We start from the raw sequence: 143,123 nt of genomic DNA on the forward strand, positions 1-143,123 counted from the left end.
ATAATATATATTATTACCACTCTTAGAATAAGAGTCTTCATTCAAACTCGATAGCGTTCGTTACTCATAGTTTATTATCCGTATTAGTATTGTGCGTCAAACAGTGTTGGTCTTTAAAATGTGTTTGGCCTAGAGTCTTAGTACTCGGCCTAGGCTTCGTGACGTCCGTTTTGAACTCTTAGTGGTCTGTTTATTTAAATTAATAAGTAACGCTCAGTCATGTTAGTTTCTAAGAAGTGTTATTCCAGTCGAATTTATGAGATAATGAGAGAGTGTGATCGTATTTCAGTCGAATGTATTAATGATTGATTTTAATGGAGTTTGAAATGTGATGTGAATGAAATAGCGTGATTATGAACGAGTATTCCAGGGAGGAATATCTCAGGAAGTGGTTATTGATTGGTAAAGTATGAATGTGGGCAAAGCTTAGTGGGCGTTCATCCTGATATTCCATGATTACTCGTTCTCATGTAGAGAGGAGTAAGTCATGTGTGGGAATGGCAGGAGGTCCTAGTCCATAAGGTTAACTTGGACGGAACGGATCAACCTCGGGTGGCAGCTGTTGAGGGTATCCCAATTACTACATCACCCGGGTGCACGAACGTCGTAGCTACATAGGATTCATACAGTCCGGACAGTTAGAGTCAAGTGGTCGTTATTTGCATGCATTGATGTATGAATGATGAATTGGGTGTTGTTGGTTTAATTATGAATGTTGTATGTTGTTATTGAATAAATTAAATTACATAAGCTTACCCTGTTTATCATTTTTGTCTGTGTTGTGCGTCCTGTTGTTGTCTTGTTGCAATGATCATTCGTGTGGATGTGAGCAGAAGGAGAAGAGCTGCTGGGAGAGGTATTGGAAGATGCAACGAAAGTGAAGGCCGAACCTTGAGAGCGTTCGATCTGGTGTTGGCTTTATCTTTTGTAAAGACCGTGCGGTATTAGTGTATTTTGTTAAACGTTCGGTCTAGTAGTAGCTAGCGTACTTTTTTTTAAATCCTCTGTTATTGTGTAAGGTCGTTCGGCCATAATCGTATCTCATTCTGCGTAGAACTGATCTGTAGTATTATTAATATGTGATGATTCTCGTATATGGTTTTATACTGTATTTTTTGGATGTTACATATTAAAACTTAAAAAATTATAAACATCACTTTATATCTACATTTTTAATATTTAAAATATTCTAAATTTTAAATAATATTTTTTTATTGAAATTTAAAATGTAAAAAACAAAATTAATTTTAATATATTTAAGTGTAGTAATTTGATGTATAAATTTTAAAAAATATTTTAACATGTTATTTATAAATATATATATATATATATATATATATTATAATTCTTAATTATTATTTAATTTCATTTTAGAGAATGATAACATTATTCTATTTAAAAAAAATAGAGTTAATTGTGACAAAGTTAGAGAATGAATTGAATATCAACACCAACACTTTATGCTCATAATTACACTGATACTTACACTAATACGTGAGACAACAATAACGTGATACGCGTTAAAAAATTGAAAAAATAAAAACACTACTAATTAACACGTAATATATAAAAAACATTGTTAACATTAATCTAATAAAAATGATCTAATTAAATTGTTTAAAAAAAACTTAATTAAAAAAACAAAGAGACCAACTTAAATAATTAAAATGTATGTTAAAAGTATTAAAAAACCTTACATTATTGGTGCATATGACATGACGGCCAATAGGCACGACTTTTTTAACATAAACTTAATCACTTTATTTCATTTCATTGATAATAGTAAAATAAATATAACAAGGTTACATAGATGTGAGGTAGAGTTGTAAGTTTATAAAATATAACAATAAAATTAGGAGGAAAATAATATGGAAATTTCTTGACGATGATTTAAATGATTTTCTAGTAAGAGATACAAGATTTTTATCTAATACTTATCAAATATGAAATATGTTATTCTTGAACGGAGAGAATTAATAATACTGTAAGGAATATATTCACTAATATAAAAATTTTGTAATCCTAAATTCTAAATGATTCACTAATATTATGTTTAAATATTTAAATAAATATATAAAATATCAAACGAAAAAAACAAACGCCGTCTGTGGGGATCGAACCCACGACCACGTGGTTAAAAGCCACGCGCTCTACCACTGAGCTAAGACGGCTTTGACGGAGGCTAACCTACAATAATATATAATGTTAGGTATTTTTCTAGCGCCCTTCCTCCATTATCATCGAAACAAATGCTTTTTTAGATTCTGGTATTACTGCTGTTTCTCGTTAGATATATTCACCAATTTCTGTTCTTAACTGTCGACAAAATATGTTTGTTATTCCAATGTTCAATTAACGCATCATCTCACTCGCAAATGTGTTGAACATCCCTTTTTTTGGAGTCAATTTGTAGTGTTCAGGAATTTTATCATTTGAGAACAATTGATCATGCGCCCAACAAAGTTCAGATTAAGATACAAGAAAGTAAAAGATGAGGAGAAATTGGTTAAGAATAACCAAAGAGAGTATATCTTTTGATTCAATGCTACACTTGTAGCCTCGAGCTATCATGCAACAAAACAAAACAACACTAACTATAAATTGGAAACAACATCATCATATGTAATGATAAATCATTTGAAGCACAGTAAGAACATGTACTTGCAGTTCATTGATCACTAAATTCAGACACTATACTACCAATGTTTCAAGTCTTTCATAACACATTCATAAACAATTTGGCAAGCCGAGATTATAATTTGCACAACACTGCAGTAAAATGTATAGTTAATAGCTTCCTAGAAGAAACAATCCAACCATTATTTACGAATGAATTACATAAGCAAACAAACACTTAACAACCAGCAATTCCAAACCATGATAAGATCAAACTAACATTGTAGAAGCCAAACAATAATAGAAAAGAGAAAATGGAACCCTACATGGAAGCAACACAGAAAATTCATTCCTACACCAAAATTAAACATGTCCAAAACCATTTCAATTGATTGCACTATTGAAACCAAAATCAGCTTAATCTCAACATTAAATTCCGATAAAGGAACATACCAAGACTCAATCACACATAAAAGGAACAATGCTGAGATTCGGATCAAATTTCCTCATCCGCATTTTTCAAATTCGATACATCAACAATCCCAACCCTTTCACTCTCCGGCAAAACCGACCAATTCGGAGACTGCACCGCCCGCAGCCACCGGAAATCATCCACATTTTCCCAATTCCCGGTCTCGGTGTCGAGACCGGCGCCGCGAAGATCCTCCTCGATCCCTGGGTAACTCAAACAATACGGCGCAAACCTCACGCCGTTACTGTCCTCAATTATTGGCTTACTCCTAACCCTAAGGTAGAAATCGCTTTTTCTGGCAGAGTGAATCCGAATCTGATGAGACGCCATCACGAAGACACAACCCTCAGCTTCCTCAATAAGAACAGAGCCAGTCACAGGCCCCACGTAAACCCTACAATTCTTCAACCGGTGTACAAAAAGCGCCCTAACGGAACCTATTATCCTCACTTCGCAGGAATCGAGATCCGAAACGGCGAATTCCCCTACCTCGGAGCCCCTGAACTCGGCGACTAAAACCTCACCAACTTTGTTTCTGAAGCCGGGAGATTCGCGCGTGGCGAGGCGCGTGTCGGGAATGGAGGGTTGAGGGGGTTGTTTGGGTTGCGGAATAGCGGTGTCCTTGGGGACCTTCTTGGTGGGTTTATTCTTGAAGGAGAATCTGGTTTTGGGGATGAGTTGGTTGGTGAGGTTTTGGAGAGATTGTCTTAGGTCGGAGACGATTTTGAGGGAGGTTCGGACGTCGTAAGAGGGTAGGAGGTAGGAGTTTTGGGCGACGAGTTTTTCCAAATCGGAGATTGATTCGGAGATGTTCTGGCAATGGAGTTTGAGGTTTGGTGGATCGGAGGAAAGAGATTGGGATTGTTGGAGTTGGAACTCTATGGAGGTTTTCAGTTGGGAGAAGTGTGAGAGGACGGAGGAGGTAGATTCTGTTGAAGATTCGGGCTTTGTTGAACGGCTTTGGGGGCGCTTCGAAAGCCTTTCCACCATTGCTAAGTGCTTCTTCTGTTTCTCTGTTTCGTCTTCCATGGAGGATGGCTGTTCCTGTTTCTGGGATTCCTCAAACTCAATTCATAGTACATTCATGGTATTCAGATTCTAGCTTATTTTTTCATAATCAGACTTTTCCAAACAATGAACGAGTAGTTCATTTTTTTATATGTTAACTTTTATTTATTCATTTTTATTCCTGCCATGGTATTGATTTAAATTGTTGCAATTCATTTATTTGATTATAGTTTTAATTTAAATATAAAAGCTTTTCATATTCTTATCTAAAACACATACATTCCTCATGAATCCTTCATTTTTTTTTTAGTTTTATAATTAGTGTCTTTGAAATCATTTAAAAAAGTATTTCTATTCCTTGATTGTATAAAATTTTTCATATCCTAGATAATCACAATTTCTTCTTCGTATACAACGGATTAAGTTAATTTTCAGTCACATGATGTGACATTTTATGTTCAAAAGAAAAGTTGTATTTAGAAAACAAATTTTTATAATGAAAAAAGAAAAAAAAATGTGTGTGAGTTCTAATAAATTAGAGTAATACATTATTATCGGATAAACTATTGGATTAATTGTTTTATGAGTATCAAATTTTGTTATAAATGAGTGCTTTACTAGTTATTTTATCACTTGTTTGGTTATATAGAGGATAAAACATGTCACTTGTTTGGTTACATAGAAAAATAAGAATAAAATTTGTGTTTTTTTAAGAGATTTAGAAGTAAAAATAAGTGATATAGAAATGAAGTTTGTAATTAATTTAACTTATAGATAAATGAAAAAAACTTAATAAATTAAAATATAAGATTATTATTTTACTTTTATAGTAAAAATTAATATATTATTATTATTATTATATAAACCAAACATATATTAACACAAACATATAAATTTCTTATCAGAAATTAAGTTATATATTCAGAAAGTACATTTATTTGAATACAACGGTATAATGTGGGAAAATAATAAAGGGTTAAATATGTTTTTAGTCCCTAAACTATCAAGCGATTTTGGTTTTAGTCCCTACTCAGAACTTTGATGGTTTTTAGTCCTTATTGTTTTGAAACTCTAAGTAATAGTCCTTAAAATTGGACGGTGTTAAGTTTCAGTGGATGTGGCAAACGGCGTTGCCACGTGATCACTGATATGCTCTATTATCTGTCTGCCACGTTGGATGTTTGAGTGTTTGAACTGATTAATTAAGTTGATTAATTACGTTTTGAAACTGTTCTTGCTTCATTCGAATCTTTTGTTCCTTCGAATCACACTCTCTTTTGGTTCGCTTTGGCAGATTGAAAATTACTATGTTCAACTCGAAGAAATGAAGAGCATGAGCAGGCAGGAATACTTGCACATTTACGAAGGTACACATCGAATAATTAACAATTATGTGGGCAAAAGCTACCAATTATTATGTGATAATCATGATGACAGAATATTTATTTGCTTTGCAGAAAAAGCAGTGGATTTTCTAGGGGTGCTTCAATATACAGAGGGGTCACAAGGTTCGTGTGGTTCTCTTGAACCCTATATCTGATTTAATTTCACCACTAACAAATTACTGGTAATAATTAAAGAGAGAAGAAGAAGATAGAAAGAAAGGCTTAGTGTGGTTCGCCACTCCGGTGCGTATTAAAAATCAAAGCCAACGGATCTACCATCCAACAATGCCAGAATATTTTGCGCTGCATAGGAGAGATGAGAAACTGTACAGTGGCGAAGAGTTTCCGAGGAAGAGAAAAGCGTGGGGTCGAGTTTGGCTCTGCAGAGAGGGCAGAGAGGGTGCTTGGAGAGCCAGGTGTCAGCGCATTCCACATGGAAGGCGTGGTTGCAACTGGGAACGAGTCGAGCGGGTTGGTCGGTGGCGATGTCGTCGAGGCAGACAGCACATTCGGAGGCCATGAGAAGGTATTTTCCGGTGATGGAGGGAAGCTTTTGGAGCTGCGAGGGGGAGAGGCCGGCGTCGGAAAGTGAAAGTAAATCCCCAATTCAAAAATTTAATTTCACTTGTGAACCCTACCTCTGATTTCAATAAACAACATAATTAATTAACTTAATCTCAGTTCAAACATTGAAACATCCAACGTGGTAGACAGAGAATAGAGCAGATCAGTGATCACATGGCAACGCCGTTTGCCACATCTACTGAAACTTAACACCATCCAATTTTAAGGACTATTACTCAGAGTTTCAAAACAATAAGGACTGAAAACCATCAAAGTTCTGAGTAGGGACTAAAACCAAAATCGCTTGATAGTTCAGGGACTAAAAACATATTTAACCCAATAATAAATTGTAACTGCAGCCAAATATGTTTGGCATCAAAGACTGCATCAATTTAGTGAATGGAAGAGTTTGAAGAAACAAATGCACTAAAAACCAATGCAGAAGACTTAATAAAAATAGAGGGTATTTGAGATCATAATAGGTTAAATCTCATTGATTTTGTGGATTAAAATTTACTTTCTAATACGGCAGTAAAGTCATGAATTAAAATCTATTTTAACAAGATTTGTCATTTGTTTAATATATTATGTCACTTACTATTGAAAAATTTATTATTTGTTAGACCTATTTTTTTCACTAGTTATCAAAAAATCTATTAATATATAGTTTCACACACCATATGTACATATCTCAAGAAAAAAAATGTGTGTTTGAAATTTTTACATTAACTAATGACAACACCAATTTAAAATATATAAATAAACGTAGATCTCATTTTACAAGTCACAAGTCAATTTTATAAAATTGAATTAGATTAAAGTCCAATTCCTTATCTTTCCTTAGAAAAATGACTTAGTAAAAAGTGAAAAACCTCACATGTAAGCTTCAAGGAATCGGTTCCAGAACCGATGTCCTTCGTATTAACCATTCAAAGAACTAGTTCCAACAAACCAAGAACCGTTTCCCCAACACTCCATGTTTTCTCCCTAAAACCTCATGTGTCTAGCAGCTCCTTTGCATTCCACAATCGCAGTGAGGTTGTCATGGCAACCATGGAGGTGCAGCACCCTTCCCTGACACGAGCAGGTTCGAGAAGAACAACACCACACTCTACCCAACAGAACAAGACCACACTCTTTCCTGTATGTTCCATGAATCTTCCAGTGTGAAGCTAGAACCAAAGTCCGGAGTGTGTGCATGTAAATAAAATATGACAACCATGCATGTGAAAAAAAGCCAATGCACGTGATTATTTACCAAGGACATTATTGCTAACACATTCAATACCTACAAATCTTCTTGCCTCGAGTGAGATTGGATCAGGTCACCATCCTGATAATTCGGGCTCTCAATCGCTCTCAAATCAGTGCAAACAAACACAAACGATCTTTGCATATCTGCGCTCTCTAATCCCTTTACACAGGAAATCATCTTAAACGAACATAGTCTAAAGCTAAAAAAAAAAATGGTGATCATCATTTATGCAAGCAACTACAAGCGAATTTTTGATAAAATTGAAATTCCAAGTTAAGAAAATGTTTATCTTAATTTTGATCATGAATCTCGTCACAAAATAAATGACATGAACTTTCTCGCAGGAACAAAATAAAATTACTACCAACAATATATTATACACAATGAAAACCACTGAACTCTGAAAATTGCAAATTAAGTGTTAGCTCACGCAGCCTTTTCAGCTTCTGCAGCTTCTGCTGCTGCTTCTTCCTCCCGAAGCTTCTTTAAAGATGGAGGTGGTCTTACAACAATGCTTTTCTTCCATTTTTTATCAAGCTTTCTGGACAACCTCTTACCAATACCCTCCTCAATTTCTCTTTCCCTCTTCACAGTAAGCATGCGAGCAATCTGTATGGATATTTGCAATCACAGTATCATTCACCTAAACTATAAATAGAGACAAGAAATGCACAATGTAGACTCCAGCAAAGGACCTCATTTGTTAGTAATTGGTAAAGCCCTCTAGCGTCATTTCATCATTTTAAGTTGTAAAGATAATAAGTTAATCTCAGTAGGTGTCGTCAAGGTCAATATAATTTAAAAGATGAAAATGGTAAATGGCAGCACAAATGAATTTTTTTGGGGATTTAAATTTAAAATTCAGAAAAAAGATTGACGTATTTATCTATTACAGCTCAACAGAGTGAAAATTATAACATGATCAAATGAACATTGGAAACCAACTTGGACAAACCTGGGAACATGAGTTATAGACATTGTAATTACTTCACAGAGAAACTGAAGTACACATCTAGCATAACTCAAAAAACATACAGAAATTATGAGAAGAGGGCCTAATCAAGAAAAAGAAAAAGCTACTTCACTGTGTTTCTTAGATGTGTTGAATTACTTTGCACACATGAATATATTTTTCACTGTATTTTCATGTTCATAGCTTAGAGAGATGTGATGCTAATATGCTATAATTTTAATTTTGAAGTAAAAGTTGGTACTGAATCTATGCCCGAAATTGGAATCAAGTGTTAGAGGTCGAAGGACCATTCAAGGTTTTAGTCTGATCCGGCTAGTTGTCAGAGAAATTTGTTTCTAGGTGACCTTTCTTTTTTCAGGTTCAGAGAATAAACACAGTATGAAAAGGAGATTCAAATTTATGAGCTCAGATTGGATCAATTCATGTGAATCTAAAATCTTAACATTTTAATGAATGAACGACAAATGTTGTAGTTTAATCAATCAAAACAACTGAGTTATATAAGCATTCAAAACAAAAAGCACCAAGAAAACAAGGAAACAAAAGGTAATGGATGAAATGGTCTTCACATAATTTGTGCAGAGGGCATGGCAGCATGCCAAGCTATCACCACTTCATGAAGTAAAATACATTAGTAGCTGATTACACCAGATACTTGCTTAAGGGTGCATCTGAATAAACAAATAAATTGTGACACATCATGCAAGGGTTTATGCCATAAATTTGATGGTAAAACCAGTTATAATAAGATTTAAAAGAGCTAATATTAACAAGTCAAACAAAGAAATTTATTGAAATATGCTAAAATAACTTATGAGCATTATAAACTATTTCTAGAAGCTCTAGTAAGCTCATAATAAGCTCAACCAAATGCCACCTGAATATCTACCGAAATACAGCCTCTCACCTTGCTTCCAAATTCCAATCTTCATCTCACTGTTGAACCTGATGAAATTCCCTTTCAGTTTCAAACTTTACCCTAACAGAGAGAGGAAAGAACAGAAACAGAATCTCGATCAAGGCTTCTTGCCTCAACATTTCCCTTTACAAAAGCCAAGTGGAGCTAACACTCAAGAAGATTTTACAAAAGGGTCACTACCATATGTTTTATTGCAATGTCAAGGTTTCTGGAGTCTCAACAACCGCAACGTGACGGCAATTGAGGCCCCATTGGCTACATTTATTCATAATTTCCTACAATACCAAGCTTTGAGACGTGACTGCAAGCGCAATTTGAAACATTCTCAAGCTAATCACAGTAGTTAATTTCAAAATTAAAGCAGAGAGGACCAAACTAAGCTCTCTCACAAACTTCCACAGTATGTAACCCAGAAAATAATATATCTTAACGTATGCACATAATCTTATTTTTAGTTCAAATGAGCTTGTAATCAAAAGCATACCAAGTGAACTTAAGCGGAAAAAAAAAGTACCCTTTTGCGCATACGACCGAATTCACTGGACTTGAACTCGTTTCGAGCGGATTTCTGAAGGCGAAGCATGACAAGCTCTCCCTTAAGGTCAATAACCTCTTCGTTGATTTGTTCGGTGGTGAGTTGTCTAATTTCCTTCAATTCTTCCACCCTCTTAGCCATCATCACCACAGGCATCGAAGCGGTGCGTTTCGTGAGTGGAACGGAGCATGTGGTAGTGCGACGGAGCTGAATGCCAGTGAAGGAAGATTTGAACGGTAACGGCTTCGGGAGAAAGCTTATGGTTGAAGAAGAAGATGAAGCCACAGAGAGACTCAACATTCTCCACTCTCTCCCTTCTTCTTACCAGCGAAGTGGATACAATACAAGAACGTTGCAGATAAGATCCAACTTCGTCTTCTTTTATGGGCTACCCATTTAAAGTAATCTCTGTACCCAGAAAAAAAAATATATTGGAATTTTTGTTAATTTTAATTTTTTATTGATTATTTTATTATAATACGTTGTTCGATTTAGTATTAGACAAATGAGAAGCACTTGTATGGTTTATATTTTTAAAAAATTTAACTGTGCTTTTAGTATCCGAAAATTAGATTAATTTTTAATTCCTCAAATTTTAAATATTATAATGTATATACCCTATTATATTTTAAATATAATGTTTTACAATATTAAAAGATTTTTAAAAGGAATGACATTATTCGAGTATTCATACATTATATTTAATAAACATGATAATTAAAATATTATATATTTATTTATTTACAATTTCATAAACTTTTTATGAGGTGTAAATTCAGTATATTTGATCATTGTGGTAATAATTAAAAGGATAATAATACTATATTTTGAGAACTTAAATAATTAACAACTTTTGTTATTAATATAATAATAATAATAATAATAATAATAATAATAATAATAATAATAATAATAATAATAATAATAATAATAATAATAATAATGTAACATCCCAAAAATATAGTGCAAACTCATATAATAGGAATATCACATTCATAATACTGCAGATCAGTTTTTACAAAAGATAGAACGTACGGTTCTGGCCGAACGACCTTACCAAAAGCAAGGGTTAAAAACTATACAAATATACAATTCTAGGCCGGACGGTTTACAAAATACTTATACCGAACGGTCCTCCAAAACAAGAAAACAGCAGATGGCCGAACGGATTCTACTGTTCGACCTTAACATCTACCTCTACCAAATTTTCTCCTTCCAGCGCATCTTCCAGCAACGCTTCTCCTTCTGCTCACATCCCCACGGATGATCATTGCAACAGAAGGACACACACCGAACGTACAAAACAGACAAGACAGGAAGTATGGTAAGCTTATGTAATTCAATTCAAGCATCAACATGGATTTCACACAATTTAGATAAACGAGATAATTCATTCACTTCTATATGCAAAGCCTAATACTAGACTCTGACTGTCTGGACTGTATGAATTCTGTGTAGCTACGACGTTCGTGCACCTGGGTGATGTAGTAACTGGGATACCCTCAACAGCTGCCACCCGAGGTTAGTCCGTTCCATCCAAATTAACCGTAAGGACGAGGACCTCCTGCCATTCTCACACGTGACTTACTCCTCTCTACATGAGAACGAGTAATCATGGAATATCAGGATGAACACCAGCTTAGCATGCCCACATTCATACTATACCAATTTCAATATACATTCATGAGCTATTCCTCCCCGGAATACTCGTTCATACCCCAAGTCATTTCATTCATATCATATTCCATCATCTTTCATTATTAATAATCTCAACTGAACAACTTGAACAAAGATCCCTTAGGATACCAAATATCGAACGTTAATCTTCAACCACGAACGAGACTAAACAATTGAAGAGAGAGTGAGAGGTCTCCAATTCCAAACCAGATCAGAACCGAGAGAGTTACTATCGAGGTTTGAGGAAGAGACTGATTACAATAATATTTCTCAAGGACGAATAGAACTTAAACGTTATTTACTAGGTGAGCCAATTGAATGAACTGACTCACGAGAGTTAGACCGAACGCCAAATAAGTCTAGGCCGAGCACTAAGACTCTAGGCCGAAACCAATTGAGACAAACACTGTAGGACAACAAATAATAGTACTTAATGGAATCCTGTGAAGAAACCGAACGTCAATATATACTTAGCTTTTGAATGAGTTAAACATCAAAGAAAATCAAAATGCCAGTCGAAGACCGAGCACCGTAAAGAGCGAACCCTATTGAGTTTAGACGAACGTTCTTATTATCAAGATAAATTACAGAAAGGAGAATGAGTGCCTGGTGTAAGACTGAACACTACTAGACTTATAGAATAAAGGCTTGATAAGTATAGGTTACCATTTAACTAGTATTCAAAAATGAATGAGATATACAATTACATATAGATATACTTAGGTTTACCATCAAACACCAAGGAATGAATATCCTTGGTTGAACGCTTATATACAGATATTACAGAACGAAGACGCTCGTCCTCAACTGGAATTCTTTCCAAATAAAAGAATCCATTTCCAACCGAATCCACAGGAAAATCGAACGGTCAAAGACCATTCAATGACGAACATAAATTTTCATATGAAATCACATACTTAGAATTCTTTACATCAATTCATTTCTCAACATCTATTTTCATAAAGTCATACATTCATATCATAGTAAATTTTCATACTTCATACAGTCAAAATATATCAATCATCATATTCATTCAGCAACTCAATGAACATGCATCAATTCAAGACGAACATAAACGAACATTCAATCAAATTAGATAAGCTTCCCTTACCTCTAACGTGACCGAACGCTTCCAGATATGGTATATGGTTTCACCTCTATAAGTCCTTCTACCCTCAACGCTCAACAATTTCCAACACTAAACCAAGTGAAAAACCAAAACACTATCAGAGCCACTCATTTGAGAAGAGTGATCAACCCATGAAACCAGAACTTGGTTTGCACGTCCATGAAAACGCACGACTGAGTGAAGAGAAGAACTTACCAGCTCAGCTTCACAAACCGATCGGTTCAATCGAGAGCCCTTGACACCGGAAGAATAGAAATGGTGCCTGTGTGGTGATCGGAGAAGAGAAAATGAGTGTTTCTTAGAGAGAAGATGAAGAAATCTAGAGAGAAGGAGGAGAAAATGGTTCAGAGATTTGGAGAAGAAGGTAAGCATGCAGAGAAGTGGCATAACATTTGGAATCTGGCATTAACTACTGTCGTCATAAAAAACGAACATCCACTCTCCTGCAGCCACACTACTTGTTAACTACTTGAGCTTAATTTGTTCAATGTTCATTAAAACTATATGTTTTATTAAATAGATATATTCAAACACAAAATTTAACCCATTCTTTGAAATGAACTTGTCTACATTTTAAAGTGGAGGTCAGTGACTTATTTATATAAACTTTTTGAAAAAAGTGTAGAACTTTGTTGAAAACATTAAAAATTGTATCATATGGACCGGTCGGTCCAAAAGCAGTCCCGAGACTTAGACAACTTCTCCCATCTCTTACTCCCGACAGTATGGGCGGACGACTGTTTGCATAGATATTCACCTCACATGCTGTGTAACTCGACCGTTCGTTCCTCCCCCTGGTGAGTGATGCTGGTTTACCATACGGGCGAGGGATCAAGACCGGCCAATTCGTAAATCAGGACGTTAAGACGAAGATTAAGGTAAATAAGGATTGAGCTATTGGGCTGGAATTGGGCCGTGATTAACTTTTCATTAATCCCAAGCGCATAGCAAAAACTATAAATACAGGTCAAAGGTAAGTGGTAGGGAGGTGGCATTTACTACGCATTCATTACTGTTTCATTAAATCGCCAACAGTTTCCGTACTGATTTTGGCATCGGAGAATCTTTGACAGTAGAGCTGTCAAAACGGGCCACCCGGCCCACCACGGGTTGGTCACTTAGTGAGCCAACCCAACCCGGTTCATTTATTAGCGAGCCAGAAAAATTCGAACCTGGCTCGATCCACCACGGGTTGGTGGGTAAACGGGTTGGCTCATTGGCTCACTTAATTACAATTTTTTTAAAATAAAAAAAAATTACAAACTTTCTATAATTCAAATCTAAACAAATTATATTCCCAAATTTCATTCCCAACATAAGTGTTTAATTAATTTTGAAAATAAAGAACTTAAATAATTTTTTCAAACAAAAACAAAATAATAATATTTTTTATAAAATTAAAATTAAATTTTAATAAAATAAAATTAGGTAGGTGGGTTGGTGGGCCAACCCGGCCCACCACGGGTTCAACCCGCATGAGCCGGGTTTAAATGAGCCGGGTTGAAATCTTATCCGCATAAAAAAAATACAATTTTTTTAAACCCAACCCAGCTCAAACCCGTGGTGGGCCGGGTTGACCCGCGGGTTGTGACCCATTTTGACAGCTCTATTTGATAGGTTCCCCCCGGACGACAGGAGTGGACAGCAGAGTTTGGAGCAAGAATCTTTGACAGGTTTCCCCGAACGACAGGAGTAGACAACAGAGTTTTGAGCGAGACCGGACGGCAAGAAGATAAGACGGCAAATTGTGGAGACATTTGGTAACTTAGCTCCAAATAACCGAAACAAAAATAAATTTGAAATTTCTGTTTTATAGTGAGGTATGGTTTATTTATTTACGGAATTTATTTTTTTCATGGATTTATGTAAACATGTTTAATTCTTACGTATAATTGCTATTAAAAGATGGTAAACATGTTATCATGTAAATAAACACTAAACAATTTATATGAAAAAAGATTCACTCTCGTTTCTCATCAAAACTTAGATCAGAAAAGATTTAACACAACACTAATGGAGTTTTATTTGTAAAAGAAGTTTCAAATTTCACATTCAATTCAGAAAATAAATAAAAAACTGTCAAAGAAATATAAGATCAAGATCAAGTTAAAGTTAAAAAAAAAATATGAAAGAAAGTTCAAGAACAGAAGAAGTTTAAATGGGTGTTATGTTAGTAATATGTTATTATATAATATTAATATCGTCTGTGGAAAAAAAAAAGTCTTAAATATGCTTTAACCATTATAATAATGTTTTGTCTCGGTACTTTTACTTTATTTAGAGTTAATCTTGATTACAATTAATAAACAATTTTCTTCCATAATTTATTTAGGTTACTTTTAAGACAAAATTATCACATAGACACTATAAATAAAGTGAGTGAAAAATAATCATAACATCTCAAATATTATGGATAATAGTTTTAAAAGAAAATTATATTTAAATACATAATTATCACATAATTTAAAATCGATTTGGCCTGGATTCTTATCATTACCACTCTAGTTTTATTAAGAAATATTGAAATGTCATGTATAAGGAGATTATACATGTTGTCCAAGATTTCTACATAAATGGTATTGTACCAAAGGAAAGCAATGCATCCTTCCTTCATCACCTTAGTGTCTAAATCGAATAATCTCATGGGCTTAAACAACTATAGACCTATCTCTTTAATAGGATGTATGTACAAGATAATATAAAAAATCCTAGCTAATAGATTGAAGAAGGTTCTATATAAAGTAATAGACGGATCCCAATCTACATTTATATTAGGTAGAGAATTGCTACATAACATACTTGTAGTTAATGAGGTGGTGAAAGTGATCAAATAGAAAAAATAAAATGTGGTAATAGTGAAGATAGATTATGAGAAAACATATGATTCGGTAAAATGAGAGTTTCTCTATTACATGATGGAGAGAGACTAGGTTTATGTAGGTAATGAATAAAGTGGATTAAGGAATATTTATTATCAGCCTTTATCTTAATCTTGGTAAATATTATCCCAATCAAAGAATTTAATACATACAAAGAAGTGAGACAAGATGGAATTGAGACAAGGTGATCCTATAACCCCTTTTCTACTCTTAATAGTGCCACGTCATCTTTTTAGAATGGTAAATCGGACACCTAGAACATAACTCTATACAAATAGAAGTAGGATACAATAAAATTGGTTAACTTACCTAGTGCAGAAACAAATTTAAATAGCTGTGAAGTCATTAAAAATTTTGTTGAGGAAATTTTTGTGATATCTTTAGATTTTGTGATATCTTTGTGTAAATGAAATATTATGTTTGATTGATTATAAATCTAATTTAAGATCCTTTCCCTTTATTTATATTTGAATTAAAAAATAATTGTTAATTTTTTTAATAGAAAAAAAACTTGTAATTAAGTGAGTCGGATTGAGTTAGTTCACTAAATGGTCAACCCGTGGCGGATCGAGCCAGGTCGGGCTGAGTGACCCATTTTGACACCTCTAAACTTATCACAATTTGTTAAGGACACTTTGTTTCTGTGTGAAATAAATAATCAGAATACTTTCACAATTAAAAGTATGCTTAGATGCTTTAATATGTCTTTAGCGCTTAGGGTTAACTTCCACAAAAGCAAGATTTAGGAGTACACGATAGCATAACACATGCACCTTTTGAATTGTAATAATATGGAAGTTATGTTCAAATACTTGGGGTGAGGGGTAATCCAACAAAACAAGTCTTTCAGCAGCCACTAATCAACAAAATCCAAAAGAAGTTGTTGATGTGGAAAGAGAGGAACTTATCATTTGCAGGATGAATATGTCTTATAAAATATGTGATCAAAGCCTACCCTTTACCATTTTTCCTTTTTTTAAAGCCCCAAAAGATGTATGTAAGACTATCAAAAAATTACAAAGAAACTTTTTGTGAGGGGTGAGAAAATGAGTGTAGGAAAATAGCTTAGGTCAGATGGGAGGAATTATGTAAATAAAGAATGTAAGGAGGAATGGGTATAAAAGACATTGAGATGTTGAATAAAGCTATACTTACCGAATGAAAATGGAGGCTTGGTAAGGAAGAGTGAAAAGATATTTTGGAATCAAAATATGGGTTTTGGAGAGGCCTCATGGGGAAAAGTGGTCATTATATGTCTACGCGATGGAAAAACTTAAGGGAGTAAGCGGGGAAAAGGAAGAAGGGAGATGGTTTGACCAAAATATATAATGTAAAGTAGGATCAGACTTCGTCATAAAATTTTGGGAAGATACTTAGCTTGGACTAAATCCCTTAAAGCTTAGGGTCCTTAGGTTATATAGAAATTCTATACTTAAGGACAAAGTCATAATTGAGATTAGGAAATAGGAAAATAAGGAGTGTGAATTAGGAGTAAAATGGAGAAGGGAATGGTTTCCGTGGGAGTTGCCTCAAGTACATGAATTTAGATATGAAAAAAGGAGGGTGAAGATTCATGGTTTTGGAAAGATGAGGAAGGTAAATATATTGTCAAATTTGGATATGTAAAAATGGAAAACTTTTTCTAGTGGGAAAAACTTTGATCTATACAATATGTTATGGACCGTAAAGATGATTCTTTCTGCATAATTTTTAGCTTGAAAGGTAATCATGAATAACGTGCCTACAAAGATAAATATTAGGAAGATAGAAGTATGGAAATGGGGTATGAATTTCAATTATAAGGAACATATGGATTATAAAAACAAAATTGTGTCTAGGCAAGGAAAAGTATACGCAGAAGAAATATTTACTTTGACACAATTAAATGCTTAAGTTGGGATGAAGTATAAAATTGGTAATTATAATTTATCTTATTTAGACTGGATTCTTTTCTAATTCAGTGCATTCATTCAGTCACTTAGAAAATATAACCAGAACTATAAATAAAGAACTAAATAGGACTAGGAATTATTATTAGTAAGCACCAAATGAGAGTCTCGAGTTATGTTTTAACTCTTTCAAGACAATCTAACCATGTCAGGCTTTTAATTTAGAGTTTGTTTCATCTGTGCAGAAAATCATGGAAGAATTTTATCCCAAACAGCTCTTAACATATTTAGAGGCAACTTGGACAAACCAACAAAATCACACAAAGCAAAAGAGTAACAACAAACAGACAGATAGGAGGGACTCAACAATAAAATTTAGATCTCTTGAAGTATATCATTGTCTGATATAACTCCAATCTCTTTGGTCTTAAATCTAATAAAATTGATTTATGCAATGAATTTTGGTAAAATGAAGTCATTTTTAGAATGTTTTTTAAGAATAACTTTGACATAATTTATAGTATAATTACTAAAGGAGCATATAATTACAAAATTTTGTTATATTTGAATGTATAATATCTATTAGTGTTTTCATGAACATAAATATGTCATTTTGTAATAGTATTTAATAGTGTTGTCAAAATGGATTATAATCCGCGGATTAACCCGACTCACCACGGGTTTGAGCCGGGTTTGGTTTGAAAAAAATGTAATTTTTTTATGCGGGCTAGTTTTCAACCCGGCTCACTTAGAACCCGGCTCACCAACCACCTAATTTAATTTAATTATTTATTATTTTGTGTTTCAATATTATTAGTTAGCTTTTTTTATTATATTGTAGATGATGATAAAGAAGAAGATGTTTCAAGAGAGAAAAATATTATAGATTTATCTATTCAAGACTCTAATATTATAAATGGACAAGTGATACAAAAATTATCAATATTAAAAATTTATTTGTTCGCCTTTTGTACATGATTTTGAATTACGCTTGGATTCTATGATATTTTTTTTTATTTTGAATTGTTTGGAGTTTAATATCATTTTAGAGCTTGGATTCTATGATTTTTTTTTATTTTGAATTGTTTGGAGTTTAATATCATTTTAGAGTGACATTTATTTAGATTTGAATTAAAAAAAATTGTAATTTTAAGAAAAACTTATAATTAAATGAACTAGTGAGCCAGCCCGTTTAACCCACCAACCCGTGGTGGGTCGAGCCGGATTACCCGTTTTGATAGCTCTAGTATTTAAACAACCAAATGCTTTGTAATTATTTTTTATATAATTTGTACTATATGGTCACCCGGTCAGCCAAGGGTTGGACGATCAACCATGCCAGAAAATGATCGACTAGTCTAGAACAACCATTAATTAATAATTAATCTGAGTAATAACAACTATTGATGGGAAATTAATAAGAATAATGAAAGTCATTTATTGGTAATTAATGGATCAGCTAGTGATAAATTGATTATAATATTTATAAATAAATGTTTGACAAAGTAGGTGAGGTAATTAATTCCAATTAATGATTTTTATTACAAGATTATTTCGCAAACATGACTTGAAAAAAAGGAAAAAAAACAAACAAGATAACTCAAATGATGATAAAAGATTATTAGGGAGCTCATCCGGCCTTTAAAATAGCTTTGAGTAAGACACTTCAATACCTTACTTAAAACACAAATATATATTATTTTTTGTTAATAAAAAAGCATAATTTAAAAGTCCATGTTCGCTCATTTTTATTTTTATCTTTCTTACATCACATCATTTCAAGTCAGCATAGTTTCAAATAAATTCCACCAAGTTGAATGGTGTACAATTTTCTTTTTATCATATTTCTTTAATGCTTCCTTTTTATACGAGCTTTGTTTTTATTTTTTTAATGAATAAAAAATATAAATGATGTCATTATTAAGAGTCCAGCTAAAATCAAACTGATTTATTGTGTTTTAAGTTTTGTTGTCATTCTCATATTTATTTTCTCCTTCTTTTCAATGAAGTTTATTTGTGCAACCACAAACTTAAAACTTTATTTGCGCAAAAACAAAGAATCACTTTCAAAAGGATTGTAGACAATCAACATAGATACAAATTTTTTTATGGCTTTTCTTCTTTTCGTTTTGTTTTCTTATGAATGAATTTCCTCCAAGAATGGTGCACATTTCTCGATTGTTCAAAATAATGTATGATAAATAAAATCGATTATTAAGCACAAACTTTTCTAAAGGGCATTTCACTCACGTGTTTGAAGCAATTTTTTTCATTAAAAACAATAGATATTCAAGAAGTGTTAGTGTATAAATTAAAGTTCATAAAAAAAAGTGTACATTAAACATGCCATTTAAGTATATTTTTACGAACCAAACAAATAGTTTATTCTTGTATTCATAAATTATCTTCTTAAATTGTTGTTACAAAATTTATATGTAACATGTCGGATATTTACAGATTAATTAATTATCATAAAAACTTTTACCTCAAATAAAAGAGTGATAGTTTGTGTGTTTATTTTCTTTAACAATAGTCATATTTATTGACTTTTCTTTGAATTGAGATGTTTGAGATAAATTTCAATTACACGAAAATTTAGTTTTCTTTTGTCAAGGATACAGAGACATATAATGTTTTAGAACAAATCCGTTATTTCTTTATTTAATTTTCCTCAACTCCTCCTTAAATTTTCATCAGCATTTCGTCCTTCTTCGTTTTCTTTCTCTCTCACGGGAAACCCTTGTTTCATTTCTTGCTATCATATCTATAGAGAAAACCTGAAACCAGAAAGAGGTTCTTTCTGCGATAAACCCTAGCGATCCAAACGGTCATTCAGCATTTCATGGTGCGAATCACCGAGTTGAATCGCATAGCAATCTGAGTTTCTGATCGGTTGACGCGGTCATGGGTGCTGCGGGCTCCAAGCTTGAAAAGGCTCTTGGCGACCAATTCCCCGAAGGAGAGCGTTACTTCGGCCTTGAGAATTTCGGCAACACTTGTTACTGCAACAGCGTCTTGCAGGTCTTCAATCCGATTTACGATTTTTCGTTCTATTTTTTTCGCGTTCCATCGATACTCCAATCTTTACTGCATCTTTGCTTTTTGTTCTGGTTTCTAGTGGTGGATTCTCTATTCTGTTAGAGTTGTTTTTATTGCAATTTCGAGTGTATTGTCAGGAGAATTTAGTGCTTTAATGCATATCAGTGTTTTGGACGCTCTGTTGATCTGTTCAGTGGACTCTTCAAGCACTGGATTTTTGTTATAATTCATAGTTTTGTTAAAATTAAAAGTTGGATATACTGTTCAATCTTTTATACGTTTCATTCAATTTTATCATCAGCGTTTCTTTTGGCGTAAACGTCAATTTAAAAATTGTTGGCTGGTTGCACTCGATATGTCTGCCATATATAAAATATCAGTAACGGCACTTGAAGTGTCTGGAGAACTTACTTGAAGATTGTCGGTTTGCTATTTTTCGCCATGGTTTTTAGGTTCTTTTGCTAACAAGTTTCTTGTTCTGCCTCCTTGTACAGGCACTATACTTTTGTGTTCCTTTTCGTGAACAATTACTGGAGTATTATGGAAATAACAAAAGCATACTGGATGGGGAGGAAAATCTTTTGACGTGCTTGGCGGATTTGTTTTCTCAGGTAATCAGTCTGTAGTTTGTAATTTTTTGGCATTTCATACTGGATGCCCCCCAAGCTTGTTTATATTTGGTTGGTCAAGCGATATTCACCATTTGAAAGTTGTACCGTCTTCACTAATTGTGGCTGTATTGCTTGGCATGGACTTTTATAGAAGGAGCTCTAGATTTCCTAGATTTGTTCGATTCTTCATTTATTTGATCATATGAATCAAAGTACATTTTTTTTCTTTGAATGCCTCATTGTGGATCTTGTCATCTTTAGTTTTGGATTTGTGACCTTGCTTTCTCTAGTAACATTGGCTACCAAATGACATTGACCATTCAATAGACAGCTCAGAGGAAACTTGGATGAATTCTTAGTCTCCATTTAATGTAAAATATTATTTTCATGATCTTATGCACTTGCTGTTCTTTATAGATTTCATTTTCTTAACCATATGTGGAAGGACTTTTGCTATGCTGATGAAATTTGTGCTTGTAACATAGAGAAATGCATATTTGTTCATTTTGTGGTTCAGTTCAGTTCTTCCTTGCAAAGCATACTGTGATTATATTGATCGGTTGAAGTTTATCAAACAGCACTTCCTGCCTATAATGTATAAAATATATATAGGTAGCTGACATTTTTGTTGTTAGCTTTGTATTGTTTCATGTCACTCTTTTTCGGAGAAATACGGAATTGACATGGATTATCTAAATTTAACATTAAAGTATCTTCGAATATGAATGCTATTACTTTTATCTGAGAAATTGTCTCAAATTATTTGGCTAATTGTCTCAAATGTCTATTTAATAGTCATTTACATGTCTATTTAATGGGCACTTAGATACCCATTTCCTATGATGCTCAAGAACTTGCTTCAAGATATTTGTAGTGTGTTTTTAGTAAGTATCTTCATTTTGTATGTCTTGAATAATATTTTCCAATTATTTTTCTGAATCAAATGACCATTTAATTTTAGTGGCATTTGCATGCCTGTTTATTTCTCTCCTGGCTGTAAATGTAACTTATTTATTTCTTTTGGTGTAGATAAGTTCCCAGAAGAAAAAAACTGGTGTTGTTGCTCCCAAACGATTTGTACAGAGGCTGAAAAAACAGAATGAACTCTTCCGTAGCTATATGCACCAGGTATGTGTTTAAACTGTCAAGAATGAGCTTCATGTGTAGAAAGGCAATTATTCTAGAAAACCTTTAAATTTCTTTTGACAGTAATGTTTGTATTACAATAAGGAGGTTAATTTTTATCATGGTCACAAACAAAGTTTTCTATGTTTTTATTTTTCTCCCTGCTTATGAAAGTATGTTATGCATATCGGCATCTTATGCACATGCCCTTTCCTATAAGTTGCAGCTTATTTAAACATGAATCCTAGCTAGAGATGCTACTGTATGTATTAAAGATTTCTCGCTGGCCTTGTTGAGGTATATTATCAGTTGTCATGTTGGCAGATCAAGAGTTAGATTAGTGTTACCTTTGTAATGCATCTCGTCTAGTTTGGTTTGGACCAAATTTTCAGGTTTACAATTTGTGCTCTTGAACTCGGTATGAACATCTTTTAATAAACAGGAAATTCTTTTGAACTGTTTGTAATAAAATTAATTTGAAATGTTCATGTTGCTTGTACATTTTTGGGCCTTTTTTATATACTTGAACTGGAACATGTACACTTCAAATTGGATTCCTATTATATATCCTGTTGGAAGCATATAATACCATTACTTTGGCAACAACTCTTTTGACTTTGGCATATTGTATCATTACTTTATTATGTCTAGTGATGCTTTTACTGTGTATCAGTGCATTGTCTTATTAGTTTTCCCCCCTTCCCTTTTGAGTAAATTATCTTTTGACTCATGTTCAGTGTTCATCTTTGGAAATGGCTTTAACTGAGTTTGTACAATGACAATTTGTTATTTTTGAATGAGGTTGTTTATTATAAATGTTACCAAACTCGTGTGCGTATAAGTGTATTTTTTATTTCTTGATTGTTATTATCTGTTAAACTCTGCTTCATTGATTGCATAAGGGCTCTTGTTAAAGTTTTTTAGTAGACAACATTTTTATTGTGGATCTTCTTTTTATGGTAGGATGCCCATGAATTTTTGAACTTTTTGCTGAATGAACTTGTTGACATTCTTGAGAAAGAGAGCCAAGCTGCAAAAACTGCTGATCAGGAGACCTCACCACCTTCTGAAAAGGCCGCTAATGGCCCCAAGAATGGTCAAGCTAATGGTGTTCACAAAGAGCCATTAGTTACTTGGGTACACAAAAATTTTCAGGTGACTTGCTTTGTCAATTCAATGTTTATATTTTTTAGCATGTTTCCTGCTGCATGAGAGGGGACCATAAATAGCTAACTTTCTATTTAATCAGTCAATTACATCTCTTTTAAAGTGCACATGAATTGTTGTTTGCAAGTTTAGGTTTCTTAAATTTATGGATAATCCATTCATATTGGCTTCTATGTAAATTATAAGAGAAACCTGTGCATTTTCGTAGATTCTATTACACTATATTAATTTATTACAGATTAACTTTATTACTAAACAATGTGCAAAATAGTAATTTCACTCGTACTTTATTTATTTTTATTGTGGGGAGAGGGTGTGGTTGATCTTCCTCTGCACTCTAGTGATACAATATATTTTACTTCTATTTTTGTGGAATTTTATTGTTGTAACTTGGTCTGACCAGGGAATACTCACCAATGAGACAAGGTGCTTGCAATGTGAAACAGTGACAGCTAGAGATGAAACATTTTTAGACTTGAGTCTTGATATTGAGCAGAACAGCTCAATTACAAGCTGTTTGAAAAATTTCAGTTCCACTGAGACACTGAACGCTGAAGACAAATTCTTTTGTGACAAATGCTGCAGGTATACGGCTTTTTGGCACAATTTGTTTCTGTAGTTACCTGTTCAACCGTTTTGAATCATGTGTATAGCTGAACTAATCTGCTGCTTGTTTATTTAGTAAGGGCAACAGCAATCGAGTCTTGTCCCACTAGAATTAGTTGTCTGTGTGGATTTGTCATGTCATTTTTTATGTTGAAAACCAAATTTTCAGAAAATCTTTTGGATCAAGATCATTTCTAACAGTTTTTCCTCAAGTTTCTAGAGTGCATCTTCTACCTCTTGTAACTGGAGTGAAATAGTTTGTGATCAAACACATCTTAAAAAGCTTAAATATCTTATTTTGTTTTGTGGAAATTCCATCTCCTTTTTATAAAAAAAAAATGAAATTCATGTTTATGAACCAATACTACAATTTTAAAAAAGCGAACGATGCTATGTTCACTTCTCCATTCATTGACTGTTATTTGAGTGAGATTTGTTGGTTTTCAGTTTAGTGAGTGAAATATGTGCAGTCTGTTTTCTTGTTTTTCATGTCCGTACCGAGATGTAATCTTTTTTATTGGGTTAGTTTGCAAGAAGCTCAGAAGAGGATGAAGATAAAGAAACCACCTCACATCTTGGTCATCCATCTTAAGCGTTTTAAGTACATGGAGCAGCTTGGCCGCTACAAGAAGTTGTCATATCGGGTTGTTTTTCCCCTGGAGCTGAAGTTGAGTAACACTGTTGAAGATGCAGATATAGAGTATTCTCTATTTGCGGTAGTTGTCCATGTTGGGAGTGGGCCCAACCATGGGCATTATGTCAGTCTTGTGAAAAGCCATAACCACTGGTTATTTTTTGATGACGAAAATGTAGAGATGATTGACGAATCTGCTGTGCAGACGTTCTTTGGATCATCACAGGAATATTCAAGTAATACAGATCATGGGTACATTTTGTTCTATGAGAGCCTTGGCTCTGGTAACAGGAATTAGATGGAGAAGTTCTACAACTCTTCTGTAATCATTTGGACTTCTTTTCACCAGGTTTCCATATTTATTTTCCTTTCTACCGTTTTCCCTTTATTCAACATCCCCCAGAGGATTCGGGTTGTGAAAATTTATACTTAGGTGGTTGCCATGTACAGTGGATAGTGTTAGCACTGTCCTTTTTCTTTTTACTCTTTCTCACAATAAGAACAGTATATATATCGGGTGAAAATTTCACCAACGATGTGTATTCATGGTTGCAAACGCTCAACCAACATTAGAAACAAATGGAAATTGATCCTTGATCCAAACTCGTGGTAGATTATTTTGTATTGTTTGTTAGACCAATTCATAGGTCGTAGGCAGGCATTTTTCTAAGGTCTAGTAAACATAAATCGTGTATATAAATTCATAATTATTGCAGTTGTCCACTATTCCAAATATAAACTATTTTTGTGCATCCCTTTAAGGGGGATGTTGGACATTAAGTAACTGTTAGGGACGACCTTGGCTCTCCTGACGGTTAAGCATGCAATGAAAAATTGACTGTATACTTTCATTTTGAAATTTAACCAGATTATTTTAGTGAATGAAGTTTTTGCATTGATATATAGTTATAAGGCGTGACTTAATTTTTATAATATCTACTTACAGACGATTTTTGATTGATTAAAGTATACATCTTTGTTCCGGTAAAAAGCTTAGTGTTTTAAACCGAAGAAAAAAATACGGTGAATTATTTAACTCAAAGATCATGATTACTTTAAGTTCGTTCCTTGGCCATAGAGATTAATCTTTTATTTATAAGTAAATCTGTTACAAATTAGTTTTATTTTCCGGAAAATTCAATATTTCACTTAAAAAAATAATAAAATGACAAGATACAAATCTCCTATACAATAATATCGGCTAACATTATTTAACCTAACTACAACATGGTACTTGGCCCAATTTGTGGCATATTTCTTGAAGTTTCCCCATCTCAACTAGCCTTTGTGGAGGCAGACATGGATCAAAATGACACTTGTTTTTACATTTCAGGTGTGAATATAGGGTTGGATCCCACCAGGTGTTTAAAATAAAACTTTCGTAAAGGCATTGCAATCCGTATTTGACAGGAAAATCTCGTCTATTTTGCACTTATAACTACAACGGAAATATTTTAGTTGTGTACATTGAGATATTTTTATCCATAACTAAATTATAGTAGAATTAATACACACTTTTCTTCCCCCTATATACTTTTCTATTATTTTTAATTTTTAAATAGAGAGAAAAGGATTGTCTTTTTCGTAGTTCTAAGGTTGGTTACACATTTTTCTCTTAAATGTTAGCAAGTGATACTTTAAAAAGAATTAGAATTAATATTTACTATAACGATCAACATAAGACGGTTCATGACCTGACTGTGCTGTTAAATTATAAGCCACACAAGTGACGATGAAATCTAACTTCTAAGTTGCTGTAGGCATGAAAATATCTTCGTCCAACAGTGCTTCAAGATCAGTGAGGTTATTGAAGTCTCTTATTTCTTCTGAATTGTTACAACTGCTATCATGCTTTACCTGCAAAACAAACACTACATGGTGTGAATATCATTAAAATTAGCGATGAGAGAAAAGGGGTAAAATACCTGATTGTCTTGGATCTGAGTTACCACATTCAACACCCTATGGTATTGGTCCCTTGCCTCTGGATACTGAATCATTGACTTCACCCTGGCCAGGGCTTTCTGCAATCTTTGCTCTGTTTGCTTCCTGCCTTCTTTTAAGACATCATAGTGATCCTCAGAGGATGTTACATCTTCTATCATAGTTACTTCAGAATTGGCCTCTGATTTAAATCCTCGCAAACCACTACCTTTTCGACGCCAACGCAAAATAACTTTCTCCAATATCCCAACAGACCAAATTATCTTCCCACAATTTTTCCTAACCTGGTGTCCTCTCACGTGAGCCTATAAAATAGACACCTTGTAAATTGGATCTAATAAAATCAAAACCATAATAAATTCTATTCATTTCCACACAAAATGTACCTGAATTTTTACTATACGTTGTCGAATCATCAAAAAATCTTTTCTTCCCTTCCAACCGCGGAATTTGTTCTGGATACGTATTGCAGCAGCATGGACCGGCTCATCACGTGATCCAGACTTGTGTGATTTCCCATTCTTTTTTACAAGTGAAAGAGCACGTTCGTCAGATATTCCAAATTTGTCATCACCAAATTCCTTCAGCTGCTTTCTCTGGAATGATTGCATTCTGAAGACTTGATGAATACGAGCCGCAGCTTGGGTGGCATTGCACACTGCAGCCAATGAATCTTTCAGTGACTGTTCATATGATAGAACATCAAGATCATTAACTGGGGCAATGTCTTGGATTCTTTGGACCACTTTGTTTCCCGAATTTTCTCCCACATCCTTGTTCAAATCAAGAGTAGTGAGCTGTGCACTTAGTGAAGATTCTGCGAGATACCCTGCAATTCCTTTATGCCCGTTTGTAGAAGCTAGATCAGCCGGTGTTCTACCAGAAGGATGTTCTGGACATGGGTCAGTCAGTAATCCAGGTGCTGCGCCAAGGGATATGAGGAAAGCAACCGTGCGCTCCCTGATGAAGTAATACACAAGAAAATGAAAATAAAATTCAAAGCATTAAGTTAATGTAAGGTATATCGTGCTAGATTAATACGATGAACTAAAAATTCAATTTTTACGAAATGTGCTTCATACTGCAAGCACTGAGGTGCTCACCTGCCATAAAATGCTGCCCAATGAAGAGCAGTCCATCCATTTATGTCACGAAAGTTCACATTCACACCAGCAACTAGTGTGGGTTCTAGTGCCCAATCGTAGCCAAGAGCAGCAGCAAAATGAAGCACACCTTGGCCACCCTCATCCAATACATTGGGGCCTTTTCCATCGTCTGTAATTTTCTGAAGGAGCCATGCGTGCAACTTATCTTTTAGAAGATTTTGAAGCAGCTGCTCCTGTAAATCTTCTGGAGAAATATCTTTCTCTTGAGTAAGTTCCAGTAGCTTGTCCCAAACATCATCCTCCCCCCTTAGCAAAGAACTGATTTTACTTCTCAGTTCAGATTTCTCATTTTCGCTGATTGAATCTGAATTCTGAGGAACGGCATGCCCCAGGGACAACAGTTCTCCAAATCGTCTACTAAGAGTATGAAAAACGATGGCTCTATCCTCACCTGCAGTGTTGACTTCTTGAGTACAGTTGACCTGGAAATCAAATTCTCGGACTTCACTGCATGCTAACCTATTGGAACAAGTTACATAGAAAGGTACCCTCCCAGCCTTGTGCAGAGGAGTATGACAGCAAAGAACATCTTTTGCAAGTATCACTGCTGGCACTTCTACCTCACCAAACATGCATGACCATTTACATTGTTCTGCTTCTTGTTGGCTTCTTAAGAATCGTCCAGAAATGATAATCTATACATTTTTTTTTCACAAGTGAAGAAATAAATAATCAGAATAACTGACAGATGAGTAAAAAGGAAACTAGAACAATTCCATGAGCATATCGAAAGAGAATACCTTAACTTCTGACCCTTCAAATGCCCAGCTTGGTGAATAGTCAATAATGCTAAAAAGCTGCTCATTGGAAACAGATGGATCCAATACATAGGTGTCTAGGTGCCCTTGGGAAGGAATAGTTGTGCTGCCAACCTCACTTTCACTTTCAACTGTATCCCAATAAGCACCAGAAGTAGATGGTTTATTTGATTCTTCCACATCTCCAAGCTCTTTACTCATCCATTGGTTGAAACTGTCAAGCTTCTTCAGACCCTCTTCTGCTGGGGATCCATCTAACAGAGTCCTTTTAAAAGTGAAACGTGGGTCTTCTATTCCATCCAGGGTTCTACTGGCCTCAAAATCTGATTTTAGATAATCAAGCATTATCTCTTGAGGATCATTTTGCATGAGAACCTTGTTTTGTTTGTGTTGATGGAGAAGAGACTGTTGCAAGGATTTCTGAATATCAACTTCATTAACTTCATGCTCACAGTTGCTACAACTAACCTCACATGTTGAGCTTGAATGGACATTATCTATAGGCCAACTGGACACACGTAAAGAATCAACACTATATCCCTGTTAACAGATTAGACTTTAATCAATTAAATGAGTTTGAAGGAAAGAAATAAAAGTTAAGTAACATGTTATCGGTCATAATGCAAAATCAGTTGCTTGATTATATATTTTTTCCACAGAAACATGAAACAGGTAATTCAAAAATCAAAAACATTTGCAGCATTATACCAATATCATTTTGTTGTGACACATTAGTTTCAAGTCTTTTTACTTTTGACAAAAGCTACAATACCATTTCAAAGCTCCTTATCATGCAACATCAAAATATTGCAAAAAGTGCTCCATGCAAATGAAGTACCAATAGTACCAGTACACAATACCTGCCAACTTCCTTCAGCTTGTATGAGACTTCCATTGTCATGCAGCTTAGCAATGCTGGTGGTCAAATGTGGCACCATTATGTCATATCCTTGACAAAAACTGCTATTGACTGCCATTTCATCAGGTTGCATTTCAGGAAATAAAGGCTGAAAAGGCATGTGTTGACTTTCACCATTATTTTCTAAGATATCTTCCCATGAGGAAAATCCCAGGGGTTTTGGGGATTCATATATCAATCCACCATTATGAATGTCTATGAATTTTCTGTCTTGGGTGAGTGAGATATAATTCATATCAGCAATGACAGGTAACTTCTTTTGCTCATCTGTCCCAGTTTCAATAGAAAAACTTATGTTAGTTATGGACTTTACTGATCAAAAGGCCAGTATGTATAAAAATATAAAACAAGGTATTTGATTTTGAGAACTCTGATTCCTATAATTACCTCAAAAGCTATACTCTTCAATTGATATGAATGTAAGACTGCGCTATGGTGTACATTTATAGTGACAAAGCATAGAAGTTAAACTAACAATTTAGAATGAAGAAACTTACTTATGAGTGGGTGAGGAGAATAAGAATCAGCAGGTTGATCTATAATCTTCTCAACAGGGCGTTGTAACTCAAGGAAAGAATAAAACTCAGAACTTGCATGGCTATTGAATGCTGTAAAAATTACATCAATTTAAAAAAAAATTAATACACAAGAAAAAGTGACAACGGGGGACAAAGGCTTAACAAAGGTTACTATAAATGTCATCTAGATATGAAAAACTGAAAACAGAACATTTTAATTATTAATGTGCAGCAAAAGAAGTACCAGATTCAGCTTCCTCATATTCTGATACTTGGGCACTGTTCATGCTTGAATCCATAGTTTGTGAAGGAACCTGGTAACTGTTTGGATGAAGAGCGGACGAAAAAGAAGTGTCCATCTCTGCTTTGAGCATAATTTTGTCAGTTTGTTCAGCACAAGGAAGAGATTCTTCATTTTCTTTAGCACACGTATAATTTGCCTTGGTTCCCTAATTATTTTGAACAAGACAGTTGAGTGAAAGGAATGACAGCCCAAAACGAAATTATTCATAGATGGGAAGACATAGCATATCACGATTATATTCCATTACATGCTTCAGAAAATTTACTCCTAAAAGAATCAAAGTATAGAGTCAACATCCTTGATGAGGGAAGAGAGAATTGTACATAGTCTTAGACAGAAATTATGTTACAAAATTATAGTTTCTAATATCGAAAAAAATAGTATGATGCTGAAATTTCTCAGAGCAACTTAAGAAAACGGTGGCAGCTTTGTTTGGGAAAATCTAGTAACATAATGCTAAAGTTATGATGGAATTTCCATGTTTTACTTTCCTACTTCATACATAATTCAGCAACCCAATTATATTTTACTAGTTCGTTATTCTATTAATGGAACTGGAAATGTAGAAGTAGCTATTCCTCGAGTTATTATCAAATAACAACTAGGAAAAAAATACTAATAAAATCTTAACCTGTTACCTTCACTTGTCGATAATGAACTAGAACAATGTTAGAGTGTTCCCTGCAACAGCGTTGAACAAAAAAGGGTGAGAAGGGAAGGCCCATCCATAGACAAAAACCATAGAAAATAAATGAGAAATTTCTAGAAGCCTATTATAATTAGTTTAAACCAATAAAATGGAGCAACATGCACTGTTCTATCTCATTAATTATAGGTTAAAGCATAGCATCCTCGAGAAAGAACAAACACATTAAAAGAAAATGTTCCTTCTTTCTGGATACTACCTAATGAGATGGAGAATGAGAAGAATGCAAAGAGCAGAATCAGGCAAAAGAAGACAAATAAAGAGGGAAATTTTTGCAGTAAACTTTGAAAACATTAAACATAAACACTTACTCTTCAAGCAGCCAATATGTGCGTCTCTGAAAACTCTCATCTTCTTCTCCATGAGCATAATAGCAGTGCAACACATCCACACTTCCAGCCTGAGAGCATCATATTATCCCTCATTCAGTGCAACAATATACAAAGAAGAAAGATTCTCTCAATACATTCTACTTCCTAAAGCGTAATTAACTTCAACGATAGAAATAAAGCCTACAGCAACTTAAACGCAGTATAATTTTACCTTTAGTCTCTCATGTGCTTCTCTTACTGTTTTTCCATCTTTTTTCTTCCTCCAGTTGTGGCCATCCTTTCTGAAGTATCTCAGCACCTTCCGATCAAATAAGAAAAGTGAACCACCTAACGTCAAGGAAAAAATACGATAAGACCTAACGATGAGCATTATTACAATTAGGTTCTACTTAAATAAACTTCTCTATAAATGAATTGAGCTTCTCTCACAAAGGTAAAATTAACTTATGTACTTGGGTTTTTATATAGAAGTTATGTGCATGAGTTGAAGAATTTCAATTTCACCTTTTTACTTTCTTCTCCTACAAGAGCATACATGCAGAGAAGTTTATTGAAACATGGATGTGATATTTCGCATAATTTTGTTAAGTTTTCAGTGTCCCAGTGCCAATAAGATATAAATTTCTAAAAGATTAAAATCCTAAACCTCCAGCTTCCCCTTAAATAGAAAACCAAACACAATTTTACAAATCCTTTTCTCCTAATCAAGCTATTAAGAAACTAAGACAACTTCTTGGCAGAAAAGAAACCATACTTGGTGGCATAGTAGCAGGTTCTGGAGCAATTCGAAACTTCTTATAGTTGCTGAGAATTGCACAAATTTCCGCCGGACGCAGCCATCGATGCTGTGCTTCCACGATAATTTGCTTGATATCTATGCCCATAAAGAAACATAGAAATTCAAAAATAGAGTCAGCAACAATAAATAACAAACTTGAACTTTGCGATAAAGGGGTAGCATTTCAATGCTCCACTATCATGGGTACTTCTAAAAAGGGTTTCTTTCTTCAGAGTTTGAATTATTGGAATCTCAAGCAACAAAAGGGGAATCAAAGAGAAGAAAAGCTGACCCAATTGAGAGGGGGGAAAGTACTGTCTGGCCTCAGCCATGAAAGCTCAAAGCTGAGCTCAAAGCTTCAATTTTGTTAGGACCAGTAAGGCAAACAAGAGGTAGGAGAGGACCTTTTTTCTAAATCTAAGAGAAGCAAAAGGAAAGATGGTAGTATATTGTGATGTATGTATAATAAATTGCAATAACTGGGAAAGTTCCACAATGAATTTTAACGCGGAGAGAGAGTGTAACGAGTGTTCAGAGGCTGTGACCAATGAACGAAAAAGGAAAAGTTTTCAACGCGGGAAGTCTTAGACTCTGAAAGTGTTATTGTATTGTGTTGCATTGCATTGCATCGCAGCGAATAGAAGAGAAGAAAATGAAAGAGAGAAAAATATTGTTTAAGTCAAAACCGCAAAAGCGATTCCACTTTGACTGATCCTTGGCTTATCCTTTCTTCGTCGCACCTTCTCACATCTTTTTCTTGGCTCAAACTCGGTCACTGTATGACGTCATTTTCATGTCTCTTCACAAACATACCAAAAAAATAGTTTCTCAGTTAAAACAAAATAACACATTTTTATTTAACAACATTAAAATCTTCAAAATTACATATATGAAAAAGCTCTAAATTTGGATTTTGAATTTCTTAAAAAAATTAAATTTTGAATATAATATTTTATTTTAAGACAAATGGGATGACACATTGGTCTCTGTAACCTTGTAGGATTTTGAGAAACTGATAAAGGTGGGCCACCACAGGGTGGTGTATTGAACCACCTGGCTTACCATTTTAGAAGCATGGTCCAACTCACTTTACAGAATAATTTTATCAATTATTTTATATTTATTTCATTTAAAAATAAATATTGTGGAACTTAATATATTCATATGTACTCACCAGATTATATTATATATTGTCTAATGTGTAAAAATATAATGCTTTAGACAAAATAAGATAAATATAACAAATGAATGAATAACTCAATAAGTAAAAATTCATAAATATTGACAACTTGTCCAAATGTATTATATTATATTATATACAAATGCATTATTATTTATCGCATAAGTTAAAGAGAATATGTTTATCTTTTTCCTTAAAACATGGTTTATTTTGAATTGTGTGATTTTCTTCCGAAATAGGTGTAACAAATGCCTATAATATATAAAATAGAACTAAAACCATTTTCACGTAAATAAATGGGTCATGTATAATTTGGTAATATTATTTGAGTATATTTACTTATTTAACACTATATTCTTATAGTTGTCGTAAACTAATTCTCATCTATTTTGTTTTTTTACATTATAGTAATCTTAATGGCATAAAGAGGTCATATTACTAATTTTGTTATTTTGATGTAGGTGTCTGCATTTGCGTGTAGAGGGTAGAACCATCAACACATAAATTGTAATGATTTTTTTTTTATATTATTTTTTTATGTTATCTATTTAGGGTTAAGAAAGAGAATAATTATGGAGAATAAATCATCCAACACACTTTCGTTATGATGGGTTTGTCTTTGTAACACTTCTTGTTGTCTACTTCTGCTTTATAGTGTTGATTAATACTTACTATTCGTAGGATTTGTTTCAAATGGAAATTCTTTTTCCAATATTTGAGTCTTGGACAATTATTCTTTATGAAAAGTTTAGCTACTACTAATATTCCTTTTTCGACTGATAATATTCACAGAACTCAATTACACAAACTATTTTCGCATAAGGAATAAATACATTGAGTTTTCTTGGTAAAAATACCATTTTTTTTCTACTGTCACTCGGTTAATCATATAGTTTATATATACACTATATTGAAAATATCGACCATTCTTGCTCATCGTAGTACTTCAAATTGGGATGATGAATTGAAGAAGTTTTGTTTAACTGAAATAGAAAAAGTTATGTGAATGGGAAATCCTTAAAGAATTTGGTTCAATGTTGTATTTGATGTGTTGATGATCTTTTTACCAGATTCACAATAAGATATCAATCCAATTCATAAAGAATTGTCACTTCTTTTTACCAAAAACCTTAAAAAATAATAAATTGAAAAACATTTTTTTCTATATGTTCCTTAATATTCTTACTTGTGTTCATACTTATATGAAAATAGGTTGTTGGTTGATGAATTGAACTACGATAAAAAAAAGGTTGTTATCCATTATTCTTTATTGAACTCATCAATTCTTGAACAAAAATTTGTTTATAACCAAAATATGGATGCTTTACTGGTATGGAAGTATTAAGACAACTGTTTTGAAAGTCTCATCTACTGCTTTAAAATCAAAGCGATTAGTTGTTTTAAATGTTTCTTGCATCTTTATTATTACATGATGGTAAGACAGCTCATTACATATTTTTCATACCATTGGTCACTAATAATTTTTCTAGTTACAATGTAGGGAAAACAAGTGCTTGAGCTAACTTCCTACTTCTTTAAAAATTAATAATTTGGGATAAATCCCAATACTGAACAAATTCTGCTTTAAAGCAGTTGACCATACCATTAGCTATGAGATTTCCTTTCAGTTTCAGAGAAGCCAATTTTCATTGTCTGTGTTTTCTTACAATATCTATAAATAAATGTCAAGAACAATTTATTTTTGTGGTTGGATTGTACTTACCTAGACTCTTTCACTCATGTGCAGTTGTATGTTGCAGTATCTGAAGTAAAAATTGGAGAAAAGGTATGAAAATTTTTATTTTAGATGATGAGATTAGAAATTTTCCTGAACTTCAAATGTTGTACACTTATTTTAGATGTTAATAAGAATAGAACCTTTCGTGAACTACAAATGTCGGAAATAGGGAAATGTTCCAAAATATGTACACTCGACCTTTTAAATTCTAATAAAGCGTTTTTCTTTCTTTGGATTATTATTAAGTAAACAACATAAAATCAGTAAGAGATCCAACAGAAAAACATAACTAATTAGTTCTACGAGACACCCTTGATTCTTCCCACATCCAGCAACATTCCAACACCCAGCAAAAATAGGGGTGACAGACTAAGAAAATAAGCAGAAAATTCCCATTTTTTCAAAGATCAAATATATTTCTAGCTTTAGTATCGCTGGCCTTATCATCTATGTTGACTCTACTTTGAGAACTACCTTCATGAACTCGTAAACAAAATAACTAATAGCAGCTGAAGGTAACACCTGAAAAGTCACAAAATTAAAAACAACATATTGAAACATCAATAAAAGGTTGTCAGTAGTATTAAGAACTTGTCATAAATAGACTAAAGATGAAAACTAGCTCTCAAAACTAGCTGAAACTAAAAGAATAGAGAAGTTGGTACAAGTCCATCCTCTGAACTTTAGGAAGGTTTGGAACAATTAATCCAATCTACACAAGGTTAATACAGCTAAAATAATTTTTTATCCTTTCTTATCTTGCTTATTATTTTATAGCTAGGAGAATTTCACAAGTTATACATCATGCTGAGACTTTCACTGAAACTAAACATTGTTCATACCAGGCGATTTCACTTAAGGCATTGATTAAGAAACAATATTTCATGGACTGGACATATGCTGAAATTTTTATGAAGTTTAAGTTCACTATCAATTATCATAGACTCATTTTACTTGTTTACTGAAATTTAAAGAGTTTTCACGGATCAAAGCATATTATCAAGAATAGAAACCATACCTGCAATAAACTAGGAATTAGTCCTGCATAGAGGGCGGGAACACCTCCTTGCTCAACAATCTTGACACAAGTTGCCAGTGCATTCAACCTTGTTGCTCGTACTTGCAATTGAAGCTGTCTCCTTACAACTTCAAAGGGGTAAGTAGCAGCTTCAGAACAGCAACCAGCAATAGCACCATATAATAGAGTTCTGATAGGACCCAATTCCAATTGTTCCAGTGCATTCAAGTCTTGGGCCTCTTCTTTCATGCGTTGGATTCTTTTCCTTCCTTCAGGTGATTGCAGATATGCTGACTTTAAGATATCATAAACACCATAGTAGACAGCACCTGAAGGTGCCATACTGATAATGGAGGGTACTAAACCCTTGTAAAGAGAAAAGAAGCCCTCTGTTCTTATCATGTGGCGGAAGGCACCAATCACACCTCCTAAGGCTTCACCACCAGGTGCTACCATTACCGTCCTGATCTGAAAGAAATCACTCTTAGAACACAAGCACAAAAAACTCAATAAAAGATTGAACTATGTCGTACTACTTTGTTTGAGTAGGCTTCATGAAATTCTAGAGAAAGACTTTTTTAGTGCTCCAAATGTTGAAGGCAAGGCACACGTGAGTGAAGTGACAACAGACCATGAAAAATTTCTGGTATTCAACCAAAATCTTAAGCAACGACAAGATTTCATAGAGTGATTACAATCAAGAAGCATCATGGAGGAACATATATATCAAAAGGTAAGATGGGAATGCATGAATATGTGACAAAAGAGAACATGCTTACAATTTCCAAAAGTTTATCAATGTAAAGAGCTCTAAACAATTATAGTTGCTAGCAAATAAGAATAGGACTAAGCATCAACTAAACTCACAGAATCACCTGAGAGAGGTGGGCAGATAAGAGGAACATCACTATTCCTCTTTAGTTTTGTAAACTACTAATTGAGAGAGATTGAATTGAAGTTAGCTAGCAACATTGCCAATTCAAAGTCAGTAAATAAATTGGACCTATGCGATTGCACCAAACCGGTGTACAAAGACCACATAAACAAGCCTGCATTAATTCATACCCATCATTTCATCCTTCTTATAGCATCACACCAAAAGAAAGTGTACCTATACTTAAACAGTACCTATAAAGTCATAGCAGTCCTATCCTATCATACTCTTCAAATCATCAGAATTCGAAATGCTAGCACTAGAGAGAACAAATAACATGATTTTGAATTTCCACTCACAGTGTCCATGGGCAAGCAGAGCAATGTAGCTGTTATCCCAGAAGCAGCACCAGCAACAAATCTCTCTAAGTTAGTAGATTCTTCATTCCCCAACATCCTTGTCAACTTGTTTCTGTAAGTATCATAGGCATAAAAATTTATAGCCTTAAAAGGCGCTGTACGCAGAATATTCACAAAGTTCCCTTTCCAAAAGCCTTTCAACCCTTGAGAAGTCGCAATTTCCTGAATGAGCACAAAAAGATTCTTCTGTTCCCCACGAACTATGTACTCCAACTTAAGTCTCTCGAGAGGCGCAACAAAAGTCCTGATAGAATAAGCACATATCAAACTTATACCATTGTGCATAATGCTTTTAAATTTAATGCTTCAGACGAAAGAAGAATTAATAACAAGGACTTCTATGCTGTCATCATATAGAAAATCACCACATATTATATGATAATTTTGTTGACTTTTATAACAATTAGTTAAAGAGAAGTGTTTATAACACACTCTTTGACACATTCCTTCTAGCACTGCGTCTTTATTTATTACAATTTATTGAAAGAATGCGACCAGAAAGGAGAAATTGTTACATAGTATCAGACCGCCATAGTCACAGTAAGCAATTTCCTTGGGACACATAACCAAGTCTTAATAACTCTCTCTTGTAAACTAAAAAATTCGGTTCATATGGTAATCTAAATCATCTAATTATTTCTCATTCAAAAAAGTGTGTTAGAAAGGCGTTGCTGAATTTCTTACTGCCTTAAAAGTACAAATTTTACACTAACACCCTATCAAAATCGTACAAGAATGAGTGCAGTGGGCAAACGTAAGGAAAGTGCAAAGCTGCAGAAAATATGAAATTAAGCAAAAGCGAGGTAACGTGCGTGTGAGTGGAACGATAATGTAGAAATTAAAGGAATGATTTTGAAGACCTGGAAACCATGGCAGCAAAAGCACCAGACCATAGATGTTTAGTCATGTTGACAGCACCCGATCCATTGATCACAACCTTCTCTTTCTCTTCACTCAAACCATCATCAACATCTTCCACCTTCTTATGATGGTGTCCAAGAATTTCACCCGATTCTTTTCCATACTTCTGATCCCCACCGGTTCCGTTTAAGGACAAACTCAATGACAAGAACGCACGGCCACCTACGCCACCTTCCACCCTCAAACATCTTTCCCAACAAACACATGATACTTTTATAGGATCAGAAGAAGAAGGAGAAGGAGGAGGAGGAAGGTAGGAAGTGAAGGAGGAGGGAAGTGTGTGACCGTTGAGGAACAGACCACCGGGGAGGAATGAATCGGAGGATTCCGGCGGTGTGATTAAGTGGAGCATTGTTGTAGGTTTTGTCGTGGTCGTTGGATTTTGGTTGTTTCAGGTTGTTTGTTTGGTACAACGTAGGAGCAGTTTTGTTGGGTCTGACTCAGTTTTTGAAGAATTGGAAGAATTGAAATACATGAGAGATGAAAGAGAAAAGAGAATATGATGCGATTTCAGATGCATAGCTTCCACCGCCGCAACTACAATGCTGCCTTCCGTCACCGGTTAGCTAGCGTGGGAGGTTGATGCTCTCCTGCTTATTTATTTAAGTAATATAATAATCACTAATTTACACAACTGCAAAAAAAAACGTTTTTTTCTGTTGAGAGTAACGGGTTTTATGCGTCGTGTTTTGTTGAAAAGTGTTTTTTTTGTACTTTTTTTTAAATATTTTTCTTAATATAATTTTTAAGATATTTTATCATAAAAAATGATAAAATAATATAATGTTGGAGATTTGTTGAGTTTTAATTTTTTGTTTTTATTCTTCATGGGTGAGGTTTTATTTAAGAGGGGTGAATTCTGTTCGCATTTATTTATGGTTATAGGAAATTTCAACTTTCCTTTGTTATTATAACTTAATAGGTAAATTAGTGAGAGAATGGTAAAATATTGATAGTGCATGCGTGTGGTTTCTCACGTGTACAGCACATTCATGTGGTCGGTGTGGGCCCAAAAGTAACAACAACAACCCCGTTTGGTTTGTATACGCGGCACCCCGAGTCATCTTGTTATTTTCACGGGTAAATAATATTATGGTTTTTTTAAAAAAATATAGCTCTCTAATATAACCTCTATTATTTATAATGACTGTAAAATGTTATTTTTTGTGCTTTGGGTATAAAATGTTTAAGAATAAGATAAAATATATTGGATACCTAATATTCATTAGATGGATGAGGCAACCCTTAGCGCAACTATGGTGGGGAATAATATCCTAGCATAAACACTAAATAAAAAACTATTATAGAGAATTTTGTCGTTAAGGAGAAATTTGGTGGATCCAATTTGAATTTGAGTTGATTGCAGTAGCAAATATTTATCGAAGAAAAGTTTATATCTTTAAAGTATTCCAACTTTTGTATTATACAATCTATTTGATGAATTTTGTAAGTGAAAAAATTGATTGAGTTGTTTAAAACAAGAAATATAATTTGACACTGCAAAAAATATAAAATATTATTAAAGGAAAAATAGAAGAGAAACTTTAGGGAGTTTGTAGGCTAACATGCTATTAGTGGGATTGTGTAATTTGCTTTATGTAACTTTCGTCTTTAAAGTTACACGTAACTTTCATGTTGAATAAAACGAATTTTTTGTTTTCTATATTGAGTTTGAGAACGGTGTTTCTTTCCTTCGTACAGTTGTCACGAAGCTTTTATTTTATATTGGGGCATAGTGCCACTCCATGTAACCCTGAGACAGATAACTTAATAAGGTGTGGACAATATTCTTAGACAGCTATATATTGTTGCCATTTTTGTTATTATTTATCAAAGATAAATCTCAATTCAATTTAAAACAAGTTATTTTGGTAGTAAGAAACTTTTAATTTTAATTAAATGAAACCCATGTCTCTTTGCCTTCCTCATTTTATTTAAAATAAATACAATAATTTATTATTTTTAAAAAGACAAATGCTTCTAGTGGAAAATTTTGCCTAAAGCGTATCATCAAGCTGACAAACAAAAGAAAGTTCATATAAAATATGAACAAAAATTCTTTTATTTTATTATACGAACTTATATTTTGGTAATGTTTTTAATCTTTCGAACAATATAGCTACATAAAACAAATGTTGGGAATGCCTAAGTTTTGTGTCAAAGAATATGCTTATATTTGTGACAACTTCTATGAACTTGCTTAATTTTATTCCTTGTATATTGTTCCTTTTCTTAGTCTTAAGAGAAACAAATAATAAATTTACAGTTATTAACCAATAAATCATATTAGATTCCACTAACAGAGAATCTTAATATATAATCAGATGTGTTTGAGCAAATTGCTAAAGTTTACAATGAATGATTTTTGTAAGTTTAGGCTTAGGATTTGGTACTTTAGTTAGAATGGAATGGAATGCGATGGGGTACAATTAAGGAAGCAGTAATACACGTAAAAACCCAAATGTTTAAGTCAAGAAACAATTTGAAAAGAGTTACTAAAGGATTGAAGATCATTCACATGTGAGAGGAAGGTGATCGATCCTGGTAATGATAATAACTATCAACTCTAATGGTGACTAGTTACAGTTACTCTAACGAAATATAAAAAGCTTTGAAACATGTAACAGTAAAGTAAAATTAGTCATCGATGATTTTTTTTTATGAACCGTCAATGCTAATTTAATAGTATTTTTCTCTAATATGTGATAGCAGTAGACAGAATGGACATAATAAAGGAAATGAATGAAATTTTCTAAAACACAATAGTTTTAAAAAGTGATTAAACTATTCTCTTGATACAAGTTATATGACGGAGATAATGTCGACTGAACAGCTACCTTTTTAACAAAACAAATTCATATATAACAATAGATTAGATGTAGCATTTGTAGTAAATATCATTTTTTTACATCTTCGAATTCAAATGCTAAAGTTTGAAAGAAAAAAAAAAGCATACATCAATCATTACAATGACAAGATATTTACCTTCGAGTTTGGTTGATACAATTATTATGACAATGCATCTCGGTTACGTGAATTATTTTTTTTTTATGCTTATCTAAGCATAGATAGATCGTTCAACAATTTCAACAAGGGAATTCTAACAGTAGGGTCTCAGTTAAAAAGATCCAACATGACTCTACAAACCAATCAACTCTGCTTTGGATGACCATCCATGCCATCAAAAGAACAAGGGCCAGATGGAGGGTTACATACGTCTTGTCTTGCCTTTGGCACAAGCTATGCATTTCTATAGTATAACCATAAACCTATGACGGATTGAGGGAGCTTGTTTATTATCTGTATTCTAACATCAAGGGACTAATTGTATAACAAATAAAAAGAACAACGTTCGTACATCAAAACCACCACTGTAATTTGTCCCCCCACCCAAAAACTGAATGATCATTGCTACGAAAGCACGCTTCCTCCAGCACCATCATTAACCATTTAATCAGCCAATCCCAGAATCATATTCGGTGAACTACTTACTATTGGCACTTTTGAGATAGTCTTCTCTAGCAGGAGCAACCTCCTCCTTGCTGCTCTGCCTGGGATGAATTCACTGTAGGCTTTAAATTTACATCGACCATGTCTTCCTGCTTTGTGGAAGAAAGAGTTTCCATCCCTGGCAGGGCAGCAGCAATCTTACGAAACAAAGGCTGCACTTTGCATTGACACAAAACATTAAGGGAACAGAACAAACATATGAAAGAAGATAATTTTGGGAAACAAAGATGGTGCATATGACATATCATCGGCAGCATTGTTCAGAAGAATGATTTAGTAAATGACTGAAAAGCTCACTAATTTTCGCCTAGACATTATATAGGACATATCACCGGCATCATTGTTCATAAGAATGATTTAGTAAACTAAATATTGGGATGACTGAAAAGTTCACTAATTTTCACCTTGATATTGAAGCCTGCTTTTGCACTGGTTTCTATGAACATGATTCCAAACTCACGGGACTTTGCATCTCCTTCTTCTATTGAAACTTGCCTGTTTCAGTATCAAAATGGCTTTGTAAAGAAAATTTCAGATGGTGAAAACAAAATACTAGAATGGAAACACAAGAGGCAAGCCGTTTGGTAAATGGACTATGATTTCTACTATTTGTAACTACTAATGCATGCAAAGTTCATGCCCTGAGACAAATTTTAAGCTATCCAAAAATTATAAACACTAAAACTGAGAAGATCGAAGCATAATATGGAAACCCCACTATGATAATAAGCAAACACATAAAACATCCAATAAGCCGTTTGGTAAATGGAAACCCCACTATGATAATACTCACCTTTTATCAACAAGATCAGTTTTGTTTCCAACCAAGACAATAATAACATCACTGCCACGTTCTGTGCGGACCTCCTCAACCCACTTGTTAGTGTTCAGAAATGATTGCCTGTCTGCATAAGAACAGCTTACCTAGCTTAAATAATCATAAAATGCTGTTAAATTTTTATTATCATATGAAAAATGAAAACTAAAGCATTTACAAATCCACATGCAAACACATAAAACAAAAAAATATGCTATAGAACCGGCAGAGTGCAAGCAAGCAAGCACACGCACAACACATTAGGTTGTAATAACATGTGCATTGTAATGTAAGATCAGAACAGTCACTCCCTTACATATATTATGCCCTAGAAAACCCTTTTTTGAGTTACATGGTCAAATAATTTGGAAAGTTATGTCATGAAAAAATCGATGAAGATCCAGAAAAGATCCTGTTAATTAGATAATGAAAATGCTATATAAAAGAACATATAAAACTCACTAGCAACATCATATACTATAACTGCAACAGAAGAATCTCTTATGTAGCTTGGAATGAGACTTCTAAATCTTTCTTGCCCGGCAGTATCCCTGTGAAGTTAACATAAACTAAGCTCAGAAAGTGTAAAAGAAAATGCGTACCTATGCCACAGTAATGTGCACTCTAATATAATTATTGAAGTACAAATTAAAAACCGAGCTAGTATAAGACTTGAAGAGGAATTCAACTTACCAAAGCTGCAAGCGAACAGTTCTATCTTCCAGGTACATTGTTTTTGACAAAAAGTCAATACCAATGGTTGCCTGAAATTTAAATAACCAAATATTGTCAGCAACCAGACAGCAGGAAGGGTAAAATAAGGTCAATCATTGAAGAGAAAAATAAAATACAAAAAACTCAAGAAAGAAACAAGTCCCCATATGTCCATTATAAGTTATTTTATGTTATACCCAATATAAGCAAAAACAAAACAACCTTTCACATGCCACCAGAAGTGTACTTTCATCTCATTTCTCTCATTCTCTCTTCGGGTAGTCGCATTACACGCGATATCATTCATTTCTCTCTTTCTTTTCCTATCTTTCACAAGGTATATATACCCACGGACTGTATACCCAATATATTTCCTAAAAAATAAGCATTACAAGCAATCAGAAGTCTCACTAAACAAGCCTCTTAAAAATCAACACAGAGGATTTAGAGTCAATCCCTTCTCAATGATTAAAACAAACTGTTCTTCCTATTCTAGCATTTCACCAACTCAAAAAACGAGGATCCCGAGCCTAACATGTTCAATTTGAAAACGAATTTCAAACGACTCTACTTTCCATTTTAAACTGTGCCTGGCAGATTGAGGATTGAGTCTCAACACAAGAAAACATCCGTCCCTCAATTTCACCATCCGATTAAGTTAAGATAGCCGAAAAAAATCAGAGAAAAAGTATATCTCAGTCTCAGAGCACATCTATCTGTCGCATAATTGATAACAAAGCTCCTACCAAATCCAAATCACTGCAAAATTTATAGCGGAACTCATCTCCCAAACAAAGTCACCGGTTAAAAAATATATACAGCGTGACGTGGTGATATAATCAGGGATTGATTGACGTGAACCACATGCACATATAAAACGCATGTCGCAAACGAAAATGAATATTTAAAATTGGATAACATACATTGAGATTGAGAAAGCATGGATGGAGAGAAACCTGGTAGGTGGTGTCGAATTTGTCGTACATGAAGCGGGTGATGATGCTGGTTTTCCCGACGGATTGATCGCCCAAGAAAACGAGCTTGTATTTGGCGAGAGGGGACACCGTCGCCATTTCCGAAAATCTCTTTCTTCTCTCTCAGAGACGCAAACAGATCTGAATCTCCCAAATTCTCTTCTCTTCTCTTCGATCCCAAGAAAAGAAAGCAAATGAAGGATTACCAAATTTAACCTAATTTGGAGTGCAATGCGTTATGTATGAATGAATGTGTGGGGGTTGCGAACCGCCAACCTCGACGACTATGAAGACCGTGACACGCTAATTTTCTCATTTCTATAACCTTTCATACAGCTATACAATTGGGATTATTAAACGTAAGTATCGTTAATTGAAAGTTAGAAGAATTATCTTTATGATTAAATTTTTATTTTGTTAAATATTAAATACCTTGAGACATATCAATACTAATTAAAATTAATTTTAAAAACATTAGTCTATTTCTTAGTGTGTTTTGTCGATTTTCTCTCCTCTCAAAATAAGGATAAACATTAATCTTGGCATATTACTTTTTGTGCAAAGTCTTTTCTTTCTGTACAATATTTAGGGAATAAAGTAACGCATAACCTTATAGTATAAATAATACTTAGAAAGATATTTATGATTATTTTATTCCAAATAAATAAAAAGACTGACTTTTTACTTATAGAATGAGATCAATTATGTAAACATTGTATATTAAGAAACAGTTTTAACCTATGAGTACAGTTTTCAATTAAACCGAATTGGATAGGTTGGTCCAATCTGAATTTAATAACATTGATATAAATAATTTATACGAATCTCACAATTTTAATAATACATTTTTAACGTGGCTGGTAAAAAAATAATCGTGATTTTATTTTAAGAACTAACGTACAATTTATTAGTTTTAAAGAACAAAAACACATTTAGATTTTATGTGATTGTAATTCAACTATTAAATTGTCTGAAAATCAAATATTTCAGGGAACGAGTAAACATATTAATGTTGAATTTCATTTCTTAAAGGACATTGTCAAAGAAGAAAATATCAAGTTGAGTTGCTACAACACTACAAAACATTTAGTTTAAGGGAGGGAATGGTAATAATTAAATTATGTTGTTAAGTTGCTCTTTGAATTAAGTAGTGTTTTATTAAATAAACTCATGTTAATCGTTGACCGATTCCTTTAAAAATATTTAATTATTGATTTTATTAGGTAACCACCATTATTTGTGCATGGTGGTGAGGTAGTTTTTATATTTTTGCATTCTTTTTATTGTAATAATTTAATTTTCCATTTAATAAGACGAGTAAGTATAAATTTAGATAATTTTCACCTATTTTGTGTTCACAATTTTATGAAGAAAAAAAATGATTTATTATATATAAGTATGTTCTTTTCAGTATTATACCACTTAATTATTATTATTTTATTTAGTTTTTCATATTTATCATTCATATATTTTACTACTTAACAATCGTTATGTTAAAAATATGAAAAACGTTGATGTTTTAGTATAAATTTTGTAAACAATAATGTTTTAGTCTCTTTTTTTTTTCATGTAATTCAATTATTATATTATAAACTTATCGAATTAGTAAAATTAATTCAAATTTAAAAGTTATATGGTAAAATATGAAGAAGAAGAAGAAATGATAATAAAATGTATAATTCATTCACAAAATTTAAAATTAATTCAAATTAATTCACAAAATGATAATAATCAAATGATAAAATGTATCATTGATTTTTTACAATAACAAACTCATTTTATTTCACTTTGCTCACAATCAAGTTTTATGGTCACAACATCCCATAAGCCAAATGCCAATGTTTCATGCGTTTCTCTCATTAAACAATCACATAACCTATTTAAAGAAATAAATTAAACATAAAAATTCAATTAAAATATTAAAATTTTAATCCTTTAATAAATTAAAAAAATTAATAAAAATACAATTAAAAATATCTAAATCTAAATTTATCATAATCCAAAAAATTAATTAAGTCTAAACATTTTAAAAAATATATATAAAAAGAAAAAGTTTGAAAATAGATCAGAGTCTATAACCTCTTTATTGTTTAAATAACTTATTTTTCTGAATAAAGAATATATACGTATTTTTAAATTAAAATTATCTACTGAATTTTCATATTGTATCAACACTAAATCTTCAAAATATATGAATAACAATGGTTTTAATATTTTAAAATATATTATTTTTTTAATATATTAACATCAATATACATTAAAAAAAACTCAATAGAAACACAACACTAAAATCTCAATATAGAATTTACATTCTTATTTTTCTCATCAGAAGGATAAAATGGTTTAAGATTTTTCTTTTCCAAAACAAACGTTGACGAAGCAATTTAGTAGAAATAAATGAGAAATAGACGTACAATAGCTGTAAGCCACAAGTCGCAATTTGGTTGCAGTGTGGAAGCTTCAAAGCCCAAATCCTTAATAATAATAATCAAAGATTGATTTTAAAATTATTTTTGACCTCATCAAACCAAAAATAAAACAGAAATGCAACAATCATTCGGGTTTGACGTAGAAGGAACGAGAGAGATGTAATTTATTCTCTTGACAATATAAAATTATTTAATATTAGAAAATTTATGTAATATATATTTTTTAAAATATATTAAAATAAGAATTATTCCTTATCTTTATTTGATGCATCATTATGTTTTTTATATAATTTAACAAACATAATCAAAATCATATATATTTACAATTTAATAGTCGAATTTACATTATGAGAAAAGTTATTGAATGATGTAAGGTATCATTCGACTTCTATCCAATATAAAATAATATCACATTTAATTATATTTAATTCAACATTAAAGATAATAACATGACTATAAATATAAATATAATAAGAATATTTGAAAACAATATGATTCATTAATATATTAAAGTAAAAACAAAATTGTAGTAATTCAAATTGCAATATTTAATTTAAAAGTAATTTTAAAAATGATAGCATACCCATAATAACCTAAATTTCTGAAATTTCAAAATCTTAAAAAAGTAATTTCACCATAAAAGAAAAATACGTGTAAAATTACTATATAAAGAGAGGGGAAATGCCGGAAAAAAAAACAGCAGAAAAAGAAATATAGGAATTAAGACGAGAATCTGGTTTTTTAAAATGGTAAGTGAAATTTATGATGTAAGAGAAAATTGAAACATTATTATAGAAATCATAATTTGATACATACAAAATTTTCACATTTATTTGATATTATTTTTTTTTTGTTTAGAAATAGTATTTTGATATTTACAAATTACTATATTTGTTGTTTTTTATTTTGTTTAAAAAATATGAAAGTTGATTTTTCATTATTATTTTATTTTTATAATATGTGTAAGATGAATGTGTATCATCTTATTATTGTTCTTTCTTTTTTAAAATATAAAAATGTATTCTTTGATAATCATTTTATCTTTATGTATAAAACAGATATAAATGTGTGTAGATAGAAAAATTACAAGATTATTATTTGGACAGAGCAACAGAATGTTATTAAAGTTAGGAAAGAAACAAGTCACCAACCGTGTTAACTGCAGTCCTACACTGACCACAGAATCAACTTCTAGCATTAATACGGACATTGCTCTCTTGTTTCTCTTCTTCATTAAAAATGCTCTCTCTCTCTCAACTATACTGCAATTAGATACACTCTCACCATGAAATCCCTTCAAGTGGCTCAACCACAACAAGACTCAAGTGATAAGGTTTCTGACAAAACCATTGTCATTCCCAACAAACTCACGGCACTAGCTGATAGCTTCAAAGGAGAACACTCATGGTACAGTCTGCAAAATAACATCTTTTTTTGTATGGATTAGACAGTTAAAAATTCTGCAGTAACATGTTTGAGTATGTTCACTTCCTGGTTTTCTTTTGTTTCTTTTCTGAGTTGGTCTTGTGCAGGTTCATTGCTCCTCAAATCCCAACAGACTTTTCAATTCAAGTCCAGGAAACCACTTATAATGTTCACAAGGTATAAATGCTTTGACATGTTTAAAGCACCGAGTGCAGAAAATTGTGTACTTCTCCCTCTTAATTTAGATTAATCAGCTGTGTATTTAGAGCACATGAAATTGATAGCATCGTAGAGTATACAACATATTATTTTAAAATATATTTTCCAATTTAATGAGTTATATTCCAATTTATTTCAAACAATTTTATCTGAGTATAATTTATTTTTTATAAATAATATGATTGTTTTAGTTAAAATTTTCACAAGGCTTAAAAAATTAGCATGTCAATTCGGTATATATTTGATCAATTTTGAATATTCTTTTAACAACCCTAATTATACTTACAAAATCTTGAAAACAACATATAATGGAAATGAAGTTACATTTTGCTGTAACAGACAGACAAGCAACTTATGTCTTAATCATTATGTGTGTTAGCTTCTTTGCTGTAACATGATTACGTACTTCGATAACGTTTTCTGTAACCACAGTACCCCTTGATATCGAAGTGCGGCTACATAGGACGATTAGAGATTCAGCCTTTCATCTCAAATTCTGGCAATGCTCTGAAGCTTGAAAACTTCCCAGGTGGGTCTGAAACATTTGAAACAGTTCTAAAGTTCTGTTATGGCCTCCCAGTAGACTTCAGCCCAGATAACATAGCTGCACTAAGATGTGCATCAGAGTTCCTAGAGATGACCGAAGAACTAGAAGATGGAAATCTAATTTCCAAGACTGAAGCTTTCCTCACCTTTGTTGTGCTTTCTTCATGGAAAGACACTATCACTGTTCTGAAATCTTGTGAAAACCTATCTCCATGGGCTGAAAACCTCCAAATTGTAAGAAGATGTTGCGACTCCATTGCGTGGAAGGCTTCTAAAGATGATCACACAAGTGAGGATGCAGCACCAAATCAAGAAAGCTGGTGGTTCAATGATGTGGCCACCTTCCGCATTGATCATTTTATGAGGATCATTTCTGCAATAAGGGCAAAAGGAACCAGAGCAGAGATCATCGGTAAGTGTATCATAGAATATGCCAAGAAATGGCTGCCAGGAATGGATGTGGAGATAGAAGGGCTAAGAGGATATGGGCATGAAAAGTATAACCTACAATTCAGTATTTTTAGTGGGAAGAAGAAAGAGAGCAGTGGGCACAGCAAGGAGCAAAAGACAATTATTGAAACCCTGATAAGCATTATTCCTCCTCAGCCAGATGCAGTCTCATGTAAGTTCATGTTGCAGTTGCTAAAGATGGCCATGATGTATTCTGTCTCACCAGCTCTCACAACAGAACTTGAAAAGAGAGTGAGTATGGTGTTGGAAGACGCTGAGGTGAATGATCTTCTGATTCCAAGATATCAAAATGGAGATCAGGGAAAAACAGTCATGTGAGTATGCTACAATTCTCCCTTTTTTTCTTCAAAATTGGAATTGGCAAAATTATGCGAATGGTCAAATTTGATTTCACAACTCTGAACCAGAAATGCAAAAGATAAAACCCTAGAATTATGAAAATGACCAATGAAACTAATATTTATATTGTCTTTTTCTATCCTTTTTTCCTCCTCATTAGTAGCATGACTAATTCATCTGAAGAATGCACCATGCTAGACATAGACGTGGTTCAACGAATTGTTGAATACTTCTTGATGCATGAACAACAGCAGATGCAACAGCAACAGAAGACGAGAAAATTCAATATTAGTAGGCTCTTGGACAATTACCTAGCTGAGATTGCAAGAGATCCAAATCTTTCAATCACTAAATTCCAAGTATTTGCTGAATTGCTACCCGAAAATTCTCGATCATATGACGACGGTCTGTATAGAGCCATTGACACCTACCTCAAGGTCATCATTTTAATTCTTATGTTTTGTAATTCTGGTTCCTGTTATAACTAAAGGCATTTATAAACACAGTTTTGACATTCTGATATTTGACATCCCTACAGACCCATCCTTCACTAAGCGAGCATGATCGTAAAAGACTATGCAAAATCATGAACTGTGAAAAACTCTCACTTGATGCATGCCTTCATGCCGCACAAAATGAGAGATTGCCCCTAAGAACAGTTGTCCAGGTAAAGTTTGCAATCTCTGCAATCAAACTATTTCAGCTTCATACATGATAAATTAACAAATGACCAACTATTTCGGAATTTCTGGTTCCATTCCACCAATAAAAAAAGCAAAAAATAATAGCACAATTCCGAATTCAGATTTAGCAGTGTCTGTTCAACAAATTTAGGAACCAATTAAAAATTTGAACTAATTTAGGATAGATTATACTGTTCATTATTATATTAATAATTGTGACTTTATAGACCTAGACCTCTTACTTTTACTTTCAACGGAAAACCCTTAAAACACTAACGGAATCTGTAGGTGAATGGCAATTTTTCAAACGAAAGAAGTAACTTTATCAGAAGGAAAGAAGGATCATATTGAGGCAGGATAATACAAATACTCCTCATAGGCAGAAAAATAGAAACAAATTAGAAACACTCCCAATCCCTCCCAGAAACTATCAAGGAGAGGCTTAAAACAATCCTATCCAAATGGAAAATAGTTGACAACAGTTTACTGTACAAAGAATGGTTTTCTAGTGCTAATATAACAAGAGTGAAATGCAGGTTCTGTTTTCAGAGCAAGTAAAAATGAGGACAGCAATGCAGGAGAAGGAGCCAGCACAAAGCGGAATCCAATCTGAACAAGAAGGAAACCAGACATCTGCATCTATGGACATTAAGGCACTCAAAGCAGAACTTGAGAATGTAAAGTCCAAAATGGTAGATCTGCAGAATGACTATTTTGAATTGCAACAGGAGTATGAAAAGTTAAGCAACAAGCCAAAGAATTCATCAGGCTGGATTTTACATTGGCGGAAGATTAAGAACTCCTTACATACAAAACCAGCAGGAATTGAAATTGGAGACAGACAGGACACACCCAAGTCACCAAACACCGTTCTACGTATACTAAACCCTAGAAGAAGGCTCTCCATGTCTTAAAGTGTTACCTGCTTCAAGTTTCAACATAAAAAGTACTGTAGTAAAAACACCTAGCAAGCCATTCTTTATATGAAGCACATGGTCTAAATTTTGTATCTTAAGATATTGTTAGTCATAGGCTTTAGCTTCCATATACAGACTAAGACTCCCAAATGCAGCAATACAAGTACACAAGTTTACACATCTAAGAACAAAACAGAAAAATAGCTACAATACCGATACAAGTCATGGACCCTAACAACTTACAGTTGATAGAACATCGACCTTTTAAGTTCAGCAAAGAACCATAAAAAATGTTGATGAAGGGAAGACACAATGCTCTAGCATAGCCAAAACAAAAAATGTAACTTGAATGGAAACAACATTTGTAATTTAGGAGGATGTTTGCTTATACTGGTTTAGTGATTAATAAGTCCCTTTTAACAACTGAGTGCTCAATGATTTCATAAATAAAGATTCTTGGAATCATGGTCATACGGTTCAATGTTCGTAGCAACAAGATTGTTGACGTTCGAGGTAAGCAACAAACTGAACATGGTCTTGAAAGTTCCGAACTCAAATTCCGGGTACATCAGTAAAATTAATACATCAATTCAAATTATCATTGTAAGAAACTAAATGGAATGATTTACCATTTCAAACATCACTATTGAACTGTACTGAAAAAAATACACCGCTGACACAATTGGACCAGGAATAGTAGAATTTGAAGGCTTATAGCTCCAAATTCGGATGCAAAAGGGTTGCACTTGACACGACGTATGACAACCAACAAGTTCATATACAGAGAACAATGGATCTCACTTCCTAGAACAAGCACATGATGCTGCAGAATTACTGAGAAAAATTTGTGTCAACAATCGATTCAGCTAAAATACCATCCCTATGGGCAACATAAACATTAGCATGTCTAAGTAGTGGAATCGTTTCTTTCTCATTCCGAGCATGATTCTATTTTATTAGTGTGTGCTTCCCCGACAACCACAACTCATCAAAATTAAAAAAAATAACATTTTTTTATTATAAATTACCCTCATGATTTCGCTATAACATTTGTTATTCCAGAAAAGGATTTAACTTTTTTTTTTGGGATAAACCATTCATTTCAGAATTGACTTTCCTAAACATAAAAAAGCCATTTCAGAATGAATGAATTGAATGGGAAGTGACTCAAGAAACTTCTTAGATTTTGAAACAAATACCATACAGAAAGTTACAGATAAACGTGAGCCACAAATCTAAAAACCTCGACATTGCGCCAAAAATGCAGACGTGGACCACTTCTTAAAACCGTACGAAGCATAATCCTCGTTAATCAATAAACTCCAACAAACTAATGTAGTTACCATTCTATGTTTTTCTATGCCCAAATGGAACAAAGAGAGAGAGAGAGAGAGAGAGAGAGAGAGAGAGAGAGAGAGAGAGAGAGAGAGAGAGAGAGAGAGAGAGAGAGAGAGAGAGAGAGAGAGAGAGAGAGAGAGAGAGAGAGAGAGAGAGAGAGAGAGAGAGAGAGAAAAGAGTGAATTGAAACCCACAAAACTACAGACCTAGCTGTGAGTGGTCAACGTCTTCTCATTCTTGTTGTCTTGGAGGGTGAAAGCAAAGGGGAAAGGGTTGTGGGAGGAAGAAAGCGGGTTCTTGAGGGTGACATAGGCCTTCTTGTAATCAGGTTTTGCGACCAAGGAACCCGCGTAACGCTTCTTCTTGCCCTTCATGATAAGAGTTCGCACCTTTTGGACCTCCAAGCCATAGAAGGACTCTAGGAAGCACTTGATTTGGAGCTTGGAAGCCGAAGGTGCAGTCTTAAATGCGATTTCTTTGATTTCATTTGAAGAAGTGGTAGGAATGAGTGGCATCATCGGAAGGTTTGTGATGTGCGCCATCTCTTCTGTAAAGCTTGGACCTTTCTCCGACCTTCCTTAAGCACTGCTTCCAATGCTAAAAAAACCCTCTAGTGCGTTTATCATACCCCTAAAATCTTAGAATTTGTTTTTTCCTTTTGTATCTTTTTTTTTTTTTCAGTTTTGATCTTTTGTGATTCAAAATATGCTTTTTTTTTTTCTAATCAGGCTTTGCCAAAATGTTTATTATTGTTGGTAACATGTATTACATCGACATTGTAGGCATGAAGAATATTTATTCCTTAAATTTAAAATGTTGACATCAATTCAAAATGAAAAGATAGCTTTCCGTTTTTCTTAAAATTTGAAGTTACGTAATGAAATTAATTTGAGTGTTTTTTAATAAAATATTACTATTTTAAAATAGATCGTACCAACTTAAAATGAATTACATAAAAAATGGACTACAATTCAGATTTTTTTTTTCAACTTGGAGCAAACTTTTTTTAGAGGCTATTCAAGTTGGTCTATCAAATTAAATCTGTTTGTCAGTTATAAAACAAGACATTCTTTAATACTCACCTCCTAAAACACTTTAATATTGGTTGAAATTTATTGAAAAAGAAAAAAAAACATAAAAGAAAGTTATTAAGTAGGACGTGAGATACAAAATTCTGCTTATGATTTTCTAGAAATTTCATTTAATATAAGAGGGTGTGTTAAAAGATGTATTTTCTCCTGTCTGTTGAATCTTCTTCGTCAGGTTGGTTTCAAATTCACACAAGTGATCCTAACAAAAAGAATTGGATGGGAAGGAACCGATGTAAAAAATAGTTGTTTTTATGATATATTGATCATTCACTTTTAGTTGCAAAATTATATAGCAGAATTAGTTACTTCCGGATTAGGAATCCACAATGTAAAAACACATTCTGAATTGGTGCAGAAAGAAATTACAAGGGTGTGGAAAGCAAGTGCCATACATACATCTAATCACAATGGGTCCATGCACATCTAGTGTTAGACTAGTGTAGGAATTGATAAAAAATATTCCTAATGTTAAATTCATCAGAGATAAAGGATTAATCGACAACAAACGTTTTTATGCGTGAATTTCGTTGGTGATATACCGGGAATCTATCCAATGATATAAATTTCAAATCAAAATCCTGTTATCCACACAATGAAGAGGAGACAAATAAATGACCATTTAAAGATTCCAGAATATTAAAGAACAAAACAAACTCTGTATAACACCCTAATTCTATTGAGACTGAGAAGACATCGAAAAGAATGCTTTGCCTTCTATGTTCTATCATTTACAATATGCTATATTCAGGATAAAAAAACAAAGTAGTTTTAGTGGGGAACTAATGAATAAATCCCCATGCTATAATAGGCCAGATTCTATGACTCCTTCTTCTTAACCTGATAGGGGTATTTCTGGTATATTGAAATGCTAGTGACCACTATTGGAAGAGCCACAAGGCAATACAGCGAAGGTGGTTTTCCATCGAAAACAAACTGTAGCAGTGCTGTAATGAGTAAAGCCGACACAATGACAAAGCCCTGCAACCACGTTGAATAAATGCCACTGTAAGTAGATTCGTACAAAACAAAAAAATGCGGAGTGTTTTCTCCCCTAATATTTCCTGTGAAATGACTTCAGAAGTCATAAAATTGTCATCATGTCCAGCAACTCAAGTTTCTCAATAATTTTAAGTTGTCCACTACCAAATTAGTAATCACTCGAAGGACCAAAAGTTTGTGCAGTTACTGCCTTGAATGCTCCATCAATATGGTGCAATAATAATTTCTCTTAATCAACATTAATAATGCATGTTAGAATTCAGATTAAAGCCCCGATAAAGCAAATTTATACAATCTGTTTTCTCTAATTGACCAAATTGCAAACTAACAATAAGGGCTGATTAACACCTGACCACCATTTTACTTGTCATCTGAGGATAGTGCATACCTAAAGTAATTCAATAACAATTTACAAAGTTAAACTTACCTTTCGAACACCACCAGCGTGGCTTGTAACTAAACCAACAAGAATTCCACCAAAGGCGTTGAACATTACTGGAATCTGAATTGAATAAAAAAAGATAAGTAACGTTTTAAAGTTGATGTACATCAATATCTATTAAAGACACATCAGCTATGGATAAAAATAGCCAGAACAAGGCACTATAAAGTCCATTATCTGAATTTCCAAGTAGTTATCATACTCACTATTCAGTAATGTAGTTATCACAGATTTGCCATCAACAAGAATGTGAGGGAATTAATCAACCCCCCTCGTCTCCCCAACAAAAATAAAATTGTTACCAATCCTGATATAAAAAAGTATCAGACCCAATTTACATGTATATATTCATGTGCTTGGGACAGACAGCAGAATGCCAAAATTTGAGCCTTTCAGTATTCTTTGTCTATTTTCCTCTCTTCACGCATAAGCATAACAACAGTCTAACAGTTCTAAGAATTAAATTACAGAAGTCAAACAGCGGTAAGAACATTACCAAAGTAAGAGGAGTCCACCCATAGAAAAATCCATGTTGTCTCATAGCTTCCCCATCTGGAGATTTAAAAGTACTGGCTAGCAAACATAGACTTCCAACGATAGACATTTCTATAGTCATCAAGTATGATGAGTGTTTTTTAACCTGTGACGGAAGGAATAAATACATAAATAATAATATTGATCAAGAAAGCAATTAAAATTTGAATAGAAATTGAATGTTGTGGTAACCTGAGAGGCCCACTGACACAAGGAAGAAGCCAGTCCAGAGAGCACTGAAGCAACTAATACAGGAATAATTCCATAGAATAAAATTTGATCAGCATTACTACTAGAGGAACCTTTGCTAGAGCCTTCGCCAACACTTAAAAGAACTGCCGCAACAATTAGCAAAAACAAGGCCCCAATCTGTTCAATTGATTGTTTTTGTCTGTATGAAGCATTATCAGATGGCATGTAGTGTAAAATGTTAGCATTATAGGTCCAAGTTTCAAGAAGGAAAAGATGATGATGATGACCTAGAATATATGAAAATACAACAATGGATGAATCTATTAAGAAAACCCTAATCCAATATTCATTCAATCCTGTTTATGCTAATAATTTGGTCAAGTACTATCAGTACTTGTACCCGCCAACAATAAGAACAATAACCTTATAAACAGAAGAATTAAAAATAAAGACAACCCATTTAAACAGAAGTTATCACAAAGAAGGGAAAGAAACCCAGCAACATAAAAGATCGTTGAACCATCCAAACACAGCAAAGAAAAGCAGAAATCTAGTACGAGAAGCTAGTAAGTAAGAGAAGAAGAGAAGAAATGCTTCTCAAAAGTGTCTCCCTATAATCACCCACTGAAAGTGTTGCAGAAGCACCCCAACAACAGAAGAAATCAACATATCCAAAACACCTAACAAAATTTAGACGAAGGTTCCAGAAAACACCAAGTGCACATATGGCCTTAACCCAACCCACCAACTGCAAGAATATAGTAGGTTCAAATCAAACTTCCTAAACAACACCAAAAATATACCTTAACCAGCCAAAACCACAAGAAACCGGTAGAACTTCTGTTCCTAAGAATAAATTACTTTTAGTTTGAGTTTGTTCTACAGACACAACAGCTATTGAGTGAAACCATTTACTTAACAAACATAGATAATAATTTAGCTTATCCTCTATCACACATGTGAACACATAGGTCTTGCCAAAAATAGCAGAAATATTAATTAATTGTAATGTAGGAACATACCTCAATATGAGATATGTAAAGAATGCAGTGAAAAATATTTTTGTCTGATTCAGCATTGAGAATGTGAGTGAATCAAGATTCTTGTAAGAAATTTGCAGCAAACTATTTTGCAATGCATATATAGCTGCAGGAAGTCCCGATGCAGTCAGTGCACCAACCAAAGTCCATTCTTTATACGCTTTCCTTAGAGTACCATCTTTTGCCATGATAAACAATGCACATAAAACCTAAAAGGCAGATCACAGAGATGGATGACTGTCAATAAAAGTAGGTTATAGTACAGGTTTTACAATAACCAATGCCAAAACTATGTAGAACAGTTCAAGATTTACCTTTGCTAGCTCACATACCAAAACAGATGAAGTCACAATAACCTCACGTCTGCAGGAAGAGGAAAATAGGTTATAAGACATGCTTCACATGGTCATTCACAATTAATGGTTTGATGCCCAAGGAAATGAATGCCTTCAAAAATGTTAAATTTTAAAATCGGCAAATCACAATTAATATTATGATGATTACCAAACAATACTGGTGTTAACATCATATCCAGGCCCGATACACAAATCAGATATGCCATCTTGGATATGCATTTTTTCCATTTTAATTATTTGTGCCGTCTGGATGGAATGGAATTGGGATAGAAGGCAAATGCTAACCAGTTTCCCATTGGTTAAGTAATTAAAAGGGGGATTTTTTTTAATTGGGATGCAGAGAAATGCACTTTTCTGTGATTTCCCATGTGATTTTCAATAAGAATTTTCTCCTTTTAATTGTTTAAACAATGCCCTTAGGGGCCCTAATTAGCAGGACCCTTAGGGGCCCTAATTAGCAGGACCCTTAGGGGCCCTAATAAGATAGTGGATAATGACTAACGGTGAGTTTTGAAACGTCTGTGCCTCTTTTTAATTTTGATTATAGGATTTTCACTAGGAATAACCATGCATAAATGCTTACATTTTGAGTTCAAGTGATCGTGTTATAGTTTATGTTTGTGTTAATCATCAATTTTTCATGTTATAAACAAACTGTGACGTATCCCTCTTTTTACTGAATTTATTTGCATCCTTGTATCCACTAAGTAAAACAGAAAGCACATTTGCTGGCACAGGAATCATGCACAAGGAAAATTATGTAAATACAAATATTAAAAAAATAGATGGAAAAACAGCCCAATTTTGTTCTCATATTTTCTAGACTACATGCACATGACAAAGATACGTGGGCTATGCTTAAAACATCATGTAACACTTTATGCTATTTAGAGCAAGAATAACTGCATGGGCAACCGACAAATAGTTGTAACATTATCAGACACTAAAATAATGAACAAGGATGTATTTAGCTCCTCCAAAGTGAGGAAAATGCACTTCAGAGGATAAGTGTCATTATAGCCGTTAATTAGAAATCAACAGTTAGGAATTTTAACAACTTCATAATTTTATAAATGGCTGTCTTCAATTATGTAAATTTAGTATGACAAGCGAAACAAGGTGAAAAAATGCAGCCAAATCTAAATGGTTCACTAGAATCCCCACTTGCAGATAAAGCCATGCACCAAACTACGTAGGCCATCAAATCCCATATGCCCAAGCATCAACACAAAAAAGGAAAAGATACATTCAAGTGCTGATTTCTCAAATGATTCATACAATTTTTTCATACATTATACTCGATCAACTGGACTTCCACTCTTTAAAGACTCTTAATCTTTTCCAGCGGGATTGCATACCCTTCAAAGTTCCACCATTCCCGACTTTTATACAGTTAAAAAAAATAGTTTGTTCAATTAAGTCAAATTAGGATTAGGATTCCTAATCCACCCGCACTACTACTAAATTCTAACCACTCTTACTACAACAGCTACAGCATAGATCAGACCGGAAATATTATTAACTCCGATAACTAAAGTAACGACTATTTTGTAGTAATAGAAAAATTGGCGACTAAATTCAAGTTGCAGAACTTTTATTTTACTTCAAAGGAGATGAAAATGGTCGCGCAAACAAGAAGAAAAGAGGAAAGTATAGAATTGAAACGGTGAAGGTGAAAAGTGGTGTGAAAAGAAAAACCTGACAAAGCGTTTGGAGATCAAAGGTTGAGCGCCGTATTGCAGAGCGAGGAGAAGGGAAAAGAACTGAATCCTGGAAGCATTGCTGCTTACCTGAGTAGCCCCTCTTGATTTGGGTGGTGGCGCCATTCGGGGCTTTGATTCTGATTCCTCTGCTGATTTCAATTCTCCGATTCGATTTGACGGTGACTGAGTGTCGATATGATATAGATGCACATACCTATCACAGACTCCAAGTAACGCCGTAAACCACCACCCTACCCACGCCTGCAACAGAACGACGTCGTTGCGCAACCATCACTGTTTCAATGAACGAATTTTCAGCACATTTGCAGCGCTTTTGCTTTTGGCCTTAATAAATCCATGGAAAAAAGAAAAACAGTGGTAAAAATAAGAATTCTGAAAATTTGAAAATGCTTTTGATATTAACTGTTCTTATTACACTTCTTTTTTATCATAACAGTGAGAATATCAGTTGTGAATAGTAAATACAAGGTTTTTTTTACAATAAAGTGTTATTCAAACATTATATTTAATTTCATAAGAAATATTTTACATATATGTGTATAAGGGTTAAATTTATGTATCATTAAAGTGATTATCTTAAAGATTCATATTTATTACATTTCACTAACATGGGTTTTTTTCAAGTATTGTTTGAATTCAATGATCATCAAATTTAATAACATATATATATAATTAACATATTAATAATTAATATTTGTTAATCCACAAAAAGGTAAGAAAAACAAGTTTTATACTCCGAATAAGTATAAACAATATATTAGTATATTAAACTGTTTAATGATGTTTTTTCTTTTCTATTATATGCTAACATTTTCTTGTAATACTTCTTCTATTGCTAAGTCTAATGAGTTAAAAATCGATACCCATATCATTTTTAACTTTTAATCTATTAAATAAAATATAAACATTATAATTTATGCAACTTTATCTATTATATTTATAAAAACTAGTGAAAACACTGTATTAACATTTTTCATGATAATAAAATTATTATTAAATTTAAATAATTTTTACAATTTTAATATAAATAATTATTTCAATATAAAAACTGGTTAAATTTTAAAAATGCTCAAATAAAAAAACTTAGTCGTAAAAAATGTCACTTAAAGGATATAATTGACAAAGTAATTATTTTAATTTTAAAAAATTAATTATTTAAAAGATAAAAATGAAAAATAAATGCATATATCAAAATAAGAAATTATTTATATAATTGTATAGATTGATAAAATTAATAGTAAAATGTGTACACCAAGATACTATTATTATTATGGAGTTAAAACAAATATCATTGTAGATATATATGAATAAAGACACATTTGTAACATTTTTTTATGATAATAAAAAGGATTAAATATGTTTTTAGTCCCTCAACTATCAAGCGATTTTGTTTTTCGTCCCTATTTCAAACTTTGTACGATTTGATCCCTCTCCTTAAGAAAACCATAATTTTTTGTCCTCTAAAACAAACGGTGTTAAAAATCGGGTGAGGTGGCTAACGTCTAGCCATGTGTCGTTTGCCACGTTGGTATTTTTTTGTTTCCCAAGAAGTCGTCAGCTGTTTCTTCTGGGTCTCCACCACCGTTCTCTCATCCACAATCGACGAGGATGACACCTCAAACGTTGCAAGGGGCTCCTTCACGGCGAAGAAGGAGCTGTCGGAGAAGAAGTGGAGGAGAGATCTAGGACAACGAAGAGTCGCGACACGCCGAAGAAGCTCTGATAGCTGTTTCGCACTGACGTCGTGTTGCTAAGTGACGCTTATGGGGCAGAAGGTGAACTGGGCATTGTTTTATCTGAGAAATTCATCGAACATGATGCCTATTGTATGTTTGATGCTTTGATGAATGGGGCTCGTGTTTCAATTTCAATGATCGATTTCTTCTCCTATTCCCCTTTGCCTGGGTCCCATACTGGCTTGCCTCCTGTAATTGAAGCTTCTGCTGCATTGTATCATTTGTTGTCTCATGTGGATTCATCTCTGCATGCCCATCTTCCTAACAACCAATTTCACATATTCAGGTTCAGGCTGGTATTTGAATCCAATAGTATGTATAAAATTTGTGGTCTAATAGTACTATTGTGACATTAATACGCTTCCTTCCTTTGTGCCAAAATGCACTTTATCTTGTACAGTGGAAATGGGTACAGTGAAATGGTGTTGTCTAGATGGCTTAGATTTTTTAACAAGGGGATGATGGTAGCAGGTATCCGACAGGGTGAGGAGCGCATATTGAACTTGGTGACTGCCCCAGATCTAGTATAGAATCATGCAGTCATTGTGTGCTTAATCCTCCCCAACTCCCAACAGTGACACCACCTTGTTCAACTGTGCTCGTCATTTCCTGGAGTTTGAAATGTCAGAAAGTACTTTCTTGTACCAGTAAGTGATTTTTCGAAAGCTTTGTTGGTGATTCTTTTTTCAGTTTCAAGATTGTTAGACTTCTGCAACTTGGGCGCCTGATTAACAAAGGGTTTGCTAATGTTCAATGAACCATCAAGGGCTTTCTTTCCATCAAATTGGTTGATGAGGTTCCCTGCATTGGATATATCTCCAAGTGGATTTCTTCCCCGGCTCTACCTTTCCTCTGTCCTGGTAAATCTGCCTTCTCAAAAACAGATTTTGCTCCTGCACCAGAAAGAGAAATACACCGCGAGAGAGAGAGAAAAGGTGAGAAAGATTCAGTGAGTGTCAGAAAAAAAAAAATACTTGGCATACACCGTTAGCCACCTCAGCTAATTTTTAACGTCGTTTGTTTTGGAGGACCAAAAATTATGATTTCTTTAAGGAGAGGGATCAAATCGTACAAAGTTTGAAATAGGGACGAAAAACAAAATCGCTTGATAGTTGAAGGACTAAAAACATATTTAACCCTAATAAAAATAATAAAATTATTATTGCTATTATTGCATTAGTCTATTTAATGATATTACAGTGGTTAAATATATTTGTAATTCTTAAAATAAAATAAAATTTTTTTTTTCGAAATTTTAATATAATTTAGTCATTAATTTTTAAAAATAAATAAATATAATATTTATAATTCAATTATATTAAATTTGTTTAATACGTTAATAAGTGTTTGAGAATAATGTTTGAACTATTTATATCATTGAACAAGTTTTAGTTAATGTAAGTCCGAAACATATTAAATACTAAAAAGAAATATTTTTGTACTAAAATCAGTATATTTAAAAAAAATTTAAATTTTGAAACAAAAATGTTTTAAATTTAAGGATATAAAAAAATTTAAATTTCATCAAAGTTTATGAAGTAAAAATATATTCAATTCTATTATAGTTTTATTAGTTGAATTATTATATTCTTTTGAAAGATTTTATAATAGAATGTGGATTTGTCTAAAAGAAAAATAGTTTCCCCTTGACTTTTTTTTGTGAGGCACGTGAAGTGTGTGTGAAATTGATTTTGAAAAGCTATATGAAAGTGGTTGTTACGCATGCGTTTGTGATGATGTATTTACCGAAAGTGCGCGTATAATTTCGTTTTGCCCGTCATCCATTTGTGCAATTGCATCATGTATGGCTTGAATTGAATGGTTTCTCAAATGTTTTCTTCTTTTTTGGTGGTGGGGACAATGACTCATGCTGTTCAAGAAAAAGGAACATAAACAAAAGTGATGTTGTTGCCTTAAAGAACAGACGAAAAAGATACTATACTGGTAACATCATATAATCACTCCACGCCTACCTACATTAGGGCTTGTTTAAAACTAATTTATATTTCCAGGAATTGTTTACATTATATTTTTTTTACAAAAAATAATGCTTTAATACATTTTTAATTTAGTTGATTTTTTCAATTTTGAGAAATTTATTTTTGCAGGATTTATGTTTTTGATTGATCGGGAATCTATATCAGCAACCGCTATAGGAGATGCTTGCTACTAAAGATGGAAGTAAATATATTTGGTTTCAAAATCATGTATTTAATTCTCATGTAAGATTTGCATTAGAAAACATTAAAAAGATTTATTACAAAATGTAACGTTAATCTGATATTAAACCATCTCAATAATGATGATCATTTTGATAAAAGGAATCAAAGTTTCTGTTAAAAACGGAAGGTTTCTTCTTAATAAACTAGCCTTTATAGCAGCTATCCTAGAACATTTTAAAGCATCTTAATTGGTATCCTTTGTTAATAAAGAAAAAAACATAATTACCGATCAGGGTAATCCGTTTAATTCATTCGTTTAGGTGGGTTGAATACACAATAGACAGAAAACATAGATTTAATAATACATTAAAAATATCAGGTGAACTGATAAACAGAACAACTATTAGAAAATAAAAAACTGTTCTTAACAATGTTTTTAGTTTGATCAGTTTGTACCTTCTTTTATTCTTTCATAGGCTTTTGAGCCGAAAGTTATCCTGCGTTTTCCTTCATGTGCATTACTTAAATATGCAAACGCATAAATTTGCTCTAGATTTTATTCCCCACAAAATCGGCCATTTTGTAATGGGTATGAACCTGTATATACAACATTGCAAATATTTACAAGCACGTTACAAGGTGGTAACATGAGTGGATGGATACATGGAATTTCTTCATCATATTGTCTATCAATCAACTTTGCATCCCTTGCTATTGTCATGTTTACGAGTCAGCAGCATCAGCATTCCATAAAATGCACGCACCAAGGCATTGATACTTATCCAGAGATATTTTAGCTGCGACAGATCCCCGGTGCCTCTGTTCTGATTAATTCCATCATTTCCTCATACTTTGTAGGAAATACGAAGCCCCACAACTGCATGGAAGAAAGAAAGAGCTTTTGTTATGAGTTTATTGTTTTGTTGGGAGTAAATATCTCTAAAACTAATGGAGTTGGATTTGGTGGGCAACTAATCAGCTAGAACAATCAGATTAAGGGAAACAGACAAGGGGAGTCAGATGAATGTGAGTGAGGGGTTTGTGTAGGTTGTTGAGAAGATTTATGCCCACCTCTACTCCCTTCACTTCAAACTCTTGAGAATGTGCGAGGCATGGATTCCCGTAAGTTTCTGAAACCGAACTTGATCCGTTCAATCTTGAGCAGATATGTCAGAAATAGTAACCCACAAACACAATAAAAGAAAATTCAGGTCAATGATACTGTAGAGGGAAGGCTAATGATTTGTTTGGGAGAAGGGTAGAAAAGATAGCATAATGAATGAAGAAGGTTCTTACAGATCACCCTCTAAATAAAGCGCAAAATGACCTCCCCCACCAATTGCTAGAAAGTCAATGGAGCAAAGTGTGAAGTAGCGGTTTACTCCTGCAATGATGTGGTTTATCCGTAAGAAGAAACGAAACATATGGAATTCCAACAAAAAACAGATATAAATGCCAGACTCCATTTGTTACATAGGTCACTCATTTAACAGAGTTACCAACCGACACCAAATTTAACACATTTTAGTTTTGTAGGAACAAATGGCATACTCAAACTCGATGAAAAATACCTGTTGGCCGATATATAACAGGACAACCAGAGGTGTCTGTGAAAACAAATGAATTGTTTGTTCCCTGTGGAAAATTTAAAGCCAACAAGATAAAAAAAAAAGAATCAACATGTTGCAAAATGAAGCAGCCAATGCCCAACATAGATAGTAGAGATAAGAGGTGACTGGTGGACCTGGTATTTTTTCTTGTTGGATGGTCTAAGAGGAGCTTCAACCACACCACCAAACACTGCTCCTTTACGGTCTCCAACAACCTGGAACAAAAAAGATGATACTGAGAACCCATTCAAGAATGAAGAGAATAGAAATTAGTCTTGCTGATTAAAGGACACAAACATGCATATACCTTTACCGATCAGATAAAGCCAATACATGGTAATATAACAGAATTTCAAGATGTATTGTTTATAATTAAATACGTAGTCATGTTAAACTACTGCATGCTATTACAATACTATTAGTTACAAGATCCCACTTTTTTATTTGATATACAAACTAAATTGCAATCTTCAATGAAGCAGGGCTAGCAGAACAGTTTAAAAATCAGTAATTCATCCATACAAATCATCAATATGACGAATATAAACTACAAAAAAGGGTTAAAATCACCTTGAACCAACACAATATATTGCTCATTATTAATAAAAAACAGGTCACACTGAAAAGTAATATCCATCAATCCATGGACTTGATTATCATTTGTATAGCTAAATTCTAAGAAAAAAAAAAGGATTCCTTTTAGGTATCATAGAACCATATGCTAATATCCATTTGCTCAGCAAGTTTCAATAATAAAAAGAAAAGGTTGACAAAATTAATAGTTATTTTTTTCTGCTTCTGCCAAATTTAATCAAAAACAGCTTGTTCGTGTGTAAAATATGTATTCTGACAGTTAAAGTGGAACTAACCTTAAATTGAAAGTAACCATAATGCATGATTTATCTCAAATTCAACGTGCGCTAATTTTTTATCAATCAAGAAAAGTACAAGCAGACTTCAACTAGTCCACTCAATTCAGAAGTTTGTTTAATGGCAAAATGTCAAATGAAGAACACACATAGATAATTCACAAACAATGCATAATCTTGGTAATCTTCCCTAGGTCAATGAAACTTTACCAGCAAACTCACTCCAGGCCAAAGCATGCTTCTCCGATAGAGAGTTGAAAGTGATATGCCATGCTTCGAAGTGCTGCACAAACATTAATCAACAAGAAGAGTTTCAAACTTATCCTCAGAACAGCACAATCAACAAGAAGAGTTCCAAATGCCTTCACATTCATCCTTAGACATCCATACCTGTACAGCAGCATCCATTTCCGGCCGTGAAGAACCGCCGGAAGTGAAGCATACACAGCATCCCTCAACCCATTGGAGACGAGCATTGAAGGCTCAGAAATTTCAGGCGGATGGTGACCAGCCACAGCCACAGCCACAGCCACAGCCACAGGCTCCTTCACAATGCACTTCATCTCAACGCCGCGGCGCCCTTCGTCCGTGTATTTACTATCCCTGCTGCGAAATCCACCCATTTTGGAAGCTTGGTGAATGGCCCAACCAAGTGAATGCCTGCCCCTGGAAAACAAACTTCTCCTCACAACAAAACTTTCCTTCGTGGCAGAGTCTGGTAATGAAGAGTCATCATCTGCCACCCCATCATCATTCTTCTCATCAGCTTCACCAATGTTATCTCCAGAATCCGAAGAAGACAACAGAGAATATAGAAACGCAGTGAATGAAGAAGTATCAGGCCCATCAATTATTTCATCATGACTACCAACCTTTGACCCATCATCATCTTCTTCTCCTTCTTCTACCTACACAACGATCATATAAATTTCACAAAAACGTGTCAAAAATTGCTACCAAAGAATCAATTCAATTGAATTCAATAACAATAAGATAGTCACCATTTAAAAATCACAGCACAGAATAAATGAATTGAAGAATAAACTAATAACAAGAGAGTGAATACATACGGATAGAGGGAGAGAGGGGGATTTGTTGTCAGAAATAGGGTTGAGAAGCACAGTAGCTAAATCAGAAACAAAGTAAGCTGCTTTGCTCCGAAACGATTGCTCTTTACCCATATGCTATTCCTATTTATGGAATAAGATGCAATTCACGAAGAATTTCCACCGCTAAAAATTAAAATAAAAAAAGAACTAAGATTCCAATATTCCCACCGCTCTCATTCATTCATTCGCCCCCTTTTTCTCTGCGCCAAAAAAACTCCACTTTTCTTCTTCTTATTATTATTATTACGATACGACTTTATAAAAGTAGAAAGAAAACAACGCCGGCAGATAATAAATAATAATAATATATAGGATAATTGGTGCTAGTGGCTTCGTGCACCATACTTGGCTGCGGTTGCTGAGAAGTTGGTTCGATCAAACAGCGGCAAAAGGTGGCAAAGAAAGATGCAGCTTAACTTGAAAGGAAAAACGTCAATTAACTAATGTGAAACATCGATATCAAAGGACTTCATGGCCCAATGGATAAGGCGCTGGTCTACGGAACCAGAGATTCTGGGTTCGATCCCCAGTGAAGTCGTCTTTTTAGCTTCGTCGCTACGGAAACAGCCGAAATATTTTGCTTATAAATTTTTAATTTTTGGTTTCGATATTTAAAATAGGTTTAATCATTCACTAAGTCCCTATTTTCGCATGGAATCTCAATTTCGTCCCTTTCTTTCTGAAAATATCAATTGGGTCCCAATTTTATGAAAATTGCAACAAATGGATCCTTTCTGTTAAATAGTGTCAAACGGCGTTACGGTGTGTTTGACGTGGCACGCTGTTGTGGACGTGTTATCTGACGTGGTTGATTCAAGCAGGAGCAGTGGGGCACGTGGAAATTGAATATTTTATAAGTAAAAAGAAAAGAATTGTTTTAAACGAAATTGGGGATTGAGGTTTCGTGCAGATCGAATTAGGGATTCTTCTCAGTACTTCTAGGGTTCGGTTCGTCCAAAGTTGATTTCATTTCAGAAAATTGGGGTATCAATTTGGGTATTTAGGGTTGAATCGAGGTTGACCTTCAGAGAGTGTGCAGTTGTCGTCCTCATCGGAGTTGTGGGACCTTCTTCAGTTGCAATCTGGAGTGGCCAGGTCAGTAAAAGTTTGGTTTTGTTAGAAACCCTTATTTTGCGATGTTTGGTGGTGGTCCCCGTCTATGTATTGTGTTTTATTTTTTATTGCAATGTTGTGGTCCCCTTGGTCGGATTGTGTTCCATTTTTTATTGCAATGTTGTGGTCCCCCCATGCCCCCCATGTTTAAAGTGATAATTTTCTGTGTGTGTGAGTGTGTTTTGGTTACGGTTTTAATACGTGTTTTGTCGTGAATTGATTATATTATAGGTGTACAAATACTTATATATAGTGTTTTGCATCATGGACGAGGATATTGAGGTTGTCTTTCACCATGGAGGGAAATTTGTTAACGATGGGAAGCTTAAGTATGAAGGGGGGGAGACATCTAGGTTTATGTTTGACCCAGATGTTTGGAGTTATTTCGTGATTGTTAGTGTAGTGAAGTCTTTGGGATACGATGGGCTTAAAGATATGTGGTACTCTGTAGGAGGGGCTTCAATTTTGGATGATAAGTTAGAGCGTCTGTGTGATGACACTGGTGTCATGCATATGGTTAATTTAGCTAGGCTGAATGGTGAGGTCCATGTGTTTTTGATACACCCTGTTTCTGAACCCGAAGTCATACATATGCTGGAATATGTTGGTAATGTTGAAGGAGAAGTTGAAGAGAGGGGTGAAGAAGTGGAAGTTGAGGCTGTAATGGAGGAAGAGGTTGGTGGACTTCAACAAGTTGAGGAAGTTGGTGGTGATGGTGAAGAAGTGGAAGTTGAGGCTGTTATGGAGGAAGAGGATGTTAGAGTTGAACAAGTTGGTTGTGTGTTGGAAGAGATGGGTGAACAAGTGGAAGTTGAGGCTGTTATGGAGGAAGAGGTTGTTGGAGTTGAACAAGTTGGTTGTGTGTTGGAAGAGATGGGTGAACAAGTTGAAGTTGAGGCTGTTATGGAGGAAGAGGTTGTTGGAGTTGAACAAGTTCAGGAAGTTGGTGGGGATGGTGAAGAAGTGGAAGTTGAGGCTGTTATGGAGGAAGAGGTTGATGGTGATGGTGAACATGAAGGTGTAGAACAGAATGAAGTTGAAGCAGATGTGGAAATTCGAAGTTGGAATTCCTCTTTTGAGAATGGTAGTGGTGATGGAAATAATGAGTGGTTGGAGGGGCTTGGTGATGGGAAGTTGGGATATATTTTGCTGAAAAGCAAGACATTTTGGAGGCTATAAAAGATTATGCGTTGGATAATGGAAGAAATATACACTTTGTTAAGAATGATAATCAAAGAATCAGGTTGAAGTGTGTGGGTGCAAAAGGTAAATGCCCTTGGAAGTTATATTTTGGTTATATGAAGGCAGTGAAAACATGGCAGTTGAGAACAATGGTGGACAACCATACCTGTAGCAGGGAGTTCAACCTTAAATTAATTGATGCCAAGTGGTTGAGCAAAAAGATACACAAAACTATTAGAGATAATCCTACAGTTAAGGGTGTGGATATAAGGGAAAAAATTCAAAGGAAATGGAACATTGGTATTTCTAGGTGTATGGCCTATAGGGCCAAAAACATAGCAACAGAGCAAATTGATGGCTCTTTCAAATAACAGTATAAAAGGTTATATGATTATGCCCATGAGTTGGTGGCCAAAAATCCTGGGTCAACAGTGAAACTAAAGGTTGAGGATGTGGGGGGTAAAGTCATTTTCAAGAGATTTTATGTATGTTTAAAGGCTTGCAAAGACAGTTTTATGTCATGCAGGCCAATTATTGGTTTAGATGGAGCATTTTTGAAAGGTAAGTACGGTGGTGAGTTGTTAACAGCTGTGGGCCGAGATGGGAATGAGCAGATGTTGCCAATTGCATACTGTGTTGTTGAAGTTGAGAACAAGGAGTCATGGAAGTGGTTCCTGGAACTGTTGGTAGATGACCTTGGAGGGGCTGAAATTTGTTCCACATTTACCTTTATATCATACCAGCAGAAGGTAATATTAATTTGTACATTTTAATTTGAGGTTGTTAAGTATTTGTTGCCTGTATTCATTACTTGTATATTGTTTGCAGGGTCTACTTCATGCAATAGATGAATTGCTTCCTAGAGTTGATCAAAGGTTTTGTGTGAGGCATATGTATGCCAACTTCAGGAAGAAATACCCTGGTAAAAACCTGAAGCGTTTAATGTGGAAGGCAGCTACAGCCACACATCCACAAACATGGGAGATGGAAATGAGAAACATAAGAGCAGTAAACGAAGATGCTTATAAGCATTTGATTGCCATCCCTCCAAGGTTAGTCTTCAAAAGTATAACATAATTCCTTATTCATATAATGTTAATAATAATTCTATTATTTGTTGTAGGTATTGGTCAAGATCAAGGTTCACTGAAAGAGCTAAATCTGACACCTTAGTAAACAATATGAGTGAGGGCTTCAACAGTGTCCTCGTTTCTGCCAGGAGTAAACCCATCATTACGATGTTGGAGACGATACGGCTTTACCTCATGCAAAGATGGGCAAAGAACAGGTCAAGCCTATCATCATTTACTGGATCCATCTGTCCCAAGATTCTATCCAGATTTAGAAAGGAATGTCATTTAACTCAAAATTGGATTCCTAGGTAAACTTCAGTAATCACTTCTATGTTATATATTAATTTACTACTGTGCCTAATAATTATTGTTGTCTTCTTGTACACAGTTGGTCAGGCAACAAGCTATTCGAAGTTCGTCACATGTCTAACAATGGAGATAAGTTTGTAGTCAACCTAGATGAGTCCTCATGCACATGCAGAACTTGGATGATGACTGGAATCCCCTGTTGTCATTCATTGGCTGCAATGAAGTTCCTCAACATTGATGGAGAACAATTTATTGAGTCTTGCTACATGAAGTCCAAATATGAGGAGACATATTCAACAATCATATATCCCTTAAATGGAGCCAACATGTGGAACATTACTCCATATCCTGATGTGTCTCCACCACACAAAAGAGTAATGCCTGGACGACCAAAGAGAAATCGAAGGCTAGAGCAATGGGAAATGAGGAAGGATGAATCAAGAATGACCAAATCTGGCTTGCAAAAGAGATGTGGCATATGTAGAGAACATGGCCATAACAGAACTCGTTGCCCATCAGCAACCCAACCAGGAACTGTGCCCAGTACATCAGCAACCCAAGCAACTCCATCCACTCAACAATTTGAAATATTTTGTACATCAGCACATCAGCCCAGTACATCAGCACATCACTCTGGGAATCAACCGTAGTAGACAGTAGGAATTAAATTTTGTAATATTTTTTGTCTACAAAACAATATGTAGAAAAGCAGTAGATGCTGCAAATTTGTAATATTTCTGTTACTGCAGTTGATAACTGATGGAACTTCATGTTGATAATTGTTGTAATATTCTGGTCTGTATGACAGCACTTTTATGTACTACTTCAGCTTAATTAAATTTCAGCAGATATGCTTCATTAGGTTCCATTTATCTGTTGTGTGCATTGATGTTATGTTGATATTAAAGAACTGTTTTGCTCACAAACACTACCACACAGACCGAACGCTTTAAGATTCAACCCAAATTAAAACCGAACGGACGCTCGCTAACTGACAAAACATGCAAAATCAACATCACATATAAGGAACGAACGCCTAAAAGTTACTCGAGTCTGCCGAACGTTACAATCACTAGTATAACAAAACGCCAAAACCGAACGCTCACAAACACTACCACACAGACCGAACGCTTTAAGATTCAACCCAAATTAAAACCGAACGCTAGATACGGACGCTCGCTAACTGAGAAAACATGCAAAATCAACATGAAGTACATTCCATCATAAGAACGAGCGTCACATATATGACCAAAAATTACAAACAATACAAACTTTTATAGTCAAAATAACTTTGGTTCATTGCATTCTAAGTACATTCCATCATAAGTACAATGAAATCATGGTGATGGTGAACGAAAAAACACTATTGTAAGTACAATAATGTTCACCACAACAAGAACACAGACAATCCCTAACAGTACATTAAGCCTATTTCCCAATTTCTTCACAGAGCAGTCCAAATCACTTATAATCTTCCATCCACCTTCCATTGCTTCTCTGTTCAGCAAACACTCAGACTTGCCTTCACACTTTGCACTGGTTTCCGTTTCAATAACCCCATGATCTGCACACCATGTGAAATAATTGCAACCACCATCTTCACCACCATTCTGTACAACAAAACACCAATCAGGGCACCCTCGAACTGAAAATAAGAACAACGAAAAACCCAACAAAAAACCTTACCTTGAACTTAGGGCAGCCCCAAATTTCTTGCCTCTGTTCTTGACTGTTCTTGCAGTTCTGATAACACATTTCATCCCACAATAGCACAACGGACTACCATTGCTGTTCTTAACTCCTCGAGCACCACCACAGACCACATTACTATCTTGCTTCCGCCACCCGCTGCATGACGAAGACGAGCAGGGATGCATCTTCAACCGCAATTTCGATTAAACCGTAGAAGTACTCAGAAGAATTCGATCTGCACGAAACCTCAATCCCTAATTCGATCTGCACGAACCGAACCCTAGAAGTACTGAGAAGAATCCCTAATTCGATCTGCACGAAACCTCAATCCCCAATTTCGTTTAAAACAATTCTTTTCTTTTTACTTATAAAATATTCAATTTCCACGTGCCCCACTGCTCCTGCTTGAATCAACCATGTCAGATAACACGTCCACAACAGCGTGCCATGTCAAACACACCGTAACGCCGTTTGACACTATTTAACGGAAAGGATCCATTTGTTGCAATTTTCATAAAATTGGGACCCAATTGATATTTTCAGAAAGAAAGGGACGAAATTGAGATTCCATGCAAAAATAGGGACTTAGTGAATGATTAAACCTTTAAAATAATATTCTGTTGCTACCAAGTTATTCTCACCATCAACAATGTCATTATCATACCAATATAACTTTAAATTAATTTTAACATGATATAGGATAAATCTTTTGCATTAACAAGCCATAGAAATTAAACTCTGATATATGATTAATATATGTCCATATTTCAGTCTTTCAACATCTAGAAAAGATTAAACTAATTATTATTCATTTTCCTGTAATTTCTTGCCTATTACAAAGACAATAGATCAAAATGTTTTTAACTCCTAATGTAATATATTGCTAATTGATCATTTGGAATGACAAAAAGAAAATCGTATATATTTGTGATTATAATCTTTCAAAGATATATTCAGTGGATATTTAAAAAACAAGTATGAACATATTAACTGTTTATTTGTTGGTATGGAAAATATAGATATCAAGATAGATTACTCATGGATATCTAGTAATTATTTTCAGTGAATTTCATTTAACTACTTTTTTTCAACAAATCTGGTAATTATAATAAAATTAATGGAAAATAAACATTAACTATTAAAAAGTTACTTACAATTTATATATATATATATATATATATATATATATATATATAATAATTATTATTTTCAGTGAATTTGATTTAAATATTTTTTTCAACAAATCAGTTTATTATAATAAAATTAAAGGAAAATAAATATTGACTACCAATTTATATATTTTAATTATTTTATAATTAAAATAATTTATTTTACTATTTTATCATTTTAATAAGTATTTTTTAAAAATTTAAATAATTATTTATAAAAAAAAAATTAACAATAAAAATGATTTATTTTTATAATTATTTTAATAAAAAATCTTTTATAATTTAATAAACTTTTACTAGAATAAAAAAAAACACTAGTATTTCCACTAGTGGGGAACACAGACACAGTATCACCTCCTCTCCTTGGGTACATATCTTTTATGATAATTCTTCTTGTTTAAAGTTTAAATAACTTCAAACCAGAATATTCAAATATCTATAACTTTAAATTATCTTTCTATTTTATAGCTAATATATTTGTTCATTAAACAATAATATATATGTCTAAAGATCTATTAAGATATGAAATTAAAAAATTTCTGATCAGTATGTAGGTGTTTTCCAGAATTATGACAGTACACAACAAATACGGCGTTTAAGAACTCATATTAGTATATAATATCAGTATACTCCTTGTTACACGATCTCTAGGCACTTAAATCAATACCTAAACGTTCAAACCAATAAGTACACATTGATGTCATCTAAGAAAACAAAGATTCCAAAAACGAATGAGTACACCTTTACTGAAATAGATAGCTAAACATTCTCACCAATGAGTACACATTGATGCCATTTATGAAAATAAAAACAAGATTCCAAAAACGAACCTTCATTTCCAATGAAAAAGAAGTTCTAGATATCATCTTCATTTCCTTATCCCTCAATTGAAGTTATAGTTAAAATCAAAACAATTTAAACACACATTCCTCTTCTAACTCTTTAAGTCACCTTCTAATGCCAAAACCATGAAAAAGTTGTAGGTTTCAAAACGAATAATAATACCATGAATGACCTTAACTATAGCTTAATGAACTTGAGATCAGAATAATTATAAAAATAATATGGTACGAGTAGGAGATCAAATGTAAAGAAAAAGCAGCTATGATCTGTTATTGATATTATATTTCATACCACTTTATAGAAGATAAGCACAAAAACGGAAAACAAGACACAAGATCTTGTTCAGTTTTGAATTACAATAATACACAGGACATCATTGTCATGTTGCACTCTGTTCTGTTGAATTCTAGTGTACTATGCAAAGGCTTAAACCAGTAACATGTTAGATTTATAACCTTAATAAAAAAGGATGTACTCAACGGGGTTTCTTGCCGAAACCTTTTTTACCATGATTCTTTTTACCACCTTTCCCTTTCCATGTATTGGACATATTGGTTCCAGTTTCACGATCTCTTGGTGGGGCTGAATTCAACAAATGCTTCACGTTGAGTATGCCATTTCTAAAATGACCTTCACTCAACTTCAAACCCTTGTTTTCGGGCTTGTGCTTCACAGCTGATTTCTTACTGCTACCTCCGAGCTTTCCCCCAAATTGTCCCATAATCAAACGCTAAAAGTCACAGTAGTACATATCATATATGAATAATGTCAGTAAGAGACCGACAAAAAATCACAATAGGGCACAAAATAAAAGTGGGGAATGATAGAAATTAATTACCTCTTGGAGCATTTTATGCTCCCTCTCTTTTTGTTTCTTCATCATTGGCCGTGCCACACTTAAAGGTAATCTCTGATTCTTGGGGGCCTACATATGATAAAAATTAAGAATTTTGTTTCCCGAGCATCCTTGTAATAGTATTTGGATTGACACATGACGATCAAAATAGAATATAAAAAATATCCTTCACCTTTCCACCAAGAGAAACAATATTTCTATCTTCAATTTTCTTGCGTTCTTTCCATGTCATATGTGAGTAACCTGCAAAATACGATAATTAGCAGCCATTATGAGAAGCAACTGCACCATCTTATTTGCTAGACATAATGGAAAGGCAAAAAACACCAGGTGAACTTGGAATGGTTACCATAATTTTTTCAGCTCTAACCACCCAAAATTAAAATAAAGGAGCAAACATTTTCTAAGAAGCGTTCTTATATTTCCATAAACAACAGAAATCCTCAACACTTACACAACTGGCTATTAACCATGCAATTCAATCCTCTAAATCATCCTGGTTAAAAAAGATGTAGTCATAAACTACTGAAGAATTAACATATGTTACATGCAGCCCTGTCCTAGATGTTACAAGAGAAATTGAAACCTCTGTCACGTATCCTAAATCAAAAGTTTAGGTTGAATATTTTCAACTAAGAGTAACTAATGTTTCGCACAAAAAAGAGGAGACTTTATACGGAAAGGAGAACAAACCACAAGGAAGAAGATATGAATACCCATGAAAGTCAATTCCTTGACTAACAAAATTAAGAATTTTTACAAGTTACTTACTCCTCCATGAACTTCCAAAACCCTAAACCAAATATTAATTGAAACATACAATAACAATACATAATTTCCTTCAACAATACAATGTCACCTGTTCAAATGACAGTAAGCTTCTAAACTATGAGATCAGTGTCAGCGTATAAATCAATACAGTGCTTTAAAATCAAAGAGTTCAGCAACAAAGTATGCATTGCACAGCTATTCAAGAATCAAGCAGCATCACAGCCGAGTAAAGAAATCCAATCTAACTATATAAAAATATAAATATTATCCTAATAAGCAAGAACATAGTCATTAACTTTTCATAGTGCAGTGTTTCTATTGGATTGAATATTCAATACGCCTCAACAACAGAAAGCAGATGCAAAGAAAAGATACAGACCAGATTCATGTAAAAGAAAAGAAAGCCAAAATGAAGAAGGAAAATGGACATTACTAAAATTTTCAACATCTTTCATAATCTTCCTTATATCCATCTCTTGGTCCTGCATATCCGTATGCTCTCTTGGAGAACTATGCCCTCCAGATTTTTTCCTATTCTTGTCCATCTTTCCCATCACTGCATTCAAAAGGAAGGATAAATGAGATTAAGGGAATAGGTTACAAGTCCCTTGACTACATCATATTATGAAAATAAAAAATAGTTCAAATCGATCTTGAAATTCGTCGTACAGAATGTTACAAAACTATTAGCATTCCTTCTCATGCAGCAAAGACACGATTAAAACAGTAAAACTCCCACGTATGAGGTTTGGGTATACTGAGGTCAAAATTCCCACTATCTTTCTTCTACTAATGATTCAACAATTACATGTTCATTCACTGAATATATATAAAATTCCAATAAACGCAATGAATAATCTTGCAAACTGCATTATTAATTTCCTACACCAATTTTCACAGCAATTTTGGGCATTTTCTGTGAGACAAATTTGACAAAGAAACCTTGAAAAAATTGGCAATGTTTAGGATTGATTAAAACACACTTTGTGGATTTCACGTCCAAATAGGCTTATGTACTACATCATCCTTCAATTCGCCTGCCAAAGCTAAATTAGAAGAACGGAACGAAAGGGGAAGGAGTACAAGTACGAAAAAGAGAATAACAAGTTTACCTGTGACTTCGTCTAGAATGGGTGAAGCAAACCTAAGTGAACTGCTCAAGGAGCCGCTGACGAAAAAGATCAGAATTTTGAAACCCTATTGCTGTTAGAAGATGATGCGCACATTTAAAACGATTTATTAATATCTTATATGAATTAATGGTAGTGGTAAGTACTCATTGTAGACTAGTAACGATTACAGTGTCAAATAAAATATGATCTTATTTAAATTTAGATTAAAAATTAACCGCTTTAATAATTCAATATTTGATTCTTATTTTTTTCGTTATCACCATTTATATGATTGAACTAAAAAATGCCAAAAGTTTTAAACAACTTTACTAGAATTAGAAACACTATTTATAATTATATACTCAAAAAGTGTATTAAAATCAAGTTAAAAATATATACAAATAAAATTTTAGTTATAACTATTCATTTTTATTTTTGTCAGAAAATTATTAAGTTAGTTTTCAATTTTTTTTTCTTCTCATTGGTTCTGACTTTTATAAAAGTGATTCAATTTAATTATTTTGTTACATAGACAATGTTACATTACATTAGTTCCTATATTTATTTTTTTATTTAATTTAGTTTCAATTTTTTTTAAAATAAAGTAATATTATCTTCCTTCAAATTAAAATTAAAAAATAACTTTTGAAATAGATAATAATTATAAAATTATATATATATATATGTATATATATATATATATATATATATATATATATAATTTTAAAAATGTCAAGATTAAATTGAGATGAAAAAAATTGAAAAATTTCAAAGTAATGCTTAACTTTCAAACCTTCACAACATTTATTAGGTTATTGTTTTAGTTTCCACATCACACCCCCTAACAAATAGTCACGTCTCATTAAATTTGACATTCCATCATTCAAACATCTTTGTTTTTCAAGGTTGAAGGACTATTATACCCATAAGGTTATGACTAAAGATAACAATTTTTCTTTGCAAATTCTTTTGTAAAATCACACATTTTGACCAACAAATGCCAACACCTCAATTCAGTTATCGGACACTGACACTCTTTGTATGTGTTCAATGCATGAAAAGAATGGAGTGTTAGTGTATTGTATATAATCAAGGACTCCTTGGACTTGCTAACTATAATCTTTAACTAAATTACTTAAAATAATGACATGATACTGTTTGTCGAGTATCTGGTGTTGGATGATCGTGACACAACCACTGCATATTGTACAAGAAATAGGTCACTTATTTGGATATCGAAAATTGTACTACTAAAGACTCAAGTTCAACAATCACTAACAAGTACGGGATATTGAGTATCGAGTACTATGTTTCCACACCAAATTTTACACCTATTATTATTACAACATTGCTTGCTAAGCTAGCATACCGCTTACTAGTATTTTCTTGTGTTTGTCGGAAACATTTTTCGTGTTGAATAACTTAGATAAAATCAAATATAGTTTTTTATAAATAAATTGACCATTAGGTTTTTTGAACCAATAGATCCATAATTGTAACCCATTTGGATGGGGCTCATAGTTAAAAAAGTATGCTAAGAAATATTATGCAAATTAGATCTCCGTTTTTACATTAATTTAAATTTGATTAGAATTTCTTATCAAATACTAATATGAGAATAAAAGATTTAAGGACCGTTGAATAGGAGATGAATAAGGGTTGAAAGAAAAGTAAAAAGTTCATGATTTAGAAAGGGACTTTTCATTATACAATCGGTTTCATAACAACATAAAATTATAAAATACGGAAGGAAATGTTAAAAATTAACATATAACTAAATTTTGAAAAAAAAAACATTTAAAGAGGAAATATTTTACTAAAGTTACTAAATCCCTCATAAATTATTCATTAATAAAGTTAATAAATATTTAATAGTAACACACAAATACAAAAAATTATAATAAAAAAGAGTCAGGATTTTCAGTACATTTTTGAAAGATAATTAATATGTTATTAAAATAGTATTCCCTTTATACTTATTATTTTATTATAAGATACATTTTAGAGAAAAAAAATGCTAATTATTTCTATAAAATATTTTATCTTTTTTATTTATATTAAATTATAAGTATGCGTTATCTATCAATAAATACCAAAGAAAGAATTTTAAAGCCAAATGCTAATTTGATATATTGATATATTAATATTTTAAAACGAATAAAGTAAATTATTTTTTTTTCCAATGTCATTATATTAGAAATGTGTTGTCACAAAGTCAAGAACGTGTTGTCTGAGGCATTACAAAAGCCAATAGTTTCGTGCTCTCTCTTGGTATAAATGAAGGCAACAATTCCTCACATTCCTCTCAATTTTCAGCATCATATTGTCTTGGGGACAGAGATTGTGAGCGAAAATGGCGACGTTGAAGGTTCCTCCTAATTCTCCTCCTCCATCGGAAGACAGTGAGCAATTGCGAAAAGCTTTTCAAGGTTACATTCGCTCCTTTATTTCTTTTATTTCATTGATTTTCATTTTGTTAATGGAGCATCGCTCTGCGTAACACTTTCTCGATCTACATCCTCTCCGGATTCGACTGGTTTGCTGTGTTCGTGATCTGACTGTGTTCGGTTTATTATCTGTCAAGTTTTAATAGTAACGCTTCTGTTCTGATCAAATTTTACGTGTTCTATGTTTGATTTATGGGGTCACTGTTAATTATTTGTGCTTCTTGATGCATGAGTGAATGAATGAATGCTGGAACAGCTTTCGTGCTGTCATGTTTTTCACACATGCATTGCAGTCAGCAAACTTTGACCGTTGATCTGATATTTGGATGAATATCAGACAACTCTGGTCTCAAATCATAAATGTTTTTAAGTTCCATTTTAATATATAATACAAGCCTTTTGATCTTCATCCAACGGTTACAATTTGCTCACTGCGTGAACATGTTGAAAATTTGACCGTAGCGAATGATGATCATTCAGATTTGGTTTGGTTGCCGATGGTGTCTACTCTTGTGTTTCTAAGAGTGAGATGGAACGGTTTCATGTACATGTTTGACACAGCCTTAACAATAAGTAATAAGCTACCTGTGTAAATGAAAGTAATTTTTCTAGTTTCTGTGCTGATAAAAAAAAAATTAGTTTCTGTACCTGTGACTGTGTATGTGTTCAATGTCAGCAAAATAAGTGCAGTGCAGATTACTATTATAGAAAATTAATACATTGTGAAATTGGAAATTTGAATTATTCAGAGGTGCTAAAACAAATCAGGGAATTTACTCTGTTCCTTTGTTTTATCGCATGAGTCCCTTTTATTCTCTCATTAGGAAGTTTGTTTTCATTGTCCATCCAATTGTCACTGTGGCATATCTTTGCAGGCTGGGGAACGAATGAAGCATTGATAATATCAATCCTGGCACATAGAAATGCAGTTCAGCGTAAGTTGATTCGTGAAGCTTATAATGTAGCCTATGGAGAAGATCTTCTTAAAGATCTAGACAAAGAACTTTCAAGTGACTTCGAGGTCAGTTTAAATCTATTGATATCTGGTTTCTTTAGGTAATTGATAATTTGACGCACATTTCACTTGTCAGAACGTAGAACTTTCAATTTCACCATCTTTTACCAACATTTCAATTTTCATTCTTTATGTATACGGATAACCTTGATTAAAGGAAATTGGTAGTTGCAGTAATGAAGTTGAAATTTATTTCCAAATTTACTCTCATTTGACTCCAAATTCACTCAAATAAACGACAAAAAAATTTATCTTCAAATCCTTTCAAATTCACTCTCTCAAATCCACTCAAAAGAACAAGGCCCTAATGTTTGATGTTGTGAACATAAAAGCGGATTGTGCTGTTGTGGACACTGGATCCTGCTGAGCGTGATGCCTTTTTAGCTAATGAAGCCACTAAGAAGTTGACTTTCAGTCATTGGGTCCTTTTGGAAATTGCTACCACTAGATCTTCAATTGATCTCCTCAAAGCTAAGCAAGCATATCAATCCCGCTTCAAAAAGTCCATTGAAGAAGATGTTGCCTATTATACTTCTGGGGACATACGCAAGGTAAAACCTTAACTTTCTAATGTACGTGTTTATCTCTTGATAGGAAAAGTTGCCTCTGGTAGATGTTGTTTCTTCATCAATCAGTTTTTTCCAAAATAAATAAACCTTTTGTATTTTTAAAAGAGAACCTTTGTTTAGGAAACGTGTTCCCAGATTTACGTCCAAATAATGAGTACGTGCCCCTTTAGAATATGGATATAACCATTCGGTTGAATTGTTTTATTTAAAAGCTAATCCCCTTTTTTTTATGCATTACTATGCCATGTATAAGATGCGTGTTTTGTTCGAACTTGTTTTGTGGCAAAGATAACTTTTTCTACGTTACTTAGCGAACTTAAAAAAATAGGCGATTCGAGACATGCACGGGATCTAACAATTCTTTTCAGACATTTTTTTTTTCCATTACCTGATGAAACTTTGTTTTTGATAATAACAGCTATTGGTTCCTCTTGTGAGCACATACCGTTATGAGGGGGAGGAGGTGAGCATGACACTGGCAAAATCTGAGGCTAAACTGCTTCACGAGAAGATTTCAAATAAGACCTACAATGATGAAGAACTGATCAGGATTTTGTCAACAAGGAGTAGAGCACAGTTAGCAGCAACTCTAAATCACTACAAAGATGAGTTCGGGAATGCCATAAACAAGGTATAGACGACGTGGCCGAGTATGAATCACACTTCTAGTATCAACTGCAGTGCTGAACTTTTGTTGTCGACAATGTTACTGTTCACTTTAAGAAACATGATTTCCTGTTATAATTTTATTTAGTAATGAACCGATTACTACATTTAAAAGGACAATATTCTGGGATTACTTCAAAACGAAAATATATAAAGACAAGATAGAAATTGTCATTAAGTGATTATTATAAGATTAATCAGTGGCTTGTTGTTGAACTAACAATTCGCTTATGTCTACAGGATCTGAAAACTGATCCGAAAGATGAATATCTGAAATTATTGAGGGCTGCCATTAAGTGTTTGACATTCCCTGAGAAATATTTTGCCAAAGTCTTGAGGCTTGCTATAAACAAACTGGGAACTGATGAATGGGCCCTTACTAGAGTGGTGGCAACCAGAGCCGAGGTTGATTTGCAGCGAGTTGGTGAGGAATACCAAAGAAGAAATAGCATTCCTCTGGACCGTGCAATAGCTAATGACACTTCTGGAGATTATGAGAAATTTCTCCTTGCACTGGCTGGGCACGATAATTAAGAGTTCTCATGGAATTGCTGGTTAGACTTATTGCTTTTTTCTCTAATCATAAATGCGATATTGTTGTTAATATATCTGGACGGGGGAATTCGGTGTCTTTCTGTTAATACTGCTTATGAGGGCATAAACTATCTTGGTGTTTTTAAAATAATATGTTTTGAATGTCGGAAATTCATGACATAGAGCTGTACCCTTTCAATAATGAAATATAGGTTGCATCTTTATCTACAGCTATTGAGGATCTATTGTTTCTACAACATATTATCACACTTCACAATAGGCTGGTCTATACGGAGCATAAAATCAACTGTAATTTCTCAACAATGAAATGCATAAACCATATGTACTGTAAAAATTTCTTATGTAGAAAAAAAAATCTTAATAATTTTATTTATCAATATTGTGTTTATCAACATCAACATAATTAAACAATTGCACCCGTTATGGTAAACGCTAATTATTCTGTGTCGGGGGTTATACCATAAATATACAATTTTGAGAACACGAGGAATCTAGAGAACGCACACAGTTAATGGGGGCGAATTTAGATAACCACTTTAAAACAGCGAGATGCTGCTTCCTCCGCCAGGGGGTCTGCGGGCACCTCGTATATGGTCTCTGTTTTCTGCCTTTCCATCAGCAAATATGTTATTCCCAGCCAATTCTCTGAGTTTAGCTCTGCTCGAAGTTTTCTCTTGTGATCCTGCATGAACGTCTCCCTTGAAAATATTATTGCCCGTCAGCTCTGCAAACTTCTGCTCGTGTATTTTCCTTGATGTATTCTTAACTGGCTCTTCACCGAATAAGAAATTTCTTTGGACACCTCCAGCCTACAACAATAAGCAAACTAGGGTCAAAAAAATAAACATGTGGACGGGTAAAGGCACATAATCTAAAGGTATTTGCACCATCAAAGGTAAAATTCACCGGAATGAATACCCATGGATATGCATAAGACGGGATTAGAAATAACAACAAAAGTTTCTTTAGACGTTCATCCAATATAAATGATGGTTAAGTAAACATGACTCGTGATTGGTCTTCTTGTCTAAGAGACACTTACATTAGAAACTTGCACCGAAGCGCGCACTTTTCGTGGAACAGGTTCTCTCGTGTCTTTACTTTGTTTTGATTCCAAATTGCATCCAGCACCCCGGGAACGAGGCAGAATTTCAGGAGAAGGGGCAAATATATCACTTCCGCTGAGCTCCTTGGTCTTGGCACTTGATATGTGCTTCTTGGTCTTCGTTTCTGATTCATTTTGATATGTTCCACTAAGTTCACGCTGCTTTGCTATCTCTGGTAGAGAGGTTGGTATCTTGGGGGAAACGTTTCCTTCGGTGCTGAATGATATCTGACTGATTCTATTCATTGCTTGCTGAAATGCAATTGTAGGGAAATAAAACAAGAACACTGTTAACACAACGAGTTCGTATTTGAAAAACACTTTCAAATGATGAAATCTCCTCTTGCATACCTGATATACCCGTATGCTTGTTCTGTTTTCTGAATTTCCAGACTTAGCTTCTGATGTGGTATTTTCAGCATTACCAGAAAATATACCACTTCCAGTCATCTCTTTCATTTTATATCCGGAGCATAGTTTCCTGAGTATCAAGAAGAGGATAAGGAAAACAACAAGACCAAGGATTGGATCACTCTGATACCACGATAGAAGAGAAAAAAATAAAAAATGATAGGTTGGACGAGATGGAACTTGACTTCATTCATTGGGCGGGGAAGCCTATTTATAAAAATTGCCATAAAGCTATGAGCAGAAAATTAAGGCTATTGAAGGTAGTTATAATCACAACAGAGCAAAATAATAAACCGATCAACTAATAACAGAAAGAAACAACTATCCATTCTGCAGATTAACAACGAATCATTTAACAGCGGAAACATGGAAAGATATATTTGACAACAAAATTATATGACATGAACCTTTGAACTTAACAGGTAACAAACATTCTGCAGTTTAAGTTCGTTATTTCTTTGTTTAATTTTGCGTTCTATTAGGGTAAAGATTGTTACTATTAATTAATAACATATTATCCTAAATAATAAATAGACTTTTAAAGAAAAAATTAATTAAAATATGTTCATTATATAATTTTACATTATCATTCTTTTTGCAAATAGTTATGTTGGAAGTCTATTAATTTTCATGATACTTGCTTTAAAAATTATATCCAAAATGATTTTTAATTAATTAACAATGTAAGAAGTCAAAATTTTGTTCTCTTACAACATTCTAATTAATATTAAGAATAACTTTTAATATCTGAATGCATGTGGCTTCATTCTGAAAAAGACTAGCAATAGAAATAGTCGTAGTCACTACACCCAATTGTGTAAAAATGATAGGTTAAGAATAAGAACAATAATAAATATTTCCAAAAAACTACTTTAATACAGAAAAAAAAATGCATTGAAAAAAAAAATGCATTCAATGTTTTGAAACCAAAACAAAAATCCATATTCATCATATAAAATACTTCTTCTCAACGATACGTAAACAAAAAAGAAGTTATATTGAGTGACTTAAATATAATTAAATTTTAAATGCCTCAATTTCAGTTAATTGTATTACTTTAACATATTTTATGTTTACACAATGATACTAAGCCCAATAAACATGATTGAAGGTGATTTAAAAATATATTTCTTTATTTTATAAAATAAAAGTAACAAATAGAATTTAATAATCTGTATGAAATTTGAGTCCATAACTAATATATAAACAATTTTTGTGAGAGGATTTAGAATTATGCTACTAATAAAAATTCCTTTAATAGTAAACCAATCAATCATGCTTTAAGCATGCAAAAATAATTTGGCGTTGATTGCTCATCATTACAGAGTCTGAGAATTTTAAAACAATTGAATGTAGGAGAGCAATGACCAGCTTTTCATTATGTTCCCAGTAAGGGTTGGAGAAGAGAAATGGAAAAAAGTAGGAGAGAGAAGAAAAAACTTATTCAGATGAAAAATAAACAAACAAATAAATAATAAATAGAAAAGAGATATTTTAATTTAAAAAACATAAATAATAATAATAAATTTATTATTTTATTACTATAAAAAATAAGTTTATAAATTATAGACTATAACTATCTGCCATAAAGGCATGCATTGTGAATCTGAATTTTTTAAATATTTATATTTATTATATTGAAATTAATTAAATTAATATATAAGAGAAAAAAATAAAAATAAAGAAAAATATTTTAATATTAGTAGTAAAAACTATAAATATAATAAAAAATAAAAAGAAAAAAATGTTTGATAGTTTTATATAAAATATTTTTAATTAACGTTAGTTTCTAACAAATCAGTCAATAATTATAATTTCAAAATTAATTAATAATTATATTATAAAAGATAAATTGAAAATAAAAGTTATATACACAAAACTATATATCTAAGTATAGGTTATGCTGTGAAAATAACAAATTTAAAAATATTTATAAAAAATATATAAGTTCTCGCAATAGTTTTTTCTCTTCTAATTACTAATTGATGAACGTAAGAAGGGTGGGTCTTCTGTTTTATTCATCAATTCATTTCAAAAGTCGCGTTATTATATATATATATATATATATATATATATATATATATTACTGAGATAAATAGGTATTTCTGTTTTAAATTATTAAAAAATATATAATTTATTTGAGGTTCTATTTTACTATAATTTTTTAATTTTGGTTTTCTATTTAATGTTAAAGAGAAAAAATATATAATTTTTCATATTAAAATTTTAATAACGTCTTGTTTCTAATTTCTTATTTTTACACAAATTTCATAACATAAGAGGCTGAGGGTAAAATCATAATCCATACTTTTTCCTCTTTTCATGAGAAATGAGACTTAAAAATAGTGAAAAAAAATCGACACAAACTACTAGTAATTGAAAAATGGCATCATGGTTCAAGATCACAAACAGACCGTTCCCGCAAAAGTAAAAGCTTCAGCAACGTAAATTAAAAAGAAATTTTCATGAAAAAACACAACAACACAAATAGCAGATCTGAATGAATGCACATTTACCAACACCGGAATAGAATTGAAAAACAAAAAACAATAAAGATGATAATATTACTTTTTGGCAACACTCTGCGCTTCTTCATCCCTGAGCTGGCTTCCGCGGAGAACTTCCCCGATTTTATCGGAAGGCTAAGATACCGATAGCGAATTGAAGAAAAACAAACAAAACACTCATTATATATCTTTCACGACAGATTGAATTGGACAAACCAAAGCGATGCTCAAACAATTTTTTCAAAGAAAAACAGAGTCAGTAACAGTAGTGACCTGGCGAGAGCAGTGGCCGGAACGGGAGAATTGCGGCGGAGGTTGCTCGGACCATGTGAGGAGATCGGAGGTGGAAGAGTGAGGGTTTTGTAGCGGCGTGGTTTTCTGCATTTTGGTTTTTTTGTTTGAGAGTGAGGAACGAAGTGAGTGAGTATGAGCGAGGGGTGAGAGGATGATGTTATGCACCAGATTTGAAAATGCGTTTCAACGATAACGAATGAAAAGAATGATTATTATTATATAATCTGAATCCTCTTCTTTGAAATTTGCAACTGCATCTAACTATGCCACCTACAATTACGAATAATAATGTAACAAACTTTGGCAGCTACAAATGCATACACGGTGCGATGTACATGCCGAACATGTGTCGTTCCGCTCCCTTATATATTACTTTGAGTAGTACTTCATTACTGCCACCTTTCTAAAATCAAAACTCTAAATATATTAAAAATAAATTTAGATGTTAGTAATAGTTTCATATATATCCTCACTATATGACGACTACTTTTTTTTTTATAAATGAAAAAATGTAATAAATAAATATTTTAAATGTATAAATGTTATTTAAAATTTAAAATGAATTATGAACTAATAATTTCATCAACATAGAAACAAATTTACCAATCAAGTCATTAGGAAATTTTGTTTTAAATAACATTTTTTAACCGTCTAAATAAGAAGTAAAACCAGCAAGTGAGGGATTCTTGGATTTAGGAACTGTTTGTTTAATTTATTTTAATAAAGTTTAAGATATAATTCTTGTGTATAAAAAAAGTTAGCTCCATCTTGTTTTTAGTGTTCTTCCCTCAAATAATTTTATTTAAATATAAATGGTCTCAGAAAAATAAATGAGAAGTGTTTGAAAATTATTTAACTACTTTTTTAGGAAATTAATTCCTCTAAATGAGAATACATGTTTTGAAATATAAGATGTGTTTTTTTAAACAAGTAAATTTATTAAAAAATATAAACACTTACATAAAACATATTTTTAATCATCAAAATATTGGTTATTTATGAAGAAAAAGACCTGTTTTCAGTTTTTGACAAAGGATCAAGCTAAACCAGTTTTGATAATATTAAAACTAAATTTCAAAATATTTCAATAAACTTAAAAGTACTTTATCCTAGCTTTTGACATCCCCATTATAGCCTACAAAAAGATATAACTTAACTAAGTAAAATTTCAAATTATAAACATGCCGAATAAAAAAACATGTATTTAATGGGAGATGTTAATTATGATATTTGACGAATACTAATTATATCAGCACTTAATCATTGGTGGGTTTATCTCTAAATAAGTAGCTTAGACGTTCCCCTCTTAGAGTGATATCACATATCAATGCTTAAAGTTCTGTTTCCTTAATTATTGCCGAAAGTTTTGTTCATAAACGTAGCTAACAAATAATTATTTCGTGTTTCTTAATTATCTCCTTCGCCAATTTAATAGTACTATGTTTCCTGGGTAAGTAAAAACTAAAAAGAGTAAATAGCCCACTTTAACTCTTTAATTCATGCCAGAAAAATGGCAGAACATGTTCATGGTGGTATTTACTTCTAATTTTTGTGCCTTCTTTAAGAAAGTTGCACTCAAGTAACTTTTAATAAATACAATCAGAGAACACGAAAAAGCAATTAATTAGTTTTGAATATAAAGAAATTGACTTTAAAGGTACTTTATTTAGGTTTGGTGATTACATTTACACTCAATTAGTATTTAATCACTTATATGCATTCTACACATTCTCTCTCTTGAAAGTGTTGTGCGTGTTTGATTAGTGCTTCACTTAAAAAATTGAATTACTATAACCAAATTCAACTCTTCTTCTTAGTTAGTTTATATATAGGTAAATTTAGTTAACTAACTACAACAAAAATAATAGTTCACTATACATTGACCAATTTTTTTTTAAACAGCTTTTTGGTAATTTAATAAATAATAATGTAAAAAAGATAGAAATTAAAAGTTGATCACTGCAAAATTGGCAACCGTTGTTGCATTTGGTGTTCCACCATATTTATATTATTACAAACTCCTTAATAGATACAATGATTTCAGGATGACGAAGGAAAACGATAAGTTAACAACACCGATAATATTTTGACACAATCACTTATTATTTCGTCACTAATTCATTTTTTATTTTTTAATGTATTTATGTGAAAACTTAAAAGTGCACACTTTCAATGACTCATTATAATTTTCATTTCACGTTTGAACTTTTACTCTACAAAACCTAGGTCACGAGCTTTTGTTTTCGCATTTTAGTTGTTTCTTCTTAGTTTTGTGTTGTTCCTTTGTTGCTTCCTTTCATTTGTCGTTGGCAACCTTTGAGACTGAGTATTGTGTCCTTTGCCCCCGTTTAGAGGCCATTTTGTTGTGGTTGGCGAGTTTCTTAGGCACGAGTTGTTCCTTTCTAGGTACGAGTTCTTTGTCCATTCATAGTTGCGAGTTCAGAGTGGAAAACCTAGCTTGCTCTATTTTGCTCGATTTTCTTTCGTTCCTTGCTCTTTGTTTCACAGTTTTTCAATGAAGTCGATGTGCATGAATACACTCACTATTTAAAAAAATGTCAAAACATATTTCCGTTTAAGGTTCTCACAATAACCATTTTGATGTACTATCCATCTACCAATAAGATCATCATTGGTAGTAATTATGAACACAAACGGCAGGAATACACTCATTATTTTAAAAAGAGAAGCTGTCAAAACAAACATCGATAATAAGTGGGGAATAAAGACCAAATAAGTGAGTAGTTGTGTTGGACTTTTTGCACAAATTTTCTTTAAGATAATTCGTTAAAGGTTCTCGTAACAACCATTTTGATGTACTATCTACTAGTAAAGTCATCACATGTTGTAGTTATGAGGACAAACTGCATCAATAATTGCTTTAAGAAAAAATTATCAAAAATAGACATCAAAATTAAGTAAAGAGCAATGACCAAAGAAGTGGGTGACTGTGTTGGATATTTTGCATAGATTTTTCTTAATGTAATCCGTTCAAGGTTCTCACAACAATCATTTCGATGTACTGTCCATCTACTAGTAAGATCATCACTAGTAGTAATTATGAACACAAACTACATGAATTCACTGTTTTAAAAAGAAAAGTTGTCAAAACAGACATAAGAAATAGGTGGGAAGCAACGACCAAATAAGGGGGTAGCTATATTGCATTTTTTGTATAGGTTTTACTTAAGGTAATTCGTTCAAGGTTTTCACAACAACCATTTTGATGTATCGTCCATCTACTAGCAAGATTATCACAAGTACTAATTATGAGGACAAACTACATCAATACACCCACTGTTTTGAGAATAAAATGTTAAAATAAACATCAAAATTAAGTGGGGAGCAAAGAACAAATAAGTGAGTAGTTGTTTTGGACTTTTTGCATAATTTTTCCTTAATGTAATAGGTTCAAGGTTCTCACAACAACCATTTTGATGTTTTGTCTATTTACTAATAAGATTATCACATGTATTAATTATGAGGACAAACTGTTCTTTTAAGAAAAAACGGTTAAAACAAACATCAAAATTAAGTGGAGAGTAATTACCAAATAAGTAGGTAGTTATGTTAGACTTTTTGGATACATTTTCCTTAATATAATTTGTTCAAGATTTTTATAACAACCATTTCGATGTACTATCAGTGAGTCTTCACTTGTAATAATTATGAACACAACTAGCATGAATACACTGTTTTAAAAGAAAAATTGTCAAAGCAATAGAGAGCAACAACCAAATAAATTGACCAAATATGTAGATAAATATGTTGAACTTTTTGCACAAATTTTTCTTATAAAATATTCAATTCAAGGTTCTCAGAACAACTATTTGATATAGTGCCTATCTATAAGTAAAGTTATCATAAGCACTAATTATGAAGAGATTTTAAGAAAAATCACAAGACACTGCTTGTTCATAGTCTTTTATATAGCCTCGGAGGCTTTCATGGATAACAGGGAGGAACCCTCTCTTACCGTAAAGAATGTAATTATAACCATTTTTCTTTCTCTTTTCAGAAAGAAGAAACTTAATTTTTTTTCTTTCTTCTTTTCACCTTTGGCTCATGTTCTCTTGGTCGTTTAACTTCTTAATGCCGTACGTTGTGTGTCCATTTAAATGGAATATATATATTTATTTATATATTACGTATATATGGTGCGGAGATGAACGTTCTTTTAGCTGCAAAACATATTCATAGTACTCCTTTCTTCTTAAATGGTTTAAATAATGAATGAAATTTATAACACTGTTTAGAAATATTTGGACTTAGTGACTATAGAATAACTTCAGCCTCCAATGGTTGATGTAGTTCTTGATCATCCATCTCTTTCCGTTATAATCACTCGAACCATGATGTCTTTCTTTCTTTTTTTTCTTAATATATGTGTGATGAAAAGGAATTGGAGCCAAAGAGTCGTTTGCCTTTGTTCTTTTTGTAGAATTAAAAGAAGGTCCACTTCCTTTCCATGGAAATTAAAGAACATTGTATCTTTAGGAATATACTCTGCCTTTTTCTATTTTTTTTCATGCTTTTACATGTCAAAGTTATGCAAATTAGAAGTTATGCCTTTTTCTATTTTCTCTCATCTGATTAAGAAAAGTTTTACATAATTACAGAAGATGCAACATTAAAAGTACGCACTTTCAAATTTCCACGTCAGCACATTAAAAATAGAAAATGAAACAATAACAAAATGACACGTGTCAAAATATTATCAAAATCTGTTATAACTTGTTGTATTCCTTTTCAAAATGAAAATTTGTTGACAGTGTACGGTATAACTAACTGCTATTGATAGTTTAACATCAGATTCACCAAAACTGTTTTAGTTTATGGTTTGATCCCTTACCTATTTAGGAATTTTCATTTTAGTCTTTTTAACTCTGTAAATTTGCTTATCAAAATAACAACAAAAACATTTGGAGAAAACAACACTTTCGAAATTTGGAGTAGCACACACTTAATTCCAATGACAGTTAACAGAATTAGTTACCTAATTGGAACTACATGGATTGAAGTCAGGACTAAGGTTGGATTTGTCATCGTCAGCAACAACAAAGATGCTACCAGTAGAAGGGTATTAGGGTTTTGAAGTTAACACAATTTATTTTTGCTTTCAGTGGATGCTACGTAGTATACTACATTGTCTAGAAGATGAGATACAGTATTATCTTTATAATTTGAAATTTGAAATTAATTTTTAACTATCACTATTTTGAAAAATAATTACCTTAAAATACGAAGAATTAGAGATGTTAGTTTAGATTTGATAAAATAATTAAATTATATTGTTCTTACTTAAGGAACCAAATTATATAAAATAAATAAAACATAAAACATCAAAGCCCAAACAAACAAGTATAAACGTTAGAAACAAACTATCATTCTTAATAAATACCGTAGAAGATTTAATTGAGTGTTGTAACACATCACACTATCACACTAGTATAATTGTACAAGTATTTTCGTATTATGATCTATGATATATTGGATAAGTCTCCACTTTAGCCGGTAAAGTAAGATGTTATAAAATTGATAAAATAAAATAGATTGTCCGAACGTATAAATATATGATATTAATATATTTATAAAAAAAATAATTATACTAATAAAATATATCTAAGCTAACTACAAAAAATTATTAGCCGACCATGAATAATATTATGTAGAATCACCCTCCTCCATTAGAGATGTTTCAATGCATATCTTTCATTTGTTTACACCAATAAAGTGATCATCGCAAAAGAAACAAACAATACACAAAAGACAAAAAAAGAGACAACAGAGTAAGCTAGTTTTCAAAAGAAAAAATCATCAAACCATTTAATCATATCACATACTAGATCAATATTTATAAAGTACTAGAAAGTCACAAACAACATACATACAATTGACTCTAGACTCAATTATCTAAATACATACTTTGATATATGACTTCACCGTATGTGTGCACTCGTAATAGAATTTATGCTCTACAAAGTCATAAACACATGGGTTATCTACTCATGAGATTAATCTTTAACGCCTAAGACCAAAAGTCTAGGGTAAAGTTCTCCTGTCATTCTCTTCCCCTATTCATCTCTATATGATTTGAATGACTGGTAGTATATCAAAATATCTCCTTTTTGAACTCTCATATGTCAAGCATGCACTAAACATCACCAAAACATAGAATTTCTCTTTGAAATTCTCTCAACAATCATACCACACATAAACATATCAAAGGTTCTCATATACATTCATGCAGTCAATATACTTACCAGCAAAATTAAGAATGATACATATCAATACAAAACAATCAAAGGAATAAACCAAAGTAATCATATAAATTAGCACTCGAGGTGGTGCTAAGCGCGAAACCACTCGCACAAAGGTGGCGCTCAATGGCAACTCTGGCACTCAGTGTCATTCTTCTTACAATATGACTTATCCAACAACACCATTTTTGTCATTCAATGACCTGGAATTTAAATGGTTCTAGATCTGCAATGAAAAATGGAGCTCAAATGTTCTTTGTCATCGCAAAGCGCTGGACTATTCGCAAAAAGGTCACTTAAGAGTGAAAAGGGGGCTCGACGGTCTGGAGCAAAATTGCTTCCACATACTTGTATAACTAAGCTTGCGCTAGCGCCACACAAGTACTATTTAACATTATACCGAAAAATAGCCAACTCAAATTTATGGTTTGGAAAATCAAAAACCTATTTGAATGATTAAATTGGTATGTCTGACTTAGTGCTTGGTTTAAAAACAATTTTCAATGTTAAAGTGTCTACCTACTTGCTCAAATAGTCAGATCCTCAGTTTCCCCAATCACCATAGTCCAAACCCAAACCAAACTATTAATTCAATGAATCAATCATATCATTCAATTTAGCACAAAAAACAATCATATTCAACAATATCAATTTCAATTAGCAATATTCAATGCATACTAAAGCATCTAGCTTCTCTTACTTAACCAACAACTCAAAGGACCCTAACAACAAAACTCCTCTCAACTTGCTAGATGATGTTCTATCTACACATAGAAACATCACAAGAACAATGAGGACATATCATTATGATCACTTTTTAGTAGAAACTCATATTGATGACTCAAAATACACATGCAAACATAACAAGACTCACGTGCAATCGATAAAAGAAAAAAATCAAAGAAAATGATTGAAATTCAGCTTACTCAAACAAAAAACCTGATCGATCATAATTAAAGAACTCGTTGCAAGAATCAATCCTACATTCTCAGTTCTTAATGGCAAACAAAGGATAAGAATTCCTAGAAAATTGAAGAACTCTAAAAAAGTAGTTTATATAAATGATGTGTTTTAAAATAATAAAACTAATTCTAAAACTATTTATATTAAAATTATTTAATATTAAAATAATTGAGTTTCACTGTCTTTAAATCACTATCATTTTTAATATTATGCATCCAAGACGAATAATATCCACATAATGTATTTCATTCCTTAACATCAAATTGAAATTTTATATAAAAAATAAGCAACAAAATATAATTTTTTTAATTAAATAATAAGTATTTTTATTTTATTTATTAAAACTATATAAAAATATAATACCATATTAATAAATTAAATTTTATATATTGTGACTATTTATTTTTCATATATTAAAAGAATATCTTCTCAATGGTGTAGATTTATGTTCTTTTGGAATAATTTGTAATTTATTGATGATATAACCTTTATGATATCTTAAATTTATAATAATTAAATCATTCAACTTTTATTAAAAAAATCTTTACTTTTTATATTTAAAAATTTAATTTTCAAAAATTTGTTTAGATTTTAGTCAATATAATATTCTTAAATAAAATAAGAGAAGTGAAATAATTTAATTCAAATATACATGTATGTTTATTTAGAAATTGGAATATATAAATATATATATATATATATAAATATATATATATATATATATATAAATATACATATATATATATATATATAAATATATATATATATATATAAATATACATATATATATATATATAAATATACATATATATATATATAAATATATATATATATATGGAGTTTATTAATTTATGTAAGGTTTTTTTTTCAGTTGGTATATTTTAGCAAAGTATACCAAGTTTTAGGTTAAAAAAAGTTTCTATTATAAAAAACATATTTTAAATCAAAGGATATTTTAATAATTTTAAAATTTAATTTAAAGTAAAAAAAATAAAAAGTAATTATTTATCTTAATTGTTTTTTAAAGTAAAAAATAAAATAAGAGGTAGTTATTTACCTTCATGAATTTATTAGTTGTTTTTTTAAAATAAAAAATAAAATAGAAGGTAGTTATTATTTATCATTAATTTCAATTATGTGAAATTAGTAGAGTACCAAAACAAATTCCTAAATAAAGACTAAAAATTTTGATTCTCACAACCAAAACCTTTGGAAAACTAAAAGAAACTTAATTATATTCAAAAATATTTAAATCAATAATAAAAAATTATACAATAATTTATATGATAAAAAATATTTAAAATCTATAGGTTCTTTTAGTGAGATATAATGTAGATATAATAAAATATGTGAATAAAATAAGGACATAATAAACTTTAACCATATAAAATATTTTATCTATACTGCAGAATAAATTAAAGAATATTGTTTATTATATTTATATTTGGTATGGACTCGATTAATAATATGATTATTTTATTTTCAAAAGCAATAATTCTTTGTATAAGATGAAGTGATTTACAAAAATTAAAAGAAATCAAGAAGTGATAGTTTTGAATTAACCTAACAAAATGAGAACTCTTGAATTATTAGTGAGTAAAATATTTGAAATAGTTTTATCAAATCACTTTCAGAATTTATAACAAAAAGACAGTACATGGAAAGTTTGTAACAAAAAAATAAAACTAACCAACAGAACTTTAAAATATAATATCTCAAAGACATGCGCTTGAAACAAACTGCATTATTGATGTGTGTAAACTTCATAGTTTATCTTCCTGTATATGCAGAGCATTAGATGGCTTTTTTCACAATATTTTTACCCATTACTCATATTTATTTTATTTTATGTTGGATTTTTCTCTAAATTTTCAGAAGTATAATGACATTCGAAAAAATTGGTAATTGGCTTAGATTGCTTTTCAAAGATGATGATTCAACGTCTAAAGATAATGAAATTGGAGAGGTTCAGGAAGATAATGAAATTGAAGAAATCTTGAATGAACCTCGAAGAAAAATATGTCAATGACTCAACTCTTTACAAAGGTAAATTGTTTAACCGTGACCCCCATGCTTATCATTTCTATTGTTTATTTAGAAGGACTTAGTGGTTTTTCAGTTAGACGTGATCATAGTTACAAATGGAACAAGAATAACATTGAAGATATATATATATATATATATATATATATATATATATATATATATATATATATATATATATATATATATATATATATATATATATAAGAGTTTACTGTCATCGAGTAAGTGTTGCTAAGCTAAAAGAAATTACTAAAGTAGAAAAACAAAGAAAACGAAAAAGTTCAAGATGTAATTGTAGTGCAAAATTGTTGATATATAAAAGAACATCTGGCTTCGAGGAAAAATATCAATTTCTTCCCGCTTATCGTGATATCCCTATTAATGATCAAGCTTGTATATTATTATTGTCGAAAGTTGCTCAGTAAGTCTCATTATGAGAGTGCTTGAAGCGGAGAAAGGGATAGAGGCAGGACATCTACCATTTTTAGACAAAGATATTAGAAATTTTATTCAATCTCAAAGTAGTGTTGGTAAAGAGAACGACGTTTTAGATGTTTTCAAGTTATGCAAAGGTTTGAAAGACAAAGATGATGTTTTTCAATATGATTTTACATTGGATGAAAGTAAAGCATATTATTTGGGTTTTTGGTGATTCGATACGAGCATATGAAGTTTTTTGGGATGTGGTTGTCTTTGATACTACATATCGAATTAATCGTTATGATATGCCTCTTGGACTATGGGTTGGAGTTGATAATCATGGAAATTCTTTTTTTTTTTTTGCTGTGTTCTATTAAGGGATGAGAAGATACCTTCCTTCACATGGGCTTTAAAGGTAAGTTGTAATTATTTGTTTTTATTTTTGTTTCTTAAATATTAACTTTTGTATTTTCATAATTTTTATTGTTTGTTATATTTTTAGAGTTTTGTATGCATTATCAAAGGGAAATGTCCACAAACAATTCTAACTGATCAAGAACATGCACTTAAAGAAGTTGTTTCAATGGAATTGCCAAATACAAAGCATGCTTTTTGCATATGGCATATTGCGACAAAGTTGCCAACTTGGTTTTCTTCCCTTTTGGTACAAAATATGACGACTTCAAAATTGAGTTTTATAGGCTATATAATTTAGAATGTGCAAGTGATTTTGAACGACAATGAGATTTGATGGTTGGACGCTTTCATGTAAGTAATAACACACACATTGAGGAATTGTATTCTCATCGTCAATTTTGGGTCTTAGTTTATTTGAAAGAATTCTTTTTTGTTGGCATGACGACAACCACACATTCAGAATCTATAAATTCATCTATTAAAAGATTCTTGGATGTTAAAACGAGTTTGATGGACTTTGTGAATCAAGTAAGAATATATTATGTTTTGGTTCTACAAGTTTTTTTTCCCTTTTTATAATCAACTTATAAGTTTTTCATATTTCCTTTTTTTAAGGTTGGAGTTGCTGTGAACATTAGAAATCAAGCTGGAGAAGAGGCGAGAATGCGTCAAAAATATCATAATCCTCTAATGAAAACGAGTTTTCCAATCGAGGAACATGTTGCATCCATACTCACACCATATGCCTTTGAGTTGCTTCAACATGAGATTGAGTTATCTACAAATATTCAGCAACTGTGATTGCCAATGACTCTTACTCGGTGCGACATCATACCAAACTTGGTGGAGGCCGTTCTGTAACTTGGATAAAGGAAAAAAATTCAATTCATTGTTCTTGTAAAGAATTTGAATTTTCTGGGATACTATGTAGACATGTTATTCGAGTGTTGTTGAAGAATGACTATTTTAGCATTCTTGAAGAATATCTTCCTTCTCGATGGAGAAAAGAAAGCTCATTGATCCCACGATCAAGACACATAATCAACTCTAATGATAACTTCTCTGTTGAGTTTCGATCACTTGTGTAACGTTTAGAGGTTAAATCTTTAAAGACCAAAGACCGAGTTGAAGTAGCTACTAAAGAGTTAAAGAAAGTCATTCACTATTTAAAAAGTATGCTTGAAGTCTGAGAAAATTCAATTGATCTAGAACACAGTATTCTAAATGTTGATGAGTGTGATGTTGAAAATCCTATCACTTCTAAAATATAAGGTCAACCAAACGAATCAAGGCCGAAAGGAAGAGTTGAAACTGCAAAGAAGTCTTGTTGTTGTCATTATCCTAACTATGATGGAACCGATCATGATTCACGAAGTTGTCCAATCAAAAGAAAAAAAGACTCATGGTTAGCTTCTCAATCATCTCTTAATAAATAATGCAAAAATGAAATATATATTTTTATCTTTTAATTTTATTTTACAATCACAAAGAACTAGTTTTTATTTTGTGTAATTTAGTATTTTTCCCTTAATAAACTCTTTGTAACCTTAATTAAATATAAATGGCTTGTTACTAGATGCATGTTTTTTTTTCTTTACAATCTAAATGGAAACAAATGAAAAAATTAAATAGTGTATACTGTATTTGGTGTTATAATATTAAAAGCATGTGCTAGTAACAACTGATAAGCCAAACGTCCTGCTAAAGTTTTTTCAAAATACGCTTCTAAAATAATATGTATTAACCACTTCTAAAGTTCCACATTTTAACAAAATTTTATATTAAATTATCTACTACACAAATGTTATATGTAAAAAATTATAATAAAAAATTTTATTTATATATTTCTAAAAATATTATAATTAAAAATATTGATAAACAATTATTTTTTTACTTTTAAAAACAACTAATAAAATCATGATCATAAACAACTATCTTTCATTTTTATTTTAAAATTATTAAAATACTTTAAATTTAAAATATATTTTATTTAATAAAAAATTTTTTAATTAAAACTTAATATACTTTACTAAAATATATTCATTAAAAAACAACTTTACAGCAAATCTAAATCTATATATATAGATTTAGATTTGCTAATTTATGTAAAATTATTTTTTAATGAATATATTTTAGTAAAGTATATATATATATATATATATATATATATATATATATATATATATATATATATATATATATATATATATATATATATATATATATATATATATATATATATATATATATGGGTTTGCTAATGGGCGTACGCCTGTTTTTCAGTTGGTACGTTTTAGTAATGTGTATCGAATTTTAGTAGTATCCTTATATATCATGGATTATAAGTTTTAAGATTAAGAATATTTTAATAATTTTCATTTTCAAAACTAAAAAAAAAGAAACTCGCAAACTTTTACTCACTTCTCTGATTCCTCTCAACCTTTTTTCTTTCTTCTTTTTCATTAAAATCTTTTCTGTATCATCCCTATTGTAGTTCTAATTGAAAAAATCAAAAAAAAAAATTTCAACCCTTTCTCTTTCATCTTTCTCACTCCAATCTTTTCTCTGTCATCCCTACTGTAACCCCAATTAAAAAAATCAAAAACACTTGCAGTTAAACAATCTTATAAAAAAATGATTTTATAATGAGTTTTCATCTTATAATTTTTGTCTTATCTAATTTTATCCAATTTTCACAAGCATAAAGGAATTGGTAATTGACTTGGAAAAAATCAGTTAAACAATTTCTTACAAAAAATGATTTTATAATGAGTTTTTATTTTATAATTTTTGTCTTATCTAATTTTATCTAATTTTCACAAGCATAATGACATCAAAGGAATTGGTAATTGGCCTCGAAAAAAAAATCAGAAACACTCATTGTTAAACAATTTCTTACAAAAAATTACATGAGTTTTCATTTTATAATTTTTGTCGTATATAATTTTATCTAATTTTCACAAGCATAATGACATCCAAAAGAATTAGTAATTGGCCTGGAGGGTTTTTTTAGAGATGATGATTCAACATATGCAAATGATGAAATTAGAGAGATTAGTGAAGATGATGAAATTGAAGAGATCTTGAATGAACATTTGCCTGAAAGTGAATATGTCAATGACTCAACTCTTTACAAAGGCAAATTGTTTAAAGGCAAATGTTTCTGATTTTTTCAATTGGAACTACAGTAGGGATGACAGAGAAAAGATTGGAGTGAGAGAGATAAAAGAGAAATGATTGAGAGGAATGAGAAAGGTGAGTAAGGGAATGAGAAAGGTGAGTAAGGGTTTCGGGTTGTTTTTTTTTTTTTAAGTTTTGAGAATGAAAATTATTAAAATACCTTTAACCTTAAAACTTAAAATCCATGATATATAAGAGTATTTTTGTCTACTAAAATCTGATAGACATTGCTAAAATGTATCAACTGAAAAACAGACATACGCGTTAGCAAACCCATATATATATATATATATATAAATATATATATATATATATATTCCCAAGGAACGATAAATTCCCGTTCTATGAAATTTAAAAGTCTCGAAATAATTCACTTATTTGGGGAGATAACAGGGTGGTTCAAGGCGGATGTTTCCGCTGAAGGGATATACAGAAAAGGTGAAATAAATAAAAAATAACCAAAGCAATTCGATTGAAAGTAAAATAACTACAAAAGCTATTTTCCACGGGGCCATTTCTTCCTGTATCCCTTAAATTTTGAAATCTCATATTTACCCTTATGAAAAGTTATTAAAATAAAATAAAAATTAAATGTTGCTTTTCTCCTTGCTTACGGCTGCCTTCGTCCCTCACCTCCTTAGTGCATTTCATCTTCTTCGTTACTCTTTGTTCTTTTTCGTATATAAAAGGAAATCCATCAAGCAAGATAAAAAACTTTGTTCATCCCATTAACAAAGAAGAGGTATTGGTTTGTTTTATGACTTTTGTAGTTCTCCGATACGGTTCAGGTAGGGATGGTTAATGGGTGGACGTGTTTGAAATTTTTCAATTACATTTCGGATTAAGTAATCTAATATGCATCATTGGATTCGGGAATGTTTACTGGATTGCACAATCCAGAAATATGAAATTGAAAGAATACTGGATTGGACAATCCGATATGCAATACCGGGTCCGAGAGTGCATTCCGGATTAGGAAAATCGAGTGTGTACAAATAATGGAACAACATGGAGAAGAAAAGGATGGGGTGTTTCGGCAGCGTTTGGAAAGAAATGATGGGAGAGAAGATCACATTAGGGTTTTTAAGAGGATAGGTGTGGGATTTCAAAATTTAGGGATGCAGGAAGAGATGGCCTTTCAACGGTGGGAGAGATGCCAATGTCTCCTCTTCAAACAACGAAAGGATGTAAATAAATGAGAAAAACTGGTTGTTTCCAATAAATTTTAGAGGGATGATACTTACTCAAATTTTCACTCCTTTATACCTGCTGTTATTAATTTTTTATTTAATAATTCAATTTATATTTTAATTAAATAACTTAATTTAATATCGTATCATTATAATGAGTTCTTACAAGGTTGTAAAGTGACATGTGAAGTTTCAATATAATTTTTTTTCTAAATTTTAAATATCATGATATATCCACAATCTCTTTTCTTTACACCTATAAATCACAACTCTTATTACTATTATTTTAATAACTTTTATAACATTTAATTGCAAACATACTCTTTATTATTATTAAAATAGTCAAATCAAAAGCTATATACAATTTTTAAGGTGTCAAACTATCATTTTTGAAACTAACTAATTATAAATTGAATTGATTTTTGAAGAGTGTTAGGGAGAACCTGTCTGCCATTTCTCTTCTTTTTTACATTAACTAAAGCAACTGGTTGTAACTCTTCCTGTTATAAGCAAGATTCAGCCACTTTCCCGGTTTCCATACAGTAGGGCAACACGAATGGATGAAGCAATTCAGGAGGCAAGGGAATAAAGAACATCAGAAAAAAACAGCATCGAAGATTCTGAAGTAACAAACTAGCCCGAAGAGCTTCTCTTCTTTCCTGCTGTTTTATTGATAAAACAATTTAAATGTTAATCATTACATCCAATGGCTACAACATATGAACCAATATCAACTACCTATATGAAGAAGAGGGGGTGGGGGGGAACTGTACATGACTGGTCACTATACACTGCAGAGATCATGCAATGGTCGTGTGCTCCAACTTATTACCAATTTTGGCTTTTCGGCTGCTTGTTTGTTCGTTTTCCCCCAAGTCTATCGAGTAAACATTGAATCTCGGAGAATATATATGAAAACTCAAAATACAGGTATATAGGATTGACCTTCGTTGGCAAACCTAATCTATGCTTGCAAACAGCCAGTTTTTGCTAGACTCGACAATATTTTAAACAGTATACCGAGTCTATGCAGCAACAATGCTTTAGTGAACTCACTGCTCGATCAATCGAAGCTCCCAATTACCTTCACCATCAATCAGCCGCAATTCCACTGAATGGAATGGTATTAAAGCAGGACGCTGAGGGCAGGAACAGAGAGAGATATTTAGTTTTCATCAGATTATTACGGTTAACATGCATGCTTTATGTTTAAGCTAGTTAACATGGTTTATCTACAACTAAAAAATCAAATAGTTGAGCACTGGGAGGGAAATGAGGCAAGTTCAGAAACACCTTAGTGAATTCTCTTAATTGAGTAAATTCCCCCACAATTTTCTTTTTCCTCATACTTATAGAATCAACTTACTTGTGACGAAGTAACAACCGTGATTCCCATATCTTTCGCAAGTCCATACAGATGTTCTTCGACATCAACACTAGTTGCACTGTCAACATGATTTTTTTCAGAATATTAAACAAGACCAACAACGAATAAGAAGTAACAATTTCCCTGAAAAGGAAAGGGGCAAAGGAAAATCATACGTACTTGGTGCACTCGTCAAGGATACCAAATTTGGGCTTGTGAAAGAACAAGCGTGCCTTACAGAACAGAATGCACAACGTTAATAACTCGAAGAGAATATGGCAAATTATAAAAATGTCTTCCTTGTTCCTTCAACGAATTTAAGCATTAAAGGACGTCTACGTGATACAAAAATATTTAAAACATTCTGTCTAAAATTACAAGAAATTGGAGTTACATACCATCCCCAATCTCTGTTGTTCTCCAAGGGAAAGTGTGTCTTCCCATTTTAAAGTGGCATCCCAATTGCCTTCCTCCCTTTCTAGAAGATAATTCAATCGGACACACTCTAGGATATATTTTAACCGTGAATCTAACAAAGTTCTGGTGTCAGCATGCTTTTCACCTGAATTAGCAAAATTACAATTATCAGAGCTAAAATGAAAATGCAAAATAAAGAAAATGCACTCTTAAAAGCAGTTGAAGAGAACAAAGAAACTGTTTTTGATCTGTGAAAGGAAACAGTCCAGAGTAATTTCCCCCAAATAAAAGGTAAGCAAAAGAGAATTTTTCAACAATACAATCATTCTATTGCCCAGCCACAACCTTAGAACTTATTCTCAGCTAGTGATGATGATTTTAATGAAAAGTAACAAAGTTGCATGTTATAAACTTTGGCAAGTCAAATACTAAAACGAGTAAGCCTTGTTCCAATGCGGAACACAATTCATTTATATGTTAACATAGTAATAGAAAGAAAGAGTACGACACACTTTAACCATTGAATAGAAAATCAAAGCGGATTTACCAACTTGCTATATAATGTATGGTCAGAAACTTCACTTTTATTCATAATGGAATTTTTAAGCCCTGCCGTGTTTCTTGCGCCAAAGATATTTACCTTTTCCATACATTTTCAGTGCCTTAACCTCTGCCTCCTCACGGGAAAGGGGATATATAATCTGATCCCTTAGGGTTCCCAAACATGTATATGGCCGTTGAGGAACATAAAAGATGCCACAACCGGATCCAGTCTCTTGATCCTCAACCTCGGATGGTTTAGAGAGTCTTCCACTGGCTATTGGCCAGAGTCCTCTAAGAACTCTGAAAATGGAACTTTTTCCACTTCCATTCGGACCTTTTAAAAATAAGATACTTGTAAGACTAAAATTTAAATCACATTAAAATCCCCTATTCTAAAGGGACAAAGCAAATAAAATACAAACTATACTAACCAGTAACAAGTAGGCTTCTCCCACCCTCAATGTCGCATATTAATTCCCTAGCCAACATCTTTTGAGCAGGGGTTATGATATCAACTTTTGAGAAGGAAATGACGTCAGTGGAATGAACATCCCTCACTGGAGGTATAGAACTAAGACTCGTGAAATCCTCTGTACGGTACAAGCTCATTAGCACACATTATGACTATTAAAGAGAGTTACTGCCATAGAAACACCAAGATATTGTTTGATATGATTAATTGTAAAACTTAATGACAATTAATACCAGATTGTGCCGCATCCAGAAGTTCTTCAAGCTCAAAAATTCTGTTAACTCCACCAGAGAGCTCTACAAACTTTCTATGCAATTCAAGAATATCACCAAAAGCTAAAAAGCTTTGAGAAACTACAGAAGCCAAAAACCTCAGTGCATGTGCCAGTTCACCTATTTGTATAGTACCGTCTGTGAGATGGGAGAGCAAGAACTATAAAGAGAGTAGATGACTCAATGCAAACACCTTACCCTGGGTGGTTATTGAAGCACGGTCTCCCTTGTGTTCCATGGCATATAACAAGCTTAAGCCCCAAGTCACATTATGTGGAAGTTGCTTAGTGATAAAATCATCCAGGATACCAAACAGCCACTTCCTTTTTAAAAGTAACTTGGAGTGAGTGAGAAGCTCCCTGAATCTAGACTCGACCATCTGCTCAAACATTAAGAGTATAATTTACAAATTGGCAATAACCAATGTTTTAATCCTGTTACTGAAAATAAAGTCATCCAGACATTATCATAACATCAAAAGGAGCTAACAGAATAAATTTGATCTCTTCCTGTCAAACTGAATCCCAATTCACACTTTCCTGTATTAGAGCCTAACATCATGTAAAATTTGATCAAACATATAATCAAGTGTATGATTTAGGGTATGCTTAATCAAGAGGTGGATGATGAGAAAGCGGAAAGTTGAGACAACTGAACATGGTTGGATGGAGGCTTTGATTTTTACTCTCTATTGCTTGGTAAATGGTCATGGTGATCCCCGTCATAATGGTATAGTTGCTGCTTCATGACCAGGTAGTCAAGGTGCTACTCAGAGTGATAACTCAACCGCCTTTTGTTGCTTCAAATAAGGGTAAAAATACTTTCAAACAAAGTGCCTAAATTTTGGATGGTGGATTGACGCCCTAGTTTCCTCCCACATTGTTATTGTGAAAAGCATTTATTTTCATTGAAAACATTGCAAGTCCTCAAACATGCACACACTTAAGAAAATAAATTCAATATTTGCTTGAGTTAGGATGCTCACAGCTTTTTCTCGAGAACCGCCACCAAAGAAAGCAACAGATTCAGCATGAGTACAAAGTCTTTCATGCATGAACCTAGAAAAAAATAAAGAGATACAGATCAGAATAACTGCACAGCACTAGTTGACGAGAACCTGGAATGTTGGCAGACAGTAGTATAAGTTTACCTAAATGTTCCTTCAAGTTGTTGTTCTTGACTTATCAAATCGCCAAATTCTGGAGTAACAGTTCTTAGAAATCCCAGACCAAGTAACATGTAAGCATAGAGTATGGCAACTCCCCTCCGACCTGTTAACAGCTTCATTCTCCAAGTGAACCTTTACAATAACAAAAGTACTTAGTAATTAAATAAAAACAAAGAGAACGCATAAAATATGTTAATTCATCATGTACTAGTAAATTACACTGTAGTAATATAGTGACTACTTTGCAAATGAAGGTGCTCACCATAAAATATCCACAGATGGCTTTACCATTCCAGTGACCAGTCCTGACAAGTCTGTTGTTAACTTCTCCAAGTCATGAGTTATCCTTTGATCAGCATCAATATTTTTGCTTGCCATGTGGAAGACCTACGAAGATATGCCAAGTAATGTGAATTTGGAACCAAGCCTGTCAATTCCTGTGCTAATTACTTTTTATTAGGGTAAATTAAGCTTTCAGTCTGTAAAAATAGGAAAACTAACAAAAACATTCCCGAAAAAATTTCGTACTAATTTGTCCTCATAAAACTTAAAACATATTTTTGTCGTCCTTGTTAACAGCACTGGACAGAAACATATCCTGGCTAACAGACGCTGCATCAACCACAAGTCCTTCACCGTTCTGTGTGCCAAAATCATTCTTACATTGCTGACTTTCTTCACCACCAACTGTTTTGCAATCCTTGGGTTACTTCCTCTTTCAACTGCCATGGGAGGTCACATCAAAGGTCCTAACTTCCATTATTGTTAACCCCTGAGCGAGGTTGGTCACCAACATTGTCGTTGTTACAAGCAGAAGAAGACACTTACAATTAACTGGAAACCATTTCATAGGATCCATCTATGATTGGGTTGCAGTAATACGGGGAGGAGAGCCATGTCCTTCACGTTTCTCAAAGTGCATCCCGCATGTTAGCTTGGAAGGCATAACAGCCTCTTTCACAATCCTAGGGATACTTCCTCTTTCACCTATGCCGGGAAGTCACAATGCTATTATTGTTAACCACAATCCGAGGTTGGTCACCAATATTCCACTTGGTTCGCTGTTGCAGGCAGATGAAGACACACACTCCTTTCGAAACCATAACCAAGGATCAGAAATGGGTTGAGGTAATACAGCAAGGAGAATCACATCCTTTACAATTCCCAAAGCATACCATACATGTTGCCTTCGAAGGCATAACAGCATGTGGTGGTGATGCAACTGGCTTTGTGATCCTTGGAGAAGAATCTGGCACCAACGAGCTTGCAGTTGCAATTTTTGGGAGAGAATTTGGTGCCGGTTACAAACATGACTTTCCAGCAGAAGGGAATGAAGGGAATGGGGCCAAAGTTTAAAGCAGAGAAGTAACAGTGCTCAAGCCACATGCTGGTGTCAAAGACTGGCGATGACTGACCGACTCAAATTAAAGGCCTTGCTAGTTGCAGTGACCGAGGAATTACACATGCAAGCAAAGAGGTGAAAGTTGTGAAGGATAGTGGTGGCAAGGGCGAGAGTTCGTTTTTCAGTCAACCACCATAAACAATGAAGACCACAAAAAATATATTTATGTCATTGGGACTAATACAAGTTTAATTTATGATTTTTATTAAATTCCCTTTTTTACCCTTTTATTATATCCCTCATTCCATGAGAATGTGATTTGTGGTTAAATCTAGTTACCCACCCCCATCCAGTCACTAATACTCATCCTATAAGCCTTTTCACCCTAGACAGTTGCCAATTTTCCATGTTTGTATGAGAAGGTATATTAACTCAATTGTTAAAGACAACGTGGAACTACGAAGAGGTCAAGGAACAAAATGGAAAATTATGTTAAATTTGAAGAGGAAATAGTAGAATGTAATATAGCCATGAGATTTGAGACACGAATTTATTTCAATAAAAGGTTCCAGATATAACAATAAAACAATTTGTGATATTGATTTATCGGAAATTACTATTTATTCAAACATAGATATAGACACACAATCTTACAGTCTTCAAAAAGTTAAATTAATGAGGCTGAAAAATGAATGAATTTACCTTGTAAAATCCATTGTTTCTTAAATAGTTCTGGAGTAGATGTTGTGTCAAACGAATCCGCCCACCAAGAGCAAGCCTCGCAGTCAAGTGTCTGTAGATAGACATACTAAATTTACTTTCTGAAAGACTCTTTTTAGGTCAACCTAAACAACCTTTTCCCCCATTCCAATGCCTTGAACTATCTACGCAACTATATAATATTTTTCATATTTTAAGTGCTATCGATAACATACAAATAATAGAATATAGAAATCAATGGTAAATGGTAATACGTCAACAATTATTGAGATATCCATTCCAGTAATTCATGCTACGAACAATTTAAACAGAAGTCCTTATACGATGCCCTTTAGCAAAGTTGTTTCTTGTAATGTGAATGTTAAATACCTTATAGAAGGCGCAATGAAAGAAGATGCAGCACTTTGGAGAACACTTGTACCAATTAATCGAATAAAGGAAACTTTATCCTGCTCTAAAACAAGCTTTACAGTAGTACCTGAGAACACAAATACCCAGGGCCATTATACATATGATCTCTTAACAACGAAAAGTCAGAGATAGCAAAATACCATTCAGTGATGCAATCCGATCTGACACCCAGGTCCTTGAAACAACAAGAATAACAACAGCAAGCAGTCGTGCTCCTTGTTTATCAAATATGGTGGGCACCTACAAGCATGCAATAAACATGAGAAAATACACTGATGATTAACCAATGCACAAAACACATCGAATATCAGTTTCTAGTTTCCAATCAACAATAATTGATCTACAGGACATACACAAACACATAATTCACAGTGCCATTCAACTACTTCAGGGTTTCGGACAGGGAAAAATGAAAAGAGAACCAAAGCTAAGATGTATTACTAGATTGAGAAAAACAATGCAATGCCAAACCTTATACTTTCATTTATACTTATAATTAGGTTAATACCAGTGTTATAAAAACAAGGCCGAGTAGGAATGATAATGGGATGGGGAGGATGCCAGTTTAACTATCCCTATCCCCGTCCACAAAGTAAAATCATACCTATCCCTAATCCTGATGCATAACGAGAATGAAATTTGTACCTTGTCTTATCCTGTCGGGTAATGGGTATACCTCTATACAATTAATAGAATAAAGTTGCTATCTGTGAATTAGAGGCTAACCATCCTCCCTTTTCGGTATTGAAGCTACTTGTTAACAAAAATTATGTATTCAGTTATCCAGATATTTAAACTGTTTTACTACTTTGTATCAAAGCCAATTAAATCTTCCAAGCCCGCAGGACCCACCATCATTGTCCTGAACCTTAAAGATCATTCAATTTTAGCAAGTCAGCCTGATCTTAAGATAATTCAGATTCATTCGATCTTATTACCATTGTTGGTCAAACGCAAGACTTGCCTAAAACTAAATTGATTGATTAGACATCCTGATTTTTCATAACTTCACAAGCCAAGTTATATAATCGAAAGAATTGTAATTGCATCCATTTTACAACTAATAAAAGTCTAAAAATAAATTGCCAGTAAGCCAACAACCTACGTAACAATGTCACTATCAATCCGCAACACACTAGAAATGCAGGTTGCAGAGATTTGGAACATTAAATTGACTGAAAAGACACAAGCAATAGATATTCAGACTAATAAATTCATCATTAACGGGGTAATATCAACACCAAAGATTTTCATAAATGTCATATCCAAAAGCATATACAATTAACCAATTATTCAATATGATGGTAAAAGTGTTCACTTACAAAATAAATATATAAAGTCAAAATCGTACATTGCATATCTACTCAAGATACTTACCAATACTTTGCACATGGCAGCTACTCTCATTGGCAGTGCCCTTGAATTACCACAAAGTTGGGGAACAGCAGATGAAGCAGTATGTTTCGTAGATGGAGATGATGCTATCACTTCTGTAATATATGACTGTGCCTTTGAATTCGAGAATGCAGAATCCTAGGCATAGGAAAAAAACAAAAAATCCTTCATTATTAATTTAAGATAATGAACTGTGAAGATACCAAAAAACAAGAATCATAAAAATCTAAACCTTTTTATGCATCGCAAATGCTCTTTGAACTGCCTTGGCATCATTCTGTCTTTTTGTCTCCAATGCCTTCATTGTATTATTTTGTAATGCGGTAGAAGAGTCCTCACTGCAGTTAAATTTGAATCTTCTAATTAATAAGAGTGTCAAAGGAAAACCGTAATCAGCGCACAGTCAATTTCCAACCTTCTATGATGAACACTCCAGCCTCCCTCACCATCTAAGGACAAAACCACATCATGGAACGCAACTAATGCTGGACGATGTGATATGGTAATACATGATGTACCCATAGCCAAAACTTTAGCACAAAATCGTTCTTCCATATCAGTTGTGACAGCACTTGTGCACTCATCAAGAATGGCAAACTTAGGCTTATGGTAGAAAAGTCTAGCCATGCCTAACCTTTGTTGCTCACCCAATGAAAGTTCATCACCCCAGTTTACCTCTTTTTCAGGTGGATATCGATCCAATAGATACTCAAGATCAACCTTGAATACATGTAAAAGTAATTCAAATGAATAATAATTATTAAAATGATATAAATATCATTAATGTGGCATTGCCAAAAAGTAGGAGTATATGAATTTCACATTTTTCAATAGCTCCACCATCCCACCATTTGTAAGTGGTTCATCCTCTTGATCGGCAGTAAGAGGATAAATTAACTGATCACGTAGTGTTCCTACAGCAGTATATGGTCTTTGTGGCACATAAAAGATTTCTTTATTAAGATCAGATCCTACTCCTGGTTTCACAATATGTCCAGATACCAAGGGCCAAAGACCTCCTAAAACCCGGAATAATGAGCTCTTTCCACTTCCATTTGGACCTTCAGCAACATAATCATAAATACGTGTCAAAAACAATTAACCATTTGAAATCTTATTTTAAAATCCAAGGATACATGTAAAACATGATCATTTCAGATTGTCAAAAGCCAAGCCAAACAGACAAGCATCGTATCAATCTTGGTTTTACTTGACTCCGTAATATATAATTTTCCATCCCCCTCAAATCTACATGCTCACCAGAGTATAATGACCAACCAGGACCGAACAGTTAAACTATTTACTATCTTTGTGTTAGTTTATATTTTTTTTCTTGAACAGATAGACTGAGCTAGTCCACAGATAGACTGAGCTAGTCCACGCATTAGAAGTGGTAATTTGCTCAAACTGTGAAACAAAATATCGTTAGAGAGGCATAACTGGTTCAACAATATTGCCCCAAGATGCATTAAGGGAATTGAGATTTGAAAACGGGTGCATACTATCAGCGGGGCTGAGGATACAAATGCACTATCAATTACATTACAATTAATATTATTAACTTTTATTTGATTGATGCCTATAAAATCAATCATCAATGCAAAACCTTTTACTAAAAACTAAAACTAAGCAACATTTATGAAATCAGTGACCTTAATTAAATCAATTGATAATCAAAGTGGTAAATAATATTTCTGCAAGTTTACAATTAATTTTAGCTTCAAACGTCAGTTGTATGGCCTTGTTTGATTTATAAATTCAAAATTAACAGAGTCCTAAAATAACAAAAATAACCTAGAAGACTACAGTTGGAAAATATAGCATTCTAGTAATGATCAACAGTGGTAACCTCTATGAAGCTGCTAAAGAAAAGTCACAAGTACCACAAGGCAGTGGCCGAAGTGAATTTCTAGGAGAATGCACAAGGTAAAAGTGGGTAATAGATGATAACAGGTAAAAATAATGTTTGTGGGTTATACTCTCAGAACAACTTTCCAACCAGCAACTACCAAGCCTTATCCCAATAAAAGGGAATACTAAATTTTTATTTCCAACTATTCTACATTTAACAAGATTTTACAATGCCACCCACATAAATTGCATGAAACACTGTTGAGAAACAATATAGATTGAATATAATGTATCTATGATGCAGAACCTGGTTGGATGCATTAATCTAGGCGCTTGCCAAAAAATTGAAAGGAAACAAGCCAAAAGTTTCATCTACATTACATCCAGTGCCAATAGTGCACAACCCTAGCCATGTTTCCCGTCATGTGGATACTATAAATGCATGTAAAAAAAATTAGGCCCCAGAAATGAATGAATAATTAACCCTAGCCCCCCAAATAACATATGTAAGAGAATGATTATTGCAACAAAGGAAAAGAAGGGGTAATGAAGTAACATCAATTGACAAAGTTGATTCAACCACCCAAAAATCGCAAAATCAGAAGCACCCACCATGCAGAGAGTTCATACCTGTAATCAAAAGATTTGATCCTGGCTCAACCTTAAGAGTTAGATCATCCACTAATACATTACCATTAGGGGTCACAACCTGAAGTTCGGCAGCATCATCACAATCACGATATAAAAAACATAAAGAGAAGTAAAAGTTCATAAATAGTTCGGCAGAGTTCACTAGCCTTGACACCATAAAATCCAACGTAGTTAGCTTCACTTATGCAATTTCTACTTCCTTGTCTTTGCAGTGAAAAGTTCTCATTCTCCAAGCTTAACTCTCTTGATATGGCCATTAACTCATGAATACGATCAGCATAACCACTGTAAAACATACAAATAACTAAAGTATATATACAAACAAAATGAAACCTAGAAAGGCATGTCCTCTAATATCAACTTCTAAGGGACATATGACCAATCAAATATACCTGAGTCGGTTCAGCCGTCTTGCACTAATGGAAAGAGTTCCTAGAGATTGAAAAAGGGAAATAATGACACTAGTATGATATCTCAGATTGCTTAGCATCTCTGCACGCCCTAAAGTTGAACTGTCAGGCCTTAGATGGCCAGAAAAGAAAGGTTCAATAATCAAAATAACAGCAACAGTAGCACCAAGGTACTTCAATAAAAAATCCTGAATCATGCCAAACCACCAATGGTCATGTAGCACTCTCTTAATGTGTCTAAATAAGGTCCTAAACTTCTGTTGAATATGAGCTTCTTCTCTCCTCTCTCCACCATAAAATGCTATACTTTCTGAGTGAGTCCTTAACCGTGAGTGAAGCTGCCGATACTCTCCTTCCAATTCCTGCTCTCTGGACATAAGTTTACCAAAGGCAGGAGAAAAGTTTCTGATTGTAGCCCCAGCTCCGAGTACATAGGCCTGCACAGGAAACAGAATTTATTGAAACGACTTAAAATCACATCAAATAGGTTCCAGCCATCAGAAACTCAACAAAAAATTAAGAACCATAGCAGCAAGTGAGAAATCTGTCAAACAGTACACTTTAACTAGATTTACCAATATCCAGAAGATATATTTAGGGCTTGCATATGAACAAAGCCGCCAAGAGTATAGCAGGCCATCAGTCACCGCAGTTAGGTCATCCTGTATAATCTCACTTAACTCTGAACAGAACCTTGGAACATCACTGGCAATTCTTTGCTCTGGATTAGTTATCCGACCATCAACATGTGATATTTTGTAATACACCATGTTCTGAAATAAAAGTAAATTTAAACAAATGTTGACATAAAAACTAAGTAGAACACTATAACAGTGTCATTAAGGAGGCATGACAATTACCAAAAATATATTGAATTGTGCATGGGATGGTGATTGACATACTTGCAATTAAAAAAGGAAACAAAGTATTTGATTCTGGATAGATCAAACAATTGTTCAAAGCAACAAGGGGGTTAGCTTAATACTTTTTCTTTCACAACTTTGGAATTAACTTTCACATAATACAAGATGTGGAAAACAATCTAAATGCCATAGTCAGGACATGTCTGAGATCCAAAGCAATGCCCAAACCAAGAACAACTGAACCAGAAGACCCATTTTCCCTTTTTCTTAATTAAATTTCCAAAGCCTTGTACCCAGCAGGTTAAGAGTTTGTAACATTTATTGTCCTCTTTAAGCAGTATATGGAATTAAGGACACAACAGAACTTAAGGCTAACAGGAAAATTCTGGAAGCATTACATATTCAAATTCCATACATTTAGAATAAAGAAGAAAAAGCGGACTAGAGTTACAAACAGGTTAAAACTACTAACAAACATGGTAGCAAGGCAGGAGGAATGCACAAATAGATTACAAGCTCAAAACAGACAATCAAATATAGATAGTTTCTACATACAATTCAACATCTACCTTGAAGTAGTGAGAATGGATAAGTGTAGTCAATATTTTCCGGAAGTGTAGACTCAAAGTCCCAGTAATGTACTTTGATGTAGACTGCATAGTTGATGAGAGGAAACACAAAACAATATTCTCTGTAATTAATCGCAAAAACATCGGCACACGTCGAAGAAAGGCAGCACGAAATAGGAAGCCTTGTACTTTTGCTAGCCTGTTGCTTAAAGTGGTTCGCATCACCTGCAAATAAAATTCAAATGTTATCAGCTAAGAGTTGTTATTATTTATTTCTGGTGACTCAACCAACACATTTGCTAATCTGACATTCAATGATTTATTTTCATACAAACTTGAACAGTATATTGTAGATTTCATATTCAAATAAAAGATTCCATCTCTTTTTTCTGAAGTTAATGTCACAGTTTACTGTGTTCACAAGCTGACACTCCTTCAGCCATGCAAGCACAAGTTACATTCTAATGTAATTCTGTTAGCAGACTTGAATAAGCATGAGCAATAAAAAAGTCAAATTGTATTTAAGAACAGAACTAAGACCACAACTATAGTTATAGTCATTTGATTAATTATATACATGTATGATAATTTACCTTCAAAACCGCACAGAAACCAGAGGGGTGTAACTCTAGCTTTTGGAGAAGTGAAAGAGTTTCAATCTAAGTAATAATCATGGTGACAGAATCCAAGAGAATTATAAAACTAGAAGAAAGTGATTCAAAGCATTACATCTTTCTATATCGGAACTATCAAGTAACGAAGATACCAAAAGGCAGTTAGCCAGACAAAAGGCCAAAGCTTTTTGAATTAATCTTTGTGCACCAAAACAGGAAATACATTATTACAAGCTTACCCTTAGGAAAAAATGAACAGAAACTTAAGCCCAATGAAATATTAAGGAAAAAAATGAAGCTTTAGTGATTAAGCAACAAATGGCGAAAAGATGGAAGAGTTATTCTTGCATTGAATGAGGCTTGGCATTTTTAGAGGAAGTATTGAAGAAGGTGGCCTTTAGTAAAGCAATTCAACCAAATAATATACTATCAACTAAAGTTTAGAACTGTTGTTTTAATTTCATTTTATTTTCTGGTTTAAAATTGTTTAGGGTAGAAACTTGCCTTATGTATGAGAATGAACACTTAACACCTATTTACAAGAACAAATCAGAAAACCATATGATTGATAATGACCATATTTTGTAAAGAAAAATTAATTATTTCACATTAATGCATAACAAAATGAGTAGATGATTACCACAATCTGCTAAAAGATACTTGTAGTCATAGCTAAAAAAAAATTCCATACCTTGCCCTCCCCCGTACTAAAACATACTCTTTCCCATATAAATATCTCAATGACATCCTAGCCTATGTTATAATTTATATTGAAACGGTTATTCTAATTTTTTGTGAAAAAATAAAGAATCATATTTTGTATGGTTGTCATATCTCAGGTAAGTTGTATTTCAACATATTAGCCGGTAAAACTTTAAGGAAAAAAAAAAAAAACAGAGGATAGTCAATGGATATGTACTGCACGCTGAACATATATGCATACAACACTAGTACTTCACCAGTTCTGGAGTATTTGAGCTTCACAGTTTGATTATTGTTTGTAGCATTCTTTATATACCTTCTCTTGATAAAGCCTATTTAGATATTTCAAAAAAATATAACCCTCAGCATTCCACTTAATTCTTTTCCAATATCGAAATATAGAGAGCACTTTCATGTACCCTTTTGTTGATTACACCTTCAGTAATTTCTATGAACCAACAAGCTCCCCCATTCCCTTCAAAGTGGAGAAGTAAAACCTAAATAAATTTGTAATTGTCCTTGTCAATTCATAAGCATAGTGTCTGTTATCTTGTCTTTGTTGTAAATAAGGGATTATTAGGATTAAAATATCCCTAGAATCTACGTGTTCATTTGAGCAGATGTTATTTCCTTTTTGAAGAGAATGTGATTGTCACAAATAGTGGAGTTGACAATGTATTATCATGATTTTAATTAATAAAATATTTATTTTCTCCCTCTTATTATTCGAGTGTCTTCATAAGATTTCAAAGCAATGTCTTTATGCCAGTGTACGTTAGAATAAGTTTCTTATTTATATTTTTAGTTTTAAACTAACAATTTAAATAAGAAAATCATCACATCCAATCTTATAATGAAACAGAAAAAAATAAATCAACTGCAGTCATAATTCCATTATATACAGAGCACACAAGAGTTCAATCCCTCCTGATGATGCATTCCAGCAGAAGACCCATATCTTCCGATTAAAGGTATGCACCTCATGAAACTTCATATTAGTCCAAAACATGAATGATAGCTTGAACTAAAAAGTATTTTGATTAATATGTTTCATCTACATAGTGAGTATACATGAGACGTTCACAATGATGTCTCCCAAAGTCAGGCAATTAATATCAAAGATAAGTTGACAGAACAAAATATCACAACAAATACATAAAAACATCATGCCATTTTACACTGAAATCTTAAAGATAATCACAAAGCATAATTACCCATAACAAAATAGACTTACCACTATACAAACTAAAGCTAAAAGGTTCTTTGCACCTAATTGGCCCATCTCAGATAGAAGAATTGCAGCAAGCACTTGAAGTGACTTCAACCCTCCTTTTTTCTGTTTACCTTTCGGTGCAGAAGTTCTTTTCCTAACCTCCTCCTTTGGGAGTTCTCTATCATTATTCTGCTCACCAGAATCGCCTAATAAATCATGTCTATTAACTCTAATCCTTGATTGCACATATGCCGCAGTTCCACCAGCAACTAATATACCAGTTGCAAGTAGCAGAGTTTTTCTGTTGTAGTGCACAAGGAAAACGAATCAACTAGATAATAAGTTACATGCAAAACTAGTTCAACATTGTAATGATTTTATTAATACCACTCAACAAACAAAATAGTATATAAATGCTACTACTAATATGAAGATGCAAGGCTATGATTGAGGAGGAAAAATACTTATCTATCAGATAAGTGTATGCAGCAATGTTAGCCACAAGGAGCAGAAACCTTAGAGAAATAAATTTTAAATGATAAGATCAATAAAGAAAGAAGAAATTTTTTACCAATTATTCTATCAAGATAAGTTTTGTTGTTTTCCTGGTCCCAGTTAATTCTAATGATATGTCTTTAAGCATAAGTTTCACGTGGAAAATAATACCCAAAGAATGCAAGTCTCAGGGTCAACCATTTTACTTCCAATGAAATTATTGGTAATTACCAAATTATACTTAATAGTACATGTTTCTAAGGATTTAAACCCGTGTAGAATTAGAAGTCTTGAGATTCAACCATAGGGACTTTTTTATGTAGCACAATTATAGTTTTTGCCATTGTTGCAAAGATTTTTAATTACAGTCGCAATTAGCCAATTACAATTTCGGAAAAACCTTTATATTTCACAAAATTGTAGATAAATTCAGGCAATGTAAAAGCAACTAGGATCACAATGCGTTTAGAAAAAAAGACGAAATAAAAAACCATAAACTTTGACGTTACTACTGCAATTACAGTTTCAGACCTGACTGTAAAACCTCAGCAATTACTTAATGGGTCAAAATTCTGAACTTTGAGCGTTATGTGCTGTATTTCTGATGATGAGAATGTGATCGAATACGTTCATTGAGCATAAAACAGAGTTTATTTTTTGATAGAGTAAATAAAAATAGCTTATAAAAGGATAAACTTGATGCAGACTCGATGGGCAAACAAATTAAGCTGCAAGTCAACGTCAACGCAGATTGAACTTACTCATCACCAAAAACATTCAAAGAAAAAGGTAATATACCTCCTCGAAGCCAGAAAACCCTGGCCATGCTGGGTTAGTTGGAAGAGTTGAAGGGAAGACATGGCCAAAGATCAACCTCTCTTTTACCAACAAATAAACTCGTCACAATTGCTCCTCGAACCTTGGGGAGCAACAAAATCTAACCAGAATTAAAATTCACAGAGAAAAAAAAAGACAGATCAGTAGCCAGAACTGTGGGAAATTTCAATCTCAACGCATATTGGCATGCTTTAGATGCACCATACTCAGTGAGCAAGGTGCTTCAGTTCAAGATACCAAATAATGACCTCATCACATCAAGAGGATGACTATATAACAACAACCATACCAAATTTCTTTTATTTAAATCCGATATCTCTCATTATTAAGTGTAATTAAGCTAAACAAAATACACGCCAACAAGTTTTCTTGCAGTCAAAATATCTCATACATTTTTTTTTATCATAAAAGATAAAACACTCCATTTGTCCGCAGTAGTAGATCCCAAAAATGTAAAATCCCTAACAGAAGCTAACCTCCAAGGTCGTAAACGCTAACCATGTTCCTCCTATCCAACGCGCCTAAAGCTTCGAAATAGAAGATATTCGCTGCAAAACAGAACATTATAGTTCAACAACAGCAAGCATATTCGATTGTTGACGAAAGTGCTTTCTCTGCGGCAATCAGAATAACGTATCCGATTCTGAAGTAACATGAATAAAGACCGCAAAAGCTAATCCGAAGTCTTACTGAATAGAGAAATCGTTTTTCACAGAAATGGAATACAAACGAAACAAACCTAATATAGACATGATTGGAAATCAATCCTCATTCGATGGCTGAAGGTGGGAACGAACGCAGAGGTATTGAATAGAGAAGAAGGTTTTAAGAAGCACGCGCTGGGTTGTGCCAATTGCATATATTAGATATCTGGTGTGGTCAATTATAAAATACTAACACATAACCGGAGAGAAGAAGACAAGACAAGGAGTTGATGAGATATCTGAGATAGTTTGAGGGCTTATAGTGTGAAACACAGCACACGAACGTGTTCCACACGGGTGGTCTTCTTCTCTACCATGGCCTCTCACAAATCGGGTCGGGTTTGATTTCACCTTTGGCTACTAAGCTCGTACTTCCTGTGAATTTTATTAAGAAATTATACAGACACACAGTCACTGTAATCAATTTAATGAAATCTAGTTGAGAGTCCAGGGATATTTTCTTCATATATAATTTAAAGAAAGAAATCATTTTTATAAATTTAAAATACATATTAAAAAATTGAGTAAAATTTTAGAAATTATTTTATGCCTAAATTAATTTATAAAATGAAATTATTTTTTATTTTTAGAGATATTTATTATAAATGTTAAATTAATTAATGTAAATTATTTTAAAATAATTTACTTCACATTTTTTTTACTGTGACGCAATATAGGAATATTTATCAAGTTTTTTACCTCGAGTTTTAAATTATTACGTGACTATTAAGTATATGGATCTAATTCCATATTTGTAATGTCTTTTCGCGTTGTATTAATTCCATATTTGTATTGTCCGTTTTAAAATCTGAGATTTTGTTATGATTTTATTTTTAAAAAGTGGTTTTAAAATTTGAAATTTTGTTATGATCTTATTTTCTAAAAGTAATTAAAGAGTAGAAAGAGAAAAAAAATATTTAAATTATTTTGTTTTAACTATTGTACTATTAAATGTACCATAACACTTTTCAATTTAAATATACTTATTATTTATATACCATTATATAATCAAATTAATTATTTTCTTCATACTAATCATATTTTAACACTTCTGTTTAGATTATATATTTTGAGTTTCGTAAGCTTTTTAGATAACTAAGTTCATTTATTTTGAAATTAAGAGATTCTAGTCCTTTTTATCCAAATGGTTATTGTATATTTTGATAGATTAAATTAAATAATTTTAAATTTTATAAGTTATAATTTAGTGGTATTTTATCAAAAAAACGGAAGGATTTTGTAGATGTGAATTTATGGGGTTACATCTTTAGAAGGCAAAGTTAAGGTTTAAAGTCAAAAGCTTTGTTATTTTCAGTTGGGGTACCCATTAATCCTTTGGTAGTTGATTTAAAGTGAATTAAAGCTTATAATAATATCATTAATTCATTTTATTATTATTTTAGGTAGAAAGTGAGAATTTGGAAGTTATAAATGTAACATCCCAATTTAGTAATATAAAACTACTAAAATGAACATTACATGGATAATGATATAATAAGCACTACAAATTTAGTATGAATAAAATTCTTCACCTGAAGAATAAAAGTACAACATAAACCGCAAGCTTCACTCTCAACCTCCCGCTGAGTCAACTGAAAGATTGTATCCCTAAGCTCACACCATTAAGGTGATCATCGCAAAAGAGAGACAACACACAACAAACAACACAAAAACAAGGGTAAGCTAGATTTAAAAAGAATTCACACATTGATATAACATACCACATATACATAAGTATTCATGCAAAATAAACTAGTTCAAAACATCCTAACATGTTATGACTTAGACTTGACTGTCCAAACTTAGAATGAATACCAAGCTATGACGGATTGTGCACTCGTGGTGGCCTCTACTGCTTTGCAAAGTCATTGCCAATGGGTTTCACCCTACCACACTCACGAGGTTAGTTTGTTCCGGGCCTTAAGGCATACTGGAAGCCCCCAAGACTAAGACCTCCTGCTACTCCTCACGACATGGTTCAATCCTCTCTACTTGAGAATGAAAGACCATTGGAGTTTCACGATAATCCCCAAGACTGAGCTCCTTGTATTCATTCTAAACATACTTGAGTCTCACCAAGAGATCTCACTTTGGAACTTACTTTCACCACTTTAAAATCACACTTTAATTCCATTTAAATCACAATTTATCTCTTTGACACATATATAACTCAGTACACCCTCAAACATAATCCAAGATAAATCGCCACATCATTCAAATCAAACAAGAACACATAAGAAAAGTGTAAACAAAAACTTGGACCAGTCGCTAAGCGAAAACCATCAAATAGTGGATTAGACCCTCAACTCACTCGCTCAGCGCACACCATTCGCTCAGCGAATAAAACTAACAGTGCTCCCAGTCCCCAACAATTCGCTCAGCGTACACCATTCGCTCAACGAATGTCCTTAGACAGACAACCCACCTCTATCACTACTCGCTGAGCGAATCCACTCGCTCAGCGAGTCTACATAATTCTGCAACACCAAATCTGCAAAATTACACAACCTACACCAAGTTTACCAATTATAACTATTTTTCCCAACTTCTAACTCTCCTAGATTGTTTTATATACTTAATTTAACTTGTACAATTGTTTCTATACCTAACAAACATCAATATAAACAAGTAGCTACAAGATCTCAACCAAAAACTCAACTTAGAGACTCAAATTGAATTCTACCACTTGTGACACAATTTCAAGCAACTTAGGGACTCAAGCAAGTCCCAATTAAATTACCAAAACTCTCCAAACTAACTATTTGAGCAAAGAACCTCTAACTCAAGTTTTCACTAGTTCACTTCCTCAAATTGAGTTATAAACCAAGTAGAACTCTACCTTTTCTATCACCAAACCTTCTCCCCACAGATTTCATCCATTTTAAACATCTTAACCACTCACAACACACTCAAAACAGACTTCACATACTTCAAACCAGTTCACAAGACTTCTCTCACAGTTTTCACTTTCTAAGACCTCATTTCTAGACCAAAATAACCTATAACAAAGAGTAACCCTTACTCCCAATAATTCCAGCATCACAATTCACTTTATCAACACTAAATTCAACATCAATCTCATATACAAATAGATTCAACATATTATACATCATTCATCAACACACAAAACGTCAAACACCTAATTGATTTCTCTACATTCAATCATAGAACAGAATTTTATTCACACAGTTCAATATTCATGCATCCTCTAACATACACAATTAGCATCAATTCAAGAAAACTCTAGCTTCCCTTACCTCTAAACCAACTGCCAAACTCTAAAAACGCTTCGCCCATTACTTGAACCGCAAGGAATACCCAGACAAACCTACGAAACACCAAAATTGGAAACGGACAGAGTTCTTAGAACTCTAGATGAATAAGAACATGTAGGAGATGCATGATTACACATGCAACAAAACAATATTACTCTAAACATATTTAGGAACGAAAGGGGAAAAAAGAGTCGAAACTTACTTGCTCTATTGAAGAAATTGATCGGGTAGAATGGTAGACCTTGATGCCGTAATCGTTTAGGCACCTCCTGATCGTCAAACAGATGACTCAGGAATTAGAACTATTATAGAGAAGGTAATGAACTCTAGAAAAGTGGTTTGATGGTACGTTTTAAAATAATGAAACTCGCTTATAACAAAACTATTTATAATAAAACCGTTTAATTTTAAATTAATCGAGTCTCACTATTTTTAGACTATCACTGCTTCTAAAACACCATTTTATAAGATTTCACAATAAATAAATAAAAGGAAAAAAACTAAAAGGGGAAATTTTTCTTTATATAAAAATAAAAAATTAATTAAAAACTCAAAAAATACTATGAATATACAATATCTTAATTAAAATAAGAAACACAATTTGAAAGTTGGACCGTTGATTCTACCAGAACACCTTTCAATTCAAACTTATTGTTTATATACCATTCTATAATCAAATTAATTATTTTCGTCATATTAATCATATTTTAACACTTTTGTTTAGATTATATATTTTGAGTTTCGTTAGCTTTTTAGTTAACTAAGTTCATTGATTTTGAAATTAAGACATTCTAGTCCTTTTTATCCAAATGTATATTGTATATTTTGATAGGTTTAATTAAATAATTTAAAATTTTACAAGTTATAATTTAGTGGTATTTTATAAAAAAAAAAACGGAAGGATTTTGTAGATGTGAATTTATGGGGTTACATTTTTAGAAGGCGATATTAAGGTATAAAATCAAAAGCTTTGATATTTTCATTTGAGGTACCCATTAATCTTTTGGTAGTTGATTTAAAGTGAATGAATGCTTAGAATAATATAATTAATTCATTTTGTAATTATTTTAGGTAGAAAGTGGGAATTTGGGAGTTATAAAAAATGAAAAAAAAAAAACTAAAAGGGAAATGTTTTCTTTATATAAAAACAAAAAAATTAACTAAAGAACTCAAAAATACTATAAATATACAATATCTTAATTAAAATAAGAAACACAATTATACAAATTCCAACTTTTTTTCATATTATTACTTATATTTATAACTATTTAAATCGGTGTAATTATACATATCGTTTTGAATATGTAATTACAGATCTTTATTTTAAAAAATTAAGAGTTGTAATTTTTTTTGAAAAATTAAATATATAAATTTAAATTTAAATCATGTAGTTATTCATTTTAATCTCATTGTCTCTTTATAATGTATATTTTTAATATCTTTTTAATTTCTTTTTATTCTTTTTTAGTTCATTACTATATTTATAAGTGAGAGGTTGACGAGGTGATCGATAAAGTTTTTAATCAAAGTAATTTTCTTTTCAAATTTTAATTTCTTTTTTTAATATATTTTGTGTAAAGACTTAGAAAATAAAATTTTAGAAGTAATAGTGATTTAAAAATGATATGACTCGACTATTTTATTATTAAAATATTTTAATATAAATAGGTTTGTTATGAAGTAGTTTTATTGTTTTAAAAGACATTATTTTCTCTATAAACTTTTTTTTAGAGTTTTCTCACTTTTCTCTAAGGGTTTTTCCTCTTTATTTGTAGCGAGCTCTTTAATTTGGATCGATCAATTTTTTGTTTGTATAAGTTTTAGTTTTTTTTTTTGTTATCTATTATATGTGAATCTTTCTTCACTTGCATGCGTTTTTTTAGTTATTTATATGAGTGTTTGTTTATCAGTGATCATAATGGTATGTATTGATCGTTTTTTATGTTGTTCCAAGGTATAGCCATGACATCTTGTGAGCTTAAAGGGTTTTGGGGTTCCTTAAATCATGTTCGTATGTTTCTTAGGTAAGAGAAGCTAATTGTTTTAATGTTATAAATATCTTAAAATCTATCATTTCATGATTGAATGGTATAATAAAATTATATGTTGAATTGGGATATTGATGTTTGTAGTGTTTAATTGTTTTGGTTGAGTTGTGTTGATTGGGGAACTTATGATATAGCCAATTGAATTAATTGGTATGTGCCCTGACATTAAAAGTTGTTTTGTTTTCAAAGTACTAATAAGGGAATACCAATTTGTTCATTTGAGCATGTTCTAATTTCCCAAAACACTAAGTTTTCATTTGTTGTGTTTTGATGCAGCATTGAGCGATGGCATATTGGCACTGAGCGCCAATTCATTTGACATGTTTGGGAGCATTTTAGCTATAGGTTGTTGAGTGTCAATTTTGAACCACTGAACACCATATATATCAAAGGGTATAATGATGAGCGAAGCCAAGGTGTCCATGAGATCCTATTTTTGTGAATGGTTTAGCATTGAGTAGTGTCAGGATGTCGTTGAGTGTCATATTGTATTACAGGTCTGAAGCATTTTAACTCTAGGGCGTTGAGTGCCACCTTTTACGAGAAGTCTGGCGTTGAGCGCTACCTCCAAGCGTTAATGTGTATGTGTGACTCTAATTTGTCTTCTTTGATTGTTTGAATTAGATTTAAAATGGACTTTATATATGTGCATGAGTACTATGCGGATTTGTTGAGGTGGTGATATTTTTTGGATGTGTGGTGATGATGTTATGAGAATTTCAAAGAGAAATTATTTGTGGTGATGTGATTGTGTATGTATTGACATTGGGGGTTCAATAATGGGGTATCCTGATATACTACCAATCATTTAACTCATATAAAGAGGAATTAACGAGAGAGAGAATGACAAAAGGTCCTAGTCGCTCGACTCTTTTGATCCTAGGTGCGAAAGAGACTAACCTTGTAAGAAGTAGGGTGATAACCTCTTTAGTTGTGACTCTACAAAAATATAAGTATTACTATAAATGCACGTTTATAGTGAAACTCAATGCCAATGATATGTATCCGAATAATTGAGTATAATATCAATTATTTTATGTGTGTTTATATGAATTATTGTATTTTGTGAATGTTTAGCTTATACCTAATATAATTTAATTGTCTTAGGAATTAGTGTAAAAGAAGTCACACTAATATAATTTAATTGTCTTAGGAATTAGTGTAAAAGAAGTCACACTATTAATAACCAGTTAAATTTAAGAATTTAGTTGAAGTGTATATGAATAATTATGTTCATGCATGTATGAAATTAGGCTGTTGATAAAACTTTTGTGAATGATTAAGAAATATTGAATGACTTTTGTGGGATTAATGATTTTATACAAATTTTGTGCATGTTGACATAAAAAGTTTGTTCATTACTTTATTTTATATTTGAATTTGGACTTATGAGTAAATTTAATTTCATTAAAGTCAAACATATATTAAATTGATTCATGGAATTGCATGTTATGTGGAGCTTTGATGACTATTTTTAAAATAGTACTTGAAACTTTGTAGGATTGTGTGAATAAGTTTATTGAACTGTGCTTGAGATGTTGTCATTTTATGGAATGACAATTTGAGTTTTACATAATCTGTTTGAGTTGAAACGATTGAAGAAAAAAATATATAAAATAAGTGGTTGTAAACTTATTAAAAATATTATAAATGATAAAATAGGTCTCAATTGAATTTTGATTATGTTTTGGAGTTATTACATAATTTTTTTTATATCTCGTTTAAACATCAATTGTTACTTTTTTTATATCTCTTATTCAACATGAACGATGTTTTTCCCATTGATACCAAATAACTTTCTTAATTGAAATTATTTTTTTATCAATATTGATCAAAATAATTTTTTTGCCAACTAAGACCAGATTGTTGTAAGTCAAAAGTTTTGTAGCCAACATTAATATAGTTAGCTTTTGGTTGGTGCTAATAACAGTATTTGAGTTGAGATTATTTTTTCAATTATAAGTCAAGATTATTTTTCACACAATGTCAACATTTATTAACCAATATCAATGAAAATATTTTACTACAAATATTAATCACATCCATTTCAATTAATGTTATGTTTACAAATACTGTTTTTCAATAGACGTTACTAATATTATTTTCTTTAGAGGTGGTCAAGGTTTTTTTAATAGCAATCCTTTTAGTTTAAATAATTCTAATAAATATCAATTAAAAATCATCCTAATTAATATCATTACAAAAAGGACGCTGTCAATATCAATGCAAAACATCTTAGAAGACTTTAATCAAAAGTATCAATTTAATACTTTTAAGTTATTAGATGTTGCTTAATATTAAAATAAATTTCATATTTTGTAATAATTAAAATACTCAGTCTAAGTAAGAAAATAAAAATTCAATCAATTTAAACAGTTCCATAAAAATAAAACTTTAAAAATAAAATAATATGAGATAAAACTAATTCAATAATGTACTAAAATATATTAAAATTATAAAATTATCCATGAAAAATAAATTATTACTCTTTATTATCTCTATTTATCGACTATTTGGAGTTTCAATTGCAATTACATTCTAAAAATATTTAATGAAATATATTTATGCATTTATTTTATTTTGAAATATAATATACAAATTTAAAAAATAATAGTTTCATTTATTATTATTTGCATCTGTAATTACTGTATCAAATAATGTAAAGATAAATGTAACAACAATTAATATTATCTTAAAATTATAAAAAGCAAATAAAGAAGGAAAGTTTATTCGGAAAGTACGTGTAAAAAAAATGAAATGGACTTACTCAAGAATTTATATATCGATGAAACTCTAAGCAAACCAACGCCCAACCGTTCCAACTTTTATGGGCATTCATGGGAAGAATCACCTAACTCATTCAATTCAAACAGTTGACTTACCAACTTTGTAATAGTAATTCAAATTAAATAAATTTAACTGTCTTTTCTTAATATATATATATATATATATATATATATATATATATATATATATATAACAGGGATAGAATGTGGGTCAATATAAATTTAGTTACTAAAGAAACGAAGGATTATAGTTTTTGAATCAAAGTTTCACCGTCGCCAAATTTTTATAAATCTAAAATATCTATCACCTACTCAATGAAATTAGTTTTTAATAATCTTATTTTCTGCATATAATACAACAATCTAGAAAATAGTTGACAGTGATGCTGATATTTTTATAAATTGAACTTGAATATTTTATTATTAAAATATAAAATTTATATTTAGAAAAAATAATTTGTTAAGTTTTATTTTATAAAAATTACTATTTTTCTAAAATTATCTCTCTTTTTTCTACATTTTATATACGTTTTTATCTCTATGTTATTTTTCTTTTAAGATAACTATTTATGAGTATTCACATAGAGTAATACAATTTTAATTTATAAAAAAAATATTTTGAGTAAGATCATTTTTATCATTTTTTTAAGTCAATTTTTAGATGTTTTGCATTGTGTTAGATGACATTTGCAATTTATTCAAAGGGTTCAAAATTAATTTTTGTTTGATTATAATTGTTAGGATATGTTCAAATTGTTGATCAAAATTTTTTCTACATAGTTAGAGTATATGTGAGAGTTAGAGTTCTTGAGGATATAGCTGGTCAGAAGCTTAATTTAGGTAAAGGGAGCATGTGTTTTTGGTTCAAATGAATAGGTTATAAGAAAATTTTAATCCATTGTTCATCTGAATTGAGATAGTTTATTTTTGGTTCAAATTGTTGATCAAAATTTTTTTCTACATAGTTAGAGTACATGTGAGAGTTAGAGTTTTTGAGGACATAGTTGGTCAGAAGCTCAATTCAGGTAAAGAGAGCATGTGTTTTTGGTTCAAATGAATAGGTTATAAGAAAATTTTGATCCATTGCTCATATGAATTGAGATAGTTTGTTCTATGTTGATAGATTTTGATTTTGTATGAGTTGTTAAATTTTGAGTATAGTTGGATTATAACTTGTGTTGTTGTATGAGTATTGATAAATAAGGGCACCTCTTTTAAGTTAATGAAATCTATTTAAAGTTACCTTTAAACTAATTAAAGCAATTTTAGCAAGAGAAAAAAATATTAGTGATCATAATAGACCAATTGATTTATCTATTGTATTAATTGAGTTTTTGAAATTGTGCAGACTTCTTAGACAAACTAATTAATTGTTGAGAGAAAATCAACTAATGAAAATATAGATAACTCATGTTACTTTACTTGTTGAGTGAGCTAAAACTAGTTGGACAAGCCTTATAAACAAGGCTCATAGGGTTTAGGTCACTTTAGGGCAAGTAAAAGACTTTTAAAATGAAATTTATTTTAACAAAATCTATAGAATTTAAGGTGGTTAGATCACTAGGTGAGTATAGCCTAACTAGGAGAATTATTTGGTTAAAAGCTTCCCGTATTTGATCATTGAGGGAGCCAATACCCTCGTTGAGCGAAATTTGAGATATTAAAATCTGGAGAACTTATAGGAGATTGGTAGCTAAGCACGTCAAGCAATCACTAGGTAAATATACCTCCAAAGGTGTACGTTGAATGAGTAAGGATGTTTGTTGAGTGAGCCTAGGTAAAAAAAGTTTCAAATTTGTCTCGTTGAACGAGTTTGTATGCATATTGAATGATAGTAGAAGATTTTAGAAATATGATAAATGATTTAAGGTTTACAAATAAAATGGGTGGATGTGTGTGACTGAGTAGTGTCTAGGTGTTAGCCAAAATCTATTATAGATGCATGTAGCCGAGTAGAGTTTGAATGTTGGTCAAAATCTATTGTGAATGTGTGAGTGACTGAATAAAACTTAGAGGTTACCAAAATATATTATGGAATGTTAATTGTGGAATGTATGAAATGTGAATGTAGTTATTTTCAAGGAGGAAATACTACATTGAATAATTTTAGGATGTATATTGAATGAAGACTATGAGGATGAGGTTATCCTAATTCTACTAATATTGTACTCATGTAAAGGAAGATACTAGGGGGTGATAGTTGTGGAGTTCCTATAACTTGGAGGAGGTGTGAAATAATATTGTGCCTCGTAGGTAGAAAGAATTTACCCTATCATACTTGTGAAGTGAAATGTTATATGACATGTACAAAATATGAGTTTAATTAATTTCATACAAGAGTCTTCCTAAAATAGAGTCAAGTGTATTTTTCTTTTATAAAATGTTAATAGTTGATAGCATGAAAATAAGACAAACAGACGGTTAAATATAGATACTTAATGGTTCTTATTAATTTCTGTAAACAAAAACACACTCACATGTAAGAGCAAAAATAAAAACATAAAATAAATCTAACATATTCACACATCAAACTTTACATCCATAAGTATTATTATTCAACATACATTTTTTCTAACAAAAATTGTAAATTTTCATATAATTTTTCTTGAAAAAAACCGCAAACCTTCTCATACAATATTTTTGGCAACAATCATACACAGTTACTCAAGTCTCATATATATTTTATAGACTTATTAAATTGTGGAGACAACTCTTAAATAAACTTTTCATTTTTATAATATTTTCCCACTACTTTCTTCTTTATATTAGAAGTGAACTTTAGTGAACATCCACTAAGAAACCAACATCACTACACAGAAGAAAATAATAATCACTATAACTATAAATTGCATGTGTTGATTCTTTCACACAAAACCTTTAAAATTGTACCATCTTCATTCAATTTCATCTTTTTTTTCTTTTTGATTGAAAAGCAAAATTAGTCATGTTTTTTTTCTTTATCCTTTCTTCTTATCTTTAGAAGTCTAACCTCATTTTTCATATTCTCTATGATTGAATTATATTAGTGGACGACGGTGACTACCTAATTTAGTTTTGAAACATAATAAGTTTATTTTTTTTTAAAAGTGAACTTTAAACTTCATTTAACCTTAATACATTAATTTGTAATGTGAGGTTTGCACCAACTTATATGTTGTAAAAAAGATTTATCTTTAGTTGGTGTGGGCTCTCAAACACATCCCTTACTCGAGACATATACATCTCAAGCATGAAACTATACATTAATTAGTGATTTCCTAGTAACTCAATAACGAGTGAAACAATAGACCTAATGAACAACAAATTTCACTATATTAGACTTCAGATGACTCATATGCTATATTGAGAATTAGACTTTAAGTCTAACTTAATCTTATAAAATTGACTTATAAGATGAGATTTGTTGTATTTTAATTTTCATATTCCTTCTTAATTGTGAAGTTAAGAACTTTGAGTTTTCTAAATTAACATTTAGATTGTTTGTAATTTATGTTTTAGTTGTTTTGGAATTAAAATCTTATAGATTAATATTGAAACCTAATTATTGATATTTCTCGAAATCTAAATTCATTTCCAGGATAGGTAGTTAGTTAACTTACTTTTATTTGAATTAGATTTGTAATGTTGGTGCAAGTTGAAAATTTGTTCATGTTAATATTAGGTTGGGAATTTAACTTGTATATGAATTTTACTAAGTAATCTTAAATTTAGAAAATTAGATATTGGATGACAATGTTGGAAATAAAGTACTCTTGGTTTTAATTTCAACCTAGTAAAAACTTTTAAATGTTAAATGAAAGTTATCGGTTGAAATTAGGTAATTCTCTGTTAAAGACTTTTCATTTTGCTTTAGGTTGTTATGCTAAATTTTAATAATAATAATAATAAGTGGTTGAAATCTATGGCAGTATGTGTAATTGTTGTATATATTATCATGCCAATTTAAAATGTTTGAGCAATTTAAAACTTTGCAAAAAGTCAATAATTTTCTACATAAATTTGCTGAACGAATTTGAGACATGGAGAAAGTGACTTTTATTGTGAAAAGTTCACTTAGTGGATTCTCCGATAGCCCATCATGAAAGTTATGCCATTGGATGTTAGCTTCGTTTTAGCTTTGGAATGACCTAAAAACGAGGTCTATATCCAGTTATAACTATTTTAGTAAATAAAGGTCAAGCTGTCAAATTTAGTTAAAGTTGCTGCACTTTTGTAACTTTTAAGCAAAGTAAATATTTTTCTAACCTCAACATTTTGTAAGTCATATTTTAACTTTTGTTGGTTATAAAATTTAGGTTTTGTTGTGATATAGACATATAGAACATATATTTTAATTAAATTATCTCAACATTAATATATATATATATATATATATATATATAATATTAAGTTTTTTTTTAAACCCTTTATTTAGGTAAAAAGTTTAACTATATAGGATTTATTATCACTTTAAAATATCGGTGAATATATTTTTGGGTGGTTATTAATTTTTTAAGTGTCACATCAGGTGGGAAGTAAGATAAATGATTATTAGCAATGACTGTACTTTATGAAATCAAATGACAACTATATGTATTAATTAAAATAAATTGAATCTTACCTAATTTCAAAAATAATTATTCTACATTTCTAGATTTGCAAGGTGTTTGCTTATATCCACGTCTTGCATTTGAAGATTACTCTATATCCTGTTTCTTTAGGTTACCTGTCATAATCAACAACCTAAGATAATAAATTTAGGACACCTAACTAAAATTAATTTTACAGAGTTGCCTTAAAGATTCTATAAATAGGAGCACACCCAAACACATTCCCACCACTTTCTTTTGTCTCTTTATTTTATGTCTTAAGTTTCTACTTGTACCAAGATGTCTCGTAGGTATTCTCCTTCTCAAATAAAACGGAATTAATTATAGTTTTAGTTCCTAACTTTTCATAAAATATTAATTTTATTTTTTATTCTTAAATTTTTCTACAATTTAGTCTCCTGAATTATAATTACTACTTTTATATAATTTTAATTTTTTTATTATCTACAATTTGGTTTATTTTTTGATTAAAAAAATACTAAATTATATTTTCTAACGATTTCTTACGACAACTATTTTTATTTGTAAAAGAATAATTATAATTTAAAATATAACAACTTAAAATATTTAAAATAAATTTGATTATTTTTATTGTATTTAAATATGTAAATGTAAAGGAATATTTTTAAAGATTTAGTTTTTATACTTAATTATTTAAATGTGAAGATATTTTTGTTTTTCATAATCATTTAGTTTTTTGAATTTTTTTGACATGGTACACTTGGTGTTTCGGTTATAGGGTTGATGTCCTATACTCAAAGCACTCAAGATTATATGGATGGTCGGACAGACCTTGAAGACTGGACAAACCTTGCATATTGGACGGGTGGACGAACGCTGCTCTAGGCATTAGGTTAAAGACCAATCGGACGTTTCTCCATGCACATCAGGTGGTCATCCTCCTCCTTCTCCAAGCGGGGCGGACGACACCTGTCAAAGGCACTCCGACGCTCAAGTTAGTAATGTAACCGAGCGATAAGTAATGCATGTATATAGTGCATCATGTCTAAAGTCATACCTGAAACCTTTATTTATACTAGTTGTGATGAACTTTTACCTTTTGTCGGTCTAATGACGACCTAATCGCACCTTAACCTTCATTAGGGGCTTAATGAGTCATTATCGTTTATAATCTAATCATGTGGTCAGCTTGGCCTAGGTGGCCGGTCGACCTAGTAGATGGGCGGCTGAACTAATAATTAGCCGCTCAATCGGCCTTGTCTGGGGACTGCCTACTCCGGTGGTGCGGGGAGGTCGTTCGGTAAGCGATAGAGCGTGGAGACCGAACAGTGCTGGTCGGTGCATGAGGGAGCAGGGAGATCGTACGAAACAATAACCATAATGGAAAATCCATATAGTTAGAGTTTCACCTTCAGATATGACAACCTTAAAATGATGTTAATCTAATACAATTGAATGTTTAATGAATTTTAACAGAAACATAACCCAACTAATAAAATGTGAAGTCATTTATCATTCATTATAAAGTAAAAATAGTTAATAATCACTTTGTGCATGATACACTTCAAATCAAATCTCATACTAATGTTGCACAAATGATTAAATCTCAACCATTCGGCCATCCGACCTTGGCCGACTGACCATTTGGCCTCTAGCTCTCGGCCATCCGACCTCAATCGTTCGGTCATCCGGCCTTAACTGCTCGGCCATTCGGCCTCAAGCTCCCGGCCATTCGGCCTCCAACTCTCGGCCAACCTTTTGGCCTTAATCGTTCGGCCATCCGGCCTCTAGCTCTCGACCATTCGGCCTTCAACTCTCGGTCATCCGGCCTTCAGCTCTCGGTCATCCGGCCTTAACCATTCGGCCATTGGGCCTCGGCCGACCAACCTTTCAGCCTCAAGCTCTCGGCCATTCGACCTCCAACTGCTCGGTCATCCGGCCTCAAGCTCTTGGCCATCCGGCCTCAACTGCTTGGCCATCCGGCCTCAAGCTCTCGGCCATTCGGCCTTCAGTTCTTGGCTATCCAGCCTCACGAACTTAGCCAAATTTGGCATCCAGCGTTTGGCTATTCGGCCTCAACTGCTCGGTCATTCGGCCTCGAGCTCTCGACCAACCTTTCAACCTCAATCGTTCGACCATCCGGCCTCAACTGCTCGGTCATCCGGCCCAGAGCTCTCGGTCATTCGGCCTCCAGTTCTAAGTCATCCGGCCTCATGGATATAGCCAAATTTGGCATCCAGCATTTGGCCATTCGGCCTCAACTGCTCGGTCATTCGGCCTCCAGCTCTCGGTCATCCGACCTCAACTGCTCGGTCATCCGGCCTCAAGCTCTCGGTCATTCGGCCTCCAGTTCTCGGCCATCCGACCTCACGGACTTAGCCAAATTTGGCATCCAGCATTTGGTTATCCGGCCTCAACTGCTCGACCATTCGGTCTCAAGCTCCCGGCCATTCGGCCTTTAGCTCTCGGCCAACCTTTTGACCTCAAGTGCTGGGCCATCCGACCTCAAGCTCTCGGCCATTCGACCTCCAGTTCTCGGCCATTCGGCCTCCAGTTCTCGGCCATCCGGCCTCACGGACTTAGCCAAATTTGACATCCAACATTTGGCCATTCGACCTCTAGCTCTCGACCATCCGACCTCAACCATTCTGCCACCCGGTCTCAACCAACCGAACTTCGGCCTCAAGCTCTTGGCCATTCGGCCTACAACTTTCGGCCAATCGACCTCAAGCTCTCGGCCATTCGGTCTCCATCTCTCGGCCAACCTTTCGGCCGCAACCGCCCGGCCTTACATTGCCTCGCAGGGACTTAGCCAAATGTGGCATCCATCATTCGACCATTTGGCATCAACGTCTCAGGCATTCGGCCTTAACTTTTCGGCCATCCGGCCTCAACGTCGACCAATCGGCCTCAACGTCTCGACCATTTGGCCTCAAATTTTCAGCCATTTGGCCTCAACCTCTTAGCCATTCGGCCATTCAGCCATAACCTCGCGGCCATCCGGCCTCAACGGCTCAGACTAGTGTGGTATCAAGCGTTCAGCCTCAATTTCTCAGCCTCCACTGGTCTCGTCCGCCTAGTCATACCTTAAACATGTCCTCACAAGTATTTGGCCAACCATTTGGCCTAAAAAGGGAGCCTCAACCGTCCGACTCAACTCGGCCTCCCGTGGCCTCATTTCCATTGACAACCGTTTAACCATACAACGAACGAATCTCGGCCAGCCTCACCGGATGTTGGCGAAAGTGGATCCTCATGTACTACAAATATTCAACCGTTCGGCCATGTTCTAGAGGAACCCCGACCAGCTCCATCGAAATTTAATGACTGTCGGTCTCCACGTCATGTCACTTGAACAAGATCGGTAGCCTACCCAGCTCGGCTCACAAGGGCACGACCCGGTTTTGTTTTCCACTCATCTTAATCAACGAACAAAGAATGCATAGGGATGAAAGCCACCCAGAGAACCTGCCCTTTCCAGGAAGACCATGTACAGAACCCCTTCGCAGATTAACATCATGCTCGGGCTTGAGGGGCTGGTGTTCCGTACAGTCTTCTTGCTCCCTCATGCACCGACCGGCACCTTTCGGTCTCCATGCTCCATCACTTACCGAACGACCTCCACGCACCACCGGACTTGGCAATCCCTAGACAAGGCTGACTTAGCGGCTAATTATTAGGCCGGCTGCCCAGCTACTATGCCAATCGACCACCTAGGCCAAGCTGACCTCATGATTAGATTATAAACGATAATGACTCATTAAGCCCCTAATGAAGGTTAAGGTGCGATTGGGTCGTCTTTAGGTCGACAAAGGGTAAAAGCTCATCATAACTAGTATAAATAAAGGTCTCAGGTATGACTTTAGACAGGATGCACTATATACATGCATTACTTACCACTTGGTTACATTACTAACTTGATCGTCGGAATGCCTTTGACAGGTACTTGTTTGCCCGGCTTGGAGAAAGAGGAGGACGACCACTTGGAGTGCTTGGAGAAACGTCTGATCGGTCTTCAACCTAATGCTTGGAGCAGCGTCCGTCCGCCCATCCGGTCTGCAAGGTTTTCCCAGTCTTCAAGGTCCGTCAGGCCATCCACACAATCTTGAGTTCTTTGAGTATAGGACATCAACCCTTTAACCAAAATATTTATCCTTTTCATAGGCTCTCCAAAATAGACTATTGTTAGTGTAGACAAGATGAGTATACAATTTAATGATTGTGTTAATAGGAAATATAAACTTACAATTTATCATTTGTAAAACATCATATAATATGTTGATATTTGAGTTGCATCATATATAATGTATCCTTGGTCAATCATTCTTAGTTTTCAAGAGTACAAGTTGTGGAAGGATGTGTTGATTGGAAGTTCCAAAATTGTGCACATTTTTTTTCTTAAGGGGCTTGAATGTGCAATTATATGGTATCTGAAAAAGTATTGGACTTTCACATTGAAATTGGACACCATCTTCACATAGCTTGATTTTTCCATTTGCAAATAAGGTTGTGAGGTAGGAATTTGAGTAGTTCTCCATCTTGTTGATGCCTAAGTATTACACGTAAAGATAATGAGTGTCTATGTTTTATATACAGAGAGAGAAGGAAATGGTTGGATTTATTACGCTCGCTAATATGATGGCAAATTGTGGTTGAACTATTGTGTATGATGGCATTTGTAGGGTAAGGATCATTCCCAATAAAGCTCAAAAGTCTTGTCTTGGTGGTAGAGTGTAATTTCCGACATGTATCTTGAGTTCCCCATCTCCCAATACACGTCAAAGTTAAGTATAATAAAAGTTGATATTTGTGTGGCACATTTACCTAATAAAGTCGATAAGTATTGTCTTGGTAGTAGATTGCATGTGCAATTGTTGACATATGTCTTGTATCAACCTATCTCCCAATACACATAAGAGTCAAGGGTAATAAAACTTGACCTCTTGGTGAGACACTTACCTAATAAAGTTGAAAAGTTTGGTCTTGGTGGCAGATGCATGTGAAATTGTTGACACGTGTTTTGAACCACCTCGTTTTCTAATACACATCAAAGTCAAGTCTAATTAAACCCGACATAACTTACCCAATAAAAGTGGAAAGTCTTGTCTTAATAGCAAAGTGCATATGTAATTGTTGACATGTGTCTTGTGCCACCATGTATGCCAATACATGTTATAGTCAACTTTAATAAAACATAACATGTGTGTGAAACGCATACCCAATAAAGTTGAGAAGTTTTGTTTTGGTAACACAGTGCAATTGTTGACACGTTTCCTTACCAACCTTGTATCCAAATATATGTCAAAGTCAAGTATAATGGAATTTGACATTTGTGTGACACAGTTATCCAATAAAGCTGAGAAGTCTTATGGCGGTGGTAGAGTGCATGTAAATTTTGACACATTCTTGAGCCACGCCATCTCTCAATACACGATACAAAAGTCTTGTCAAACTTAAACTGTGGGATACAATTTTTCAATAAAGATGAGAAGTTTTGTCTTGGTTGCATAGTAAAAGGCAAGATATTCTATTATTACACTTGTGGATTTTTATTACATAAGGATGGTGTTGGTGTGGAATTTGTTAGGTGTAAAAGTTGAATAAATATAATATTCATTGAATAATTTTTTTTCAAAAGTATACATCATAGTTATAGACATTAATTACATAATTATAAAATAGTAAGTACATATATATACACATACATAAATACATACATACAAACACATACATATAGACATACACACATACATACACATATATACATACATACATAGATACACACATACATACAAATATATACACATACATATATTAGAAAAGATACTAAGAAAAAAAGAAAATACAAAAATAAAACAAAGAGATAATATGATGAAGTGTCAGAACCATTAAATTCAACAGTGAGTGGAAGCCAGGTGTAGGGGTAAGGGTTTAGAAAATTCAGAAAGTGGAAGACAGGTGTGTGGCGCTGATTGGATGATCGATTTTTGACGGTAGTATATAAGAAATTTCTTCAAACGTCGAGCTACTTTCTGCATGCACCTCTTCTCTCCAAATTTCTGAGTTTCTCCTTCTCTCTACAAATATCATTCTTCTCTCTACAAATTCTCACTTCCTCCTTCTTCTGATCATCATCTAGGCTGTGTGTGAGTTCTTCCTTGGTGGCAAGAAGTTCTTTTTCATCAATCTAGTTGATGTGTGAAGTGGGTAAGTAAACTCATTCGTTTTTTTTAAGTTTCGGTATTTTCTGGAACATGCAAGCACTGTGCAGCTTTCATGTGTTCTTCATCTATCTCTCTTTGAACCTGTTTTTGTTTTGATCCTCTGGTTGGTCCCTTTTCACCAATCAGAATTGTAGTGGGTTGCTTTAGAAGTGGTTGTTGTTAGTCAAAGTGGTGGAAGCTTAGGAAGTGCCTAGTTTATTCAAGGTAAGGGAAACTAGTGATTTAATTATATTTTTCTGTGTTTGGAATTGATGTGTGTATGCTTGCATGTATGAATAATGGTATGTTTGATTGAATTGTATTCAAATTCTGTGTTTGGCCGAGACATGTGAACTGGGTTGGAGTTTCCTGTTGTAGAACGTTCGGTCAGTTCTGTTTGGGAAGAGAGTATGTGAAAATGTGAGTGGTGAGCAGTGTGTAATAGGTTCAGTGGAATAGGTTTAAAATAAATTATAAATCAAGTTTGGAGGTTTTAGAAATTAAGAAAAATATCTTGTTTTGGTTTAAGGAGTATTATTCAGAGTTTTGTTTTGTTGACCGTTCGGCAATGTTACGTACTCAGTCATTAACTAGGTTCGGTCTATTAGGTATTATCTATTTATGACCGTTCGGTCTAATCATAGTGTTCGAATATTAAACTAGTGTTCGGTATGAATAGGGTATCTAATAATCTCTAAGTAATCGGTCTAGTATAGTGTTCGGTATAAGTTTTTAAGAGTTTCGGTTTGAGTTATGAATGTACGGTCTAAGCTCTTTGGGTTGGGATAAGTTCCTAGTAGTTGGTTTCTATGGTGGTCGATCAATAATAGCGTTCGGTCAATTTCTTCTGTTTTGTCTCTTATGAACCGTTCGGTTCTCTCGGTTGGGTAATGTGAAGGTGTTCGGTCTCCAACGTTCACATGTTCTCTTTATTTTGTGAATGAAAATATAATTGATGAATGATAGATTATGTTAAATATGAGAATGTTGGACTTTTGAATACTGTGGAAGAGAATTCCAAGGCGGAATGTCTCGTGTATGGTTATTGAATTGTAAAGTATGAATATGGATATGCTAAGCTGACGTTCATCCTGAAATTCTATGAGTATCATTCTCACATAAAGAGAGATATATCATTTGTGAGAATAGCAGGAGGTCCTACCACCTCAGGGTGCCAAGGTAGGTATTATGGGATTAACCTTGGGTAGTAGCTTGATTGGTGTCAGTTGTTACACTACCACAAGTGCAAGGACGACTGTAGCTACATATTCATACAATCTGGATGGTCAAGTCATAGTGTTCGGTTTTGATATATATATATATATATATATATATATATATATGAATGGTGGTGTTCAGTTTGTATGTGATTAATTGTATTCAGTGTTTGCATGATGTACCGTTCGGTTTCATACGTATTGAACTTGCATGAATTGTGTATATGTGTTTATAATTAAATTACATTAGCTTACCCTATTTTCTTGTTTTGTCTTATTTTTTCCGTCCGGTTATCTTTTCTTTTGCAATGATCATCCTGTGGATATGAGCAGAAGGCGGTGAGTGTTCGCTAGAGCAAGCGTTGGAAGACGAAGATCCTGTTGCTTAGGTTAAGATCGCTCGGTCATCAGTTGTGTATAGCTTTAGAATGGACCATTCAGTCAATAGGTTTAATTTATCTTTTGTAAATCGATCGGTTTATATAAGGTGTTGTATCACCGTTCGGTTTATGTCTATATTTGGTATGAGACTTATGTTGTTCTGTAAAGTTTTTAGTTTTATGATTATTTTGGATAACTGTACTGTTAAAATACTTTACTAGCTTTATGTGAACTGGTCTATCATATTATTATATGTGATTAATCTATGATGTAGTATTATACTATGTTTTGGGATGTTAGATGAAGTAAAAGGATAAAATAAGATTACGTTCAATAAATTTAATGTTGACTTTTAAAATTAAAGATACCGTAACATTATTTTTTAACTTATGAATACATGGACACGAAGAAAGAGAGAGGAAGAGAGAAAAAAAAGAAAAAGAAAGATCGAAAGGGAGAAAAGAAAGACATAAAGAGAAAAAGAAAGATAGAAAGAGATAAACAAAGAAAGAAAGAAAGAGCGGAAGAGATAAACAAAGGAAGAAAGAGAGAAAAAAGAGAAAGAAAGGGGAGACAAACACAGAGAAAGAGAAACAAAAAGATAGAGTAAATGAAAAAAACGCTACTGCTGGACAAAATTCAATAAAAGAAGACATCTATCATTACCTTTGAAGGTAGAGACATAGAAATGAGTTCTAAACTTAGTCAGTCCACGTAATTATGGGTTTCAGTCGAATGGAAAAATTTAGTCTTTTTTTTAATTATGATTAAAATGGACCACGTTTATTAACATTAACATTTTATTAGTTTTTTTTTTATCATTTTTCACAATTTTTTATTATAATTTTTAGGTTGATAATTTATTTATTTTAAATATTATAATATTAGTAAATAGTTTTTGAATATGTTACATATTTAATTTATTTGTTTATCAAATTATATAAATTAACACTTTAGTTTTCAATTAAATAGTATTTGGTAAAATAAGTTAATATATTAATTATATTTTTATAAAACAAATAATCAATTATCCATTTCAATTTGAGCAAGATTAGAAAATTTTTACCTCATCAACAAGTGAATCAAATTAAAATAACTCATTTTTAATCTGGTGAATAGAGTAGATTCACTTACATGTTTCACCTCATCTTTATTTATTTTGTTAACAGTAAAAAAAAGTTAAATCGATATTTTCAAAAAGTTTAGTTCTACAATCTTATAAATAAAAGATCATAAGCTTTAATATAATATCTCCAGTCTTATTTTTCTTTATTTAAACTCTATTAAATCATATAAGTTTTAGACTTATCTTATAGCTTTATTCTTACCTTTATATAAAATTCATATTTTAGTAATTTTTTTATTTTTTCAAATTTAAAAGAGTAATTTTTATTGTTATAATTCTAACTCATGGTCTAAGCATAATATTTAATTTCACATAGTATGAAATTACATTTTAAACTTAGGAATTGATAATTGGAAGTTAAGAGAATACTTTTTAAAAAATATTGCATAACAAAGAAATGCTAAAAAAGAATAGAAATATACTGTTGTTATACAGCAACTTGATATTATTCTTACAATTATAAAAGTTTATTAAAACTCCCAACCAATTGTCAACCCTTATTAGCTTAAAATGTGACCATTAACTAAAAAAAATGTCATCAAGGAAGATTTTCCCCCATCTTTTTTGGGTTCTTAGGCTGTGTTCTCTTGGGTGGATGTTACTGTTCAAGTGAAAATATAAGGAATGATTTGCGATGAAAACTGTGTTCGTTTGGCATGATTTGGAACGATGGAATTAAGATGATTTGTATGAGTTTTTATGATCTCTGCGTAATGCGATAATTTGTGGTGATTTGAGTAAAATCTCGTGTATGCCCTCGCTGCTTTGTAAAATACCAACCGAAAAATAAAATGTACAAACGAAATTCCTTGAAGAAGATGAAAATCAGAAGCGGCGTATTCGGTTACGGGAGGGGTATTCGGTTTCGCCCTGCAATCAGAAAGGGGGTGTATTTGATTCCCTCGTTACGTTATTCGGTTCCAGCCAACGTTATTCGGTTCCAGCCAACGTTATTCGATTGCTAGCTCCTGTATTGAGAAGTGAAGGGGTGTATTCGGTTACGCCTCCATGTATTCGATTCCGCCAAGTTTCTGCGCATTGGGTTGGATGCTTGCACGAGCTTGAAATTGGTTCCAACTTGGCTGGAGCATGCCGTGACCGTGAGGAAGGTGGAGGATGGTGGATGACAGTTCAGTTTTCGGGAAGCAGAGAGGATGGTGGAGGCCTCTCATCGTATTTGTACCCAGTCTCCTCACTGTTTCTCCATACAAGTATTTATAACGCTACACTACTCTCATTCATTCTCCTTCAACCACACTCATTCAATTTTCTCTTTCATTCTTCACAGGGGACGCTGCTTTCACACTCTCCACACCACCAAGTTCTTTTTCCCATCATTACTTTCTTTCTTGACTTTTACCTAGTAGTTCTTATTATGCCTTTTGCCTGTTTGTGTTTTTTATTCAGTAAACTAAGAGTAGAAGAATGCCCAAAATGAATCCTAAAGTTTGTTGCTTTAATATTTCTTTTCGGAATTATATTGATAGTTTTTTTTTTTGTTTTTTTTAATCTTATGTTTATTTGATGCTAGTGTAAATAATATTACAAAAATATAACAATTAAAAATAAATTCATTTTAATAAAATTTAATTTTTGTACAATACTAAAATTAATTTTAATAATTAATGTTAATTTTTTACTCTCTATAAACATTTTTACAATTAAATATAACATTAACAATTATGATTTTATATTAATTTAATAATTAGGGACATTTTGATAATCTTCCATTTTTATCAATTAAACAAATTTTTTTATCTATCACATTAATCAAATCCTACACTAATTCTCACAAACTTTACTTCCAAATCCACTTTCATTTGCTTCCAAATTCACTCAAACAAACAACAATTAATTCACCCTCAAATCTATCCACTCACTCTCCCCCAATTCCTCTCTCCCAAGTGAACATTTCAATAAACACTTTTAAGAAAACAACATTAATTTGTATAAATTAGAACTTACTTGTGCAGATAATAAATGAAAACTTACCTAAATTAATTTATGAAAAAAAAAACATATTTCAATTTTTGCTTCCGATTTTACTCGTTTAGAAATACTTATAGAATTCATCCAAACATATTTCAAAGTGGCTTTTGACAATATAAATGTAAATTAAAAAATACGTTCAGCACAAAAAGAACATAGTAAACATTGCTTGCAACAATTGCCTCACATTGATAATACAATCTTATCCCGCAGACAACGTTATATCTAAAAGCCAAATTCTATTACTCCACAGTAATGTAATCAGTAAATTATAATTCAATTTGCATATGTTTGGATTAACTTAATTAAAAATTAATCATCAGTTCTTCAACTGTTTTCTAAAATTATTTTAAAAATTAGAAATCTGTCATCAGGATGAGTGCAAGAAAATATAAGATGGCCAAGCTGATGAAGAAAAGTAGGATGAAAATAATAGTAAAATAATAGTGGAAACAGACTCAAAGAAAGCTTAAGCACAAAGGGTTTATATACACAAACCTCCGGAAGAAAAAAAAAACTTCACATCCTCCAAAACGCTATGCAGTTCTCCAAACTAGAAATCTTCGATTTTTACACTTGACTAGAAAAATGGGGAGAACAAATATGGAACATGGAAAACTTTTATATATAATATCAACCTCAAATAATAGTAAGACCAAAAACTCAGTCATCACTTTCAACCCGCCACTTACTACAACGACCTACTTAGAATTTTCTCTTTGAAAGCCCACAATGCATGCAGAGTTAGAATAGTCACAGCATCCAACCCTGCTTCATTTGTGCGGAGAACTAATGCACCAAATGCAATGATTTCTATGTCAAGGTTCTTCTTCCGCAAGCTGCACATTGTATCCATGCTTTATATCTGGAGAAAACCAAACCTCTGATAATTACACACCATTTGCAAAAAAATGCCACATACATGGATATATACATATTTTTACTGCCCCCTCCCCAATCAATATGCATTGCAGAGAGAAATTCCATTCAGTAATTAAAACTTATGTGATTTAATATTGCGGGCATGTTATCTTTATACAACTATTCTTCTTTTCTTTCTATATATATAGGGCACAAGTACAACCTATTCAATCAAATTTACTCTTTTGCATGAGTTTAAATTCTGACATTATAAAAAGGGCAATCAGCCGAGTTATTCAATGGTTTTATCATTCTAGAAGCAAGGCAAGTACAGGAAATCTGGCTTATAGCACAAGCTTTCAGTGGACGACCATGGTTAAGAAGTGAGGCTAGACGATGTTACAAACAAATGAAAGCTGTGAGTTTGCATCAATTTGACCACTATCATAATGAAAACCGAAAATCCAAAGTCACGTCACGTAGGAACTATCATAATTATCCAGTTTGCATCAATCAGGTAGGAACTATTATTTTCAAGATGTCTAAACTAAAGCGAGAGATTCAGGTTATGGTATGCATGAACCCAAAATATAACTCTCCCCCACAACCTAAACTAAACCAAACAGACAGTAGGTGTCCTTTAGGGTGGGAGAATGCCATTCAAAAGAATTTACACATCTATATTTCAAGTTGATAGGTCATATTCTTTCTTACTTTTATTTTAAAATGCACACTCAAATATAAAATAACAAGACCAAAGTGGGATCACATAATAATGGAAATTAAAGATGAAGCATAGAAATAGGAAAGTTGTAGTGAAAATACCTTTCATTGAAGGCTTGTCATAATCTTTCCTATCATCATCATTATTCCAATCACCGTCGTCATCATCACCCATATCATCCCTTCCATCATTTCCTATATCACTTTCACTAGCTGTCTCCCATTCAGAATCATCTGTCTCTGGACCATACATATCACCACCATCACCCTGACTATGGACCCCACCATGCTTAACAGCTGCCTCTCGGAATAACCACGCAGCACGCATCTGCTTCTTAACTAAACGCTCTGCATAATCTGGAACTTTATTTTGCCTCAATGAAAGATCAGGATCGTTTGACTGAGAGCACTCGTTTATAAATAAAATAGCATCTAACAAACTCTCTTTCGCTAATCCAAGCATATCATTAGCTTGTGCTC

At 32.8% G+C, this 143,123-nt stretch overlaps 16 protein-coding genes and 2 non-coding genes across 26 annotated transcripts in view; 5 read left to right on the plus strand and 13 right to left on the minus strand.

Moving 5' to 3' along the window:
* Positions 1-2,099: 2,099 nt before the first annotated feature.
* Positions 2,100-2,171, minus strand: TRNAK-UUU (transfer RNA lysine (anticodon UUU)). The gene has a single exon. It is a non-coding gene; the product is annotated as a tRNA-Lys (tRNA).
* Positions 2,172-2,982: 811 nt separating this feature from the next.
* Positions 2,983-4,232, minus strand: LOC108334961 (tubulin-folding cofactor C). Its single transcript, XM_017570883.2, has one exon. The coding sequence runs from the start codon at positions 4,115-4,117 to the stop codon at positions 3,113-3,115; it is 1,005 nt and encodes a 334-aa protein (XP_017426372.1). The 5' UTR covers positions 4,118-4,232; the 3' UTR covers positions 2,983-3,112.
* A 3,341-nt stretch (positions 4,233-7,573) lies between these two features.
* Positions 7,574-10,105, minus strand: LOC108332341 (50S ribosomal protein L29, chloroplastic). The gene is made up of 2 exons (XM_017567562.2): positions 9,707-10,105; positions 7,574-7,909 (listed from the first exon to the last, which is right to left on the minus strand). The coding sequence occupies exons 1-2, from the start codon at positions 10,025-10,027 to the stop codon at positions 7,727-7,729; spliced, it is 504 nt and encodes a 167-aa protein (XP_017423051.2). The 5' UTR covers positions 10,028-10,105; the 3' UTR covers positions 7,574-7,726.
* A 9,848-nt stretch (positions 10,106-19,953) lies between these two features.
* LOC108323803 (ubiquitin carboxyl-terminal hydrolase 4) lies at positions 19,954-25,086 on the plus strand. Its single transcript, XM_017556556.2, has 6 exons — positions 19,954-20,322; positions 20,835-20,951; positions 21,981-22,079; positions 23,040-23,231; positions 23,647-23,828; positions 24,376-25,086. The coding sequence occupies exons 1-6, from the start codon at positions 20,206-20,208 to the stop codon at positions 24,779-24,781; spliced, it is 1,113 nt and encodes a 370-aa protein (XP_017412045.1). The 5' UTR covers positions 19,954-20,205; the 3' UTR covers positions 24,782-25,086.
* A 1,030-nt stretch (positions 25,087-26,116) lies between these two features.
* LOC108347592 (calmodulin-binding transcription activator 3) lies at positions 26,117-32,624 on the minus strand. The gene is made up of 13 exons (XM_017586946.2): positions 32,201-32,624; positions 31,885-32,004; positions 31,342-31,457; positions 31,110-31,198; positions 30,731-30,773; positions 30,033-30,237; positions 29,768-29,878; positions 29,212-29,537; positions 28,334-28,891; positions 27,531-28,228; positions 26,814-27,387; positions 26,409-26,732; positions 26,117-26,340 (listed from the first exon to the last, which is right to left on the minus strand). Exons 1-13 carry the CDS (start codon positions 32,238-32,240, stop codon positions 26,230-26,232), a joined length of 3,315 nt encoding a protein of 1,104 aa, XP_017442435.1. The 5' UTR covers positions 32,241-32,624; the 3' UTR covers positions 26,117-26,229.
* Positions 32,625-35,025: 2,401 nt separating this feature from the next.
* LOC108324159 (probable mitochondrial adenine nucleotide transporter BTL3) lies at positions 35,026-38,702 on the minus strand. The gene is made up of 4 exons (XM_017557014.2): positions 37,998-38,702; positions 37,078-37,381; positions 35,845-36,312; positions 35,026-35,348 (listed from the first exon to the last, which is right to left on the minus strand). Exons 1-4 carry the CDS (start codon positions 38,408-38,410, stop codon positions 35,274-35,276), a joined length of 1,260 nt encoding a protein of 419 aa, XP_017412503.1. The 5' UTR covers positions 38,411-38,702; the 3' UTR covers positions 35,026-35,273.
* Positions 38,703-41,142: 2,440 nt separating this feature from the next.
* On the minus strand, positions 41,143-44,394 carry LOC108344799 (ras-related protein RABH1e). 2 transcript variants are annotated; one of them, XM_017583417.2, is made up of 6 exons: positions 44,056-44,394; positions 43,079-43,149; positions 42,848-42,936; positions 42,362-42,473; positions 41,973-42,063; positions 41,143-41,720 (listed from the first exon to the last, which is right to left on the minus strand). In XM_017583417.2, the coding sequence occupies exons 1-6, from the start codon at positions 44,170-44,172 to the stop codon at positions 41,577-41,579; spliced, it is 624 nt and encodes a 207-aa protein (XP_017438906.1). In that variant the 5' UTR covers positions 44,173-44,394; the 3' UTR covers positions 41,143-41,576. The 2 variants fall into 2 exon arrangements, with proteins under 2 accessions (XP_017438906.1, XP_052727805.1); XM_052871845.1 differs by having other exon boundaries at positions 41,143-41,725; positions 44,056-44,388.
* Positions 44,395-47,712: 3,318 nt separating this feature from the next.
* LOC108341233 (BTB/POZ domain-containing protein DOT3) lies at positions 47,713-51,280 on the plus strand. Of its 2 annotated transcripts, none has more exons than XM_017579012.2 (6): positions 47,713-47,909; positions 48,035-48,104; positions 48,579-49,477; positions 49,666-49,939; positions 50,041-50,169; positions 50,722-51,280. In XM_017579012.2, the coding sequence occupies exons 1-6, from the start codon at positions 47,788-47,790 to the stop codon at positions 51,097-51,099; spliced, it is 1,872 nt and encodes a 623-aa protein (XP_017434501.2). In that variant the 5' UTR covers positions 47,713-47,787; the 3' UTR covers positions 51,100-51,280. The 2 variants fall into 2 exon arrangements, with proteins under 2 accessions (XP_017434501.2, XP_017434440.2); XM_017578951.2 differs by having other exon boundaries at positions 47,715-47,909; positions 49,663-49,939.
* Positions 51,281-52,646: 1,366 nt separating this feature from the next.
* Positions 52,647-52,982, minus strand: LOC108325688 (uncharacterized). Its single transcript, XM_017558788.1, has one exon. The coding sequence runs from the start codon at positions 52,980-52,982 to the stop codon at positions 52,647-52,649; it is 336 nt and encodes a 111-aa protein (XP_017414277.1).
* A 1,135-nt stretch (positions 52,983-54,117) lies between these two features.
* LOC108323186 (UDP-N-acetylglucosamine transporter ROCK1) lies at positions 54,118-59,151 on the minus strand. Its single transcript, XM_017555588.2, has 7 exons — positions 58,793-59,151; positions 57,053-57,101; positions 56,721-56,947; positions 55,699-55,897; positions 55,469-55,612; positions 54,958-55,032; positions 54,118-54,509 (listed from the first exon to the last, which is right to left on the minus strand). The coding sequence occupies exons 1-7, from the start codon at positions 58,918-58,920 to the stop codon at positions 54,348-54,350; spliced, it is 984 nt and encodes a 327-aa protein (XP_017411077.1). The 5' UTR covers positions 58,921-59,151; the 3' UTR covers positions 54,118-54,347.
* A 3,945-nt stretch (positions 59,152-63,096) lies between these two features.
* LOC108340623 (uncharacterized) lies at positions 63,097-66,859 on the minus strand. 4 transcript variants are annotated; one of them, XM_017578319.2, is made up of 9 exons: positions 66,650-66,859; positions 66,266-66,385; positions 65,586-66,103; positions 65,406-65,478; positions 64,461-64,541; positions 64,288-64,351; positions 64,013-64,100; positions 63,788-63,872; positions 63,097-63,593 (listed from the first exon to the last, which is right to left on the minus strand). In XM_017578319.2, the coding sequence occupies exons 2-9, from the start codon at positions 66,374-66,376 to the stop codon at positions 63,510-63,512; spliced, it is 1,104 nt and encodes a 367-aa protein (XP_017433808.1). In that variant the 5' UTR covers positions 66,377-66,385; positions 66,650-66,859; the 3' UTR covers positions 63,097-63,509. The 4 variants fall into 4 exon arrangements, with proteins under 4 accessions (XP_017433808.1, XP_017433725.1, XP_052727806.1 ...); XM_017578236.2 differs by lacking the exon at positions 66,650-66,859 and adding an exon at positions 66,473-66,643; XM_052871846.1 differs by lacking the exon at positions 66,650-66,859 and having other exon boundaries at positions 63,788-63,846; positions 66,266-66,643.
* On the plus strand, positions 66,770-66,842 carry TRNAR-ACG (transfer RNA arginine (anticodon ACG)). Its single transcript has one exon. It is a non-coding gene; the product is annotated as a tRNA-Arg (tRNA).
* Positions 66,860-68,748: 1,889 nt separating the features above from the next.
* On the plus strand, positions 68,749-70,631 carry LOC128195407 (uncharacterized). The gene is made up of 5 exons (XM_052872797.1): positions 68,749-68,909; positions 69,126-69,348; positions 69,428-69,651; positions 69,723-69,980; positions 70,061-70,631. Exons 1-5 carry the CDS (start codon positions 68,749-68,751, stop codon positions 70,629-70,631), a joined length of 1,437 nt encoding a protein of 478 aa, XP_052728757.1.
* A 3,299-nt stretch (positions 70,632-73,930) lies between these two features.
* Positions 73,931-76,564, minus strand: LOC108336271 (uncharacterized). Its single transcript, XM_017572663.2, has 5 exons — positions 76,425-76,564; positions 75,746-75,868; positions 74,714-74,784; positions 74,524-74,610; positions 73,931-74,415 (listed from the first exon to the last, which is right to left on the minus strand). The coding sequence occupies exons 2-5, from the start codon at positions 75,864-75,866 to the stop codon at positions 74,161-74,163; spliced, it is 534 nt and encodes a 177-aa protein (XP_017428152.1). The 5' UTR covers positions 75,867-75,868; positions 76,425-76,564; the 3' UTR covers positions 73,931-74,160.
* Positions 76,565-78,648: 2,084 nt separating this feature from the next.
* LOC108333412 (annexin D2) lies at positions 78,649-81,885 on the plus strand. Its single transcript, XM_017568846.2, has 5 exons — positions 78,649-78,853; positions 79,747-79,892; positions 80,219-80,437; positions 80,874-81,086; positions 81,362-81,885. The coding sequence occupies exons 1-5, from the start codon at positions 78,778-78,780 to the stop codon at positions 81,653-81,655; spliced, it is 948 nt and encodes a 315-aa protein (XP_017424335.1). The 5' UTR covers positions 78,649-78,777; the 3' UTR covers positions 81,656-81,885.
* A 113-nt stretch (positions 81,886-81,998) lies between these two features.
* LOC108338452 (uncharacterized) lies at positions 81,999-86,309 on the minus strand. The gene is made up of 5 exons (XM_017575349.2): positions 85,973-86,309; positions 85,761-85,834; positions 83,133-83,262; positions 82,719-83,033; positions 81,999-82,485 (listed from the first exon to the last, which is right to left on the minus strand). The coding sequence occupies exons 1-5, from the start codon at positions 86,081-86,083 to the stop codon at positions 82,213-82,215; spliced, it is 903 nt and encodes a 300-aa protein (XP_017430838.1). The 5' UTR covers positions 86,084-86,309; the 3' UTR covers positions 81,999-82,212.
* A 14,786-nt stretch (positions 86,310-101,095) lies between these two features.
* Positions 101,096-117,874, minus strand: LOC108344052 (ABC transporter D family member 1). The gene is made up of 27 exons (XM_017582523.2): positions 117,520-117,874; positions 117,257-117,328; positions 116,742-116,880; positions 115,470-115,749; positions 112,920-113,144; positions 112,063-112,260; positions 111,470-111,924; positions 111,224-111,362; positions 111,057-111,135; positions 109,398-109,636; positions 108,991-109,295; positions 108,808-108,913; positions 108,558-108,713; positions 107,321-107,420; positions 107,139-107,247; positions 106,752-106,842; positions 104,970-105,094; positions 104,690-104,839; positions 104,525-104,597; positions 103,738-103,918; positions 103,501-103,659; positions 103,227-103,385; positions 102,893-103,129; positions 102,234-102,397; positions 102,016-102,068; positions 101,836-101,914; positions 101,096-101,608 (listed from the first exon to the last, which is right to left on the minus strand). Exons 3-27 carry the CDS (start codon positions 116,801-116,803, stop codon positions 101,522-101,524), a joined length of 4,011 nt encoding a protein of 1,336 aa, XP_017438012.1. The 5' UTR covers positions 116,804-116,880; positions 117,257-117,328; positions 117,520-117,874; the 3' UTR covers positions 101,096-101,521.
* Positions 117,875-141,465: 23,591 nt separating this feature from the next.
* The window catches only part of LOC108318945 (uncharacterized), a 4,942-nt gene continuing 3,284 nt past the window's right edge, over positions 141,466-143,123 (minus strand). For all 4 annotated transcript variants that reach the window (XM_017549956.2, XM_017549961.2, XM_017549941.2 and 1 more), the window contains 2 exons: positions 142,746-143,123; positions 141,466-141,924 (listed from right to left, as the gene is read on the minus strand). The exon at positions 142,746-143,123 is cut by the window's right edge and continues 490 nt beyond it. In XM_017549956.2, coding sequence (XP_017405445.1) covers positions 141,878-141,924; positions 142,746-143,123 — 425 coding nt within the window. In that variant the 3' untranslated portion in view covers positions 141,466-141,877. The remainder of the gene's footprint in view (positions 141,925-142,745) is intronic.

Source organism: Vigna angularis, chromosome 1, assembly GCF_016808095.1.
Source record: "Vigna angularis cultivar LongXiaoDou No.4 chromosome 1, ASM1680809v1, whole genome shotgun sequence".
NCBI lineage: Eukaryota > Viridiplantae > Streptophyta > Magnoliopsida > Fabales > Fabaceae > Vigna > Vigna angularis.

Coding starts and splice junctions, on each gene's coding strand:
- LOC108334961 (XM_017570883.2), bottom strand. CDS start 4,117: ATGGAAGACGAAACAGAGAAACAGAAGAAGCACTTAGCAATGGTGGAA.
- LOC108332341 (XM_017567562.2), bottom strand. CDS start 10,027: ATGTTGAGTCTCTCTGTGGCTTCATCTTCTTCTTCAACCATAAGCTTT. Junction 7,910..9,706: donor TCGGTCGTATGCGCAAAAGG/GTACTTTTTTTT, acceptor ATATCCATACAG/ATTGCTCGCATGCTTACTGT.
- LOC108323803 (XM_017556556.2), top strand. CDS start 20,206: ATGGGTGCTGCGGGCTCCAAGCTTGAAAAGGCTCTTGGCGACCAATTC. Junction 20,952..21,980: donor TGGCGGATTTGTTTTCTCAG/GTAATCAGTCTG, acceptor CTTTTGGTGTAG/ATAAGTTCCCAGAAGAAAAA. Junction 23,829..24,375: donor TTTTGTGACAAATGCTGCAG/GTATACGGCTTT, acceptor TTATTGGGTTAG/TTTGCAAGAAGCTCAGAAGA.
- LOC108347592 (XM_017586946.2), bottom strand. CDS start 32,240: ATGGCTGAGGCCAGACAGTACTTTCCCCCCTCTCAATTGG. Junction 30,238..30,730: donor TTCATTATCGACAAGTGAAG/GTAACAGGTTAA, acceptor CAAAATAATTAG/GGAACCAAGGCAAATTATAC. Junction 28,229..28,333: donor TTGAAGGGTCAGAAGTTAAG/GTATTCTCTTTC, acceptor AAAAATGTATAG/ATTATCATTTCTGGACGATT.
- LOC108324159 (XM_017557014.2), bottom strand. CDS start 38,410: ATGCTCCACTTAATCACACCGCCGGAATCCTCCGATTCATTCCTCCCC. Junction 37,382..37,997: donor TTTGCTGCCATGGTTTCCAG/GTCTTCAAAATC, acceptor TTATTCTATCAG/GACTTTTGTTGCGCCTCTCG. Junction 35,349..35,844: donor TAATTCCTAGTTTATTGCAG/GTATGGTTTCTA, acceptor GTGACTTTTCAG/GTGTTACCTTCAGCTGCTAT.
- LOC108344799 (XM_017583417.2), bottom strand. CDS start 44,172: ATGGCGACGGTGTCCCCTCTCGCCAAATACAAGCTCGTTTTCTTGGGC. Junction 42,474..42,847: donor TATAGTATATGATGTTGCTA/GTGAGTTTTATA, acceptor GTTCTTATGCAG/ACAGGCAATCATTTCTGAAC. Junction 42,064..42,361: donor ACTGATCTTGTTGATAAAAG/GTGAGTATTATC, acceptor ATACTGAAACAG/GCAAGTTTCAATAGAAGAAG.
- LOC108341233 (XM_017578951.2), top strand. CDS start 47,788: ATGAAATCCCTTCAAGTGGCTCAACCACAACAAGACTCAAGTGATAAG. Junction 49,478..49,662: donor GATCAGGGAAAAACAGTCAT/GTGAGTATGCTA, acceptor CCTCCTCATTAG/TAGCATGACTAATTCATCTG. Junction 49,940..50,040: donor CCATTGACACCTACCTCAAG/GTCATCATTTTA, acceptor ACATCCCTACAG/ACCCATCCTTCACTAAGCGA.
- LOC108325688 (XM_017558788.1), bottom strand. CDS start 52,982: ATGGCGCACATCACAAACCTTCCGATGATGCCACTCATTCCTACCACT.
- LOC108323186 (XM_017555588.2), bottom strand. CDS start 58,920: ATGGCGCCACCACCCAAATCAAGAGGGGCTACTCAGGTAAGCAGCAAT. Junction 55,898..56,720: donor TTTACATATCTCATATTGAG/GTATGTTCCTAC, acceptor TGCTTCATACAG/ACAAAAACAATCAATTGAAC. Junction 55,033..55,468: donor GGTGGACTCCTCTTACTTTG/GTAATGTTCTTA, acceptor TATTCAATTCAG/ATTCCAGTAATGTTCAACGC.
- LOC108340623 (XM_017578319.2), bottom strand. CDS start 66,376: ATGGGTAAAGAGCAATCGTTTCGGAGCAAAGCAGCTTACTTTGTTTCT. Junction 65,479..65,585: donor AAATGGATGCTGCTGTACAG/GTATGGATGTCT, acceptor ATGTTTGTGCAG/CACTTCGAAGCATGGCATAT. Junction 64,101..64,287: donor TGTTATATATCGGCCAACAG/GTATTTTTCATC, acceptor ACATCATTGCAG/GAGTAAACCGCTACTTCACA.
- LOC128195407 (XM_052872797.1), top strand. CDS start 68,749: ATGGTGGACAACCATACCTGTAGCAGGGAGTTCAACCTTAAATTAATT. Junction 69,652..69,722: donor TTGATTGCCATCCCTCCAAG/GTTAGTCTTCAA, acceptor TATTTGTTGTAG/GTATTGGTCAAGATCAAGGT. Junction 69,981..70,060: donor ACTCAAAATTGGATTCCTAG/GTAAACTTCAGT, acceptor TCTTGTACACAG/TTGGTCAGGCAACAAGCTAT.
- LOC108336271 (XM_017572663.2), bottom strand. CDS start 75,866: ATGGGAAAGATGGACAAGAATAGGAAAAAATCTGGAGGGCATAGTTCT. Junction 74,611..74,713: donor TTGTTTCTCTTGGTGGAAAG/GTGAAGGATATT, acceptor TATCATATGTAG/GCCCCCAAGAATCAGAGATT. Junction 74,416..74,523: donor AGCATAAAATGCTCCAAGAG/GTAATTAATTTC, acceptor TGTGACTTTTAG/CGTTTGATTATGGGACAATT.
- LOC108333412 (XM_017568846.2), top strand. CDS start 78,778: ATGGCGACGTTGAAGGTTCCTCCTAATTCTCCTCCTCCATCGGAAGAC. Junction 78,854..79,746: donor ATTGCGAAAAGCTTTTCAAG/GTTACATTCGCT, acceptor ATATCTTTGCAG/GCTGGGGAACGAATGAAGCA. Junction 80,438..80,873: donor CTTCTGGGGACATACGCAAG/GTAAAACCTTAA, acceptor TGATAATAACAG/CTATTGGTTCCTCTTGTGAG.
- LOC108338452 (XM_017575349.2), bottom strand. CDS start 86,083: ATGCAGAAAACCACGCCGCTACAAAACCCTCACTCTTCCACCTCCGAT. Junction 85,835..85,972: donor CCGGCCACTGCTCTCGCCAG/GTCACTACTGTT, acceptor TCGGTATCTTAG/CCTTCCGATAAAATCGGGGA. Junction 83,034..83,132: donor CAAGCATACGGGTATATCAG/GTATGCAAGAGG, acceptor ATTGCATTTCAG/CAAGCAATGAATAGAATCAG.
- LOC108344052 (XM_017582523.2), bottom strand. CDS start 116,803: ATGTCTTCCCTTCAACTCTTCCAACTAACCCAGCATGGCCAGGGTTTT. Junction 115,750..116,741: donor GGTTTTCTGGCTTCGAGGAG/GTATATTACCTT, acceptor GCACTACAACAG/AAAAACTCTGCTACTTGCAA. Junction 112,261..112,919: donor TCCATTCTCACTACTTCAAG/GTAGATGTTGAA, acceptor CTTTTATTTCAG/AACATGGTGTATTACAAAAT.